This window comes from Dermochelys coriacea, chromosome 8 (assembly GCF_009764565.3).
Source record: "Dermochelys coriacea isolate rDerCor1 chromosome 8, rDerCor1.pri.v4, whole genome shotgun sequence".
Taxonomy (NCBI): Eukaryota; Metazoa; Chordata; order Testudines; family Dermochelyidae; genus Dermochelys; species Dermochelys coriacea.
In genome coordinates, this window is record NC_050075.1 from 20,186,497 (window position 1) to 20,330,675 (window position 144,179).

General features: G+C 41.4%; 3 protein-coding genes and 2 long non-coding RNA genes across 7 annotated transcripts in view; 2 read left to right on the forward strand and 3 right to left on the reverse strand.

The window, feature by feature from the left end:
- The window catches only part of C8H5orf47 (chromosome 8 C5orf47 homolog), an 8,025-nt gene extending 1,590 nt beyond the window's left edge, over positions 1–6,435 (reverse strand). The window contains exons 1-4 of one of the 2 annotated variants that reach the window (XM_038412072.2): positions 5,661–6,338; positions 4,097–4,185; positions 2,537–2,639; positions 265–314 (exon numbers count right to left, since the gene is read on the reverse strand). In XM_038412072.2, the coding sequence (XP_038268000.1) occupies positions 265–314; positions 2,537–2,639; positions 4,097–4,185; positions 5,661–6,120 (702 nt within the window). In that variant the 5' untranslated portion in view covers positions 6,121–6,338. Of the gene's footprint in view, positions 1–264; positions 446–2,536; positions 2,640–4,096; positions 4,186–5,660 lie in introns of those variants that run through there. The other variant, XM_043520085.1, reaches the window with a different exon arrangement.
- An 11,404-nt stretch (positions 6,436–17,839) lies between these two features.
- Positions 17,840–83,554, reverse strand: CPEB4 (cytoplasmic polyadenylation element binding protein 4). Its single transcript, XM_038412791.2, is given in 12 exon segments — positions 17,840–22,245; positions 25,606–25,787; positions 26,056–26,170; positions 26,855–26,973; positions 27,728–27,748; positions 27,751–27,810; positions 30,909–30,951; positions 33,208–33,249; positions 33,251–33,381; positions 35,438–35,461; positions 68,388–68,469; positions 80,675–83,554. Coding segments are annotated over 12 exon segments (2,172 nt in total). The 5' UTR covers positions 81,800–83,554; the 3' UTR covers positions 17,840–22,017.
- On the reverse strand, positions 55,142–61,684 carry LOC119859685. Its single transcript, XR_005294307.2, has 3 exons — positions 61,552–61,684; positions 59,827–60,010; positions 55,142–55,159 (listed from the first exon to the last, which is right to left on the reverse strand). It is a non-coding gene; the product is annotated as an uncharacterized LOC119859685 (long non-coding RNA).
- Positions 82,365–88,314, forward strand: LOC122455512. Its single transcript, XM_043490772.1, has 3 exons — positions 82,365–82,445; positions 83,153–83,840; positions 87,895–88,314. The coding sequence occupies exons 1-3, from the start codon at positions 82,365–82,367 to the stop codon at positions 87,921–87,923; spliced, it is 798 nt and encodes a 265-aa protein (XP_043346707.1). The 3' UTR covers positions 87,924–88,314.
- A 26,227-nt stretch (positions 88,315–114,541) lies between these two features.
- On the forward strand, positions 114,542–122,945 carry LOC122461233. Of its 2 annotated transcripts, none has more exons than XR_006283076.1 (3): positions 114,542–114,746; positions 116,017–116,102; positions 119,196–122,945. It is a non-coding gene; the product is annotated as an uncharacterized LOC122461233 (long non-coding RNA). The 2 variants fall into 2 exon arrangements; XR_006283075.1 differs by lacking the exon at positions 114,542–114,746 and adding an exon at positions 114,798–114,896.
- Positions 122,946–144,179: the final 21,234 nt, after the last annotated feature.

Below are 144,179 nucleotides of genomic sequence, written 5' to 3' on the forward strand. Positions count from 1 at the left end.
AAGGTATAGCAAGAGTTGTTTCCCAGTCTTTCAGAGGTATAAAGCACTGCTGCTGCTGATTGTGGCTGATGCTCGTACTCCTCTTCCCAAGCATGATTTAGACCCTTAAAAGCCATATTTGAGCTTTATATTAAATGACTACAGTATTTTATAAAAATATCCTGCTTTTGTATCTTTTAACAATATCTTTATGCATATATTTTTGATTTTACTAAAAACTTATTTTGCCATTTGAACTTGTTTGGCATTTAACTGACTACTTACTCTGTCCATGCAGGAAGCCTCATTCTGTGAGCTTTGGTTCACATCACTGCCTGTGGAAAATACAATGTGCAGGAACAGTGACATCATTTTCATTTGTACTGTATCTGATTTTGATTGCTAGTTTTCCACTGAAGAAATATGTAGCATTAAAACTACAACAGACTTTCATCTTTCAATAAAACTATCCACAGAGATAATAAAATGCAAGATTAATTTGCTAGTTGTATTAATCTAGTTTAAAAAATTGTAAAACACAACTGAAGCTAGTTGATTCAGAGTTGATATTTCAATGTATTTTTGCTATTTGTTTAATGAAAAATTTAGATCAATAGGAGACTTATCACCTTGAGGCAATATTGTGCAACATCTGCTAGTTAAAAAGGAGGTATTAGGGTTAAGGAATTTCAGCTAAATATGGCTTAATGAGAATCACAATTAAAGCTTAAGAAAAATTGGTTGCAATTAGGACTGAGGATAGCATAAAGTTTGTTTCAGTGGATGCAAATTATACCTAAAGATAAATGATATCTAACCCCAGATGATAAAAGAGACAGGCAACTGAAAACACAGTTGAGAAGTAAACAGCCCATGTCCATTCATTCCTGAAATAAACACAAGCCTCTTGGGAAAGCTCATAGCACCACCCCCTTAACAAATGGAAGACTAAACTAGCAGCCATAATTTTAAAAGGCTCTAAGTCCTAACAAGCGAATGTATCCCAAACAATAACAAAGCACTCTGGTTTGTTGCCAGACCTTGAGAGAATTGCCTTGAATCTTTCTCTAACATATGACTGCCTCCCGAAGCTCTACTACATGCTCAATTTCTCCTTCTCCCTGGTTATGTAAGACATCTTTTTAAAAAAATTAAGCTAGGGAAGTTATTTTTCTTGTATAAATGCCAAATCCTTCGGCCCAAATAAGGGCTGAGCAAATGAACCCCCACAATGATTCAGGGGTGCAAGGAGGGCCAAGGAAAAGCTATGTATGGGATTCACAGCTTTCACATGCTGAGGAGCATTGCTTTACATTGGCTTCGATAGCAAGTCTACAGAAGATGATTGTGGAAAGGTCACAGACATGGCCAGTGGAACAACAATAAATATCTTCCAGCCAAACCCCCTCCCACAGAAAGGAAAAGCAAAGGCCTGAAAAAAAGGATTCTATGCCTGACCCTCTGTCAAACTCCCATATTCAATGCCCACTTACATGTGTTTGCAAAGAGGAGAGACAGTGGGCATAAGTCAAATACAATCCTACAGTTGTATATTTATTGTGTACATTCCATTCATGCAAACAAGTAAGCAGACACAACAATAAGTCTTACCATGTAAATGGTAAGGCAGCATTTTATATTGAGTACAGTCTAATGGAAATATTTTGGAACCATGTGTAAAATTAATATAGATAAAATATACCAAGGTTTACTAACAAAGTCACTAACTATGGCTTACAGCTATTTTAGTATATACCCTGTCCTCCCAGCATGAGAAAACCTTCTATTAATACTAATGTGAGCTAAGCAGACACAGAGAGAATATGCCACTTTTAATTTAACTGATAATATTTAATGGATTGGTAAATTCTCTTTCCTAAAACTAATCAAATTGCTAAGCCAGAAATTCCAATTTTGTTTGTAAGCATATACTGTATTACCTTAAATTGTAGTAGCAGCTATAATAACTCTAACTGCAGTTGCATCTATTCCGTGTGTCAGCTTTAATTCCTGTGTCATTTTCAACTAATGAAATAGCTGTGATCAGGCCACAACTTGAGGATTAATTTTGTTAGTTATGTTAAATTAGGTTACAATTCACATTTGTGGGAACTAATTTATTTATGACTTACATGAAGTCAAACTATTTCCAATTTTATACTGCAGGTGAAAAAAATTATTCATCTTCAAGTATTTCCCTTAACTATACAGGCATCTGTGAACAATAGTTTCATTACATATTTTATATGGTCAGAAAAATGTCCAGACTCCATTTGCTTTTGCGTTCATGTTTTTCATATTCTACAGTGCAGTAAAGAGCTACTGCCACCACCCCCTTCCAATTACACATACTTACTACAAGACTCTCAATGAAACCAGAGGGCAGTTCAAACACAGGTAACAATGACCAAGTATACAATAAAATCCATGAGTTGTGAAAGCATATCACCCAAAAGTAACTTAATAGACCCCAAATCTGGAGCTCTTAAGTCAATGCACATGTATTAAGAACCTATTTGTATTCGCTAATGTAATATATTATTGGTTCATTACCTACCTTCAGTATTAAACTGACTGCAAGTCAACAGTCTGCCTCTAAACTTTTCATTTTCTTCAAGCATTTTTGAAATTACTTTCAACACCCCATGAAAGACTTCAGACTAAAAATAAAGGAAGAACATTCTCAATGAACAGTGTCAAAAAGTTTGTTTTAAAAATCTCCTCTTAAATAGGATTTTAAATTGTCCAGCACTGAACATTCAAGGGTAGTCAATCTGCTTTGTTTGCAACTCTAGTAATTGACTAGATGTCTGAACATAAACCACATTTATTTTACAAGTCTAAAATCAGTGTTTGGATTATTCCTCCATATTTTTCATTCACCTTCTTCCCTGGATCTCTCATTACCCAGCACCTGTGATCCTGTCCTTCCAGGGGAGGAGAACTGGATGTGACTCCCTCTGGGGCCATTAAAGTCTCTTCAGGGTCAGCCAGAAGGGGAATACATGAGAGAGATGCAAGATGATCCTTTTCCCCAGGGGTCAAGCACATTCCCTTCCAGTCTCTTGCCTGCAGTGCAATTTAGACCTAGCACTCAGATTCCAGCATGGCAATGACCTGACCTGTTCTGTTATATCAATATTAATTACTTTTATGTTATCTACTGACCTTTTCAGTGGAAAAATGTAAAAATTCCCTCTGTAACTGGCACACTTCAAACTGCTATCATAAATACCAAAACTGAAGCACTAGCAAATTCAGATATGCTAACACATCAAAAATAGGAGATTACAGGATTTACGTTGCTATAACATGCTAAAGTTATGGTGATATCTGGACCATCCACTGTGAAACTAGTCTAAATCTAATAATTCCTTCTTCATTAAGCTTCAGTGCTAAAATGTAAAATACGTTCCTTGTTCTTCTTGGAGACTATTTAATGAACTAGAAGAGACAGTGTAGCAAGTGTTAACTGCACCTCTGAAGTCAATTGTTTTCTCCTTGTTTTAAATCGTGTATCGGTGACATTACTGTATTATATTATACCTGGGTACTTGTATCTCACATATGGTAAATAGCATGAGTTACCATTGTTAAAAATGTGTCTTTTTAACTTCAAGTATTGGGTGAACTATTCAGTAGTACCAGAAATACATTTGTGACACAGAATGTAATTTTGTATTTCTACTAATATAATATTAATAGCCAAATGTTGCTCTCACTTATCTGTACCCTAAGCAACCCCATTACCTAAAATATATAAGTAGGGACAGAATTTGGCCTTTAAGGGCTTAATCCAGCAAGGTATGGTGCATTCTGACCCTGACCCATCAAAGCATTGCTGGGTCAGTCATTTAAATCAACGGAACTACTGGTATTCAAGTTAAACACATGCTGAAGTGCTTTGCTGGACTGGGGCCAGAATTCTCAGATCTTGCAGATTCAAACTCTAAAGGGGTGAAGATAATACTATTTTTCATTCCTGCAAGTGAAACTTCCTATAACATCCTTTTGCATCTCTCACACCCAATCTTTCTTACACACACATACAGTGCAAGCAGGAGTTCATCTTCTAAAATGCTAACACTTTCGTTCACTATAGTCCCATATTTTATACCTTTTCCTTTTTCTGTTTTATTACTTTATTAACAACTTTAGAAGTGAAAGGGAATCCAAACTTATCAGCCTGATTCAATTGAAGATCACCTACAAGAAAAATTAAAATTAAAGAGCTTGAATGTATTCAACTAGTGGGGATTCTCCATCCTTCCATGTTAAACAGTATTCATTTCGAGCACTGGCAGACTGTGAGATATCAGACTTACATATCACATAATTTTGATTATCACCTTGTTTTTTCTTCCATTACAATTATTAGTGTCTGATATCTCAAACTGCTTAAAACAGAGATTAATACTCTATAACAATTGAAAGTGTAGACATTAGGCATTCAAGTGACATACCATTGGTTTCTAGTTCTCATTTTTCTTGATAGTATCCACTAAAATCCTGTTTGAGCTGAAGTGAAGATGGTAATCAGTACTGTGATACTGAAGTCTGATATCTCGCTTGCTCCTAGTACTAAAACTATTTTGGCAGACCAGTACTAATATAGTCAATGAAGATTTCACCTATGTACTCAACCTAATTTGAGCTTTCTCACAAATTCTATTAACTGCTCTTACTGTTGATAAGTGAGAGCAAATAACTATATAATAAACTAGTAGAACTGTTGTCTTTATTTCTGAAATACAAAGTAATGGATAATCTGGATCTATCATCCTTAAAGGTTTTAAAAAAATGTTTACAAGGACATTGTAAAACTTCCTAGGGTTAACAGTTCTGTAAAATTAAGAAACAGCCTCCCAGTTCTCCCCAGAATCTCCTTCAAGCCCCAAGCTCTTATCTTGAGAGCTGAGACAAGGTCTCAATTTTCATTCCGTTTTATTTTGTGCAGCAAAACTGATCTTTTTAGCAACACATCAGGAAAAGTTTCTGAAAGTGAAAAACTACCTTCTTTTTTTTAAAAAAGCAAATAAAGGGACATCTATCCCCATCTCATTTGGGCCCAGACACAAAGAAAAAGAACACTAAGACATGCATGGACGTGAGCTTGAGTATTCCAAAGGCACTATTCCATCTGGGGTCTACCAAGCAAGGTCAGAGAGGATCCAGGAGCTGAAGACAGATCACACCAACTCCTAGGAGTGGATTTCAGTGACTCTGCTCCCCGTTCTACTGGGTGAGGCATGTGGAAGGCTGAACAGTGAGAGGACAAAGCTGCCTTCACCCCAGACTGGGGGAGGGAACTTCGCCATTCACCAGTGTACGGGGTCTGGAGCAAAAGCGCTTTGGGCGTTTGTCACTTTCCATTCACCTGCCAAGAAAGTTATGCTCCCTCCCACCCCACAGCACCAAGTTTTGTTGCTCCTGGCGCAGGGTGAGGGTCCCTTCGAGTGTGTGGAAGGGCCGTTACCAGCCATGCAACGGCGTGGGGGATGCTGGCCCTCCTGGCTCAGCCAAAGAGCCCAACATGAGGAGGCGATTACCCTCATCGCCACGTAACTAAGAGAGGGGACTTGAGTCAGCCCCTGTGGCTGGGCCCCTAGGGGACGTCCCACTGGGGCAGCGCCAACTGGGCACCTGCGCTCAGCCCATCCCTTCTCCAGGGTGGCGCGTACCATATCTCTGGCTGGCGGAGGGCGCGAGGGCAGGGCTGCTGGGCGCCTGCACGCTACCGCCGGCTCTGCTCCGTGTGCACCGCAGCCCCGGCCCGCTCTCCCGGAGATTGGGGGCTGCCCCGGCCTGGCCACCCCGGCTCGGTCCCTGGGTGGCAGCACACGACCCAGCTCCCTTGGGACCGGTGCTAGGCGGGACTGGGAACCAGGGGCTTCCACAACCTTCCCTAGGAGCGGCAGCCGCCTCGCCCCTCAGCCCCACACAAGCCGCCCCCTGCCTCCGGCTCAAACCGGAAGTAGAGAACGTCTCTCTGTCTACGACACCAGAAGCAGCGGCCTTCTCCTCACGGCGCCCGTGGCCGCGGGGGCCAGCGCCATATTGGATCACGGAGCCGCAGCGGTGGGTGCCGAAGCTGTTCACGTAAACTATCCGCATGCGCTCCCGGCCAGGACGGGGCTTCATCCTTGAGGCAGCTTGAGGGATACTGAGGCGGGGGCGCTCGCTCTTCTCACACACGGCTCGGGGACAGCTCTAGGCCAAACCAACCGCGAAGGGCGTGCGAGAGACCGTTAGGGGGAGAGTGAGCCGCTTGGAAGAGCTCATCGGGTTTGGGAGGGAGACCTGACTGGGAGAGACCACTGGGATCTGGGGGGAGAGGCCGCAGGCATTGGGAGGGAGTGACTCGCTTAGAAGAACCCAGTGGGAATGGGGGGGGGGGGGGGGGGTGAGACCAATGGGACTGGTAGAGGTAGTGTCCCATTCAGAGAGGGAAGCTGGAATCCTGGGGAGTCCATTGAAAATTGAGGGATGGGCCCTGGGAAAGCCCATTCACATGGGCGGGGAGAGGCAGGGTAGCTATAAGGTGCACTTACCTGTGGTTCAAATAGCTGCTTCCTGGGATGAGCCAAGTCTCAGCTCAGTATCCTGCAGCAGCTGGCAGTAGGACATGGTGAACTGGAGTCTGTACTGTGCTACTGGGGGGACTGGACAAACAGCTTATCAATTGTATACAGGACTCACAATTCCAAGTTCTGTGCTATGGCTTGCAGAGTCAAAGACAATAAACCATTTTCTTAACTATACATGGGTAACAAATTTGTTAGCATGTAATAACAGGTCATTGTTAAATCACGATGACTAAGGGAAGAATTCAGTACAAGCAGTATTGCAAAACTGCCATGAAAACTTGATAGAGCAGCAACAAAATCCACTCACCCACCTTTGCCATGATGCTGCTGTTGATGGAAAAGCTAGACATAGGTTACTCACTTGTCTAAATATGCCCACCTGCTAGAATCAGATTCTGCGAGGTTGAATCTGATCCATGTTATTTAAGGCTTTGTTCAAAGTTTATCACCACCTCGAGTCTGATTCTTATGTTACCACCACCTGGAGACATAATGATTTATTTTATGTATATATTTTGATTTAACACAGTATCAACTGACATCTTTTTGCTGTGGGTGCTTTTATAGAATGTTAAAATTCAACAGTATAATCCAATAAACTTGGCCTGCTGTGATTGTTAATTAGTGCAAAGTTTTCACTGGCCTTAGCTACAAGTGGAAAACAGATTTAACCCATGTGTGTAGGTTTCTGCCCAAATTGTGTTTTAAATTGTGGTGTTCCCAGTGCAAACATCATCAAAAGCTTGCATGATGTAGTATTGAGAAGATCTCCATTTGATTCTGAATCTGTTACATTTAAAAATGTTCTTATATGCAGATGTGGGTTTTGCCACTTATCAGACTTTTCTAGAACAGATGGGATTTCAACAGCACATAAAAGCACAATCCCATTGACTTTTGCTTAGTCACATAAGCATTTTGATAATACCAATGAATATTATTTCTTAGACAGTTGAAGCATTTAATTGGTCACAAGAACAAAAAATTACAAATTAAACTGAACAAATATTGGGTAAACTCTTCCCATAGTATTTTTAATGTAACATGAGACTTACAATGTAAAATATAGGACTACTTGTGGCACTTTAGAGACTAACAAATTTATTTGAGCATAAGCTTTCGTGAGCTACAGCTCACTTCATCGGATGCATCCGATGAAGTGGGCTGTAGCTCACGAAAGCTTATGCTCAAATAAATTTGTTAGTCTCTAAGGTGCCACAAGTACTCCTTTTCTTTTTGCAAATACAAACTAAACGGCTGCTACTCTGAAACCAATGTAAAATATATTGAAAATGTATTGGTTTTTCTTGCAGCATTATCCAAGGTCCAGTGAAATTAAAGGTCATTATATTGACTTCAGTGGATTTGGATGAGGCCTATGATTCCTAAGTTTAAAAAGCCATTTTAATAGCTCCTGGACTGTCAAAATAAACAGTGCCATTGAAAGGAAAGTGTTGGTCAAAAAATATTCCACAAGATGGCAGTCTTACCTATGTGAAAGACACCATTTCAATGAAATCAGCGTTGCTGTGGGAACCAGGGGATGAAATAATTAAAAGACAATAAATCCTTCCCCAAGGTACCCAGGATTTTCTGCTATTTTATACATTGTAGATAAAGGGCATTTTGTGCGTGTGTGTGTGCGCATGAAAACAGGAAACAACCTGCGGAAACAGACTGATATTTGCCAAAAATATTTTATTTTCCCATGATAAATGCAGTTATTATGGCCTCCAGACACACATACAATAAAAATGAGATCATGTGAATGCAGTACAATTATCAACTGAACTACTATCAATGAATTAAAAAAAATACCTCCCAGTTATGTCAAACAGACAGGTAGGGCTAGTAAAGTTCCTGATGAGTTAACAAACTTGAGTTCTGTCAATTCCAGATTTGAGGGTTGCTCCGTTAAGAATACTCTGATCTCAGTAAGAGAGTATAAGGAGGGATTCTGAGATACAAAGGTCTCAAGCCATGTAAGCAGGCATTTCTCCCAACCGATAAACATTAGTAGCACCCATTTTGATATAGAACTGTTTTACACTTAACATGAAAACTTGATGATGCGTATTTTGCCTATGAGTTCAGTTTGCCAGCTGGCACTCAACATCCCTCCTATAATCCCTTCAATAGCTCTGTGGATGACAGTTACAAGAGGCTTGCCAATGGATGGTATGGTCAGCATCCATCCTTTATGCTGTTCTTTCATTCTTCACTGGTTCCAATGCATATCCTTCATGGGACAAGTTCTATCCATCCTTCCCACCAACATGTTGCCAGAAGCAAACTTGATTTTGATAGAAACCTCAATCCAGCACCCCGTTTTGCATCTGCTGTTATTTCAGGCAAAATTGATGCCATATAAAGTCTTTATAGTTTTACAGGTGCAAATGGGAGTATGCTTCCCAATATCTCCAGAAGTGGGAAAACTAACCTGTTTTTAGATATTCAGAATTCAGATAGCCTCCTTCTTCACAAGGGCCTTCAATGTTAGTGTTTAGTTCTTAACCATTGTTTTTCCTTCCTAAGTTTCTAGTACAGCATAGGTTTTCACTAACGTATATGGGAGCAGTGCAAACTCCCATGTTCTGTAATCACTATTTCTCAGCCAAAAAATTTCAGTGAAGTAATTTCCATCTAATTATTTACCATTTGACAGTGTTTGTGGGGAAGGCCGTCCCCAGAGCTGAGATTACAGGATCTTTCTTCTTCAGGAGTCATAGCTGTGTGGAGAGTTGTTTAACACATGCATGCAAACTGTAGCCATGCTGGACTCCATATAGCATGATGGCTGCATCTCGCTGTGAGACAGTTGCTCTGGTGAGCTCTTTCACCCTCTTTTAGTTGGAGGCTGCATTATCAACTCAGCTGAAGTGGCATCAGACCAGAGCTGAATGCTGTTTATAAGCATCAGTGATGCAACTGTGCTTAGGGTCTGAAACTTAGGCTTGCAGCCTCTTACGTATATGCCATAGAGGGAATAGCAATAGCCATACTATTTTTGAGCTTGGTCAGTGGTCTTGGTCTAAGAGTTATTTTTATAGGCACAAATGTAAGAAAGTGTTTTATCAACCCATACAACACAAGAAATTTATATCTGCATAGAATCGTAGGACTGGAAGAAACCTCAAGAGATCATCTAGACCAGTCCCCTTCACTCATGGCAGGACTAAATATTATCTAGAGCAGTGGTTTCCAAACTGTGGGTCAGGACCCCATTTTAATGAGGTCACTAGGGCTGGCCTAGACTTGCTCTGGCCTGGGACCAAAGCCTGAGGGCTTCAGCCCTGGGCATCGGGACTCAGGGACCCTGCCTGGGGCTGAAGCCCTTAGGCTTCAGCTTTGCCCTCCCCCACCCACCAGGGCCTTGGGCTGGCTCAGGCTTCGGTCCCCACTCCTGGGGTTGTGTAGTAATTTTTTTGTCCGAAGGGGGTCACTGTGCAATGAAGTTTGAGAACCCCTGATCTAAACCATCCCTGACAGGTGTTGGTCTAACCTGTTCTTAAAAATCTCCAATGATGGGAGATTTCACTCCCTAGGCAATATTGTCTCATTTGTTCCCCTGTAATCCCCCGTTCTCTCTATCCATCTGCTATCTCTGGTCTTAGATTTAGATTGCAAGATCGTTTGGGGGGCAGGGACTGCATGTTTATATAGACCCTAGCATGATGGGGTCCTAGTCCAGTACTAGGGTTCCTAGGCACTTCAGTAAGACCAAAAACAACAACATTATACATGAGGGATCGGCAACCTTTGGCACATGGCCCACCAGGGTAAGCTCCCTGGCGGTCCAGGTTGGTTTGTTTACCTGCCGCATCCACACTTTTGACCGATTGCAGCTCTCAGTGGCTGCAGTTCACCGCACCAGGCCAATGGGGGCTGCCGGAAGTGGTGGCCAGTACATCCCTCGGCCCGAGCCTGCTTCCCGCTTCACAATCGGCCAAACCTGAGGATGGGGCAGGTAAACAAACCGTCTCTGCCCACCAGGGGGCTTACCCTGGCGGCCCGCGTGCCAAAGGTTGCTGATCCCTGTACACAGATTCTGGAGAATCCAAGTTTTCATTTTTTTAAAGTAAGTTTCTAGCACACATGGTTGTGAAGAAAGCCTTCCATATTGGAACCAAGTGTAAACCTGTGCAATGTTGTCAGTCTAAAACAGTAGTTCTGAGAGGTGAGAACACACATACACACCCCTTTTCTGGTTTATCTTGTTACAGCATGAACAAACTTCTTTTCTACATGCAAAAGTTCTACTGTTTTAACTATACCAAATAAAGCAGTACAAACTCCTTGTGTAGATGCAGTTACATTTTATACTGGTATAGCATTCCCATATGGGACAGGGAATGATCTATTTCAGTATGAGGCACCTTTATACCAATATAACTGCATTCACATTGGGGGCTATTGGTATAACTATATCAGTAACAAAAAAAATCGCACCCCTAACCAAAATAGCTGCGCTGCCACAAAATGGGTGTGTAGACAAGGCCTTCAGCCTAATAAAGACACTGATTCTCAGCCTTGCCTCTTTCAGTGCCAATCATGGAACAGGGGAAAGGGTGGCTGTGAATCCAAGGGGATGGAATTAGGAGTTGCTGTGGGAAAGGAAAAGGAATGGGTATAAAAGAAAAGAAAGAGGGGAAATGATAGTGAAAGAAGAGAAACAAAGGGCAGAACTAGCAGTTAGTGGGAAAATATACCCTTACCTCCCTTAGGCTAAGTGACGCTGAACATGACAGAAAGGTACTGAACAAATAGTAAACAACGAAGTTTATTTAGTACATAGAAGCCTGAACCTCTCCCCGGATCTTTTTGCAAATCTCTCATTAAATGAGTGGGCCCATGGACTATAACCAAAACTGGAATTCAGCCCTCACCTCACAAGAAGTTTAACACCTCTGGTTTAGAAGTTTATGAGTAGGCTTGGAGGGATTAGATTATTGGAAAACATCAATTTCACCATACACACACAAACTGACAAAAAATATTTCCAATTGCTAATCTAAACATACAGATAAGGCAAAGAAAAATGCTGCTTGAAAACAGTTTGATTAAGGCTATTTATTTCTTTGTATATTTTGTCATATGTTGACAGTTTGTGTTTTAATAGTTATAAAGCTTTAACTTTTTGAATCAATATCTACTGTCATTAAACTGTCCAGCCCTCCATACATTTTTCATAACTGTGGAAATTTATCAATAAAAATTGGAAAAATGCTTACAAATAAACATTGGTATTGTCCATTGGAATTATTTAAAAAAATTAAATTCTGCCAAGCCTGCCTATCAGTAATATAACAAGTGAAGCATACCAAAGTCAAGTGAAACCTCAGGGGAATTTAGATAGACAAAATGATAACCAAACTGAAATATCTAAGGCAGTGTTTCTCAATGTTTTTGATACCAGGAACAAGCTTGCTGCCTTCCTAAACTGTCAGGGAGCTCTCAGGGTCCACATCCCAGTCATTAAGAAACACTGATCTAGGGCACCAGGATTAACAGTTTTAGAGAGGTAGTTGTGGTCCATTAGCTAGAGTAGAAGACAGAGTCACTACTACAGTTCTGTTCCCATTTTGTCATAGACTTGTGACACCTTGGATAAATTACTAGCATTTAACCTCTCTCTGCTTTAGTTTCCTAATTTCCAAAATGAGAATAAATGATGCTTTTCCCCCATTTACATCTGGGGGGCTGGAATGCTAAGTTTTATTACTGTTTGTCTTGGAAAAAATGTGATGAGATCTTCAGTGACCTCACAAGTGGTAAATTAATTTTTACATGAGGTACAACACTGCACTGCTCTTCTTAACACTATGCTGGGGACAGTGCTTGGGTATAGATTCAGAATGTGAATCACTAAATCACCAGCACTACATTTTGCAGTATACTAGATTTTCCAGGGCCTTCTGTTCAAGTACCGAAAGTCTGAGTTTTCTTAGCTTGAGATCTAAATGATCACAGCCCAAAATTTGGCTGCTGGCTAATGTAGTATTGATGGCACAGGTCTCTATACGTCAGACTGGATACGTGAGATGATTCCATTTGATTACAGTAATAAATATCAGTGAGTACACTTGTTCCTCAGCACCCCATCTGCCTTGTTTAACCATGAAAGGTCTTCCCAGTACTGTTTCAAATCCTTACAGTCACATATGTCTGAAATGACATAAGGATGGTGCCAAAAGAGAACAGATGGAGCATCTGTCTTGGGAGCTATCTCTGCAAAGAAATTATAGCAATCACCGCTTTGTTCTGCTGTCAACATCTAGTCAAAAGACAACCCCTTGAAAAACTGACCTTTGAGCAAATTTTCTTGCTATTGATTAGAGAACTGAGCTGATTCCGCCAATGTGTACAGAGCAGCATCTGCCTGTGAACAGCTGGTCCTGCTGAAGCAAAGCTGGGGCAATTCTATGCTGCTTATACTATGAACACTCCTAGAAGTGCCACATATACAATGAGCACTGCAAACTAAAATTTGAGCTTCAAATATAAATCCATAAAAACATTTTTAGTCCCAATCCAAGAAAGCACTTAAAAGCATATGCACCTATCCATCTACAGGACAGCACTTAAGCACATGCTTAAAATTAAGTATTGTCATGAATAAGGGTGCTTTTAAATCAGAGTCTTAATTATTTCACCTGCATAACAGGGTATACATCACAGAACAAATTAGTTTATATGACTCAGCAGCAGATTGGGATGATTTGGATTAAGTGAACATTTGAAAACTGTCTTGAAATGGACAACTTTTAAATGCATTACAATGTATGTGAATTCATACCCTTCAGAGATGACAAAACTATATCACAGTTAACGTAACACTGTGTGAACAGCCACAATTCTGTATATACTGACAATACAATTCTGTCATCTAAGTCGTTTCACCATTCTTCACTCATAACTCCGCATGAAAGGTAATCTGACCCATTCCACGATGTGGAAATGCCCAGTGACAGATTTTTATTTATATCGAAGTCTAAGAAGGGAACGCTGCAGCAACAAAATTCATAATTTTAATACAAAAGGAAAAATGCATGTTCACAAAGTTCTGATAATGAATAGATTGGTATTAGAGACTACCTAGCAAATATAGAATGTGGACTGAATGGTTTAAGGAACTGGTAATGAAACACGGAGCCTTTCAGTTCAATGGATACCCATTCAAATCTCAGGTAGTCAGTTGTTACCAAAAATAGTTACTCTGATAATTTGTAATGATCGCATGTGAAGTGAGTGGATAGTCTCACTCCATTTCCAAATGGAAGGGTATAGACTTCACAAAGCCACCACCACAATGGCTCCCTTGTTAACAGTTCCAACTTAAAGTCCAGCCATTAAATACGCATGAAGCCTGAAATACCCTTAGAGGTTGTCCTTCCAGGGCAGCCCTTAGACATATTGATTATACACTCACTAGCTATGTTATCTGGATCTGCTCTGTGGCCAGAGGACTTCCATCTCACAGTTTATCAAGCCAGTATCTTTCATGACCACTGAAATAACTTTTTTTTATAAAAAAATCAACCTGTGTTTTGTCAGGAAAAAAAAACAGATCTATTTTCATGGTTTGCAGAGATAGCTAAAGTGGCCCACTGGAAGTTTGCCCTCTTATGTTAAGATATTCGAACCAGTATCATAAATGTAGGTCTGCATCTTAGAAGAATTCTACCATAAAGCCAGCAGGGGAGCACAAAATTGTCATCCATTCCATAGCCATGGTGGGTACTGGGGTTTCTGTATCTCCTCAGTGATGGATTTAAAAAAATAAAATAAAAAGAATGAAATATTTAGAATCCAGAGGACTTCCCATTCCAAGCAAAAATAGGTACATAAGCTACAATTTGCCTTGAAAACAGGTGATATTTGACAGCATTAAAGAGTTTAGTTTCAGTTAGATTCTCTCCAGAACCACCTCTAAATGGGGATTTAGGATGCAATCTATTTAAATAATCAAGTCAGTCTTTTTTCAAATTAAATTTATACAACTGAAGACAGCTGCATGTATATTCTCACCCTAGAGACTGCTTTTTTGCCTTGTATCTCTCTCTCTCTCTCTCTCTCTCTCACACACACCACACCCACCCCTACCTTATTTACACATTGGAAGAGATGTCAGTGTTTTTCCCCTCATCTGTCCTTTCTAATGCTATTTGTCTTGATTTCCATTAGGGAAGAAGTGTGCTTTTTGGACTGTGGTCTGAGCAGGCTTTCATAGCACTGAATAAATATCAGCTGAAGAATCATGATAGACATTTGCTAAACAGTTTCTTCTGTGCAATCAGTCTGGCAGCAAAAAGAGCCTTTTTAAAGTATACCATTTGATGAAAATCTACACTATAGGTTTTTCTCCCCTCCAAAATGCGTCTCTCTCAACTGACGTGGAAAAATCAGCTCAGTGAGTGAATAGTATCCCAGAGAAAAGTGTTGTATTGTTGTGTTCAAAGAGCAGTTTGTGTGAAGGAAAATACTTACCAAAGATTTATGTGCTGAGGTGGTGTTGGAGTTCTACCTATCACGTGCATCTCCACCTTCTAATGCCTGCCCGTGATATTTCATTTTAATTATTTCAGGACAGAATCAGTTTCAAAAGGGCCTTGATATATCTGCTTCCCTAGAAAGCTGCGTCTAAGCAAGTCAACTTCAGCAACAGCCGCACACCCAGCAAAAGCAACAACTTTCATTTTGCAACATGTATGAACTTTGGGCGGTCACTTCAACTCATTGTGCCAGCTTCCTTATAATAGAGGTAATAGTGCTTATGTACCACACCCGAGTGCCATGAGGTTTTAGTTCATTAAGTTTATAAAGTAATTTGAGATGCTCAGATAGAAGGAACTAAAGACAATGTTTTATTAACATCACAACTAAAATATACACCCACTCCCCCGCCCCCCAAAGTCAGTTAGGTCAGTGTTTCCATTCTAGTAAATAACTTTTTGCTAATGCTTTTCCACATGCATTTCTATGAATCAGGCGCTATTTGGGAGGGAAGACTATTGATACAGCATCAGAATATAACAGAAGTCCACATTCAGGGACTAAACTTCCTTTATGTTCATGATACTTTTTTTTTTTAAAATCACTTGCAGATAAAGCATTCCCTTCCTCTTCCCCCCCCCCCCCATTTTCTAAAAGATTGTTTTCTCTTGAAAGTGGGTGTTAGGCTGGTGTGCTAACAATTTTTTTTTGTATGTCAAACCACCTCTATTCCATAACAAAACAGCAACAGAAGGAAAAGAGATATAATTAATACTTATGTAAGAGCCAAGTCACATGCCAGAGAATGGTTGATGCTGTCTGGGACTATTTGGCTGGCACAAAATGCTGTAATGAGGAATTAATTACTAAGGAGACATTCACATTTTTCTGTAAATTTGTGCTTATGACCCAATTAGACTGCTGACCATTGTCTTTAAAATATCTATCTGTTTTGAGGAGATGGGTGACAAGCTAGTTAGTTAGTTGAGGGACTCTCAGTATTAAGTCTATTAATGAAAACTTTGCTTAAACAGGACATGGCTTAAAGCATTAACTTTTCCCTATGTACACATCTTCTGAAGCCAATGTGAGTAGACCTCAATCCTGCAGGGCGTTAAGCAGCCTCAACCACCAATGAAAGTTGCCCAGCACCTCATATGAAACACTCAGCACTTGGCAGGACAGAGCCTCAAATTGAAACCTATGTACCTAAGTCATGGTATAGGAAATTAACTGCTCAGATGAGCAGCTGATTTACATGCAGAGAGTAGAATTGTGGGGAACAGAGCTATCACAAAAGGCATGGATTTGAGTCTTTCGCTGGCAAAATATTCTCTACTATTTTGGGGAGTTTCTGTATTTTCTTGGGATGCATGCACACAGATTCCAAAGCATGGTTCCATGAGGTGGAAAGCAACTTCCTTACCGGACAATTCAGATTCTCTACAGTTTGGATATTCTTAGCACAGTGAGAATGCTTAAGCTATTTGGGGGATCCAGAGTGCTGAAGGGGTGCCAATTAAAATCCCTTGTGATGCTCCTTCAGAATGTTCCTTGTGAGATAGAGATAACAGAAGCTACAGCCGTACATGCCTAAATTTTAGGGCAGGTCTACACTATGGGGGGGAAGTCGATCTAAGCTATGCAATTTGAGTTACCTTAGCAGTGTAACTCAAGTCGACATAGCTTACATTGCCTTACTGTGGGGTCCACACCAGTCTATGTCGACAGAAGACACTCTTCTCATTCCAGTGGAGTACCCGAGTAAATGGGAGAGTGATCTGCAGTCAGTCAATTTAGCGGCTCTTCACTAGACCTGCTAACTCAACCCCCGCTAGATTGATTGCCACAGCGTTGATCCACCGGTAAGTGGAGAAAGCCCTTCGTGTCAAACAGTGTCCAGTGTAAAGCCCCTTAACAGACTTGTTTATAAAAAGCTTTAGTCTTTTTCCCCCTCAAGAAGCTTCAAAGCGTGTTAGGGGTTGAGGTTAATCTACAAGGGCCTTTGTCTGTCCATTCCATGCTTGGCTCTAGCCCAGATTTGGCCAAGCCTTTTTGACATGGTCCGCAAAGTCTGAGGCTCTGCACTGCCAATGGCTCGGGGCTGTTCTCCTCATTAGATGTGTTGCCTGCCCAGTTAGGTTTTATTCTCAGCCAACATTCTATTATTTCCGCTTTGTCCTGGGCTTGTCTTTGTCCCTGTTAATTACTAGCAGAAGGGCAGCAAGTGGAAGCAGGAGATTGAACATTTGGCTACTACTCTTTGGCCTGGTTGACATGCTGAAGACTGCACAAATAAAAATAGACACTGAGGTGTTGAGTCTGCTTGAGGGTCACTGCAAAGTCACATGAAATTCCAGCCAGTGATCTCAGACCTCCACAAGCATTGAATTCACAACCTATAACAAGTATTCAGCTCTCAAGACTGTTCTCAAAGCACACTGTTAGAGGAAAACCTCATCCAAAATGGCTAACACCTGCAGTCTTCCTCAGGCAATGCTCCCAACTTATGGGCTTGATTCTGTAGTATTAAGCAGCTTCTACTCATGCTGATTTTTACTGAGGGCACCATCAGTTTTTACCACCCTATAGCATCAATCTCTAAGTCCACAGAAGTTTTGACTTGAGTAGGGACTGCAGGATTTGGCCATAAGGATGTAGCACATTGTGCACTCATCAAAATTACATTCCAGGCCCATTCAACCAGCCAAACAGTAAAACAGTGTTTCCACAAATGGCTGCTGCTTTTAGTGTTTTAAAATAAAAAGGTTAAGAAGAAATTTGAATTAAAAGTTTTATTCATTCAACATCTCACATTACAAATATTTAAAAATTATATGCATACTGGTATAAATAGTCATTTGCAAACTAATAACATTAATTTTCCACTAGCACTTCAACAAATGAACTCTTTAAAAAAGTAACTTGTGTTATATAACTTAGAGTAGAACATACAAAATATGAACTTAAATGTGAAAATTACTTTAATAAAATGAATTACCCTTATTTAAAATGCTATAATAAATACTACAACCTCCCCATACACAGTAAAACTATATGGAAATTCAGCCAAGTAGTACAATTAACTGACATACTTAAATAACTTTTCCTTCTGATAATATGAGCAATACATTGGGGGAAAAACATATTAGGGATTAGTAAAAACTAGACACCCACTTGCTAAAGTTTCACGTCCAAAAAATATAACAAAAATCTGATGAAAATTATAAAAACTAATTATACTTTAAAATTTAAAAATATAAAAATAAAACAGTTGAATACAATATTGTCCCAATTCTTACAATGCTATCAATCACAGTAGCTTTAAAATAAGATAATAAAATAAAGCAAATGACCAAACCTTTTATTCCTTTTTTTAAAAATAATCTCAAATTTACATTAGTAGAAAGATTGATTTCTGATTCTTTTCTTTAGAAACACCAGCAAGAAAGAGGATTTACTAGAACAGTAGAAAATGACATTTTTAAATGTCTGCAATTAAAAACAAAGAATTACACTGCAAAGATCTTCCAGAAGTCTGAAATAAGTATTGCACATAACTTGAAGTTAACTTGCCACAATTCATCACATTCAAGTTTTAAATCACCTTTTAACAGAAGGTTTTAACTCTTCAAAAACAAAAGGGGTGAATTATCAAGTCTTTCCAACAGCATCCTTATAAAACGCTAGATTCATTCACTGCAAGTTTTAAATTTGCATTCTGCAGAGGTCTGTGTATGGAGAAGTATATACGATACCAAAAAGCACGGGGCAGTGGGGGTCCTTTACATATAAAGTAATCAGAAACACTTTATTTTACACTGCAAAAATAACCATGTAATTACTCTGTAACTACATTGTAAATACACGGCCAGTGCCATGCTAGCGTGATAGAACTACAGGCTTAACCCTTTTGCAAACTGAAGTGATACCCTAAGATTTGTAAACTAATTGCATGTTAACTATGTTTGGAGTGACATGGTAACTCCAGTTACAAATCCCATGTAATCAAAAGGACATGTAATCACTAAGTACAGAGTAATATATGTAATTGTTTATGCCCTGTAAATTGAAGTGTAACCAAATAATCTGTAAACACGCTTGTCACACAATCACAAGTGAATATTAGTAGAACAACAGTTTCTTACATTAGTCATGCATACTAACATTACATGCCTGCAACATAGCAGGCTTGCTTTTATTTCTTTAAATATAATTTAAAAGAGCAGACACCTTTCTGCATCAAACACCTAACATCAATTTGTTATTAATATTAAAAATGGCTAAACATTCACCAAAAACATCTGCATTTGTGTATAATTTTTAAAAACTTAGTAAGAAGCGGTAGACAATTTTGATGTTACTTTACTTTTAAATTTCTACACTACACTTATGCATTTAATTTTTGAGGGTCTAAAGACTGTCATTTGTCACTTTCATGCTTTTTTTCTTCTTTAATTCTCAACTTTACATATATTTCTTAAATTATATGTACACCAAATACATGGTGCTGGGCTAAGATGTTTAAGCAACATGCTTTCTTTTCTCTGCAGATTCTAAAATAGCATTGCCAGTGCACAACATCCATAATTCAAAATGTATGCAGAGCACTGAAATGTATAAAAAGCAGAATATAAGAAAATAAAATTTATTAAAATTATTTATATTAAAAAATGAAGTATATGAAGATCTCTCAGTAATAAAAGTACAAAAAGCTACTCTTTGCAATATGAAAAATTGAGGTATTGCATAAAGAGATATCCCGTCAGTGAAAAGTGTGCCTAAAAATGCTCACTGTTGGAAAAACAAGATATACAAAAGTAGTGCATAACAAATATACATGTGCATGACAAAATAAGTTAGCTACAAAAACACTGTACCGAAATTCAGCAGGTCATGTACAAAGGGAAAATTATTATTCAAAGCTAGTTCTCAAACAGTGTTATTTCTTGTAATGTTAACCCATCTCACCTGTTTACTGGGTAGGATCGGCACAATATCACACCCCAAGCCACCTAACAAGCATTAAAAAAATTAAAAGGAACATTCCAACTATAATTATGGACTTCAGAGAAAAAAAGTCCCTGACAATCTACACAAGAGCACTCTCCATTTGCATTACTGTTGTCAATATTTTCAGGGATTTCATTAAAAGCAGCTCCCTTTCTTTATTTGACTAGTAGACAGCAAATGTCTCCATTTTGACCTTTGGAACTTAATAAGGTTTAGTTCATTAAAGCCTGTATTGAAAATAAAACTGCTTCTCATAAAGATAATCTTGAGGGTTAGGGGGCTCACAGAGTAGAAGTTTTCTGCAGCGCTGAGGCAAATCTTTGGTTTGAGAGAATCTAGGATGGTACCATGCCAGTCAGACAGTTTAGAAGATTGCCATTGAATTGGTTTGTTTAGCACACTGCTACACAATCATTTTAAAAGTTGACCAGGGCATTAGTTAAAATCAAGTTTGGAAGTTGATGCCCCTTGTAGGGCATCAAGAGACTATTTCAAACAAAACCCCCACCTCACCCTTAAGCATTCAGTTATCTACCATGTATTGTGTTAATGCTTCTCAAGCTGGAGTTTATTTATAATAAAGCATGCATTAACTTAGCAAAGTTGGCACTTCAGACACCTGTAATTCTTTATTTCCCCATGCGAAGTTCTGAAGAAAAGGATTCTTAAATTAGGATTCTCTCTACAGGAAGAGAAAGATAGGCATATGCCTCTTTGCACAGATTTACACACTTATTAGTTCAGCAAACAGTGCAAAACAGACTTAGAGACTACTTAGCTTTATCCTATTTATGCTTTCTACCTTATAGCTAGCTAAGTTAGAGGATATTAAAACTGACTTTACATCCAAGAGTAAAACCAATTAGCAGCCAATTTTTAGTGGGTGATACAGTGGAATACCAGAACTTAGATAAAATCAGTGATATCCTTGAGGTATCTTATTTTTCATGTCAAAATGGAGAGCAAAGGTTGGCCCCGATGAACGTTAGTATATTAGGATATAGAGTTATATATAACCATCAAAAATAAAATCTATACATTTGTCCTTCAGGAGAGGAAATGCCAGTTTACTAGTTGTTATTACTCTAGCTTTGGTAGAATTTCTAGGGCAGTAACCAGACAATTGAGTTCTCTCTCTTTTTAATGAAAAGTAGTAAGTGCACTCCCGCCCCACCACTCCACTCAGTAGTAATTTTACCCAACTTTTATATTTGGGAACCTTTAAAAGGTAATCGTTTTGATAAAAATACACTAAGCTCTGCCTAGCTGATTAGTACTTTGGATGTGGTTGGAAGTCAGAGACATGGTTAGAAATATCCTGTGCTAAAAAATTCAGCCTCAAAACCCTTAACGTAAGTAAAAATAATTGTTATAATGCTGCTTCAACCTTGCTCATGCATTTTTTGTTGCTTTAAACATGCTCTTTCCTAGGCAGTTACTAGCTTCTTCCATTGCTGTAAAATTTAACTGTAAGAAAAGGCAAAAAAACAGGCTTCCCTTGGCGGGGCGAAGGAGGGGAGTGTCAGAACAGACTGATAGTGTTATTGTTGCATGGTTATTTTAATAAAAGTATTCTTATGTTTTTTATTAACAATAATTTAATTAAAAAACAAAATACTCTATTTCATTTCTCTTTTCTTAACATTTTTCTCTCCTCTATGAAAATGTTGCATGAAGTAAGTGTCCTCTTGATACCAAAGACAAGAGGATGTAACTTACGTGCAACATGTTACCAATACGAAAAGGCGTTCCCAATACAGTTTTCAATGACAAGATTCTACAAAATACCCATATTATAGGCCATTCTTTCATTATACTATTGTTAAATTACAGACTACTACAAAAGGACATGCTATCTTGAATAAGGGGGATGCCGGGGAGGGGATCAGGATAACAGAAGAGTGCACTTATTTTGAGGCCTGCATATGAGCACTGCAGTAATCTTTTAGTTCCAGCGGAATGAAATATGTCTTGGGCGATCTCCTCCCTCTTTCACCAGGGGCTTGTGGAATTCCCTGCCAGCGCGTGAATGGATAGCAGCCCAGCAATATTCACAGTAATACTGCAGACAGGTAACATTAGCACAGAAAAATGGAGCAAATTTTCCACCACAACGAGCCCCCTGACATTCATCACACAGCTGATCATCCAAGACATATGGCTTAACTTCCACCTGCATTCAAAAACACAAGAAAGTTTACAATACTTAGTAACTGTGCAGGTGATACTCTCAATGTATGCTATTATTTATATTGTGGCAGGACCGTGATGCCCTAATCAAGGTTCTGTAGTGGTACGTACTACGCACGCACGCACACGCACACGCCCTTTCCGTTCTCATTGCAGGCATCAAAGACTGACAAAAAATAAATTAGGTCCTTTCAGTTTTGTTTGTTGAAAGAACAATCCTGCCCCCTTTTTACATTTGTTCAGGATTCAGTAGTTTGTGCTTTTTTGTTTTTGGTTCAGAGTCAGTTTAAGAAAGGCACTAGCTGCTGAGAATCAATGCTGAACAAGCAGTTGTCAGCACAAGGGTGAATCAACTTGTTTTGTTCCAGAACTTGTGTGAACAGATTCATATTAAAATGAAAGGAGGATGCTGAGGATTTATTTTAAATATAGTTACAGGCATTATTATTCACAAAATTCCCTTTCAGCCAGGAATGTAAACTATTTACACAACATTAAAATTGCAGCTTATGCACTCAAACATTTGAAAAGTCCATATTTCCACTTATTTGCGAATTTCATTCACACCTTTAACAACAAATGCTACATTTAGTTTGTTTCGTCTTCCTCTAGTACTTCAACTTAGCCCAGTCAGCAGTAGTAGATGTAACTGATCTACTTGTTTACTAATAGTGAGACTTGAACAGGATAGATTACACAATAACACTATATAACTGACATTCAGGACAAGATTCTGAGCAGTAATCTAGCCCCTATGTGCCACTCTGGCACAGGAAAATAGCCTGAAAGCACACAGATCTTCCTAGCTAAGGATTCTCTTGATATGGAAGAGTTCTGACTGTTGTACACATAGTTCCCATGCCAATCCCTATGTAGGAAACAAGGAGGGGTAGGGAAAGGAGCATGGTCAGACCATGCTACACTCTTGCAATTCCCAGCTAAAGATGACCCACTGGGGACCCACTAGCTGGCATATTTTCTGGTAGCATAGAGAGGCTGCTCTAAAGTACACTGGGGACTGGGCCAAGATACAAGGCCCCAGATTCAGGGAGCCGCATCCTCCATCCTTGTGGTTCCTCCTCACCTGCATCCAAAGGAAGCCAATCACCACTGAGAATTTAATCTACATCTAACTAGCCAGAAGAACTGTCAGTTTTATTTTGAGAAATTAGCACAAGTGAGCACAGAGACAAGCAGCTCCCTTTTGAAGATGTGAAGGGAGGATGTGAACTGATGTCAACTATATTCTTGCCAGCCTCATTGTTCAACACAGAAAGCTGAGGAAGAATATCCTATTGACACTCTGTAGCTTCCTTTTTCTTAAGTGAAGGAGTAATGGGGAGAACCTTTCCAGGTTCCAAGAGATGGTCATAAATATGCAATCAGTGTAACTCAGTACTCTATATCTAGAAGAATATGAATGTTTTGATGCTGATCTCTGAAGTCTAGCATGTTTAGTTTTATTTAGTAACAATAACATTCAGCATTTATTTACCGGTGGCACATTCAAAGTGTTCTTCTAATGAATCCTCCCAGCATCTATCGTCATCCCCCCCATTTCTTTTTAATCACAAATGGAGAAACTGAGGGAGAGGGGATAGTAAGGATTGTACAATCCTTACTCATAATAGCAAGGACTTATTAGATGAACAGTCCCACGGGCTTCAGTGGGATTATTCACCCACATGCTCACTTATGCAAGCAGAAGTTGAACAACTGGGCCGTAAGTGACGTGTTCAAAACCACAGAAGGAATCCATATCAGAGCTAAGTTTAGGACAAAGGCGTTCCTGATTCCCAGTGCCATGCTCAAATCACTGAAAAACTACCCATCACCTGTCTGCACAGACTTTGAGCCCAGAGTGCAAGTAAAATTATAAGAGCAGTTCTGTCATCCAATGATAGTGAGAGACTGCTGGAGTTTTAGGGAAAGTTTTTCGAAGAGAAAATGAGAGACTACACAATTGCAGAAAGAAAAACCTGAGATGTAGCACTTAATGGAGCAAAGAGTGGCAGTAATGACCTGAAAGCCTGTTTCATTTATAGTCCAGAACACTGAAGCTTTTCAGATGACCAAACTGGGTTTTTACATGTGAAGCAGACACAACAGGCAGACGGGCACACAGTGTTGAACAACTGGCACAATAATTTCAAGTACATTAGAGTGAGGACAACTGTGCTCCTTCTTTAATTGTCTCTTCTTTAAAAAGTTAACGTGACATGACAAAATATTGAAACCGCTAAGGCAGGTGGGGAGGGTTGTTATGAGGCTATACCAGAATATTTAGAGTATGCTGTACAATGCACTTTTATGATGCTCTTTTTGGAACATTCCCCAAATTTCCTGCCTTATCAGTCACCTACAGGGGTCAGGAAGGGATTTTTGCTGTTGGGTGGGGTGATTTTTTTTTTTTTTTTTGTTTCTCCTTCCTCTGAAGGATCAGAGATGGTCACTGTTGGAGATCGGACACTGGAGGGATAGGCCAGTGCTCTGAGGTGGCACCAAGCACAGTCTCTTCCAGGTGCTTGGCTAGCTGGTTCTAGCTCACATGTTCAAGATCTAACTGATTGCCATATGTGGGGTCAGGAAGGAATTTCACGCAGATCAGATTCAAAGTGACCTTAGAGGGATTTTGTCTTGCCCGGACACGTGGGTCACTTGCCAGGATTATGTGTCTATATGCCACTTAATTCCCTACCATTGCAGGGGCCTCTGGCATTGGTGCACCTCATAACCAGTCTAGTCTTCTGTGGGCTGTAACACTTTGGTCTAATTTCAATTTCTGAGTTTAGTGTGCAGGTGTTGGGTGGTTTTAGTGGCCCAAGTTATACAAGAGGTCAGACTAGATGATCGGGTGGCCTTTATGACTATTTACATATACACACCCACCCCCTCCCTCCCTCCCTCCCTCCCGGCCTCTAAGACTGTTTACATATACACCCCCACACACACCAACAGATTCTGCCTATCCTTTATACTGGTGTGCAGTGGAGGTGGGGAAAGAGCAAGAATGCTTCAGTCCATCCATCTGCCCCAGCCTTCAGTCAGACAGCCTCGCAGTGGGAGTATTCTATACCCCTGTGAAGGGGTATGGCAGCTGGCATGATCCCAACCCATGTGCCAGGAAGTTCAAGGAGGTATTTTACCTCTAGGTTACCTCCCAGAGCACCATAGGCTGTGACTGCTCCTTTTTCTGGGCTGTGCTTACATAGCACAATGTAAATCTAAGCATGCAGTAAGTCTGAATGTAACATTTATAATCTTCACAATGAAACACTGATATTTACATGGAAACAAGACATTTCTAGAGAAGACACTGAACAAAATGTGCTTTAGCCCTTACCCGTTTATCTATCTCTCCATGCTGCAGCTGAACAAAGCGGGCACTGATAGCAGCTATGTAACTTTGTTGATTAGAAAATGCAACCCGCCCAGCTCCTTTTGGGTATTTCAGCTCAGGATCTGTGTCAATTCCAGCGTAGCATACACCTCCATACAGCCGGTCCATTATCATTGCAAGCTCCACTAAAGCAGAAAACACAAACACAGTTAGGTAGATTTTTTATTTCTAAATCCCCTTTCTGCCATTCTAAACATTGAATATGCATGTTTATCTGTACTCCTGTCTCTAGCTACAGTTACATAGCATCAGCAATACTCACATTTTTCAAACACTAATATATGTTTATACGTTTAATATATAATAATATTATTTTTCCTCCCGAGATGTCCTGCTGAAAAAACTCCCAGTGTTCTCCCAAAGCAGTAAGATTGATATACACATGTAGTATACCTGCTCGTAATGGCCGAGGAACACCTCCAACAAAAATAGTTTTTCGTGGATCAAGAGGCTGCGAACCATCCATAACGAAGTCACTATCACTGAGATTCCAAGGCCTGATCTGAACCTATGTCCAGAAAACAAATTTGTTTACTGTTCCTAACTCAGATTAAGAGTTGAGGTAAGTATTTTAGCAATATCAACTGTCAATTACAATGTAGCCTCCCTGATGGTAAAAAAAACCAAAACTTTAAAATGGTATCAATGACTATACTTTGAACTCACTTTCAAACTGTACATCAACTACCAGTTAGCAGTTAATGCCAATATGCTCCATTAATGGTGACCTAAACAGATCAGATTTCACCTTGTTATTTAACTTGTATGAGATATACAAGGTCTTCCTGTTAATGTGATGCATCATCACAATCCAATCATGCTATATAAATTTATAAATACACATGTATCCATGACATTTGTGTTGTTCTGAAGAGTAAGTGGTACTGTAGACATCAGGGCTAATCACTCTCTCAATAGTTCCAGCATGCAAGGCTATGCATAGTTTATTTACTAAGCAACAATGGCTGCTGACAGAGGGTCTTCACCCAGAGCCCTCTGAAATGAGTGGGAGTCACTAGGCTTTGGATTGGGCCCATAGTTACTGCAGTACTAGTACATAATGCATAACTATACCATCCTCTTTCGACATTAACCTATTTCACTGAAGTCAGAAAATATGCATGACATCTGCAGTGCACAATTTATAGCCTTATTTTATACCAACTCTAAAGTACTTGAAAATGTTACCCACTGGTTTGTCTTTGATAGTGGGGCTGGAGACACAAAGGTAGAGTTTTCCATCCTCTTCAATACATGCATCAATCAGAGCCTGTACAGAGCTTTCATCTTGGAACAGCAAGAACGCATATCCTAGGTAAGAGAACAAGATGACTTGCAAGATTCCTGATGAGATTCTAAGAGATTTAGTTTTTTATAATTTATAATATTTAGTGTCATTATTTAGGACCAGACTATGCGCTGATCCCACATGATTACACAGCATATAAGAGGGAGTAACAGTAAGAAACCCTCAACCACACAAAACGCTCCCCTGTGCGGCCACCAGCATGCCTCCAAAAGGCAGGAGGGAAAACAAGAGCTATGTGTTCAGTACTCTCTCCTCCCTTTCCCTTTCGCACTGGTGGGAGGAAGCAAGCAAACAGGTGGAAACAAATAGAGCCTTGGCTCCATCCTGCCAGCACAAGTGAGTTGTGAATGTACAATTTCTTCCATGGGCTGCGTAAGCTCTGCATTCCCCTTACACAGCGATAGTCTAACATTTTACATATGATGTAGTAAATAAGAGGTCAGACAGAGTAAAGAATAGAGAAATGAGAGGAAGGAGGCACAGAGAAAGATAAGGGGAGTCTGACGGAAGTGAAGTACGAGTAATTTTAAATGTGTATTATCATGCACGTTCTGCAGTCCACCTACTTGCAACATCCTGCAGGATTTGAGTTTCATCATGATTTTTAGGGATATTTTCAGCATGGTATGGGGGAGCAGGAACATAAAGATCTTTTCACCTAATGAAAATTACACTTCACATTCATTACACTGAAAAATACAGTCACTGGTTTTTTCTGAAATAGTTCTAAAATTGATGTAACATCATGATAGTTACCTTTAGGAGGAAAATAGGATTGCTTTCCGCCTTGTGCGGCCAATCCACAATCAAAGGACCAAAGCGACGAAAGCGAACTTGATCTCATCTGAAGGATGTAGGAACAGGGGGATAAAAGGAGCATGAATAAAAGTTAAAACCCACTGAACATAAAACCCTGGAGAATCTGGATTTCAGGTAATGGTCATATTTTTTTTTCTAACCTATAACAAATATCAGACCACTGATACGTTTATTGAGGGAAGGGGAATCTTCATGACAAGTCAGAAACTACCTTAAATAGTGAGAAAACAGTTCAAAGATAAAGGATTTGTCTCTTATTAATGGTTACAAATAAAAGCTTGCAGCCCCTAAGTCCCAGGAATGAAATCAATGATCTAAATAGCTACCATATCCTAGCTTCAGGCATTCTCCCACATAAAGAGTTCAAAGTCCGAATTCTTGACTGACTGCTTAGCAGTAAGTTCTGCCAATCTGCCATGCAATCATAAAGGTTTGGAGAAAGGAAAGGGAATATCACAAGACCCAGTCAAGCTTGTTCACATCACATGCTTGTGCCACATCTGTCCGCGTTATCCGAGTTTGACCTCAAACTAACTTATAGTAATGCTTGCAGAATGCAGTTATGCAACAGCTATAAAAGAATGCAAAGAACAAATACAGTAGTGTAACAGGAAGCAATTGCAGCACCCATTTCAAATCCTCCTTCCACTTCATTATTCCGCTAAGATAATTTATATTTGCTAGTCCTGGAAAAATGTTCCACTAATTATGACATTGGTTCTTTTTGAGCTTGGGTAATTTTCTCCCCACAAGAGAATGGTTGCTAGTAATAAGAAGCTTCTGAACAAGAAACACCTGTGTACAAAGCTGAAGTAGGATAAAATTTCCTATTACTGAAGAGGCATCGGCGATGTTTTAAGTAGACTACATTAGCACCTAGGTGCTACAATACATGAAAAATACCTAAACAAATGTTTTCCCAGTGTTTTGTTATGCAATCCCTTCATCACATTAAGCAATTTTTTCCATAGAAATTACAAGGTAACTTCTGGATTCTCCCCTTTTTTCTATTCTTTTATTTTCTCTTCCCTCAAAGACATTATAACAATCTTCCCTCATTGGAGGCTGGTCACTGACAATTTTGTACAGAGAAGTAAGACACAGAGGGCAGAGCAACAGTGCTTTGTAGGAGTCCCAGCCTCTCCTACCCTGGGAGAAAGAGTTCTTGTGACTGCAGGACTGATTTCCATCAGCTATTTTTATTACAGTGTGTATCATGTACTTATAATTAATGTAGGGACTCCTCCCGCCCCAATCTTAAATTGTTAAAACCTGGAAAAGTGTGCTTTTCAATCTGGCCAAAACGAGGTTTTTGTTTTGTTTTGTTTTTTTTTGTTTTTTGTTATGATATTTCTAGTGGAACAAAGTTGACAAACTTCAGTATTGTCAGTTTTCTCTGTTTGTGCCCAATGGTCATCAGGAATGTATATTGCGATAGAAATGTGTCATGGTTACATTAGCTGATGTACACAGCACAGTGAGTCCACACTTTGTAGGCACACTTAAAATTGGTCTCTGTTCTAGACAGCACTTAAACATGTGCCTAATTTTAAAGTATATGCTTAAGTGTTCTCCTGAATTGGGACCAGAGGGACTTTAAATTTTTCAGTGGTGAGGTGGATTGTAAATATATCTATATGGATTGTGATCCTTATTCTAGTTCATTTTCTGGGGATTGATGGGGGGGGAGAGAAGGACACAACAAGAACATGTCTTGAGGGAATGGACTTATCCTTTCAGCATAGCTTGAACAAAGGCAACCACACCTATGATAAGTCTAGTCCTTCATAAATGAACTGTTCACATGCCATCTGGTTTCATAAGATTAAAATAAAATAAATTTTTTTTAGAGCCATTACCTGGGAATAAATAACACATACCCCAAGAATGTTCTATTGTAATTCATATTAAATGTGACCATTTAATTGGCTAAAAAATATACCATGGTGAAATAGCTTGTGTTTGACTGTCAGACTGTATATCACAGTGATTTACAGTGCAACATATTACAATCTTTTTGATTGAAATACAAAATCTAGATTAAAACTAATGTTATGGTTAAGAAAAATCCACAGAATATTAACTTTCTGGATTGCAGCTGTCACTGTGCTAACTATAGCTCCTCTCGTACTTTGAGATCATGAGAGACAGGGTTCCTTTGTCAGAGGGGGCTCTGCAACACTAAGGCTATGACTACAATAGCGAGTTACAGCGGCACAGTTGTAGCATGCAGCTGTGCCACTGTAAGATCTAGTGTAGCGCTCTATGCGAAGGGAGAGAGCTCTCGGATAGACGTAATTTAATCACTCCCAACAAGTGGCGGTAGCTATTTCAGCGGGAGAGCCTCTCCGCTGACATAGCACTGTGCCATGCTACCACTTATGCTCGCCTCGTAACTTGTGTTGCTCAGGGGGGTGGTTTTTTCACACCCCAAGTGACAAGTTTTGCCAGACATAAGTGGTAGTGTAGACATCGCCTTAGTGCTGCAGCGTATCATGGGTGTTTCTTACACAAACACTGCAGTGTTCCTCAAACCCCAATATTCATGTTGAATTCACCAAACATTCTTGGCTTCCACCAAAATTAAGTGCCTTCTGCACTGATTCCTGACTCCGGTTCTTACCATCCACTGGGTGACAGGCTACCTCTGGACATAACCACTGTCAAAAGCTGCCACTGAGTAGAGCAGGTTTATATAAGGAGCTGAATGAAGAGCCAAAACTAGCTGGGACTGTACAAAGCTAATAGAACTACTGGTAATATTACTCCTACTCTTAAGTTTCTGAAGCTCATTAGAAGAATATTTTAAATGAGCGTGGGTTTCATGAGGAGAGGGTAAACTTAATTCCTATCTTTCAGCTGTATTTCCGTTGAAACCTATGATCCAAGTGATTTAATATTCAAACACCAATGTGGCATATTTCATGTTTTAAAAAATATATACGTCTGGCCCCAAAGCAACAGATTCATAAGAATCAGTTTATAAAATTTTATAAAAATAAGACAACTGAAAAAAATACCATAAAACAGCTTTTTTTAAAAAAAAAGGCCACTTGAGAAGGATAGTGTGGGTATTTATTTATGCACTTATCATTGTAAGGTAGAGATAGGTTCATACTTGTTCTACTGATCTTGCCCCCTACTGAAAGAGTAACATCTTTCTTTAAAAAAAAAAAAAAAAAAAAAAAAAAAAAAAGACAGAAACAAGGGCCTGTCAAGTGCTTAAAAAAATCAATCATGTTAATCGTGCTGTTAAATAGAATACCATTTTAGTTAAATATTTTTGGTGGTTTGCTACATTTTCAAACATATTACTTTCAATTACAACACAGAATATGAAGTGTACAGTGCTCACTTTGCAAATATTTTTTAATCGAAAATAAATATAATGCTAAAAAAACAAAAATAGTATTTCTCATTGGACCTAATAAAGTATCGTAGTGCAATCTCCATCATGAAAGTTGAACTTACCAATGTAGAATTATGTACAAAAAACAGTTGCATCTCAAAAATAAAAAATGTAGAACTTTAGATTCTACAAGCCCATTCAGTCCCAACTACTTGTTCAGCCAATCGCTCAGACAAAAACAGGTTTGTTTACATTTGCAGGAGATAATGCTGACCACTTCTTGATTATAATGTTACCTGAAAGTGAGGAAAAGGAGTTTACATGGCACTGTTGTAGCTAGTGTTGCAAAATATTTACATGCCAGATGTGCTAAAGATTCATATGTCCCTTCATGCTTCAATCACCATTCCAGAGGACATGCGTTCATGCTGATGGGTTCTGCTCAACGGACTATTCAAAGCAGTAAAGACTGACATGTTCATTTTCGTCAGTTGAGTCAGATGCCACCACAAGGTTGATTTTCTTTTTTGGTGGTTCAGGTTCTGTAGTTTCCGCATCTGAGTGTTGCTCCTTAAGACTTCTGAAAGCAAGCTCCACACCTCATCCCTCTCATATTTTGGAAGGCACTTCAGTTTCTTAAACCTGGTTCAAGTGCTGTAGCTATCTTTAGAAATCTCACCTGGGTACCTTCTTTGCATTTTCTCATCTGCAGTCAAAGTGTTCTTAAAATGAACAAGATGTGCTGGGTCACCATCCGAGGCACATTATAATAGGAAATGTATGGCAGAATGTGGTAAAACAGAGGAGGAGACATTCAATACTCCCCAAGGAGTTCAGTCACAAATTTAATTAACACATTTTTTTTTAAATGAGCGTCATCAACATGGAAGTATGTCGTCTTCATGCTTCAGCCACCATTCCAGGGGCATACGAATGTTTACCATATCTGGCACAAATACCTTGCAATGCCGGCTACAAAAGTGCCAGTTCGAACGCCTATTCTCACTTTCTTTTGACACTGTAAATAAGAAGCAGGCAGCATTATCTCCCGTAAATGTAAACAAATTGTTTTCTTTGGCTGAATAAGAATTAGGACTGAGTGGATTTATAAGATCTAAAGTTTTACATTGTTTTGTTTTGTTTTTGAGTTCAATTATGTAAAATTTACTTTTGTAAATTGCACTTTCACAATAAAGAGAGTGTACTACAGTATGAGGTGAACTGAAAAATTGTATTTTGTTTTTTAAAGTGCAAATTTGTAATAAAAAATACAAAGTTAGCACTACACTTTGTATTCTGTGTTGTAATTAAAAACAATATATTTGAAAATGTAGAAAAACATTTATTAAATTTCAATTGGTATTCTAAATTGTTTAACAGTGCGATTAAAACTGCAATTAATTGTGATTAATTTTCAATCGTGATTAATTTTTTTGAGTTAATCGTGTGAGTTAACTGTGATTAATCTACAGTTCCTAATAGAAACCAATTTATTTCTTTCACAAGATTTGTATTTTCTCAGTGCTGAAAGATTTTGATCTAGATTAGATAAAAGATCCTTAAGCATTTGAGGCACTGCATCCATCAGTCAAGACCACAGCTGCTGACCAAAGAACATTTCTATGAAAATCTCATAACATGAAGGTCTTAGCATGGCCAGCTCCCTAAAACAGATCTGTCCATTTTTATGGTCTAGGTCTGGATTATATACAACTAAAAGGAGGGGCTCGAGAAAGAACAGATTTATCACACAAATGTTATAGCACATTAAGCCCTCATTCTCAAATTCATAATTAAAGTACTATTCCTTGTTAAAAAGCTTGTATTTTTATCTTTCAATAACCAAAGCAGTTGTAGATACAGGGCTAATGGAAACAGCAGGTGTTCAGTGCTGCTCAGGATCTGGCCAACAATTTGTAAAAAAAAATAAAAATAAAATAAAATAAAAAAATAAAAAAATCTCCTTTCTATTATAATCATTCTTTAGCTTGTTAACAACAGGGTCCACTCTACAGTTTATCATCAAATCAACATGGGTTGTTCTGACTGAGCTTGTTTCTGAAAATACCTTCATCAATATCGGTGGCAGTCCACCTACGAACACCTTGCGGGGAATACCGTTCCACTCTTTCTCCATTTTGATGAGAGAAGCAGTGTGGCGATCCTAAGCCACTATGAAGAGTCTGATCCCCACGTCCATCATCCAAGAACCCGTCTTCCATTGGAAATAGTGAAGACTGACCTTGAAAAAAAAAAAAAAAGGGAAAAACCCCATACTAATAGGATAGAGAACATACTATTTAAGTATTAAAGAAACGTTCTATATTAGCAGTACGGCTTCTTGTACTTCCCCTTTAACGAGTAATGGGAAGACCTAAACATGATCATTTTGATATTCTGCTTATCTCATTTAACCTTACCATTTCTAGTTCAACAACAATCCAAACACCTTGTTAATTACACAGCTACAGAAAGAGGCAGTATCTTTTATTTTACAAAATTTGTAACAAAACAAACAGCATTTAAGAAGGACCTGAACATCCACAATCTTTTCATAGCTAGAACTCATTTTAACTCATTTTTGAGAAGTTTTTGCAATTGCTATTGCCTAATTCTGCTGCCTGTTTTTCATATAAGTCATATTTTTAAAAGACTTGCCACAGAAAGAAACATTATATAACCATAATAATTACTTTATAGGGACTCTCCTGATTGTATACACAACTAAAAATCTAGGACGCATACCATTTCTCAAATAACTTCTTACATGCACACGGTAATTTCACAGTACAGATGAAAAAAAGATTCCCACACCAGCTAACTACATTAACCTTTTAGATCACTCGATATCAAAATACTTAAATCACAAACCTTACACTTTTATCAAAGCAGTAAGACCCACTGTAATTTCCTGTGAATGATGACTGAAGACTCATTTAAGTAACATGTCATTCTTGGAGCAGATCAACTTTACTGAGATATTATCAAGAAGATTCGTTCATTAACTCATTTTCTAACATGTTGCAAGCATACTTCCTCTATTGAGACGTCACATGTCCTTTTGCTGTAACACTTTTTGGGCATATTCCTTTAGTAAAGATCTTTGACTTACAAATGCAGTTGTATAACACAATACATATGAATGCACACAAACTGATCCCTGCAATGATATTACTCCTTATTACAACATACAATAACTAGAGTCACAACGTATGTTGGCCAGTCCTCTACTAACACGCATTGGAAAAACAAGCAAATACATGTGAGGTCTGTTCAGGCTTCTAGAATAATTTTTCATTTGCCTACAGTTTGCTATATGGGGATGATATTTCAGGATTCAATACAATCTATAAAAATGATTATCAGTGGGATTAATTTATCTTCTTTTGTTATCCTTTTTTATCCTGACATTTGGAATGTCAAATAGATTACATACATTTACTTTATTTTAAATTAAATCAAATTATTAGAGACTGCAGATTTGACCACCTCTGAAATGTGGATATTTTCTATGCAAAGTCAAAGTCTAATAGAGATCACACTTCACCAATTTTCTCTCTTAATCTACATTCAGAAAATTAAAGAACTCAATACTGACCAAGTCTTAGTTTCAGTATTCAACAATCTATTTTTTTAAAAGTCTTTTACTCAAGGAACCCTTTGAAAACTGAATCACACCTGCTTTTATGATTAAGTTTCTACCATTATAGCTTTCAAGGCTTTACAGTGGTTTTTTCCTTATCTAGTGCATTATCCATTTTCATTTGTCTTGTTTATTAAGACCCAAATCCTGTAAACAATTTTGCATGCGAGTAACTTTGAATATCTAGGTTGTCATGATGAACACAACCGCACACCAATATGCATAAACTTACTCAGTATGCATGTTTACAGAATTCGGGCCTTCAACTATAAATCCAATGGGACAGGGTCCATATTCAGGGCCCAACACAACTGTCAGCACTCAAATACAAGTCATAATATGAATCACTTCTACAGAGCTGTCATTCATAAACACAGGAAGAAAACAACATTTTAGCTTTCCCAAGTAGTAATTCACATAGATGACACTTAGCTATAGGATTATGCTAATCTCAACCTAAGTAGTACTATTCTGGGGAGATATTTCATTCAGTTAAAATGTTTACTACAGCATGCAGATAAACTAACTACGTAAGCTTGGGTTAAAGTGATAGTTTCAAATGTCATCTTTTTAGGCTGCTTTCTAATAACAGCGTAGTGTTATGTATGCCATGAGACATTGTCAACATTAGAAAATTAAAGAGGAATATTGTTACCTCGCCTTCTCCCATATGTCCTTGCTGCATGTTAAATGAGAAAGAAAACAGCCTTTCAAACATTGTTATAAGGACCAAAAGATCTACTTTCATCTCCTTTATACTAGCTCAGTGGTTCTCAAGCCTTTTCATACTGCAGACCACTTAAAATGGTGTCCACTAGATTATCTCCAGACACACCCTGCCCCCCAACCAATCCCACACCTTCCCTGCACCACTCTGTTGTTTGGTTACACAAATTAACATTGCATCTGCAAAGGAGATAAGCATAGTAAAGAGACTTGCTTTTTAATACAATTCTTTTACATTGGGTTACAACCTTATTTAGTATGTGTGCTCTTTACTGATCTCCCTGGATATATGACTATTAGTAACGGATTACCCCTCATTGTACTAGGCACTAAAGTTACTTGAAACTGATTCTGCCATTCTGCGTGTTCCCTACCCCTCCAATTTTAGTGCCTCCTAAATTTGATCATGTTAAATTTACAGGGAAACTCTTGATAAAGACATACAGGATACAAAAAGGTGCCTGAATTTTTTTAAGTTACGGTTGCCAAAAAGCCAGCACAAACTCTAAGAGAGTCCTTGATTAACTTACAACTAAACAGGAAACTTTACTGCTGCAAGACCGACAGACAGTCACAGTGATGAAGCGCAACAGCTTTGTAGGCCACTGCCCTCTGCACACCTCCAGAGATCTATGGACCACAGTTCAAGAACCTTATGCACTCCCTTATTAAAACTGATGTATATACATGGTAGCTACAACTACTGTGTTCCCTCCTCTTTTTGTGTGCACCTTTTTGGGATGAAAGTGGAGAACATTCTACTGCCAAAATAATTAAGATGATCTCTACATCCATCAGAACATGCCCAATAACTCATTCCCCACTCACAATTATACTTAAAAATAATAATGCAGTCCAAATCCGTAACAGATAGGAAAACAACTCTGTTCCAAAATCTGAATTTCCTGGAGAGTACAATAAAAAGTTCTGAATATATCACCAGTTTTATTTTCTTTGCTCATTTAGAATTCACCTTGCAGACCCACAAGTAGCTACAGCATCTAAATGTTTTAAACCCACTATAAATCATGGGTGTTTAACCCAGGTGCAAGAAAGCACATCGATCTAGTTTACTTAGGTGTTCATATTATATTTACTTAACTGATCCTTTTCTGATGGGGACATTCAACACACATAATCCCAATGAGAACGTATCGCTAAGCATTGGTCCTCAGTTGAGAATATAGCCACAAGTGCTTGGCACATACATTTCCTGCTATAAATAACAGCTTACATTTTGGGGTCTTTACAAGTATAATTTCCGTATAGTAATTGATACTGCTTTTTTTGAAATAAGAAATCTAAGGTGCTTTTACAGTTCCCAAATGAGTGAAAAGCTATGATAAGCTTTTTTCCATGCGATGACTTTGCCAGTTGCTTTGCATATTGGACAGAGAGCTGAGAAGCTTTTGTGCATTTAAGAACCTAAAGTGGTTTCAAAGTGTGCCCTGTCTATAAAACCATAAAATCCTGTCGTCTGTAAATTGTTAACAAAACCAAAACATACACAAACTCACTTATCTTGTGCACTGACTCCTGAAAACTAGCTATTCAACATAGCTGTAATTCCTGAGAAGGGCCTATGTGACACAGAGATGTAAATCAGCAGACTCCTTGCTGCTTTGCCACCAGATTTTGAGACTGAACAGTATTTCTCAGACAGCAAGACTCCCACAAATAAATAATAAATAAATAAATAAATAAAAGGAAATACAAGATCCATTCAAAATCACTCATTATGCTTGGATTCTGTTTTTTTGTGTGTGTGGGTGTGTTTTTTTTTAAATTAAAAGTATGGCAGTTTTCCTTTGTAGTTTTCCACATTTATTTAATCTAATCCACTGTATTTTTGACATTTCAAAATATTCCTTAGGAGCCCAGTATTTTGTGCACTTTTTGGGATGTTTGGGGGAAGTGCTGCATTTTGGGGAGGCTGAAGAAATGCCTGACTAAAACTTACTAAAGCCTTATTTGATACATGACTTTCATTATTTGCTTTAGAGAAATCTGTGCTTTGCAACTGTACTAGCTAAGATTCTGCTCAAATAAACTGTGTAGGAAACAGTTACCAGTGGTGCAAAGTCTGTCTCCTAGTTCTTGGATAAAAGGAGATTTGTCTATACAGTTAGCACTAAAAAGTAAGACCACTTCAGTGTTACTCTTTTGTACAGCTTCCTCTTCACTGATTACCCTAGTTTTTCTTGAATTCCTCTAAAATTTAAGTTAAAACATCAAGGGCTTGGCTCATACCCAAGAAAATTGAGTGAAGGCTGAAGCTTCCTTAACTCACTTCATTTTGCCAGAAAATTGCAATATACCGTTATACTGCGTGCAAGGTCACCCACTGCTCTGAAAAAGAGGGCCATAACATCTGTATCACCTAGACCAGTGGTCCCCAAACTTTTTATGTCACCATTACCTGTAATGTAATCTGTCTGCCTCACCCGGGCCATGGCCGGGACTGTGAGATGGGGCCTCGGCTGGGGCTGGAGTGGAGCTGGGTGGCGTTCCCTTCCCTGTTCCCCGTGGGGGCTAGCCCAGGCCCGGAGCAGAGCCACAGCTGTGGCCGGGACCACGAGGTGGAGCCTAGACTGGAGCAGGAGCAGACCTGGGTGGCACTCCCTCCTGGGACCATTAGATAGGACCTCTGCTGGGGGCGGAGCTGGGAGTGGGAGTGGAGCCATGGCTGGGGCTGGGAGCTGCAGGCAGGCTGGGACCACGGCCAGGAGCAGAGTCAGGTGATACTCCCTCCCCACCCCATGTGGGGGCTGGCCTAGGGACTCGCCGCCCCCTCCGCCCCCACAAATGTTCCTCCTCTCCCCCCTAGGGGAGCACGCACTACAATTTCGGGACCTCTGATCTAGTTAATATAATTTTTTTTACTGTTAATATTAGCCTAGGAAAAAATTTCCCAAGAAAGTAAGGGGTGAGCAACTTAGTCTAAAACCAGTCATTTCCATTCTTCTGCCCCCTCAATGTTCCCTACACACCTCCCTTCAATTTGAGTACAGTATGATTTTTGCACTTCCTCATCTTCAAGGCACTCCTCAATGAGTCCATTTAGATCCTTGCCTCCTCATGCATCTCCCACCTCCACTCCCTCAAGACCAGGTGAGACTTTCAATGGTTCTTCTTGTCTACTGGTATCTCCATGCCAGCTGTCATGGCTAGTATAGTCTGCCAATTAACATATGTCAAGCTCCTTCCATCTTCTTTTAGAACCAAAAAGAGGAGTATGTAGTATTACATTAATGTGCTCAGCCCTGTATAAGGCATACAGATAGTCCTTGCCTCAGAGAGCTCACAATCTAGAAGACAGACCTAAAGGAGAAGATACACTGAAGAATCTAGATAAAAGGGTCACCTTAGATTTACAGTTCCTTAAATCCAAAACCTGCAACAAACACTGTGCGGGAGAAGCCCTGAGCCTATGCAGAGCCCCTCAATTTTTGTGGGGCTCCTCACAGATATCCACTCATACAGAACAATTTGCAGGATTGGGGCACGAATGATTTGGTTTTATGTGTGGGCTGAATGAGGAGGCCGGCAGCCTAGCATTAGGAGGCTGTTCCACGCAAAATAGCACAAAAACGGGAGCTGGACTGACACACAAGCTCCATTTAGCACGCCAACCTCACTGATCACACACCACCTTGTCTGCCTAACACTACATCTACACTAGGAAAAGAAAACATTTTTATACACGTCCTCTAACTCTAATTAAAATCCTAATGTAGACCGGGCAACTACAAGTAAGCTGGTCAAAAATAAACCCTGAGGGGGCAGCTTAAGGTTTACATTAACCAACACACGTTTAAAAAAAAAATAAAATATCAAAACTGCCTTGTCTACATTAGGATTTTAATAAATGTCAGCTGGCATGTTAAAAAAACACCACCTTTTTTTGTAGCCAAGACCTAAATGACACTTTTCTATCTTGTAGATTACTGTACCTACGTATGCTTTCAGTACAGAAGCTTCTTAAGACAGCGATTCTATTCTTTGCCTAGCACACCAACCAACATAAGGCACTTGCCACTTTCTACTTTATATTGGTCCATAATACGCTTTCTTTTTTCATTTTTCAGTTCTGACACTGAAATAAACCAGCTTCATTAGTACGTTTCAGTAAATTTGTGGTCTTCACGCACTACGATAATGCTGCGGCTGCAAAGAAATGTTTATTTTAAAAATAAGAAGGATAAACATTCCCATTGAACTTAGATTTATAATCAAGTCTTTACACAACCTGACTACAGTGGCAAATGCGACCCAATAGCATCCGTTTAACAAGAATCATTTCTATTACTAAGAAAAATAAAAGGTCATAAGTGTATATTACTAGGGGAGGGGTTGGTATTCACTCTCAGCCTGTATTAGAGATTGGTCTGACATTTGATTCTGGCCTTAACAGCCTCGAATTTTGGAGAAGCCTTGAGCTAAATCTGAACCTGCTGATGCAGAGGAAACAGGGATAGTTACAGAAAACAGTAACTCCCAAAAGGCAGAGTGAATAAAAATCAATGATTTAAAAAAAAAAATCTGATTTTTTTAAAATTTAAAACAGATTGTTTTGATAAAATGCTTTTTGAAGAAAAAAGCATCTAAAATAGTTTTAATTAAGCTACATTATAGCTCAAAGATATCTCATCATAGAATAGGGATTACAAATTCCTACTCTACAGTATGAGACAATATATTCATGTAATGTTTAAGAAAAGTTTTGTAAATGAGTTCCAATAGTTCATGAATTAGGAACCCAATTTTATGGGGTTCCAGAGACTTCTGTATAGATTATTTAGGTTAACCTTTCTATCTACCCAACTGGACTCAGTGCTACATCTAGAAGATACCATCAGAGATGCTTAGTTTTGCAGTTCTCAAACTGTGGATTTGTCTCTCCAGAGATAATATGCTTGTTAACAGCAAAAATGTTAAGAAAGAAAGAAAGAAAGAAAGAAAGAAAGAAAGAAGAGCTCACTCTATTGTCCCTCTGCAAATTTGTGTACACAAAGTCAATCCCTTTCTTCTCTCTAAAAAGTGTAAAGTTTCAAAAAGTTCAATGAATAGAAGATTACTGGGGGCGAAATAGATCTGGACAAGTCGTCTGGAGATAAATACGAGAAGAGAGGGACAGGAAGTAGAAACAACAAAAGGGTAACTGTTTGAGCAGCATATTCCAGAAGTCTTGAGGTCTTTCTGAGCGTAGTCTTCATTGATTTGAGATCTACCATACCATTCTCTCACTAGAAGGGAAAACCTATAATGGCAGTAGGCCGTAAGAAAGACCCAGTTTGGGAATATTCTAATGAAGTTCTTCTACCTGTGGGTAAGACAGGCATGCATGCAAAATGCAAACAGTGCAACAAAGAAATGCAAGGCCCGAATGAAACAATTTCATGAGAACTGTTTCCTCTCAGGAGGAAGCTGTGTTGAAGATGATGAAAAGAACAATGTCTGAACATACAGGATCTTCAGGTTGGTAAACTTTTTTATTTCATACTTCTTTCTTAAGGACGCCCATCTTCCTTCTGGACTATTCTTGAATTTTCATGTGTGACAAAGCTCTGTCCTTGCCTCCGTGGGTCCCGCGTTTCCTGGCAGATTTCGCTAGCCTCAGAGGCTCACTGTGACCCTCCACGTAACCCTTCTTTCTTTAGAGACAAGGGTCACAGTCTACTGAGCCATTTTCATCATAAGCCAGGGAGGGAGGTGAGGAGAAGTTATCCTTCCTTGCACAGTCTCTGTTGTCTCCCAGTCTCAGTGATTAAACAGGTGGCAAAGGTGGGGGGGAGCCCGGGCCCACCCTCTACTCCAGGCTCCAGCCCAGGGACCCTAATAGTATCAGCTATGGTAGCTGACCTTTTAGAAACATGACATGTACAATTCCCTGGGCTACTTCCCCCACAGCAGCCCTCACTTCCTCAAGCTCCACTTCACTCTTACCTCAGGGCCTCCTTCCTTCTGCCTGATATGGTGTGTACTACTCAGCCTCTCCAACAGCGCAACTTCTTCCCACAGCTCCTGACATGCACACCCACCTGACTGAGAAGCTTTTAACTAGTTTCAGCCTGCCCCTCATTGGCTTCAGGTGTCCCAATCAACATAGCATTCTCCCAGCCTTCTGGAAAGTTCTTAATTGGCCCCAGGTGTCTTAATTGACCTGGAGCAGCTTCCATTTCACTTATCCTGGTACCAGGGATTTGTTTAGCCTGGAACGAATCTCTCTCCCCCTCCCACTGCTCTCCCATAGCTTTCTAGCTTGGAGGGAGGTGGGAAGCTGCTACTCCTGCTGCTACTAGACCCTAAGCTCTCCCTGCTGCTCCAGCTGCTCCCCTGGCTGGGCTAGACACCCCCCGTTCTCTGTTACTTGGCTGCTTGACCCCCCCACTCTTGGGTGCTGCTACTGCTGCAACTGCAGCCCCGGGGGGGGGGGGCCTGCTAGCCCACTCCCCAGAGAGGAGGAGTGAGGGACCCCAGCCACTGCTGTTGTAGATACCACCACCATCACCAGCACCTGAGAAGGTCCTTTCTGCCTGCCTGGATCACCACCTGGAGTTCCTGGAGCTGCTGCTACTGCAGAGGCCACTGCCTGGAGCTGCTGGAGCTCGAGGAGGAGAAGAAGAGGATCATCTACCAGTGGGGGAGCACCTAGAGACTTTGCAGACCACCATGGAGGGGACCCAAGACTGAGTAACTTTCAAACTGTGCTCTTGTGGTGGGGGTTTTGACTGTGTTCCCAGGGACACAGGGGGTGTGGCGTAGAGCTGCCCCCCAATCCATCTGTGTGTCCCCCCAACCCCCACCACTACTACCACCAGCACTGCCCCCTCCACCACCCCCACTGGCTGTATACCATCTGCCTCAGCTCCTGCCTCTGGACTCAGCTGCTTGCTTGGCTTGCCACGCCCTATTTCCACCCTTTGGGCCAGAAGCAGCAGTCAGCTTAAAAAGACTTGTGCAAGCGCACGTGGGTGCACATGCCCCCCCCAGACTGTCTAACCCCCCAGCTTGCCCTTTACTACCTGCCCCATTTGCCATTTGTAGCTTTGCCCCCTCTTTTGTCCCAGCCCCCCCCGTACTAGCTTCAGTTTGTTTGCCTGCACCACCCATTTCCTTCTGCAGCCTTTGTTTGCCCCGCCCCAGCCTCTGAAGCTAGCCCCTTGGTTTCCCTGTTCTACCTCCAGACCGCTTAGCGCCTCGCCCCGTGTGCCCATGCCCCCTCCCATGCGCTTGTGCAATTCCCTATTTTAGTTGCAACCCTCTTCACTGCACCCCCAATGTTGTTATATCCCCCCTCCCCCAGTGCACCAAGAGGAGCCGGAATTCCACCTTGTGTCGGTGACTGACCCCTAACCCGATTGCCCCCCATCCAGCCCACCCCTTTTGGCGCCCTCCTTCCCTGCCTGCAGCCTAGCGGGGAGGAGTGGTCGACCTGCTTCCCCACTCCCCTCCTCCTTCTGATGTCCCCCCTTCCCTCCTTGCTCATGATGGCGGGGGATGAGATGGGTGGGACCCCTCCAGCAGCCCGAGCTCCCCCTCCCCCGCCTACCCCTCCATCACCCCCCCAAGCTTTTACCTCCGCTGCCGAACCATCTGCCATCACGTCCGCTGGGGCACCAGCAGCGACGGGCACTGAGGTGACCTCCACTGCTGCCACATCTCTCCCCCCCTCAGATTCAGGGGGAGCCCCCCCAACCGGAGGAAAGGGCCAGGGGAAGAAGGGGAAGGGCCCTGCTAAGAAGACCAGGCCCTCTCTGGCAGGGGCTGCCCCCAATGTCCCGGCCCCACCACCAGCTGGGGCGTCCCTCCCCACTGTTCCCTCCACCAGCTCTGTGGGTGTCCCTCCCCCGGCCCCCAGACCGTACGCCCAGGTGGCGGCAGCCCCCCCCACCTGCCGCTACGTCATCTCTCCTGCCCACCACCTCCACTACTATCTATAGCGGCCGGGGCCCCTTTCCCACTACGACCAGGAAGCACGGCATCCGCCTCACCCCACGTGGAGACCTACGTGCAGGCGTTGGTGAGGGTGGTGGGGCCCACGGCCATTGTGGCGGCCTCTAAAATGTATGGCAAGGTCGTCTTCTTCTTAACATCGGAGGCTGCCGCCCAGGAGGCGGTGGAGAAGGGCCTGGCAGTTGGGGGCGTGTTCGTCCCCTTAGAGCTGCTAGAGGACCTGGGCGTCCACCTGGTCCTGACCTCCGTCCCTCCCTTTCTCCCCAATGCTGCCCTGTTACCCGCCCTTTCTGCTTTGGGAAAGCCCATCTCTGTCATCAGCCCTCTCCCGTTGGGCTGCAAAGACCCCGCCCTCCGTCACATCCTCTCGTTCCGCCGGCAAGTGCAGCTTCAACTGCCGCCGACGGCGCGTGACGGAGAGGCACTGGAGGGGTCCTTCCTAGTCCCCTACCAGGGGGCCCATTACCGGGTGCATTATTCCATGGGGGAGGCCTGGTGCTACCTCTGCCGGGCGATGGGACACGTCCGGAGGGACTGCCCCTTGGCCCGGCAAGGAGGGGCATCCGGGATCCCCGAGCCCCGGCAGGGCACCGGCCCCGTCATCGCCGGCGCCCCTGGCTGCCTGGCGCCCGAAACCACCCCTCCTCCTTCCCAGTCCACCATTGCTCCTGCTCGGGCCCAAGGGGCACCTCCCCAACTATGCCCAGATGAGCAGGAGAGCCCCGCCCCCGCTGCTTGCAATCTGGCGAGGCCTGTGGAGGAGGGTGCGGCAGGGACACTGCCGGGCATGGGAGAGGACCCGCCCCAAGGGGAATCTTCCCTCCCTTGTGCTGCTCCACCGTTACCCCGAGTCCCTGAGCCATCGCTTCTGCCCCCTGACACAACCCCTGCTAGCCAGCCCCCAGATGATGCCATGGAGAGCTGGGCCCTAGTCCAGGGGAAGCGGGGCAAGCGGAAGGCTCGAGCTCCGCTCCTCCCATCTGACGCGGAAGCCCCCCGGAAGACCAGGAAAGGGGGCACTGATGCCGAGCCTTCCGCTCAACCCACGGGTGCGTTCCATCCACCAGAGCCGGCTGGGGAAGACGTGGCAGCACTGGAAGGCAGTATCTCCCCTCCACAGGAGTCCCTCCCCTCCAAGACCCCCGAGGCACCATCTGAAACCCCAGTGTGCCCCGAAGCAATCCTCACATCAAGTGCCGGCGGGGAGAATCCCGGGGTAGCGGAAAACAATTTCCCGTCTATATATGAGGAGATCGAGGCCCTGGGTCTGACCCCAGTCACCCAGGGGGAGGACGATCCTATGCCAGCGGGCCTTGATCTGGGCGACTTCACTCCAGCCCCCCTTTCCCCATGTTCCCTCCACCTAACCGTTGCTTCTGCTCCCACCTCCGAGGAGCCCCTGGACTCCTCCATCAAACCGGCTGCAGAGGGCACCCCACTGAGAGCCGCCGAGCCTGTTGCGGCTGGAACCTGAGCCACCGGGGCACCCCTCGCTGGTGAGGAGCATTCAACCTCCTTCCCGGGAGAGGGCCCTACAGAAGAGAGTCCACCTCCTGATGCCATGGCTGCCAAATCCACCAGAGAGCTTGTGCCCGGCATCACTGAGAGCCCTCTCCCCGCCCAGACTCTCACCTCTACCCCTGCCCCTGCCCTTATCCCGTCCACCTCCCGAGATGTTATTGCCACCCCTGGGACAGTCTCCTTCCCCTTTCCAACAGATGCTCCCAGGAAGCGGCCTTTGTGTTTACCCGTCCCGACCCACCAGGGGCTGCTATCCTCCTTCCGCCGCCCCCTATCGCCCCAGCATTCAGGTCAACCCATCAGGAGCCTTGTCGGGGGTCCGCACCCTGTCTGCCCGTCTCGGTGGGCCACGGGGCTGTACCAAGGGCCCCGTGGGGGAGTAACCAGACCGTAACCCCAGCCCCCCATGCGCTGCGAGAGGAGTTGCGTAAGTTTCTAGAAGACGTCCGTGGCTCCCGCAACAAAGTCCAGCTTGCCCTCCAGCGATGGGGGGGACTTTAATCAAATCCTCTGGGCCGCAAGGGCCCTCATGGGGGAGGGTAAAAGGCCCAGGAGGCAGGGTGCCGCAGCCTACCAGCGGGTCTGCCTCTTCCGTGACTCCTTACTCACCTACGGGGTGGGTCACGGACTGCTGCGTGGCCCGCCGGGAGCCACGAGCATCCCTGACGGCGAGGATCCCCCCCAGCCCTCCTCATGGCACCCTTTACCATCGCAACATTGAACACCCGTGGCTGTAGGATGGGTCTCCGCAGGTCCCAGGTGCTCTCCTTCCTTCAGGAGGGGAGGTACTCTGTGGTTTTCCTGCAGGAGACCCATAAGGATCCGACCACCGAAGACAGCTGGCGGCTGGACTGGGGGGGACAGGGTCTACTTTAGCCACCTCACAGTTCGAACGGCTGGAGTGGTGACCCTGTTCTCCCCCGACCTACGGCCCGAGGTGCTGGGGGTCGCCGAGGCTGTGCCGGGCCGCCTACTGCACCTCCGGGTTCGCATGGAGGGGCTCGTAGTCAACCTCGTCAACATCTATGCCCCAGCAGCGAGCCCTATTGCAGGAGCAGCTGCAATTCTATCAGCAGGCGTCCGCCTTCCTCGGCGCCTTGGATCCTCATGAGTGCCTGGTCCTGGGAGGGGACTTTAACATCACCCTTGAGGAGCGGGACCGCTCGGGGACCGAGCGGAGCCCGGCCGCCGTCCTCCAGGAGATAGTCGAAAACCACTCCCTGGTGGACGTCTGGCGCGACCACCACCCAGATGACACTTCCATGTTCACCTTTGTCCGGGTGGAGGCCCATCGGTCGCGCCACTCCCGGTTGGACCGCATTTATTTATCACGCTTTCATCTTTCACGAGCCCACTCCTCCAGCATCCGGCCGGCCCCTTTTTCTGACCATCATATAGCCACCGTGACAGCCTCCCTCTAAGCAGAGAGGCCGGGCCGGCCTATTGGCATTTTAACAACAGCTTGCTGGAGGATGCGGGCTTCGTGGCGTCCTTCCGGGAGTTCTGGCTGGCCTGGCGAGGGCAGCGGCGTGCCTTTCCCTCGGCGCGGCGGTGGTGGGACCTAGGGAAAGTGCGCCCCCGGCTCTTCTGCCGTGACTACACCCGGGGCACTAGCCGACGGAGGGATGCGGCGATAGAGCAGTTGGAACGGGAGGTCTTAGAGCTGGAGAGGCGTCTGGCCGCCAGCCCCGAGGATCCACCCCTCTGCGGAGCATGCCGGGAGAAGCGGGAGGAGCTCCAGACCCTCGAGGACCATCGGGCCCGGCCTGCCTTTGTTCGATCCCGCATCCGTCTCCTTCGGGAGATGGATCGCGGCTCCCGCTTCTTCTACGCCCTGGAGAAAAAGAGGGGGGCTAAGAAACATATCTGCCTACTGGCAGAAGATGGCACCCCCCTCACGGATCCGGTGGAGATGTGCGGGAGGGCGAGAGCCTTCTACGCAAGCCTTTTCTCCCCAGATCCGACCGATCCTAATGCTTGCAGAGTGCTTTGGGAGGAGCTCCCGACAGTCAGCACGGGCGACCGAGACCGGCTAGAACTGCCTCTCACTCTGGCCGAGTTCTCGGAAGCCCTCCGTCGCATGCCCACCAATAATCTCCGGGCATGGACGGGCTGACCGTGGAGTTCTACCGCGTGTTCTGGGATGTCCTGGGCCCAGACCTAGTCACCGTCTGGGCAGAGTCTTTGCAGAGCGGGGTCCTCCCTCTTTCGTGCAGGCGAGCCATGCTGGTCTTATTGCTGAATAAGGGGGACCTCCGCGATTTACGAAATTGGCGTCCCGTCTCGCTCCTCAGCACGGACTACAAAGTCGTGGCAAAAGCCATCTCGCTGCGGCTAGGGTCCGTGCTGGCGGACGTGGTCCACCCAGACCAGACCTACACCGTCCCGGGCCGCAGCATCTTCGACAACCTATATCTGGTCCGGGACATATTGGAACTTGGGTGTAGGGATGGTCTGTCGTTCGCCCTCCTGTCCTTAGATCAGGACAAGGCGTTTGACAGGGTGGATCACGGGTATCTCCTGAGCACTCTGCAGGCGTTTGGCTTTGGACCCAGGTTTGTGAATTTTCTCCAGGTGCTGTACGCTTCCGCAGAGTGTCTGGTCAGGCTCAACTGGACCCTGACCGAACTGGTCAGCTTCGGGCGAGGAGTACAGCAGGGGTGCCCCTCTCAGGCCAGCCGTACGCTCTGGCGATCGAGCCCTTCCTCTGTCTCCTCCGAAGGAGGTTGACAGGGTTGGTGCTGCGGGAACCGGAGCTGCGGCTGGTCCTGTCAGCGTACGCTGATGACGTGCTCCTCGTAGTCCAGGACCCGGGCGACTTGGCGCGTGTGGAGGCTTGCCAGGCCATCTATTCGGCAGCCTCCTCCGCACGGGTCAACTGGGTCAAGAGCTCTGGCTTGGTGGTAGGGGACTGGCGGCAGGCGAGCTCCCTCCCACCCGTGCTTCAGGCCATCCGGTGGAGCACGGGTCCGCTGCTCTATCTGGGAGTTTACCTTTCCGCCACGCATCCCTCTCCGCCGGAGAACTGGCAGAATTTAGAGGGCGGGGTGATAGAGCGGCTCTGGAAATGGACAGGACTACTCCGGTGCCTCTCCCTTCGAGGGAGAGCGCTAGTGCTTAATCAACTAGTCCTGTCCATGCTCTGGTACCGGCTCAACACCCTGGTCCCGGCCCCGGCTTTCCTGGCCAACCTCCGGACATCGATTCCGGAGTTCTTTTGCACTGGGTCCCTGCAGGGGTTCTTCATCTACCTCTGGAGGAGGGAGGGCGGGCAGGGCCTAAAATGTCTGCTCATTCAGGTCCATGTCTTCCGCCTCCCTGCAGAGGCTCCTTTATGGTGCAGGTAGTCTGGCGTGGAGCATACTGGCGCACGCCTTCCTGCGCCGCTTCCGAGGGCTCTGATAGGACCGGCAGCTCCTTTATCTCCATCTGAGAGGTCTTCCGTGAGACCTCTCCGGGCTGCTGGTCTTCTACCAGGACCTCCTCCGGACCTGGAAACTCTTTACAACGACCAGGTCCGTGGCGGCCACCGAGGGGGCAGATCTCCTCGCGGAGCCCCTGCTACACAACCCCCAGCTCCGTGTGCAGGTGGTGGAGTCCCGCTCGGTGCGCCAGAGGTTGGTCCTGGCAGAGGTCACAAGAGTCGGAGACCTCCTGGACTATGACCGGGGAGACTGGCTGGATGCCCTGACGCTCGCTCAGCGCATGGGGCTTTCCGGACCTTGTACTCCCCGGCGCATACTTCAGGAGGTGAAGGCTGCTTTGCCGCCCGCTGCTCGGGTTCATCTCGACCAGGTCCTGCACAAGGGCACGCCCCGCCCACCCGTTACCCCATGCCTGCCGGACCTTTTAATTGGACCCCTGCCCCGTGGACCCAACCGACCCCTTCACTAGAAGCCGGCTGCACGAGATGCTTTCAAACCGCGCCAAGAAAACATCTCTACACGCTCGTGCTCCACACCCTTCACGCCCGCACCCTCGTGTCCCTCCCCGATACAAAATGGCGGGACCTCCTGCCACCTTTGGAGGGTGAGGAGCCCCGGTGGGCCAGCCTATATTCCACCTTAGTCCCAAGGCCCGCAGGGGATGTCAGTTGGCGGCTCCTTCACGGAGCCGTGAGCACGGGCGTGTACTTGGCGCGGTTCACTTCAATCCCGGACACCTGCCCCTTTTGCGGCGTGAGGGATTCCAGGTATACATGTGCCAGGGTGTGTGCCAGGCTGCAGCCCCTATTCCAGCTCCTCACCAATATTTTATTACGTTTTTGGTTGCACTTCTCCCCTCACCTTCTCATTTATGCACTCCCTATCCGTGGCCCCACAAAGTCACAGGATCTCCTGGTCAATCTCCTCCTGGCCCTAGCAAAAATGGCCATCTATAAAACCAGAGTGAGGAGGTTGGCCGATGGAGTCTCCTGTGACTGTGGGGCCTATTTCCGATCCTCGGTCCGTTCACGTATCCGGGCAGAGTTCCTCTGGGCGGCGTCCTCTGACTCCCTTGACGCCCTTGAGGAGCAGTGGGCGCTGTCCGGGGTTCTCTGCTTGGTGTCCCATCCGGTTCCCTTCGTTTGGCCCTTTGACCACACTCCTGTCCCTGTTATTTTATTAGTTGTCCCCCGGAATTTTTTGGTTATCTAGGTCCTGTGGATCCCCCTTTTAGGCTGGGGGGGATCCTTTAGCAGTGGACGGGCTTCTTCCGCCCACTTCCCGGATCCCAATAAGACTACTTTTCTATAGCCATCTGGCCTTGCCCCATCACATATATTTGAGCAAAAAATATAGTTGTTACTCTATGGTACTATAATTTTAGATGCCGTTGTGATAAAAAATAAATAGCTAAAATAGGCAGATCTTCCTTTTACAATTTCACCTTTAAAGTAGTACTGAGTGTCAATGAATGTAATAAGTAATACTAAATGAGCAGTATGGTAATAATAATTAAATAATGGCATTGACTTATTTTGTTTAGGAGAATCCATCCTCAACGTACAGGATTCTGAAGACTATCTACCTTCAAGACAACCATCATTTTCTATAGTTTCAGAGTTATCTGCCAATGACAGTGTTTCAGTCACATCATGTTGGTCACATAGCCACAGTATATCTATCACCTGTAGCAAAAAGAAAAAAAAATCTCCATCATCCAGAAACCACCATAGGTAACTTTGTGATAAGAACCAGCAGATTACAAAAAACTTATGTCCAGATTATGAACAAACAGGAAAATGAAAGTGAAGACGACCATGTTAGCTACAGAAGCCAATGCTTTAAGTTTCTCATGTTGACCTGGCTGACAGTCATTTCATTTAACTATTTTAGTTAAAAACAATTTTAACAAAAACAAACCTGATTTTAAAATACTTGAATCTTTAAATTGAAAAATTCATATGGTTGTTTTGTTAAAATATTATACGTTTGCTGTTGAAGAAAAAAATCCAGAATACATAACATTGTTTTAGTTAAATAAAACAATTTAAATGCCTGTCTGGTGATGTTCTTCTCCTAATACTTCTCCATGGTAAGAAAATCCTCTAAATGTTAATAATTAACCTGTTGAATTGGAGCTATTTATGAAGTCATTGGGAGGTGAACTATCTGCTTCAATTACCTTTGGTAAATGAAATAACCAAACAATCATTCATTTTCTGACAGAGCTATAAAACTAATCTGAAAACTCTTCAAAATAAATCCACTTTAAAAATGTATAGTGCATATCTTCTAAAAATTAAACCTACATCTATCTCTGAGTTGTGAAGAATATGTATTAAGGTTATAACAAACCAACAATGCCCTTTTATGTAGAAATCCATAATTAAATCCAGTCTTCCTGACTAGTGATTTAAATCAATCATCATTGAAATCAATCCACCAAAATATAAGGATTTTGCAAATGGTCCCCCATGATTTATTTTTATAATGAGCAAATATTTAATTAAAAACAAAAGACACAAATATGAAGTGCATCATGCAAAGACTAAATAACCAAGGTTCAGAAACAGCTGGTATCGGCGGCATAGAGGCACCTCTCTGAAGCCTTGTTCTCATGAATCTTAGTTTTCATTTTAAAAAATGAGTCTCTAAGCTGTTATTATGAAGAAGTTCTCTGTTTATAGTTTTTAGGTAATCGGATACAGATATGCCTGTGTGAATCTGCAAGGAGCCTGGAACAACAGCTCAGCCCCATCCATCTGACTAAAGAATTAAATTACTATCACTGGACAGCTGATAGTTTTATTCCTCACGTAAGAAATGAGAGAGAGAGGATCACAGATCTGGAGTTTACTGAGTGACATGTCATTTTGGTGCCACCAGTGGGTAACATCTGGGATAGAATACCATTCCTTCTCCTTAAATCAAAGAGCCTAGTCCAAGGAACCGATAGAATCCACGGGCATACTCAAAAATTCTATGGCCTGTAGGAACCACTGATCTCGTCTGACCTCCTGCTTGACACAAACCATAGAACTGCCCCAAAATAATTTTTGTTTGAACTAGAGTATATCTTTTACACAAACATCCAGTCTTGTTTTTAAAATGTTGGTGATAGAGAATCCACCACAAGCCTTGGTAAATTATTCCAATGGTTAAATTACCCTCATTGTTATAGATTTATGCCCTTCTTCAACTTCCAGACTCTGGATCTTGCTATAGCTTTGTCTATTAGATTGAACACCACAATCAAATATTTTCCCCAAGTAGGTATTTATAAACTGATCAGATTATCCTTTAACTCTCTTTTTGTTCAGTTAAACAGGCTGAGCTCCTTGAGTCTATCACTATAAGGCATGTTTCCAATACTTTAATCATTCTCTCCACTGAAGCCCCACCAAGGAGGAACAAAGCTCAAAGACTCCAGTGGAGCTAAGAGAGCACACATAATTTGAACATCTGTACAATCTACAATGAGTGGTGACTAATTTTGGCAACTCACATGGGAGTTTATTTGTAGGTAAGAGTATGGAAAAGTACCACCACTTCCTTGCCACAAGACCCCAAAAACAAGCACCCAAAAAACCTGCTTATTACCTTCCTATACTACCTAGAACCACTGCTGAAATCTCAGGAGCTGGAAAGTTTGTATTTCACAGTCAACCTACAAATGCTTAGTACTATACTATACTGAGCACTATACTAAACTGAATGTTTAGTACTATACTGTTAGTACAGGCCCTAAAATTCAATATTTAAGAGTGACCAAGCTGGGCTGCCCAAACGACACATGGTTTGCAAGTTCTCTCTAATGCGGTGATATTTTGCTACTAATTTCTTGAAAAATAAGAACTTGATGCTACACTGAAATGTTTGAATCTGTCCTTTATTATACAAGACATTTCAGGTTGCACCACTTCCAGGTGAAAGCCTGGTAACAGAAGATCACTCAAAGAGAACAAGGACCCACCCTGAAATCAGCAGTCATTTAAAAAAATATTAGAGACGTGAACAAGCTTTAGAACTGAGAATCAAAGCAAGGGATACGAAGGCTGCCTCTAGAAAAAATATATTGTACATTTATTTCAACTAGCTTTCACAGTTACTTCTCTGAATAGTATTTTTTTTCCTTCAAAAATATGAAGATTCAGGGCATTGGCTGGACAGTTCTCTTTCCATTTGAACAAGGATCTTCTTGTTGTTGGACTTGGGCCCTGACTGATTACCCAGAGAAGTTGAACTGTTCTAAAATAACTAGACTCTTATTTCTATTTAACTTATCTGTTTTCTGAGGAAGTAGTAAGATAACAATCTGAGCCAGATTCCATCACTCATTCATGTTGCATAGCATCTTACTCCATAAGTAGTTGTATTGTCTTTAAAGAGCCAGATTGTGATATTCCTACTCATGTTAAATAGTACCTTATACCATGAGGAGTTCCACAGAAGTTAAGGGGCAACTTGTGAAATAAGGTACTAGTCAGTGGAAGTAAGATTTCCACTGATTAGAGAATTTAATTCAAACTACTCATCAAATAAGAGGCAACCACTTCTCTTTTATACAGCATTGTGTATGTCAGCTGAAAGTTCCTGTCTTGGTCTGTATACATATGCTTTTTAAAACAGAGACAACCACATAGAGCTTAAAACCAGAAGATCCCTTTTAATTACACAATCAAAAATTAATAATTAACACAGAAGTTGGTGTGAAAGACAAGTTGGTGTGAAAGACAAGTATGTATCCCTCTCAGTGATATTTTGCTATCTGTACAGAAAATAGCTTTTTAATGCCTCAAGATGTGATTAATACATCCTGATAGACTATGAATCCTTGTTTTCGCTCTTTAATTGCATATTCTATGTACTGCAGCATCACTGAAAACAATATATTTTATGTTAACAGGTAGCCCTGAAGATTCCATTAAAACTGAAACAGCAAGCATGAGTCAGATAAGATTGTACTTATTTAAAAATATTAATGTTGCAAGATTAAGTATTTTAACTTGAGCTAAGTTACTACCAGGACTTCTGAGGAAAAAGACTGGGATAATGACTCCAATCTTTCTGAAATGGTTAGAGAAGGGGATTCTGCTTATGCAAGCAAAGACATTGAAATGGGTATGCTGCTACACCAGCCCACCTCCGCTCAAGACTAAAAGCAAGCTGCAAAATACTGTGGCCAACCTAGTATTAATGTTCTTCTTGACATGCCACATTTATAAAATATTGCTTCATTTTTGTAATGACAGGATCATGCGGTGTGACCAATGAAGTTGACAAATTGACAAATTTGACAAATTGGAGGATTGGGCCAAAAGAAATCTAATGAGGTTCAATAAGGATAAATGCAGGGTCCTGCACTTAGGATGGAAGAATCCAATGCACCGCTACAGACTAGGGACCGAATGGCTCGGCAGCAGTTCTGCGGAAAAGGACCTAGGGGTGACAGTGGACGAGAAGCTGGATATGAGTCAGCAGTGTGCCCTTGTTGCCAAGAAGGCCAATGGCATTTTGGGTTGTATAAGTAGGGGCATAGCGAGCAGATCGAGGGACGTGATCGTTCCCCTCTATTCGACACTGGTGAGGCCTCATCTGGAGTACTGTGTCCAGTTTTGGGCCCCACACTACAGGAAGGATGTGGATAAATTGGAAAGAGTACAACGAAGGGCAACGAAAATGATTAGGGGTCTAGAGCACATGACTTATGAGGAGAGGCTGAGGGAGCTGGGATTGTTTAGTCTGCAGAAGAGAAGAATGAGGGGGGATTTGATAGCTGCTTTCAACTACCTGAAAGGGGGTTTCAAAGAGGATGGCTCTAGACTGTTCTCAATGGTAGCAGATGACAGAACGAGGAGTAATGGTCTCAAGTTGCAATGGGGGAGGTTTAGATTGGATATTAGGAAAAACTTTTTCACTAAGAGGGTGGTGAAACACTGGAATGCGTTACCTAGGGAGGTGGTAGAATCTCCTTCCTTAGAGGTTTTTAAGGTCAGGCTTGACAAAGCCCTAGCTGGGATGATTTAACTGGGACTTGGTCCTGCTTTGAGCAGGGGGTTGGACTAGATGACCTTCTGGGGTCCCTTCCAACCCTGATATTCTATGATTCTAAGTTATTCTGAGTATTTGTATATTCCATTATAACTATATTTGAAGTTATTCTGGATATTTGTAGAGGCCATTCATATTCCAGGTCAGATATTCATGTGTACACATACACAGGCATGCTCAAACTGGGATTATCATGAAAGTTGCACTTTCACATAAATTTGTGCACCTATTTGATAAAATGGGTATTACAACAGAATGCTTGTTTAGATGAAATGTTTAATCAGATTTAGTCTAGAAAATCTCATAAGTTGTCATAAGGCAAAATGAAAATGTCATTTTCATGCATTCCTAGGTTCTTAAATTAGAAGGCTGGAGGACTTAGTTTGAATAGTGATGCCAGGCACGTGACATACTGAAAGGGAACATGTAGGAGACTTTACATGACATGGATTTCTCATACAAGTCTTCAAACTTATGACATTGGCGAAAGATGTGCTTATTATTCTGTAAAATAAACATTGGCATCAAATTCTAAGAATACGAGAAAACCTATGTATACCTACAGGAAAGTCGGGATAATATGAAGCACTATATGCAACTCCAAAAAGGTACCATAAATACAAAAGTAGGGCTTGTTTGGCTCCAGAATAAACAGCAGAGTGCCTTCAGATATACACTGCTGTTGATCCTGCAGAATCCTATGAGAAAAAAGGTGTTTTGAAATATTTCTCTTGTTTTTTTACGGAAGAGCACAATACAATATTATAATCACTGTGGAGACAGGCAACACCTTGATTGAGTAGGTCTTGGGATTAAGATATTTCTGGATATTTTTCCTATGGTAAATTGAAAGCAACTAATTAGATGAGTCTACACAGTAACACATGGACTGCCTCTTGCTCTTGTCAACTGTTGGGAATGGGCTACATCCACCCTAATTGAATTGGCCTCATTAGCACTGACCCCCACCCACTTAATAAGGCAACTCCCCTCTTCTCATGTACTGTATATTTATACCTGTTTACTGTATTTTCCACTCCACGCTTCTGATGAAGTGGATTATAGCCCATGAAAGCTTATGCCCAAATAAATTTGTTAGTCTCTAAGGTGCCACAAGGATGCCTCGTTTTTACTACCCATTCAAATACATTGAAGAGGAAATGCCAGATCATATGTTGGTGGTTTGAATGGAATAAATGGACATGAGATTCTGAATACCTCCAAATGTAAGAAAGACTGTGCCACAAGCTTTAATCAGATCCCTTTTTGGATCTTTTTTGGGGCAAGCATGCTGGAGATCAAACTTGTACAGGTATTATAAACCAATGTGTTAAGCAGACAAGATCATATTGTAATAAAGTTTCTGGTATTTTTTTTTATAGTACAAGGGTGAGGGCCTTATTTGGATGATTTTAAATTCAAAGTTATCATCACGCTATAGTCTATTTTATAATTCAACATTAAGCAACCTCTGTCTTCCAAATCCCTGCTAAATATAAACTTCTTCCACAAAGCCTGTCAAGGTTGATCCTTCTGAAGATATCAGCACTATCTCACATTGTTTTCAAATATATGCTGAATTGTTTGTCTGAATTAGATTGGCTCTGTGGAGTAAGGGAAAGAGATCCTTACTGTTTGTTTGGCACAGACCAGAACAATGACATTTTAATAATATGTTCTAATGAAGATTTTTGGACATAAATTTTGGGGAAAACCTTATAGTTTAAAATATTTAACATTAATTGGGAATGCTCTGGAAAACTGAAGTTGAAATAAGTGGCTCTCATTTCTTAGGGCTTTAATCTACCTACTCAAAGTTTCTCAATACTGAACAGATTTTGTAATGTTATATTTCAGTATATCATCGGGATCTAAGCAGAGAGGAATTAATGTCTTCTCCATTTATATAAATGAATCTACCATTTATTCACCCCCCACAACACCACATTACTAGCATTATGGTATCCTGCTTCTTAATATTAAAATGTGATTTTATGGACTGAACCCCCAAAAGATGATCTGCATGCACTGCAGCCACCACAGAACTACCAGAGATTATGAGCCAAATCTTGGTCACATTCACTACCATGGAACTAGGCTATAATGCAGTTTACATTGTCCTTTGGTGTCAAAACTAAGGTGTGCACTTCAGTACTCTTCTGAAGTTTCATCTCCAGTTTTTAAATCTGCTATAAATCCTAAACATATATCACATTATCCGAAGTATACCACTATCATTTCATAATTTGTGACATTATACCAGTTATTTCAATTGACTGACAGGGAACATAATTTCAAGTAGATGTTATCTTTACACTTCCTTGGTGGTTCCAAGTGATAAAAATCAACACACACATATATTGGCGGAATCCTACAAAATCTCGAATTTGAACGGGTTAGATGATGTGAAGGTGAAGTGTTATTGCTATATCCACTTTTTTTTTTTTTTTAAATACAGAGATTCAAGGGGTTGGGTTTATGACAGGAGGGACAGGAGAAAAAGATCACACTTTTTAGAATGGATATATGCACTTATTAAAAAATGGTTTCATAATTGAGAATATGATCTACAGCAAGGGTGGGCAAACTTTTTGGCCCGAGGGCCACATCTGGGTACTGAAATTGTATGGTAGGCCATGAATGCTCACAAAATTGGGGTTGGGATTCAGGAGGGGGTGAGGGCTCTGGAGTAGGGCCAGAAAAGAGGAGTTCAGGGTGCAGGAGGGGGCGCTGGGGTGGGGGGTTGAGGGCTTTGGCAGGAGGTGTGGGTTTGGGGTCCAGGAGGATGCTCAGGGCTAGGACGGAGGGGTTCAGAAGGCAGGAGGGGGCTCAGGGCTGGGGCAGAGGGTTGGGGCACGGGAGACAATTAGGGGTGTAGGCTCTGAGCAGTGCTTACCTCAAGCAACTCCCGGAAGCAACGGCATGTCCCACCTCCGGCTCTGGCGTGGCCAGGCGGCTCTGCGCGCTGCCCTGTCTGCAGGTGCGCCCCTGCAGTTCCCATTGGCTGCAGTTCCCAGAGGACAAGGCAGAGCCCCCTGGCTGCCCCTAAATGTAGTTGCCGGAAGGGGGACATGCCGCTGCTTCCAGGAGCCACAGTGCGCAGAGCAGAACCTTGACCCTGCTCCCCGGCTGGAGCAGGGCAAGCCCTAGACCCCGCTCCCCAGCGGGAGCTTGAGGGCTGGATTAAATCGGCTGGCGGGCCGGCTCTGGCTCGCGGGATGTAGTTTGCCCACCCCTGATCTACAGTCAAATGGAAAAAGTGGTGCTATATGAAACTGGTTTCAGAGTATACATTTCCACTCCATTTTCCACCGAATGCATCCGATGAAGTGAGCTGTAGCTCAAAAAGCTTATGCTCAAATAAATTTGTTAATTTCTAAGGTGCCACAAGTACTCCTTTTATTTTTTATATGAAACTGATGGACTTTATGGCCAAAGGGAAGGAGTAAGTAGGACTTCGCACACTACAGGCCCTCATGGTGGAATACTTTTTTCCAAGGGATTATTCTAATCTGTAATTTATCTTGCTAAACTGTTTGTGGATGAGAAAAGAAAAGGCATTTGGAAAAGCTGTAAAGCGTCTTCCCAAACCTCCCATTCATACTCCTAGATCACATTCACTATTCCTTGAGTCTTTATATAAGCATTTCTCCTCAAGCGGATCCTGGTCTATCATCATACTAACAGCTAAGCAATTTAAATATATGGGCAGGCAGTACCCTTCCTATGATTTAATGAATAGCTGGAAGTGCAATTCATGCACATGATTCACAGCAAGAGCTGAATTTATGTTGGCCTGTACTAGCATGCTGCAGGATTTAAACTAGCATGGATTTTTTATGGTTAATACTAATAGGTTCAAATACACTTACATTTATCTGTGGAAGGAATGCTCACAGGGCAGTTTGTAATTTTACATGAGGTTTTTGTGTTTTTTACAGCTTCCTCTTATTTCACCCCCAAAGCAACACGTAAATGGTAGTCCCAGCAAAAGCAGCAGCAAACATACCCCAGCTGTTTGCAGCCAAAGCTTCCCCATTTCTCATTTTCACAATAACGAGCAACGACAAGAGGGCTGTTATTTTACAAGCAGTAATTCATGTAGAAACTGGCTGTACCACACATATTCCTCATCACATATAAATTGCATCACAAAACTGGAATTATATATATATATATATATATATTTTTTAAAAAGACTCTCCACTTGTCCTGTCAAGGTTTTGAATCGTTGCCTGGATGGAAGGGAGGCTTGGATACCACCAAAATTTTCCGAACAATTTAATTCTACTGAGGACAAGCATGATACCCTGTTGAGTCTCTCTTTCCATAAACTGCGGTTTTAACCTCTGTCCAAACCTTTGTCCTGTAACACTTATCACAGCTTGGAAACTTCCATGAAACATTACTACTCTTAGATGTTACTGGGAAAAGATTTTATACCCAACTTAAATATCTTAACTTATTTGATCATGAAAATTCCACGTTTCAAGGACCAAATCACTCTTACAAATACCTACATGGCCTCATTATTGTCAGTGGAATTTCAAGGGTATAAGCCAAAGCGAATGTGTCTCCATATTTCTATGGCCTACTTTACAAAGGTGCTGAACATCTGCAACTCTCGCTGACTTCAACTGGAGAAGTAGGTACTCCACACATCTGGAGATCAAGCCGTCGGTGGTAGATTTAATAAAACACAGCATATCACACAGATTTAATAAAACACGGCTAATCAACTTGTATTCCACAAACAAAGAATCAAACCACGCTAGGAAGAGACCTATTTCTTAATACGTCATTTAAAATTTAAACTGCATGTTCATATTCACCTAATTAAGAATTATTATCGTAGCTTTATAGCTAATGTCCTCAATGGCTAAAAACTTAAGTTTGGCACTACACATGCTCAAATTCTAGATTTAAATTTTCTGGAATCTTAAAATGACAAGCGATCATAAATAAATGAACCATATGTAAAATTTCAGTCTGCTGAATATTAACTCCTTGCATATAAACACAGATCACCCAATACTGAAGTTATATTTATATGATCTAAGAGTGCTATCAGAATTAGTTTACACTATTTTTAGAGATAAAAAGTGTAGCCATAAACCAATGGCAAAATCTGCTGCCATCTTTTTAATTGTATACACGCTGTTAGCTTTTAAGAAGTGGAATACTGGCCAGGTTCATCAAGGTATACATGATTTTCTTTTTAAATTAAATGAATGGTATTGGTTTGTAAGCATTTGTATAATTAAACAGACCCCAATATCACTAAAATGGTTAAATTTCTAAAGCAGATATCAGAGTTCTCAAATCATGAGTCAAAACACAACAAAAAGTGACCTAATAATTGTACCTGTAGTAATGCATAAATCTGTTATTCTTTCACTTCAGCAGAGAAGAGAACTTGTAGGAAATATAAGCATCTCAACAAGCACTGATTTTAGTCAGTTATCCACTGACAAACATCACAGGCATGGGTTCTCAAAACATATCACTTCTGTTTCCAAATTACTGATACCTGCTTCCTTTTTAAAATCCTAGGAAATTATTAAAAAAACATTATTTAGATTGCAAAGTTAAGAATTCAAAAGTAAGGAAGCGCACATTTATAGTTGCCCGTGCAACTGTAATTTGCCCTCCCCTTGCACAAATGCATTATGATGCAGTCTTTAATTACATGATCAGATAAATACTTCATCCTAAGCGATCTACTGTGCCTCAGAAACTGTATTTTAAGCATCAAAGAACACTCAGGAATCAACTTAGCATAAAAGGCAATTTACCTCTTACAATTACTATAGTGTTTTTAAACATTAACCAAAATTTAACTCCTACATTTTCAGTTAGATAATTTGAATTGTGTTATGATTCTGATTCATTATGTCTGCGAAATACAAAACAATTTTACTCAAAGGTAACATCTTAAATGTCAGATTCCTGCGGTTTTTTACAGTGGCCATGGGATCACGCAGTGACACTGTGGAAAGGAGGCTCAGATACCACTGTGATGGCTAGCCTTTTAAATACCTAACTCAATATCTGGTGCCTAATCTGAGATTCCATGAAGGAGCCTGATCTTCAGAGGGTGAGGCTCACCATTTTCTGAAATTCGGTCCCTAGATGTTATCTCAAGCTAAGCATTCAAAATCACTGTCACTTCTGAAAGTCTTGACCCAAGTCGGACCCTAAGGTGCTCTCCCAGAGCATCTTGTGTTCTCGTCCACACAGACTATTTTTTAGACTAACTGACAATTTCTGAGTTAACTCTGAGTCTACATTGGTGTAAATTAACTCCACTGACTCCACACTTATATTATTATAAATGAGAGCAGAATTTGGCCCTGTTTTCTTTGGAGAGAAATGTCTCATTCTGTGCTGGCACTAAACAAAGGCAATCACTATATAAATTAGAGATCAGTTTTAAGCAATTTTTTGTTTCCAGTCCTGAATTAGAATATGGGGAAGATGACCCTTTAAACTATTCTCCTGACCTGAAAAAGAGCTTTAGGTAAACTTGAAAACCTGTCTCTTTCACCAACAGAAGTTGATCCAATAAGATATATGTTACCTCACCCACCTCCTCTTTCTAATCTCCTGAATGTTTTATAGTTTAGTGAGAGATGCCAGTTTTGCATGTGTGTTATGAGTGAGACTTACATTACGCAAAAAAATAAATAAATAAATAAACAAACATGGGGCTTGCACGTGATTTCAGGACTCCAGCCATTTTTAAAAGCTCCTCCATTTTTACTTAAAGTTCACATTACATAAACCAACATGATAGCAATCCACAATCCAGCATGCCACCAAGAAGTACAAAACAAATTATCACCTTTAAAAAGGGATGTGATTTAAATAGTGTTACAGTGAGCTATTCACTACACATACAAACCAACGTGTGTGCCCCCACCCATGTTCCAACAGGAATCTTCTGAGTTGGCAGCAGCTTTAAAGCAAGCCAGAGAGAGCTGGCTAATGTTACATTTGCAGTTTCATTATTAAGCATCGCAATGACTGCATGGGATACCACAACCCCACAAGTACACCCTCTTCCTGCCCCCCCCAAGAGAGAAGTTACCTTGTGCTCTACAATCTTCATACGCAAATTAGGACTGATCCTTGTATTACAGGCACTTAAGAAAATAGCAGCAACACAAACACAACAGAACAGGCACAGAAAGAAACAAGTATTTGGGACATACCATAACAGCAGTAACTGCTGGGGGAGTCGAGATCATTTTCTTCCTTCCTACACTCCCCACCAAATCTTTGTCCCCTCCCATCCCCACCATCACACATACAAAACCCTTTGCTTTCAAAAAACTTAAACTGTATTCAGGGTACTGTAACACTTATACAAGCTATTCCAATTCTTTCTGGAATTAAAATATGTGCTCTCACCTGCAGTTTACAGTACTTGGTATCATCCAGCCAGCTCAGGAGAGTGAGCAGGTTCCAGAAAGACAAGCGGGCAAGCCCAAGTAATCTTTCAGTTTATTTCTTCATAGAAATTTTAGGGCAATGACTTTACACACTTTAGGCTCAAAGTGTGAGTGGGTTTTTTGTTTTTGTTTTTCGGTTATTTTGGTTTTTAAGCATAAACCAGTGAGCGTCACCCGCCTCATGCATATTTTTCCAGAACTGATCTGATTCATACCCAATTTTTTCTTGCTAAAACTATTAATATCAATGCCATTTCTATTTTTTCCCCGACATATGGTACACCATGCTAAGTATCTCTTCAATTCATATCTACCCTGAGTTCAGATTGAGACTAAATTCTGTGACAACTAGCTACATCAAGACAAAAGTTCACTTGCCATCATCAGTCTTTCTATTTTTTAATCTACAATCATTTGAAATTAGGCCAAATTGCAAAATTTGGAGCTCGGTTTGCTTATCCTACTCCTTTTTCCCCACCCTGCAAAAAATGCCCTAAGAAGTTCATCTCAGATCTGTTTAGGAGCTCAAAACAAATTCCCTCTTGATTTCTAAGTCTTAGGGCAGTTTATATATGGGTCATACCCATGCGACTGCCAGGCTCAAAGGAGGACCAGGAACAATCAATATATTAAACCAGTGTCAAGAAGCAAAAGTCCTTGCGCTGTCCATTTTAGTCTTTTACCACAGTACCAACATTATTTCTTTCACCTGTCTGCTCTGTTCTTCCTGCTTGCTATGAATTTTGAGTTCTTCCATATTTAAAAAAATGAAATTATCACAATCTAAGGTGATTCAGGGTTTGTTTTTTAAATGGAACAGTGGTCAAAAATTGGCCTGATAATAGGAATAAGAATCATGAAAGCCAAAACCTGATGATTGGTTATTACTTTTCCTTTATTAGTTTAAAACCAAACCTCCAGCATGGCCTTGATTTCAATTAGCGTCTCTGTTTATTTCATTTTGTTAAAAACCGAACAAAAAGATTCTTAAGAGATTATAATTTAGCTATTTTAAAATTGAAGGCTCTGGGAAAGAGCCCACAAGATATACAGGAGAGATTGGGGAGAACCAACATACAGGTATAGGAAACACTGCATTTTATATATACATACATACATACATAGAATATATACACACCCACACACGTTGTAGAAATAAACATGTTGTAAACTAGAAATAGCTAAAGGGATTTAAAATAAAGGCTTGTAAATAATTCAAGGACTAGGTCAAATGATGAGTTAGTACATTAGCAACATTTGGCAAGAATACAAATCCTTGACTGTCACAAATGAAGAGTCTGGGAGTAGAATCCTAACCCATTTGCAATGGACAATTATAGGACTGGAATCCTTTGTTCCCAGGTCAGGATTGGCAGAGTCATGGTGAGGAGAAACCAATGTAGTGTCAGGTCTAGCCTGTTTCTTAACTTGTCTATTAGACCCTAACTTACAGGTATTATGTTCACTTCCATTTTAAAAAAGTGAATAATTCACTTGTAATCTAATTTATATTATCAATTAACTCAGAAATCCCATGGGTTCTTCATTTTTACTGTGACAAAGTGAACTTGCAGGATGACCACCAGTGACTACAGGCTGCAGTCATTTAATGCATAACTCACAAGTACTTCCTAATTATGGTTAGGACAAACTGGGCCAGCGTACAACACAATGAGGGGAAGAGGCAGTTAGTTTTTCAGCATTTCATATTAAGTTTTATGTATTTAAGTTTCAAATGAGTAATGATCTTTTTTTTTTTTCTATAAATTGCTCAGAGAAGGGGGTGCACAGATTGGATCATCACTTCAACTTTTTAATAAAAAAATTGACAGGTGTTGTGTCGCTCTTTCACCCAAACTAATATATAATACAAAAGGCTTCACTAATTATAAAGCTATATTGAGTGCAGGTCTTAACACATGGGTCTGAATACACTCAGGATCCTAGTAGGGTACTGTGTAGCACTCCCAAAGTAAAACAAGGGAGGAAAGGAGGTGGTGTTTTTGGCTATTAAGTTTAACATCTCTGCTCAGCATAAAAATATGTATACTTCTGTTTTTGTAAGACCCCTTTAGGATGCTAACAAAAATCAAACCTCAGGGGTTTTTTTTTTGTTTGTTTGTTGTTTTTTTTGTTTTTGTTTTTTTACTGATTATGCATGGTCACTCGCTTATCTGGCCATTATTATTAGTTATTTATATTACCATGGCATCTATAGGCCTCAACCAGGATTAGGAACCATTGTGCAATCATTGACACATGACTCTGTGTCACCAATTATCTGAACATATATTTGCGGAACCAGATAGGATGTCTCAAAAACAAACCACATTCCAAACACTGCACAAGAAAACGCCAGTTAATTTCTTCCTTCCCAAGCATTCATAAAAGTCTCTGTACAAGTTATTCCAACTCTTTGACACAAACATCTTTTCCATAGGATCATTGTGGACCGTCACCCATTTTTAAAAATCTAGTAGTTTTTCAGGACTTGAAGCTGATTGTTCTAGAAATATCACTACATGTAGCCTTTAACTCAAAGTAATCCATTTTGAGAAACATTAGGTCTTTGAATTTCATTTTCATCAGGTTGCCTTCCCCCTCTCCAATTTTCAGGCAATGTGCACACCAACTTCACATCTACCTCCCCGCCTGCACCCAATCCTTTTCAGTTTTAGTGTTTTCTTTCACTCGATCCAAACCCTAGCTTTTTCTCACCCTACCCATCTTTAGCCTAATTTTTCCCATGCATCTCTCATGCAGCTTTAGAGCTGATTCACATATTTTCCTTTGGCTTTTTCTAGACGGACTCTTTTACAACAGTGCTTTGCAGTGCTTGGAAGCATGTGTGCCAGCCTGCTTCTTTAATCCCTTTCACTTTGCACCACTTCCAGGCAATAAGCGCCAGTTCCAAAGCCTGGAAAGAACAGAGGTTCAGGATAGTGACTAAAGCAGCAAGTCTGCCACTACACAGCATTTAAAGACATTTCATTCTAGATGAAAGAAGGAAATATTTAGTCAGCCATCTAGTGTTACACCAATGCTCAAACTGCAATCTGGAAGACCCAGATTCAAAAAATCAGTCTCTGGATCTCAGGCTCGGCTGAGGGCCGAGTACAATATAAAGAAGATGCAATTAGTCTCTCGGGAAAGGCTTCTGCAGATTGTCATTGACTATGCAGAAGTCAGCACGCTCACTCTCGTGAATAAAAATAACATACTGAAATGGCAGCTGTTCAGGAAAGGAAATGGGGATAGGATTCAAGGGTAGAAAAAATGAAACAGCCACAAATAAAAATATTCTTTATCATGTTTTACAAAATCTCATCAGGATTTTAACACTGAATCTAATAGTGAATCAATGCTATTTTCAAAATGTTTCTTAAGGATCCACTCCCCCCAAAAAACAAAAAACAACTAAAAAAAACCAGAAAACATTGCCTGCAATGTTGCAAGCAATCCAAGAACAATTGTTACGCTTATTCTTAAAGAAACCCAAGATTAATAAATGTAAGACTCAATCAGTAAGTAGTCGTCTGAGAGAGAATAGATATAGTTTAGTTTTACTGTAGACTTCAAAACCAAAAAACCAGCACTATTCTGTACATCCCAATATTAAGTCAGGCCATCACTTAAACATACAGGGGTTTCCGTCAAAGCCTTAAGAAACAATGGTCCCAACACTATGATTCCCAATCCCTAAACATCTTTCCCCCTCAGTTCTGAATTGGTCTGAAGACTTTAAAAGGCTCACTTGGTGTATTTTAATATTTTCCTTATTTCTGGAGTGCATTGTGCTATGAAAGGAAGAAGTAACCTTATTTAGAATACTGACACTTAAGTCCTTGTTAAATTTTATCGAAGAGTCAGAAGTTAGCAACAAGACCTATTAGATCACCTGGCCCAACTCCCTGCCAATCCCAGATTGTTTCCTACAATATGTTTTCTAGTGCTCTGTTCAGTCTATTTTTAAAGTCTCAAGCAATGGAACTTCCATCACTTCACACAGAAGGCCAATCTAAATTAGTTTAAAAACACTGCCCATGAAAAGTAACCCATATAAAACAAACCGCGTAGCTATTTTTATGGATCAACGTATTTAACTGCAGGTATTAAAATAGGACAGCAAGACTAAAATGAAAACCACAACTCATCATATTTTAAGATTCTTTACCTTCTGCTGATTCTTTTAAACATAGTCAAGCTAATTGTTTTTTAAAAGGCACACTCCTTAAAATACTACAGCCAATAAACCACTGCACAAGCCTGCTAAGCTATAATAGCAGAGAACAGGGATTTCTGTACCACAAGTTTCATGTAAGTAACTTAAAAACATAGCCCAGGAAATACTACTTTAAAATGGAGTACTTAACGGCAAGAAATTTAAAATGGAAGCATTGTCAAGGCAAGTATATTTTTAGGGCTATAAACCGTAAAACATCAAAAAAAGAATATTATAGTTTAGAGTAATATGTGTCAATATAGGTCAAGCACCTCACAAAAATACAGCAGAAAATTTCCCAGAACAATATCTGATTGATGTTGCTGTGTTCTGATTATGCAACAATACACAGAGCTTTAGACCAAATATAGATGATTATGCACTGGGGATTAACAAATCAAGCTCTAGCAAGAATTAGTATGCATCAGAAATATACACTATTCTTTGCTGACATTTATTCTACTCTATACTTTTCACTTTAAAGTAAAGAACCATTTGAAAACCAAAGGACTTTTTCAGAGCAGTTAGACCAATCACAGTACTGTACAAAACTGCCCTTAATTACTGAACATGACAATATAGCAACCTTACTTGGTTAGAAAACTAAATTTCCCTTAAAAGGTTTGTTTGGTCTGCAGCCACATCACCATGAGCGTGTCAGATTTAATCAGCTAACAACTGGATTGGGCCTGCCTAATAGCTGGATGAAAGGCCCCCAAGCAAATTCCAGGTGCTCAATTTAAGTGGGACACTTGACTTAGTACTGAACTAAGGCTCCATTATGATGCTACGGTATATACGGGGTACTGCGCTCTGATGGTATGTGGGGGTAAAAAACAAAAACAAAAAACAAAGCCCTTACAACTTGCTGTTATTAAAGAGTAGCAAACCTCAAGGATTGTCCTGGAGTCTCCAGGAATTGAAGATTAATCTTTAATTGAAGATTATGTCATGTAATGAAACCTCCAGGAATACATCCAACCAAAACTGGCAACCCTATTAAAGAGCCAATGGCACTGGTACCCTTATCCCCACAGGGAAAAAGGGTTTTGTTTTTATTTTTAAACTCAGTGGGAGTTTTGCCTACTTAGAACTCCGCTGTAGTTTCAGTTGGAAAGTTATTTCCTGCACTAAATGATCATGCAGCTGTATTTCACCCCAGATCTGGATGCATGAACTTTTAGTATACATCTGTTAAGTACTCTGGGATTGTACTAGAGGAGAAACACTATTAAAAGGCAAATCACTTTCATTAATAACACAAACCTTGGTGTTAGGGGAAATTTATTTTTCAAGACTACCATAAATCTGTTTTAGTGGCCTCAGGTCAACAACAATAATGAGCATAAACCTTGAAGTGGATAAATAAGAGTAGTCAGACAACTGTAACCCTGAGACTGAAATTGTAAGATTAGTGTTTAGCACTGACCTGCAATAAACTAAAAACTTCAGGGTTTTATAGCATGTGCTACTTCTATTAAGCAATATATTAATGTAAAATCTATGTGCATTAAAAGCATTTTCAGAAGACAGTCGTTTCTTTAGTTGAAATTTTCAGAACACTTAAAACTCATTTCTTTTTAAATCTTTCACTGGCAAAATATACTGCTCCTATATATTTAAGGATTTCTCAGTCCTGAGAGACAGCACAAGCCTGTTCAATCTTTACTCTGGAGAAAGTACTGCATCAGGAGAACCTTGTAATTCAAAAGGGAAAACGGACATAATTACACAAGTGTGTGGCATAATCAAGGGAAAGACTACTTGAGACAAAGTTGTGATGAAACAGGTTAGTACTCATATTAGACACTGGGTAGGTTAAAGAAGTACTAAAGATGTATTTTTGCAGAGATAGAAGACAGCATATGTTGCTGAAGAGGGAAAACACTGTCAAGTAGGTAGGTATGTTTTACCTATCTGAATAAGATTCCAGAAACTAGGAATTTAATTTTTACATGCTGCGTGTTTAAAAAAATTCAACACAATTCAAGCCACTTATTACACAAAAGAATGCCTTGTGCTTCCATTTCATAGTGTCTTTGATCAAGACATTAGACACACACACGTGTTCACGTGCATTGATACCTTCGTCTCTTGACGGAGCAGGAAAATGAGGCCGAAATGAGTTGACCAGCATGCAATATTCAAATGATACCTTAGTTGTTCTAAAAAAACACACAAGTTTTGTATCCTGCCCAAGCATATCATCCTAATTATTTATGGTAGGAAACAGTCGCCTTCTAAATTTACCTTTCAGTGAATCATTTTCAGCTCTCATTATGTCAATCAGCGAGTTCTCTAGTGAATGCATGTCAAAAGTTCTTGCACGATCCTGCAAGTAAACACAAACAAAGCCAGTTTAGACAACAAAATGCTATCCAAGGCTACCTCAAATATGCAAAAGCTTCAACTCCACCCTAGGTTATTAGATCAGAATTAAACATATAAAATGAAATTATATTTAAAGTAAAACTACAGGACTCTTGGGCTTTTACTGAGTAACAGTAAATTCATATCAGAACCTTCAGTTTTGCATTAGTAACATCACAAACAAAATATCTGAAAACAAATGAAATTACAGTTTTACTCCAAAAAAAAAAAAAAAGGCCTCATTGCAATAAGTAGTTTTTAAAACAATTAAAATGAGATATCCTGTATTAAACCTCACTGCAAAGCAATCTCTCTTTAAAAAAAAAACAAAACCACCAATATGTTTATCGTACTGACATTGAGCATTTTTTTTGCCAGCCATAGAAATCGGTCAGAACTGATGCTGTTAAGAGGCCAAGAAAATTTGGGTTGCTTTATGATTGTTTTAAGAAAGAAAAGTAACATAAGATAGGAGTGTTCAGGTATATTTTAGAGTTGGCTGGAAAATGGAAAAACAAATGACACACAGAAGTTTGTTTTCCTTTTTCATCATTTAATTTCCATTGAAGTTTTCAAGCCCGCTGAAGTCTGGAGGCTTAACTACTGCAAAACTTTATTTGCCAAGTTTAATACTCTGCACCCTCAAATAAATCCTATTTGAAGCAATGAAGCAAATTGCAGTTTAAGACTCCAGTTCAGGAAAGCATCCTTGTTAAGGAAAGCACTTTCCAGTTTAAACTATGCCATTACAATACAATGTATGGTAATCGAGTGCTATACAGTTATCAGTCATTTTGGTGTCTGCACAATTAAAACTGAAGTTCACGGAATTTCATTTACTGCAAATATTGGTGCCAAACAGCCTAGTTTTTTGGTAAAAAGTTAACATTTCGTACTTTAAAATTTCACTCTTTAGACCCAGAACTTTGCAATTTTAAACAAACACTTAAAAACAAAGCACTAGACAAACTTTAGACACAAAAGTTGACTTGTATACATTACCATCACATCATCTGGATCCATTTGAAGTAAATTTACCAAGGATTTCTCCTTAGTGTCACCCTTTAGCATATTTCATAGGTCACCCTTTGATGACTAAAACAGCCAATGCTCAACTGAAGAGAAAACCAAAGTTGACATATGTCTATCAAAGCCACCTATCTGGTTATACAAGTTAAAAGTACTGTATTGCATTATCATAGTACTAGGTTTACAAACCAACACCAAACACTTTGGCCAAGTGTTATGGTTCTCAGTTTCTAGACTTTAGTGTCTATATTTAACTTTCATGTTTCAATAATACAGTCTTGCAAAATTACAAGCGTTGATTAGTCCAGGCACAACATATTTTGCCCCATGATGAAACAATTTAGTCATCCATCCAAAAAAGTTTCCCCACAACCACCCCCCTCCCAGGGAAACAGGCAAGTAGAATTTTGCTAAACTATATTAACAGACATTGCATTTAATTTCTGTGTTCAAAAAGGAGACCACCTCTAATCCCAGGTGTTATATTTTGTTCATTTTCCAAGAGAGATTCACCTTTAAACCAAGACCAAGTGTGGAAAGTTTCTGCCCATAAGAAAACAAGGACAGTTATTAGCAACTCTAGATAGGAGATTAGAGTGAACTTGTATACAACTCTATCAATTATTACCCACCAACGTGGGGTTTAGTTTCTTTCTACATCTAGATGCGAAGCTAAACTTTTGCAAGGTAAGTAGAGCCAGATTTGCTCAGTATTTGGATGAGAAGTTAAAAAACCCTGCATAAAATGGTGCTGTATATTCAATAACTGATACTTTCATTTGCTTCAGTATTGAAATACTGCTGCCATTTTGGCTGGGCACTGTATTGCAGAAGAGTCAATCTTTAAATGAGAAACTGGTCATGGCCATTTGTGGTCATTAAATACTCTGTGGTATTTTAAGAGTAGAAGTGGTTGGCTCTGGTGTCCTAGCCTAATTCCTATTTAGTAAGTCACATTCCTACCAAAAACAAAATAGTAATTTTAACTGAGAATTTATTTTTCTCTTCCCCCTTTAAAAAAAACCCCAAACCCCACAACCTTGTGCGTTGCTGCCACAGAATAGTTCAAGTACTCCTCTCCAGAGGCAGCTCATTACAGTAGCATGTAGATGATCCTTAGAGAAAATTTGGCAGAAAGGTGATGGTAGCTGTACTCCGGTCACTGACAGGGCAGAAACATTTACCATACTAATATGGCCAAAATTCAACTTGCTGTGTTTCCGCCTCATCTTTTCACAGTGTTTATTTCTCACTAACCTGTATTACAAGAGAGCATACATATCTACCAAAAAATACTAGTTTAGGAACATTTGGTTCCTTACACCTTTGTTCCTCCAGCTTCACATTTGTTTCTCCTCCTACTTGTCTTTTTCTTCACTGGTTCTTTTAGTTTCTTGATCTGATATTTTTGTCCATGGTTCCTATCAATTTCAAAGTCTAGTTACAATTCTAATAACTCCAAGTCCTAGTCTGTACTACAAATTTATGTTGGTAGAACTACATCACTCAAAGGTGTAGAAAATCCCACCCGTGAGTGACAGAGTTATACTGACATAACTCCTGGTGTAGACAGCACCATGTCATCAGGAGGGCTTCTCCCAGCTCTTCTCCCTCTCGGGGATGTTGAGTACCTACGCTGACAGGAAAAGCTTTCCCGTCGACACAGATGGCGTCTTCACTAAGCACTACAGCAGTGCAGCTGTAGTAGATAAGCCTTAAATTTCAATGAAATCAATTTGAATAGTTTACATAGGTAAAAAGGTGTTCCTTATCTTAATTGACTTTAATGGGAATAGGTATAATCCATACAAGTCAGAAATGAATAAAGACAGACATTATCCCTAAATTTTCAGCATCTGTATTGCTTCCATCCAGGACTGTTTTTTATTTTGTTTTATTGGGGGGGGCATGGTTTTTAAATGATATTGTAGCACTTTCCAATCTCTCAACATTTCTGACTATGTATTTCTTTCTGTTCTATACCTTATTTTGTGCTTTGAATCTCTCTTTAGCAATAGATCTAGAACTCAGCCTCACCAATATTGAAGCAGCTGGAAACTCCAACTTGTGTGCATTTGCCACTGCTCCTATCTCACAACAGGGGGAGCATGGAATTTCAGAAGCTTGCAGACCCTTCAGCTACCACACTGTCAATGACATCTCAGTTATCTGGCAAACATTTAATGGGAAGAATACTGCCAGGCAGCCTCTGTATGTTATTTTGTATGCAATGCTGCCAACAAACCGTAGGGTTGGCCCCAAAATAACTTCTCTCCCCTAAATTTTTAGTGTTGTGCTGAGATTAAGTTATTTTAATGAATGTCATAGAGAAGGATTAGCATTCATCAATTGGATGCGAGGTGGAGGAGGCATTGTTTGGCATTCATATTAGAGGCAGTATTTAAACATATATAAGGGAGAAGAAAGATGGACTAAACTGGAAATTCCCTCAAAGGGACAACTAGATTCTTAATGGAAGTTTTCCCTAAGCCCACTCACTTTCTACTTGTTCCATTTTTAATTACATGCCCCATTTATTTTCCCCCTTTATGATATATGAATTTCTAATGAGGATATCCATGTTTTATAAGCTCAGCTTCCCAAGGTTCCCCACCTGCAGTTCTAAACCATGCTCATCTTGATAACTTTATTTGGTAATGTGGCTGTGTTCCCATTGGTAGCCACTATTAATGGATCATTCACAATGGAAGGGTGCAGACCATTCTAAAAACATTCAGAGCCTCATCCTCTCCACCCTCTCGTGCTTCCAGTCATACCAAGATGATGGAAGAGTCCAGGTGATACAAAATGCTGAATACCAAGAGGCCCCTATCTGCCACATTCAGTCATATGTCTTGATGAGGTTTCTAAACAATTCTAGAGCATTCTCAATATACAACTGATAAGCAAGTTTCTTCACAGGCCTGAGGGAATGCCTAATGGCCTAGTCAGCTTGAGGCGCTGAGTTGCCTCAGCCTCAATCCTGGGAAAACAAGTCTTGCTACTGGGACATTTGAAAAAAGTTGCTCCTCAGGGTCCCTGCGTATTGAGGGCATTTGTTAAAAGGCCACAAACCAAGTTAAAATGTATCTTAGCATCATGTCCCTTCCACAAAGCATCACTTTATTAGTGAAAGAGTAGAAGCTAGACCAACAGTCTACTCTAGTTATCCTAATCTTTCTAAGTTGTTCAGTTACTATGGTGGCAAGCCTAGTACACATACTTTATTTCATGAAATCTGATGCTATTTTCCAATTGCAGAATTTCAGCAGACTATGTCCCTATTTATACCATGACACTCACAACAGCAACCCATGTTTCTTGAGTGCTATTTAATTGCAATTCCCTTTCAGCACGGCTTATCAAATCACTTGTAAGACATTCAAAACTCAGCATGTCATTCACCATTTTGCATAATTATGAGCATTTTGTCCACCCTGTATTATGTACTATTTACACTGGGTAGGATAGACTAGCCTAGAAATACCCATAGCACCTTGAATCCAGATGGCAGCAACAAGGCATAAAACCAGATCTATCCCTGAAGTGGATAGAGCAAATATTTTATTTACTTACTTACTTTTTGGAACTGCTGGATGAATCCCAGTACTTTGTTTATTCAATCAATTATAGATGGTGCCTATTCTGAAAAGAACAGATACCACAGGGCTCCCAGATTCCTGAACACAGACCTAAATCTGCACTGACTACCCTGAAACCTCATCAATTTCAGTGAGCTTGTAGTGTTTAAATCAGCAAATTTGGTTCACTGTGCAGAGAGGTCCATTAACAATTTGACAAGTTAAGTATCATAATAGTACAATGGCCTGAAGAGAGACAAGCACCATGAACATACTTTTCTTTTTAGTAGAATTTCATGTAATTTCATTTCTATTCATGTAAGATATTTGATCCCGAATTATTTAAAAAGAAAAGAAACTGCACCTGTTTTGCTCAGTGCAGTGTTCTAAAAGTTTACATGGTGGTCAGCAAACAAAGAAGTACTTTATCTGAAAATGATAAAAATTAACATTTGAGACTAGCATTGGTGGCTATCTTGCCAAAGAGACATGTGACTACACATTTAATACTGCTTCAACATCACTGCTCTAACATGTAAATATTAAGCTCTGATTTTTAACTCAGTAAACAAATATGGGGAAAAGTTGGTCTTTGTGAAGCGTATGAATTTTCACTATGCCGTACTCAGCAAAAATGAGTGCAGTCCTTCTTTCAAGCATAAGTGGGGGGGGGGGGGATTCATCCCACAGCGTGGTGTTTTCTAAATGGCCCAATTCACTGAGTGACAGTGGCCCCAAAGGAGTCATACCAGTGATCTGTGTGTAATAAATATATGAATGAGAAAGAAGGGATATAGGGATAACGATCACCCAAAAGAAAGTAAAATGTCTATATAGCTATAACAAAATAAGTTTTCTGGCGGCTGATATTGCTTACCTAAGTTGATCACAAGAAGAACTTTGCACTTCAAGAGTTTGTATTAAGGTATCTGAACTTTTGCTTTGTAAGAGGGCTCAAAGGGCAAGCACATTTACCGTTAGCAAAAAAGGACTTGGAGAAACAAGATCCTAATGAGAATCAAATTATAGCCCCAATACAAGAGGCTGCTTTTAAGATATTAACAACATTTACATGCTGTAAGAAATAGTGGAATTTATATAAAAACAGCCTTTCTTAGAGGACTAACTATATAAAGGTAATATTTAGCAGCTCACACCCAATTAATATAGAGCTGATATTTTATACAGTGAACTTTATGAAAAGGTCTGGCCAAATCACTCTAAAAAGGAAATGGAATTGCTTGTCTGTTTCCTTCATGCTGCCTAGAAATAATTTCAAAATACATACAATAGCCATGATAATGTGATCTAGTGGTTAAGGACTGAGAGATGAATTCCCGGATTCTAGTCTCAACTCTGCCACTGACTCATGTGAATTTGCACAAGTCACTTAACCTCTGTGCCCCGTGTTCTCCCCACATCGATCTGTAAAGAATATTTTAAATACTTTGGGATCTGTGGTTGACAGATACTATGTAAGGACAACGTTTAAAATGGAGATGTTTGTAAGTAGGAAACCACACAATTCAGATTCCATAAGATCCATCTTCTTCCCTCCTTGAAGTCCAAAGGGACCCATTCCAGAATAAAAACACTTAGGATAAATTATGCATTATACATATTGTGATACTATATGCACTGGAAGTTGAACATGAAAACTTGATGCCACGGAAGAGAATGTTCAGCATGAACCTGTATCAAAACCTTAGATCTAAATTCTCCTGAGCTTCACAGAGAGTGGATCTGGATTCAACCACTGAAGTACAGGCCTAACTACATTTAATCTGTACCCATGCCATCAGTATCGCCTGACCAATTAAGACTCCAGAAACTGAGAGTTTCTATTCAATGCTTCCCAAGATGAGGCAATCAAAACCATAGTCTGCCAATGCTATGAAAGCCAAACAGTATAAAATCAAAGCCTGGCTGGGTGTGACAATTTGCTTGTAGCAAAGGCTGTGCCTAATATTACAAAATGTGAATTCTTTGAAGAGTCAGGCATCTATAATGATGCAAAGTAAACTGTTGATTTAAGCAATTTATTGAAGATGATTAAGCAGTATTTATGGGGCAAGCATAATTGCGTATATCATATTTTAAAATTGGAGGTTTCAGAGTAGCAGCCATGCTAGTCTGTATTCACAAAAAGAAAAGGAGTACTTGTGGCACCTTAAACACTATCAAATTTATTTGAGCATAAGCTTTCCTGAGCTACAGCTCATCTGATGAAGTGAACTGTAGCTCACGAAAGCTTATGCTCAAATAAATTTGTCAGTCTCTAAGGTGCCACAAGTACTCTTTTTTTTTTTTTTTAAATTGGAGACTATCAATTCTATTCAATATATATTATTTAGTTCCTTGGAAAACTTTCCTTTGCAGAATTGCTGCATACTATAGTTGTAGAAAGATCACCTCTAATTCCTATTCACTGTATGTGCTTTGGAGGTTTGAAGCTTTCTGAAAACTTGTCCTAGTTTCCATAATTTAAAAAACTGGTGTCATAGCTATAAAGTAAATATTTACTATTATAAACCAAATCCTGTTTATTTCTTCATGTCTGTCTTTATAGTTTCTAATAACTCTACATTCAGGAGTCCCTAACACTTAGTCAAGTGTCTTGGTAGCCTTAGGCACTGGACATAAATTCCATATTTTTATTTCATTCTGAAGTAGAACGATGAAGCTTAACTCAGCTGCTATATACACCCCACCCAACCCTCCCCATAAGTGGTGTCTTCCAACTCCCAATCCAGTAACCGCTGAATTAACAAGGCACTGAATAAACAGGTTTTTCCTGAACGGATGTTGCTGTATGCTGCCCTAATCATTTTTCATAGCTTCACCAGGAAGAGTAAAATGAAAGCTGGAAAACTCAAGTGAATCAAAAGTGCTCACTCCCACAAAAGTTCTTATGCTCTGTCAAACTGAAAAAGTTTTAAATATTAAGAAGAGTCACTGTCCTGTATATAAATTTCAAATAACATGCCTGAGTCCACTTCTGCTGCACATAAACCTCTTCATGCATCTACTACTGTACGCTACTCGATGTTCTTTGCTCTATGCTGCCCTGCTGTGTATGCAATTCATTTTCAAAGCAAAATGAATAATAAGATTCCTTCTTTTAATCTTAGGAAACATAATTCAAATAGCTTCTTAACAAAGTCCCTCTTTTTAAAAAATCCCTGAGGTCAAAAATATGCAGGAGGGCTGAAGCCCAAGTACAAATGTCAGTAGTAAGTTTATAAAACAAGAACGGTGTTAACTTCCACAGTACTTAAATTGTGTATGTCATACCACATTAGAGGGCTTTTAATTCCACAGACCAATAGCTAAATCAGTAGGGGGATGGCATACAAAACACTAGTTACTATGCAGTGGATATAGTTATAGAAAATGGGTGAGCAGGTATTTAAAAAACCCAAATATATGTATTTTAATCTAAAATGATAACAGGTTGCCTCATCATTTTATGCAGCCAGTTCTCAGTCTCTTGAGAGGCTCCTTCAGAACAATAAGAAAATATAAATCAAAATCCTGAAGTGAGCAAAGAAAAGAACATTAGCAAGATTCCTTATGATGAAAGGTTGGCAAATGCATGTAATGGAGAATATTTTTAGTTTTAAAATGCTTTATGAATGGGATTGTTTTAATACACTAATCAATATAGTCAGGATTTTTGTGTACAAACAGATTACAGAAGGGAGTTTTAATTTTACACACATGGCTACTGCAGTGTGTTTTCACAAACATTCCACATCTACCTTGGGGAAGAGAAAGCCCCCTTAGCACAGAACCTCCATAGACTGAGATGGGGTTAAATGTCTCCTCTCTCTGGGGAGAAAAAAAAAAAAAAAACATTTTGAGCAAGTGAATTCAGTGAACTGCCCACAAATGTAAAATTGTATGAAATTGGCAATTTGAATTTTTAATTTTCATGTCCTAGTCTAAGAAGCTATGCAGAAATTTGCTTACTGTTCACAGAAAGCTGAGCACTATTGGTCAACTTGTTAGTGCCTTCAAGGATTGATTCTGCAAACATCCTCACACATTTGAAGATGAGAGGTTGAAACCTGGAAATGCCTATCAAAGCAAGATTTATATATTGAATAATAAGCAGGGTATTCCAGTCTTTTAAAAAGTGCAAGTATGTAGCAAGAGGAAAGTCTATACAATCCGGAGAACAATGCTGCAGTGCAGCTCAATTACTGACTATTCACCATCCCATTGAGCTGCTAAACTTTCAGTGTCGCTGGGAGAAAAACGGGGGAGCAACTGTTTTTTTAAAATCCCTCATGTTAAAGGTAGGTCCACTCACTCATTTGGTCAGATGTCTATGGAAGGCTACTATAACTAAGAACCTACCATTTCCCTTTTCAAGAGCACAGTTTATTCTTTTGAAAACTAGCAACTTTTCAAATGAAAGGTCAAAGAAGGATGACAAAATGTGGCTTTGCTCTTTTGAAACTGATCTTTTGTAAGTGTGTAATTCTGAAAAGCTAAAAAAATAAGGAATTAGTTAATTTTTTAAACAGATTTAACTGCTTTAATTGAGAGGAAGCTTTGTATGGTTGTAAAAGCACAAGATGAGGAGTAAAAAAAATCTAGATTTTGTTTACTGCTCTGCCAGCTGATTTTGGGCAAGTCACTCCACCTCCTGTGGCTTGGATTCCCCAACTGTAAGAAGAGGACCTTGTCTACTCCCCAGTTGTGCTTTGAGACTTTGAGACCCTCAAACAAACAGTACTGTAGAACTACTAAGCATCACAAACACCAGACCAATTTGTACATGGCCACCACAATACTGAATGAGCTACCTTCACTGGTACAAAAATATCAAGTGAATCAACACAGAACATGATCCCTAATTTTATCTACAAAAAATAGGAATTTTTGTCTCATGGCCAATCACTAAGAGTCATGAGGCAGAAACAATTAAAATCAACATTTGTTCACTTAAGTTATTTACACAGACATATGCACCACTTGTCAATAAAAAATGAGCATTTAGATATGGCTGCTATAGAATCTCTGCCACAAGATACGCTCCAATATGTACTTTTGTATTTCACTAAGCTTTTGAGTAAAGATACCTTTCCTTAAATAAATAAATAAATAAATAAATAAATAAATCATATTCTTCCATACTCTTGCATTCTAAATAAACTAATCATCATAATATGAGGGCAACACTCATGAACAGATTTAAATAAGAAAATAAATGTTAAAGTCAAGGGGGAACCAGGAACAGACAGTTAATCAAATACCCCCATTCTGTTTCAGCAGCAAAGGTAGCTTTTGGATGCTAAATATGGATCTAAGAAGATTCCAGTAATGAAAGTCTCAGACAAAACATGATTGCCTCCAAAAGGACACTTCATATATGTGCAACTACTTGCACATATTCCATCATAAGCAAAAATCCTCATGTCTGATTTGAATCAAGAATACAATCTGAACCCTACATCCAGCATAACAAAAACCTATGGCCACATTTTATATAATTTTCCCCCCCAGTGTTCTCAGAACTGAAGTCACTTTTTAAAATGATCACAAAGGTATTAAGGATTTCACACCACAAAAGTTATAAAAAGCAGTTACCCAAAATGGTCTGGAAAATCATCAACATCTTTTCTGGATCTGCAGTGCTGGAGTCCTGTTTTGCTGCCCTGTCCTTTTCTTGTTCATCACAGAACATAAGTGATAGTAACAGACTGGAAAGCATTTCACTCCAACACTTTCCTTTTCCTGGCATGAAGAAGTGTCAGACATGGTCTTGACATGTATACCTTCATCTTACTGTTTATGTAAACAGACACCAGTATGCTATGTAGAAATTATATTTAGCCATGATAAAATGACACATTTTGAGATTTAGAACATAATACAAAAGCCACACTCAGGAATCACTTGGCTTTGTTAATTTCCTTGATACCAAAAGGAGCACATTTCTATCAGTACATATACATTTGGGTCTTAAATGCAGCACCAAGGACACACTTGATCTCATTCTGTCAGTCTGTACATCAGCTACGTGTCAGGGTACAGAATGAATTAAACAGCAAGCCAAGTCTTACTGCAGTGAGGCTGAAAAAAGACCAACTCCAGCTGTGTCCCTTTGCTAATGGTCTGAGCATATGAATTTGGTATACTGGACACCAGTTCTTTATATTATTTCCAACTCTTAAAATTAAGATCTATTATTGTTATGCATTCCAAGGTTATGCAGACTCTACCTGATGTTTAAACTACTAGAGGTTCTGCAGTAAAAAGAAATCCTTAATGAAAGGTATTGCCAGCAGCTGCTGCTGTTTTCAGAAGGCTGCATAGGCCCTGTAAACCAAACAAACTGAATAATTTACCAAGGGGAAATGAATTGGTCCTCCCTCTGATTCTACAAGGTCATTATAAAATATATTTAGATCTCTTTGGGGTTGTAGTTACCATGACAAATGTTCTGAGGTTCTTCTAATCTACTGATCTTCCATCCCCAAATTACTTAATAGTAGGTCACCCTGCTTCTTACACCATGGTTAGAAATACTGCAATCCTTTTGCAATCTTTACTTTTGCCCTTGTTTGAAGATCCTGAAAAACAAGCCACTAGACATTAAAGAATCTTGTGTTTTGGATCCACCTTATGAGGTCTTTTTTAAACATATGAAAGCTACCAACCTAGGTCTGTAACTAGTGGTCAGATAGAGAGACAACTATTACCGTCCAAATGTTGATTGTATATCTGGATCAACATCAGATAGCTAATTTTAACCTCAACAAACTAGATACGTTTCTCATGAATTTGAAGTGTCAGACGACCTGCCTCCTGACAGTATAAGGTGTAGCACAGTGCAGGCCAACAACTGACTAGTCCAGATCTATTTTAGTAAAGATTTAATATTGTATAACCAATATTTGTTACCATTGCTGGTGAAAAAAAATGTTATGCAGTTCACTGCAAAAAAAAAAAAAAAAAAAAATCAGATTAGTAATTTCATTGTACAGGAAAAAAAAAAAAAAATCTACAAAAATATCCAAGTCATGTCACAATGCAAATCCATGAACTACTTTGCAACATAAGGCAGCAGACAGATTTAAGTATTACTGAATGCTTGTTCTCAACATATAGTGCAATATCATTTCCAAATAGTTAAAATCTTTAAGTGTTAAAGTCAAGCAATATTTCATTTCTTCACTCCTTTTTGTGTTACATTTTTAAAAAGCAGAAACATTTGTTCACCAACTGTTATTGCTTACTGCGTGTAATGTTAATTACCATGATGGAACTGAACTTTAATAGATGTCCCACTGGGCTATAAATAGATATTTATCTGACAAGCACTATTGAAAAAAAATACATGATTCACAGCTCAGAGATCATGAAGACTGAAATGTCACAGGGTGAATTACAAGTTAGCCATGTTCACTTTATTTCAATTTAAATTAATTTTCAAGCATGCAAGTCTGATGATTGAAGTATATTGTGCAAAAAAAAACCCAACCTTATTGTTTCTATAAAAGTTAAATCATTTTTTCTATTTATATGAGCAGAGTAGACTCTCACCTGAAAAGGAAATATGTTGTCGGCTCTGTTCAAACTATCTTCCATCCAAGATTTCGGAGCAAAGGCCGAGCTAGGCCTACCATACTTCTGCAACTGGATATGATTACTTGCAAAATTCTTCTTCAGGGGTGAGATGGAATTCAGGGGTGTTATCCCTCCATTCAGTCCCCTGCGGTGGTCTCGCCCTTGGGACCCTCCCCACCCACCATATCCACCGCCACCGGGGCTCCATGAAGAAGATGGTGTAGGTGATGGGCTTTGGTAGCTGCTCCATGGAGAAGGTGGTTTGTTAAGATTATTAGCCAAATGAGGCAGTTGATTAAAAGCAGCATTTCTGTGTGTAAATGGAGGTGGATGAGGGCTTGCAGGCGATCTTCTCTGTTGCTGATGCTGATTGTGATGATGCTGAAAATGGGGGTGATGAGGGTGGTGTTGAGAGAGGGGTCCAATCTGAGGGGAAAAGCTACCTCCAAAGCCAGGGCTGACATGATGTGGAAAATTCTGAAATAGCAGAGCACCATTATTAGCTGAGGCAGCAGGGACCCCTCCCTGGTGAAAAAAACTGGCATCTTCATTGATTATTGTAGAAGACGACGGAGCTATAGCTGCTGACCAGTTACTAAAACCAGTCAGAGAAGATGCAGTGGATGTTAAGGGCTGAGTTGAAGTACCTAGCCCTGAAGCCTCTTGATAATCAAATCCTGTTAACACTGGTGATTCTATTCTTATTTTCTCTTTCCCATTGCCATTCTCTGAAGAACTGTCTCCCTGATTTTCCTCAGATTTAGCTTTCTCAGGTTCAGGCAGCATGCCTGCTTCCTGACTTTGACTAGGGGAAAGCTGCTGTTTTTCTAGAGACTCTTGCTTTTCCTGTTGCTGAGTTTTAGATTTTTCTGACCCCAGAATCTCATCCTGAATGTTATGGGCAGCTGGAGCAGGAAAGAGCCAAGCTGACCCAGCACTACTGCCATTGGCAGCTGTGTTATTATTTATAAAAGCAGCAGGGCTGGGGGCTGCATTTTGATGATGGTGTGGAGGCTGCAGATGTGGATGAAATCTCACTGGAAAAGCTGACTTATTCCCAGTGTTGTTTTGCACTAACACTCCAAACCCGTAATCCCCCATTTATTATATTTAGGATTTGATTTTCTCCTGTAAAAAAACAACAATGATGTTTAGTGTTTCTCTCCTCCTCCTCCACCAAAGAGGAACTAGCAAATATCTTGTTTTAATCTAGATATTCCAGTTTCTTCCTCCACACACTCCTTAGATATTTCTGATTTGGATATAAGTTCTGGTTCTTTCAAAGATAAATCTCTTTAAATATTTAACAAGTGTCAATTTATGTTTGTTTCCTTTCTCTGGTTAGAAGGAAAAGAAAAATAAATCTTTGGTTAGCAAAATAAGAGGTTTCCTTTTCCTAAAGGAAATGCACATCAATAGGAGAAAAATCTTCTGGGGACAGATATAAAGAGATTTTAACTATCCTGTTTTTTCCTCCTCAGCAGCCTTGACTCGGCCATAAATGAGTTAAGAGGAAAAGAGAAACAATGACGTCTGGTCCCTCCACCTCTTGGCTGCAAAAAGAAAAAAAAAAAAAAAAAGAAATTTAAGTCTGGAATAATTTAATAAAATTCTATATAATCTAATATATATTTGTTTCCTGTTCAAAAGAGTCCTTGCTGTGGATATGGGAAGATTTTACCTCAGGATTTTAGCATTCAGTGGGGGAGTGAATTGTGCAGGAAGCTTTTTTCCCTGCTGCTGCTCGGTAAGCCTTTATTGTGTATAATAAATACTATTTTGTATGTGTCCTTTAGAGAAGTCTTGGCTTATTGAAGGGATAAGATTTTTATCTCAGAAAGTCAGTATTCTGGAGATGAGAAGGGAGTGAGCTATGCAGAAGAAGGGTGGATTCTTGATGCTGCTCCTGTTGGGTTGGGTTTCTGAGCTTGCCAGGCTGGCCTCCTATTTATGATCAGATATTTGTGTGTCCTTCAGATGCGTCCTGGCTGTCCGAAGAAGAGTTTCATCTTAGAAATCTGCATTCAGCATTCGGGGAGGGGGTAGAGCAGGCAATGACTTGTGCAGGAGGAGGGTGAGGGAGGTGTCTTGCTGCTGCTTCTGGAAGGGTGGTTTCGGTACCGGGCTCGCCTCCTTTTACTGAGCTAGGTAGGCTTCCTTCAGCTGCGGGAGCCCTTGTCTGCAAGGGAGGGTGGATTTTACCTCAGGGACTCGGCATGCGGCAAGGGACAAGAGGCTGGTGGAGGGAGGCTAAGCTCGCCAGGCCCCTGTTCTCTATGGGGTACTCCCTCGCCGCCCCCCTCTCACAAGTCCTGGCGTCTGGGAAGGCAGGAGGGATTTTACCTCAGGAGAGCAGCCGCCTCCAGCGGGGAGGGGATGGCGCAGGCGGCGAGGGGCCGGGCTCCTCTCTCCCCCATGGAAGGTGTTTAAGCGGCTCTCCCAAATCGCCCGCAGATTACGGGACAGGGTCACGATCGATTAGTACTGCAGGGGAGGGAGACCGCTGGAATCGCCAGGGGGGTGGGGTCCTGCGGCGGCGGCTCCGAAGCGTCCTCTCCTCGCTTCGCGTCCTCGCAGCGGCAGGCGATTGCCCTTACCCTTCATGTAAAACAATCGATTATCGCGGGGGGGGGGAGGAGGAGGAGCAGGAGGAGGGGGGCGCGAGAGCGGCTCCGAGGAGTCGGGAGGCGTTTCAGTAATCGGCGAGTCTGGATATTACGGAATCTCTTGTCCCCGGCCGCCTCCTGCTCGCTGCCGCAGCCGGTGCCTCCCTCCCCTCCCGGCCGCTGCCGAGTCCCGTCTCCCCAGGACAGAGCCGCTGAGCGAAATGACAACCAGCTGGAAGGAGGCAGCGCGGCACTTCCGGTTTTGGGGGGGGGGGGAGGAGGCGGACACACCTCCTGCCCCGCCTCCCTCGCGTCTCCTCAGGCGGAGGCCGCGCCCCCGCCTGCTTTACAAGCCTCTTCCTGGCGACGTCACGAGAGGCAAGGAGGGCGGCCGCCATTTTTGGTAGGGGCACGAAGGTGCCACTCCCACCGTCGGCTTTGTGGTGGGCATTCGTCCCTGCTTGGTGGCCATCTTGGATTAGGGCACGCATCTGCTAGCTGCCAGCAGGACGGCCATCTTGGACTGAAGAAAGCAGGTACTCCTTGAGCAGCCATCTTTGAATATGGCAGCGCTCTGTAACCGCTGGTTCTCTGGTGTCCTGTATGGATCAGAACGAGAAGGGGGCACATTCCTGGGCAAAACTCCGTTGATAAATGGGGGAGGGGAAGGGGCAAAAGGCCTGAAACCAGTCAGACAGAGGACTGCTTGGGGAAAACCTGGGCAGCAAGTAACACCCGCTGCCAACCCCGTCTCACCACGTGCCCCAAGGGCTCTGGCCACTGCAAACCTCACCTCCCAGTAATGCCCTGAGGGTTTCAGCTCACTGCAAACCCCACCTCGTTGTATCACCCACACCCTCAAGGCTCAGGCCCATTACAAACCCCACCTCCCTCCCCCCATTGCCCTGAGGACAGAAGCCTTTTGCAAACCTTGTCACCCCAAGGGCTGAGCAGTATAGCACTCCCTCCCTCGCTGCACTATCCTATCACCCTGTGGACTGATGTACATGACAAAACCTACTTCGCTGTAGGTGAACTGAGGCCCATGGCAACTCCACCTCCCTATAATAAATACATCATCCCAAGGGTGGACTGCAGGGCACAGACATGATGAGAAGTGAATAAGAATGGAATAAAACAAGAGGAAGAACAAGGCACAAAGAACCCATAAAATAAATACTAAAGTATATTCTAGACTCCATCTGCCCCATAACTGCAATATCTAAGCATCCCAAACATTGTAATATCACTATTTGAAGGTGTGGGGGGTTGTACCATTACAGAAGAATACATGTGTTTTAAACAAGGTAAAGGAAATAATTTACAAGACTGAACATGCAGGTTCCACAGGAAACAAACCCGGCTGTAGATATTAGAGTTTATATTTGTATTTTTCTCACTGCCTTTAATGCTTCAAGGAGTTATATATTTAGACAAAATACCATCAGATCTGATCTCAACATTTTAGTTTCTATATGGCAGAAATAGGATACGAAGACAAGGTGTCAAATTTTCAAAGTTGGCTAAATTGGCTTAGGAGTCTAAGTCCCATTTTCAAAATTGACTTAGCCACTTATGAGCCTGGGACTGAGGCTGCTGAGTCACTTGCGTATTTTTGAAAATTTATCCAAGAATTTGTGGTGTTTTGGCACTAGAGTTTTCTCCCTGAGGCAAAAGTTGCTAGTGAAAGATATAAACATGAATATAAACAAATGAAGGTACAATAAATTTGATTGTGGGTACTAGGATTGCACAGACCCATCATAATCAAAAAGCCAACAAAAACATTACATTTAAGGATGAAGGGTTTAAAATATTCACAACTACTCCCACTGAAAGCAAATGAGTTACAAATAAACTAAAATGAAAATAGGGAAAGAGTTTCAATATAAAATGAGGCCCCAAAGCCATATTTTGCTCTCATTAAAGATGGCAACCCATTGTGGCATGCTCAGTCCTCTCCCCTTCAGTCCACCATGGTGTTGGTCCTTCTGGCACTAGCTCTACCCATGGAGGTCACTGAGAACATATAGCAAAGTCATTTGGACAGCTGAATGCTGCCTATTCGGGATGACTTCAAAAGTCAGCTGGAATCTTTCATCTGCAAGTGTTCTCCCTCGTCCCTTGCCCCATAAACCTATAAACCCATAAACAAAATAAAGAAGTCAGATCAGATGTTCTTGTATCAATGCAAATGGAAGTCACCATGCATGCACTGCCTAATTTAAAGGGTTTGTGATTCTTAGCTAAATTTGTAGAGGAAGGGAGTGGAGGTTTAAATTGTGATATCCAATAAATCTGATCTTTCAGGATGATGAGATGAGGACATTATAACATGAGAGCTAAAAATAGGGGTGTTTATATAGGGATAGAAAAAATACTGAGCCATGTTCATACCACTATGGAATTCAACTGTAAAAGCTGGAGTGGTGGAAGGAAAGGACCATTTTAATTTAGTCTGCCCTCATGAGCATTATCAGAATTTCATCTTGAACTACCATGCTCAGACCACAGCATTAGTAAGCCTGAATACCAGCATTGGCATGAAGTAGATATAAGAGAACCTAGGATCTAACTGACTTTAGTAAAGAGTTTTTACTGAGCAAGTACTACAGGATCAGGTCCTTTGTTTCTAAAGCACTTTAGGAAGCTTAGGGATGAAAGGCAATATATATATTATAATAGTAATTAAGCATACTTTGTGATATACCTGTATGTTTATTAAAAGGTTAGTTATTTTTGTACCTTGTATGGCAACCTCCATACAGTGATCCTAATTTTCAAGGCTATTAGATATGCAAAGTGAAATTCCGTGCTTAATTTGAGTGCAGTTATCTGGTCTGCATGTACATCAAATAAACCGCATGCACACAATAGATATGTATTTGCATACCTCACATGTTTGAAAATCTGCCCCTACAACACAGTATGGACTGTATGGATGCAGGGTTCATTGCTTTTGGGTGGAATTTGGTGTGTAGTTTATCCTGAGATGGTGGAAAGGGAATCTTTTGTTCATATTTTTGTCTTTTAAAAGTCATCTTATGTTAAATATTACATAAAGATTGTATTGGTTGCATTTTCTAAATGAAAAGTAAACAGACCTCTGCTGGTTACAGGGCTAGCTAGGCTTTTCACCTTCCTAGTCTCTATGAGGGCACCCTCTCAGGTCTTGGGCCTCATGCCTTTATCTACTCTAGAGTGCAATCCTGTGATTCTCCCACACTTAGACTAGGTTCTTGGCTACAGAACCCTGTGTACTCTGCTTACTCAGCAGGTCCAACTGGATTTGGCACCTGTGGTTTTTTCCTTCAGCAGAAAAAGGATTTTAAAACAAGTGTCTACATGCACATCTATCTTACCTAACACACTATCATCCTGTGATTCTAGGCCTAGATTCCTCAGACACTCCTGTGGATGCCTGTGTCAGTCTGGTTTCCCTGACCAGCTCCTTAACAACTACCTCCTCACTCAAGATAGAGAGAGCCTCTTTTAGTCCAGCTAGAGTCCCTTGTTCTTGTCAGTTCTTCAGCTATGGCCTTTTTGGACAAAATCAGTTCAGTAGGGTTAATAGGAAGTTGAGCCAGACGTGACAGAGCTCATATTAATCCTCAAATGCTTGCTGAGGGGTGGCTTATCCTGAACTATTCTTCTCCCCTTCCTGCTTGTTTTTCCTTACAGCCCACATTTAAACTAAACCAACATATTAATACAATACATATCCCAATAACCAGGTTAGTATACAGTATTCATAAATTATTACAGAGCCGCTGGATATGCATCAAAAAACTACCTACCTGTTCCTGAAAGATCACTTCTGTCTCCATGCCTCACTGCTACAGTTGAAATCAGCAGAGCTATAAATAATAGGAACAGCTAGCAGGGTATTCTCTGTGACGGGTTCACAACTTTGGAATTTGCTCCACCATAGTCTGAAATAGTCCAAAGTTGATGAACTTCAGTGCTTGCCATAGACTCATTTTCTCTCCCTCCCACCAGATATTAGAAAAGGGGTGGGGGGGGGGCAGGATTGTAATTGGAGAGATGGGGAAATAACAGGGTGGAGGACTGTGATGAGTGATCTTAAAGTACTACGCTGATATTTTGAGTTATGTCAAGGGCATCTAGAGATGTGCGTCCTTTTTCAGCATGTCTATAAATCAAAATAAATAAATACAAACATTTTCCAGAGTTAAGTAACAAAAAAGAAATTAAGACGTACATATATTCCAGAGGGAAAGATTGAAATCACCACACAGAAGCACTTCTCAAAGAGTTTCACTCAGTAACGGGGTATCCACCACCACCTAATCCAAAGCCGTTTTGGACCTGTTCTGTCACCCGATTGCGTGACATGATATTTTCAACAAATCCAGTATTGTTCATGCATTTTATGAAGTAAGCCCTTTTCTCTGCAATTGTATACACCCTGTTTCTGTGTGAGAAAATATATTTGTTTCCATACAATGAAAAGCATCATTGTTTTCAAACATCTAATTAGTGGGTTACAATTTCCCTTTTTGTGTACTGTTTTGCAACCTGTGCAAGCCTGTCTGAATTGTAAACACTATTTTTCTCTGCACTTTCCAGTCACTCTGTTATCATCATCATCATCATAGATGCAGAGTTAACAAGCACTTCTGTCAAGAAGCAATGAACCTGGCTCCAATAATGTATTGTTGAATAAACAGTTGGAAAAGGACTGCATGGATGGCCTTCATTTAAATTTAGGCACACCCTTGCAATGCATTAGCATAAGTGCTGATCAACTAGTGATACAAGTAGAACTTCCAAACTCTGATGTTAATCACCTTGCATGACAAACATGGTTTCTTGACACGAGCTACCTGATGGAGGCTTCTCAACGGGTGATATTTTGACGGCATCGGCTGCCCAGCAGGATTTGCGTCACTTTATACAATCTTTTTAAGGAAAATTGCACAATGATATAGAAGAGACTGCAGTCATGACATGTAATTACAAAGAAGAATAAATCACTAAAGAAAATTAGTAGTGTCTATAAATATTAGCATTTAACAACCAGAAAGGAAGCTGCTGCATTGATGGTTTGATGATATAAAGTAAGAAAAGATCACGAAATTTGGAATTCATGAACAAACAGGAGGAATTATGATTTGCCACATAAGTTTTGTGGAGTTTTTTTAACTGACTCATTTAGACGTTATATAAATACTTTTAAATCAATCACTTTTAACAGCTATAGAATTTCAAAGAACTCTGAAAGTCTCCTGCTTTCCCAAATGTTAAAATAGGAGCTTGCATTCTCCAAATCGTATGCTACATCACCAGCCTGTAGTTCCTGCTGGGAAATATCAGAATAGCAGCAGCCTCCACTGAGAGTTAAAGATATGACTACTAGTTTTTGCAGTGATGGACATATTGAAACATTGACAGTTATTTCTAAAAACCTTCAATATATATATTTTCTTATTGCTCTAATTAAATATTTGCTTAGAAGTCTAAGCAGGACCTCTGCAATATCTAGACTCACTCAAACCACAAACCCCAAATACTTGCAGGGTCAAGTCAGTCTGTCATTCTCCTCCTGTAGAGTTCTCTGACACTTATTACACAGGTCTCTTTTGGATGGAACCTTAAAAACATTTTTAAGGTATTTAAGCACTTAAAACTGTAGAAAGGTGCTTACTGGGACTTTCAAAAGCACCTAGGCACCTATCTGTATCTTTAGGTACCAAAATAACTTAAAAAAAATCTGACCCCAAGTTCTTGTCTGCTCCTCCTGGACATTAAAGATCCCATGACCACAAGAGTGGAGGTTTGCTCTAGTATATTGTAAAATTTCCCTTCCCCACAATCAAGACTGTGTAAGATGCAATGTGCAAGTTGGCTACCATCCTCCATCAAAGAGGAGGCTGCAATTCAGTGATGATATATGAAGCTAGCACCTTTCTCCTGAAAGATCTTTAGAAATGAAGTACATTTAAAATATTATTTAACTGTGTAAGGTATCATAACAAATTACTATATTACCAATATGTAATGGGTTCAGCTTCTATTGCCTTATATGGGGGAATTCTACAGGCATTATTAGACAGTTCTAGTTGTTGGGTCTTCAATGGCGCTAACCACTGAGATGGACCATCCTACAATAGTTTTTCAGGGGCACAAGCCCTTTAACCAGCTCCTCACTGCAAGGCTAACTCATGAAGGGGAATGTATTGCTCTCTTAGAGGATTAGATTTCCTAGCCTGCTTTGTACAAACCTTATCCTGACAGTTCTGACTGCATCACATCACCCAATAAATGTTAGATTGTGACTTAGGTCACAGAAAAAATTGAGAAAAGCAGCAGTGGTGCAGAAAAATCTGTTCACTTACTTTAATGACTCAGAAACAACCTTGTGATTGTGGTTTATTTGGATTTAATAAAGCACCTGTCCAAAGTTTTAGTGCTGTACAAATGATAAAATGCAACAAAGAGTAAATATTCTCAATGCAAAATAGAAGAACTCTGCCAACCAAGCCGTATATCCCAAATAACAATATAGAATATGACACAACCAACTTAATGGCATAATAAGCCATAACATAATGTGGTAGATCATTACAATCACAACACCCCCTTGCCCCCAAAAACCCCAGTACCTACAACTCACAATCCTTAAATCCTTTACCCGTCTCTTTCCAGAAAAGCCCAGGAGAACAAACGTGCTTTGCATTATGCCCTGGATGTTAAAAAACCAGGGCCCTCTCGAGCCAAAAGACCCTCACTCACCACCCACCCTCCGGCCCCTTATGGAAAATGCCCTATCAGCAGGCCCTTTTTTTTAAACCAGGAGACTGTAAATTCTAGTGCCTCTACCGAGTGCAGATGCCATGGTATCATCTGAGTAGAAAGGTCAGCCCTCAGTTAATAAGCACACAAACTTTAAATGTAAGCATTGTGCGCTATTGCCAATAATATTAGGGAAAAGCATCAGGCTTACTTATTTGCTCATTTATCATTGTGGAATGTATTAGCTGACATTGAGGTGGAGCGACAAAGAATTCAAATCTCCAGTTTCCCCACAGATTTAAAGCCTCTGTCCAAAAAGGAGAGGTGAAGGAGGAGATGCAACCCGTCCCAGAACCAGATGTCACAACTGTATCCTAGGTACCAAAAACAACTCACGTATGTTCTTGCTTCTTGGGTGTCAAAATCCCCACCCATGTGCCCAAACCACCAGCTTTCCCCTCTGACAACTTCTGTGGGGCAGTTATGCCTTACCATACATGAGCCTGCAACCCATTAAACATTTAAATGTCAAGGCTGACATGAAATTAATTGAATTAGGTGTCATAATTAAAATTATACATACAGTATCAGGAGTACAGTACATAATGGACTGGACTGCAGAGGGTAGAAGGAATAATTGAAGGTAAGAGGATTTGTGGGGGGCATAGTTCTGGGGTCTCTGTTAAATAGCTTAGGTTTAACGTGCCACATAGTACATAGGGCATTGCTCATGTTCAACAGTGCTAAAGGCAACTGACAGATCGGAAAGAAAATGCACTGTCGTTTTGTCCTCAACCATCGCTCCACGATGACTGAACTAAAATCTTCAGGCATGCTAGGAATAGCTAATATTATCCTAGAGCTAGAGAAAATTCTGGTTTTATACCAATTTTCAAATAGTGCACAAGTGTTTTATAGGCTTCAGAGAAAAACCAACAATTCATCTCCACATAGGACATTAGTATTTGTCTGAAACTGATATAGCTGCAACCGCTATTCACTAGATTGGTATTGCAATGACAGAGCTGAGATATGAAGTGTGATTTTTATAAACTCAGTAAACCATTTAAATCTTGTGGAAAATACATTATACATGTTAATAGCTTCATTTGGCTAAGCAGCCTTCGCTATTTTTCTGCGATTGCATTAAGGTACTATATATTGATATACCCTCATATGTTAAACAGCCCCTTAATAGAGAACATTGCCTTGGAGCTTTAAGTCTTTATGAAAAAATGTCATCACTGCCCAAAGAACTATTTCACATACAGTAATTATACAATATTAATGAACAATACCACATACAACTGCATTTGCCAGCCCTGTAATGTAATGGAGTAGATTCTTTGTATGTAATGTGCTTCAGAATGACCTGACACTGCAAAAATGCCTCCAGGTTCCACAGCTCATGTAAAATATAATAAATATATAAATAATTTAAAAGAGGAAAAAGGTAGTATTAGGACAGTGGTGTTATTTATGCCGTTATACTTAAAAGACTGACAACTGGACTGTTGGAAACTCTTAGTCATAACAATTCTCTCTGGGATAAAACCGGGCATAGAAAAATTCCACCAAAAATATGTATTTTAAAAGAAAATTTGAAATAAAATCTGTTTTGCCATTTAATTTCCAAAAGTGCAGCATCTTGTGCTCTACCAATTGTAGGTTTTATACAGCACCCGCCATATTACGGTATCTAACCATTATGGATTGGACAGGGTCCCCAGAGGAAGGAATTCCTGAGTCTTAATCCTAGAAATCCTAGCTCTGACACAGAATTACTACCACTGGGGGAGAAACGGGGAGATTTTGGCAAAAAGCTCAGTGTAGAAAAGAGTAATGTGTGTGTTCTTAACCAAATTCAGTTCAGTGTAATCAGTGGAAGTTGAGCCCATTTATGCAAGTGGAGAATTAGGTCCTCAATGATTCTGTTTCCCTATCTATAAAAGAGGAATAATTAATGAAACAGGAATACATCATGGGTGTTTTGAGGGTCATTAGTCAATGCCTGTAAAGAGCTACAGTGTATAAGTGCCAAGTATTATCATCAATATAACACAGGCTGTATCTACACCACAATTGAACTGCAATCAGAGGCGTGATTGCAGCTCAGGTAGGCATACCTTATGCTAGCTTTAATCTATCTAGCATGGCTAAAATAACAGTGAAGACTGAGTGGCATGGGCTTCAGAACCCTGTGTCCATTCTTGTATTTCAAGCCTGCACTGAAGTCCACACTGTCACGTCTTCACTGCTACTTTTGCCTGTGCTAGGTAGATCAAAACTAACATAGGTATGTCTACCCAAGATACAATAACATCTTCAATTGCAGTACAGACATAGCTTCAGTAACATCTTCATTTCTCAGAGTAAGATTTCATAGCCCATTCGTTTATAATATGGGCTAGTGCCTTTGGGTATTTTGGAAGGGTGAAAAGACAAACTAAAAAGCATCAAGTCATTTAATTTCAAAGTAGAGTTATCCACACACCTTCCTGTGCTCTGACTAAAATGTTCCTCAGCTTTTTCCTAGGAGGACTGTATGCCCGCCAACAGAATAATTTCTGGGTTTTAGATTCTTGAAATACTGACATATGATGGCTTCTTGTCCCTAAACAACAGATTCAACTGAAAGGCCTGAATGATTCCAAATGAGGTTCTATGGCCTTGAGGTACACATATGTTTAAAAAATAAAAATCTGAAACTATCAAACACTTTCAGGAGAGGTTTCAGAGTAGCAGCCGTGTTAGTCTGTATTCGCAAAAAGAAAAGGAGTACTTGTGGCACCTTAGAGACTAACAAATTTATTAGAGCATAAGCTTTCGTGAGCTACAGCTCACTTCATCGGGTGCCACAAGTACTCCTTTACTTTCAGGAGAGTGATTTTTTTTCTTTGAACATGATAAAGAAACTCTCGTAAAAAGAGCCGTGAAAATAGTATTAAGGATGACCAAAATGCAGTTCACAGAGTTTACAGTGTAGCCTGAGGATAGCCCAGTGTTTTGTTTCAGAGGTACAGCCTTCAGAGATTTCAGGTCCCAGGATACAGTGCTCTAGCTTGAGTTCAGTGACTAGGCTGCTCAGATAGAGATGCAGCATTGCTTGCTGGAACCTGTAGTCTCCAGGCTTCATCTCCATATTAAAAACAAAAGCAGCGGCAATCTGCTTCATTTTATGCAAATTAGATGAAGCACTTTGGCTCCTGGCATGTTCACAGTCCTTGTTCTAACATAATTCCACCAAATCCAGAAAATTCAAAGTTAAGGCTACGACGATAATCATCCTCTCTCATACCTTGCAGACTTGAATCCTCTGTCAGGGGATTTTCATAGGAGAGGGGCATATGTGTGTACCTAATGAACAGCAATACCTATGTGCAACAAAGATGAGTTAAGAATAGAGTTTCAGCATTAACACTGAATTCTCTGGTTTATTGGTTTAATGTTATCTTAATGTAAGTTGGAGTGGCGGGGGGGATTCGATAAAGATGTTGCATATTAAATATTCCCCTCTTTCTCCATGCTTGGGAAAAGAGGGTGTGTTTCTGCCAGAGTAGTCGATAGAACAGATACTTTCCAATTTTTCCCCATGTTAGGAAATAGTGTCATTACTGGTGACAGCACATATTGGTAGGTCATAGAGCAAGGGGAGAGCCTTGCGTAGAACAGCTGGGGCCCAGAGCCAGAAATCTCATTAAAGTAAGCTGCTGCTATTTCCAGCCTGTAATAGAGCTTTGCAGCTTGATTATATTCAGTGAAAGCAGGTCATTACAAACACACTGTTTTTTGCATATTATCTAAATTGAAATAATAATGTGTTCTCTCCTTTCATGTGCTATATTGATAAATCCCAATTTATGAATGAAGCATGTTGATTAGTTAGTTAAAATTAATTAGTTCCATATTATGCCTCTAAGTTTAAGGCATAATTAGTGCAAATAAATTTTCTTGATAAGTAATTTACAGATTATTCTTTTAAATGGGACACAAGCATAAAAATGATCTAGTGAGACAAATTATGGTATAAGTAGATTTTTTTTCTTTCTTTGCTCTTTCAGTTGAAATGTATTGTTATTTTTAGAACTAGATAAGATTAATATCTACAAAGGGCAAGATTCTAATCTCAGTTGCAGCAGTGTAAATCTGGAGTAACTTCATTTATAATGACAGGTTTCAGAGTAGCAGCCGTGTTAGTCTGTATTCGCAAAAATAATTCTTTTTTTCTTTTTTCATTTATAATGGTGTAACAAGATCAGGATCTGACTCATAAACTGTAACTACAATTTTTTGAATCAATCTTTTTAGCCATCCATCCATAAAGAAGAGTGATGATTGCCCATTCATTGCTTATATTGACTCAGAATATTTCTCTGTTTAGCTGTTTATTACGTAACTCGCATTTAAATATCTTTTCATTCTAGCTATGGAGTGGGAAATACCAAAGGATTATTTTTCTCTTTTTAATAGTGATACCCATAAGCAGCCTTTTCAAATGATTTATTCTTTCTTAAAACAAAACAAAAAACGAGCCCTGCATCAACATTATTCTTTAAGACTCCAGTTCAGGAAAGGATTTAAGAACATGGTTTAAGTCTGAGTGAAGTCAATAGGATTTAAGCATGTGTCTAAAGTTAAGCACATCCTTAAGTGCTGTCCTGAATAAAGATGCTTTCCTGAATTGGGGCCTAAGACATTCATGATGCTGAGTCTGCCATGCTTAGCTCACCTAGACTTTGCTCACACTATAAAAACCGGGATTCATAAATACCCACTGGTATAGTTTCAATGGTGGTAGGATACAGTGTTGATAGCACGCAGGCATTTTTTTTTATCATCACAGAATTAGACAACACAGTGGTAAAAAATGACTGAATTTAATCAATGCTATTGTCTCTGCTATTGTTCCCAGCTGTGGAGCTATACTAGTGGAAAATTATGGGTCTCAATTATCCTAGCATAGATGCAGCTCTACTTTGGAAGTGACTGTAACTTCCAGCAGGTTTTCACAATGTGGGAGTTAGACATGGCTCTGATGGAACATGAGCCTTAGCATTTACCCATTAGACCATGATGATTCTGGACTAGGTAAATAATGTACTTTTAATGAATTTTTAACTAGTAGACAGTAGAAGCTTCAAAGGAGCAGAGTGATATACATTCTGAGGGGGGTTGTTTTGGTTTTTCTAATTGAATTTTGTGTTGGTAAAAAGTACTGGATTGAAAACCCTAAGGAATGGAATCTTCTATCTACCCCCATGACAGATAGAATATGGCCAGGTACCCCTGCAACTATTAGTATTATTATTTCTCTGAGCTGGAAGGACAACAACTAAGGATAGTGTAGGCTACCTACTCCATTCACTCTCCTTTCACACTGCCAACAAGGGGGCCATTGTGCTGGTAGCATTTGTGATACAGACACTGCTCCATGAGGAACTGATTGAGACCACTACTACGGCCATCCAACATCTTGACAGATGACAGGAAACACAATGAAGTCAGTCAGACAATGGTGCTTGATAGTGAGTGTGGGAGAAGAGTCCAATGCGTGAGCGGCAGACCTTCCCACAGTGGCTACAGGTCCACTGGCCAGATGGAGGTTGAAGCATGCTCTACTTCCTAGCTCGCCTGTGGTCCTCAGCCTGGACTCTCTGATGGCTCTCCACAATGACTGCACCAGCCTTGACTTGGCTTCTCCAAAGTGAGCAGTTGAGGGCAGGGTTCTCCCAGTTGTCAGTGGAAATGCTGAATTTCTTGAGACCTTAATTATCCTTGTCGCTGTATCTGAGCTTTGGCCTTCCTCTGTGTTGCGAGCAGTTTTTGAGTGGGCCACAGAGCACAGCCTTTGGCAGACGATCTTGAGGCATGCGCTCCACGTGTCCCAGTCAGCGAAGCCTGCAAGCATCCAGACAGCAGGTTAGTTCTCTCAAGGATCTCGTTATTAGTGATCCACTGGTCCCAAGCGACTTCGAAGATTTTTCTGAAACAGCAAAGGTGGAAGCTGTTCAATCACTGCTCTTGCTTGGAGTACTTGACCCAGCTTTCACAGCCAAAAAGAAGGCTACTTAGGACACAAGCCTGATAAATGGACACATTTGTGTTCAGGGTTAGCAGCTTGCTGTTCCAAACATGTGAGGTAAATTTGCCAAAGGTGACAGAGGCTTTGCCAATTCTCACATCAAGTTCTCTATCCAAGCTATGTGAGCTGGTCAGAGTTGAGCCAGAATAACAGAAGTGATCCATGTTGTTCAGAGCTTCATTATTAATGTAGATTTTAGGTGGGATGTTGGTGCCTTGTGACATGAGAATTGTTTTCTTGATACTGATTATCAGGCCGAACTTGATACATGCATCAGAGAACGTATTCATCATGATCTGCAATTCATCAGGTGAGTTAGAGATGAATGCAGTGTCATCAGCAAAGAGCAGATCCCAAATAATGAACTGGGTGACGTGCCTTTTGCTCTGAAATCATCTGATGTTTGAACAAGCTGCTGTCCATCCTCGATTCAATTAGTACGCCAGATTGATTGTTCCAAAAGCTAAGAGACAGCCTGTTTCATGCTTGTATCAATGCTAAACTCAGACGATTTTTCATTTTTATACTGGATAGTTGCCTTCATTCCCTCATGGAACTCCTTAAATAGGGAGAGCACTTTTTGTGGACAGCCAATTTTTGACAGGATCTTGTACGTGCCCTTCCTGCTAACTGTGTCGAAGGCCTTTTGTAGGTCAGTGAATGCTATACAGAGAAGTGACTGAGACCACCAACTTCATAAACCACTGAACAGGCAGCAGAAAGAAATGACTTTCAGTCACTACTGACCTATGAAGGAGTTGACACAATGACCTAATAGTTAAAAACTCCCTAAACCATTACCAGTCTTCTATCTAGGCACCTACAGTAGACTGGTAATGGGATCATGATAGCTAAGTGCTTTTAAGGCATCTAGTCCCTGAAAAAATTTAAAATGTATATCGATATTCTGATCCTGTTTATGTGCTCAGGAGTAATATCACTAAGGTCATTGGAACTGCACAAGCGTAAAGCCTGTGATATTAGAATCAGGCCCATTTCTAATACACTTACAAAACCTGGCAAATTATGCTTTGTTTAACCAAGCAAATCAAATGGATCTGAAGGCATCTGTATGATATAGGAGGTATGTTTGTATTTCCTAGAGATTAGAATAACATGCCAGGTAATCAATAGGTACAATAAATCTTCTCAAATGCCAGCAATACGGAGGTCAGGAGAGGGGAAACTGCAGCTGAAATCATCTTACCTGATATACTGGAAAAGCAACATTATTTGTGACAATAGCACTACAGAAGCCAATGCAAAAAAGCTAGAAGCCAGTTTGGATCCTACTTTATTAGGTAAATAATGGATGTTATAATTCCATGCATGTTTTTTGCATTTTAAACTTCCAGTATAAATTAAATGCAAAATTATAAATAGATCCAAATGAGAACCTCAGCTCCAAATTCTCTGAGACTTTGTGGAAATAAACGTCTGTTTCTGTCCAATACACAGCACTGCATTTAGATCTCGTTATCTGGGGTTGGTTGGTTGGGTGGTTTTTTACTCCAAATCAACAAGAACCTGGAAGTTCTGAGGCAAATTTCTCCTCTGTGATTTGCAATGGAAACCTCTAATTTAAAAGGCAGGTCTCTATGGCACATTCTGCAGGCAGAGCACCTCCTAAGATCAGTGGAAATTCTAGCAGGATTAGTGCAGAATACACAATAGAGACCACAATAGAGGGTGGATTGGAGAAAATAACTGGGCTCTGGAAACATGTAGGAATCCACCTAGTCAAGTCACATCATTAAATATTAAAAAACTGCTCATTATGGCTTTCAAACAACACTTTCTGGCCAAGACTCAGAGAGAGAGGAATGGGGGTGAGAAACTTTCCAGGAGAAAAACAAGTGCCTTCATGTGTAACTCAGTTGCACATGAGTTTCAGATTTTGAGTCACTCATGGACCACAATCTCCTTCTAGACTGCTTGCAGGCCCTGGTGGAAGGATAGTACAGGATGGGGAGTAGGGGAAGAGAGACTTTCTTCTGTGCTCACCTCCTCAAAGAGCAGAGAATAGAGCCCACCCTTCTAACAGTGAGGCAAGGGAAGTGGATGCCCTTGTCAGCATTTTTGCAGGAATCTCCCCTCCCCCCCGCCACATGTGAATCCTAGAGCTGGCTTTGGATGCTGAACATTTGTAATTATGCACCTTTAGCATAAGTTAGAGACTTATGTCCAAATTCAGTCATGTTGCAAACAAAAGTAACTTCATTGACTTCAGTGGAGTCACTTCCTGCTACATCTGATTTTTGCTTTATACATACTCCCACTGGCATCAGGAGTTATGTGACTGTACAGTGAGGGGAATGAACCCCACAGCATCAGCCTTCATTTTGAACACATTGAACACATTTGTCAGCTTGTCTCATCTTTATAGTCTCTGAGCCTCTGCCTTTATACTGTAATATTACATGCTGTAACTGTCTGTAATGGAATGGGTTACATCAGACAGGTTAGTGCTGCCATTCTCAGTATTAAACTCTGCAGTAGTCAGGGGCAAGCTCAAAGGACTATGACAAGTATTCAGCACAGTTTATATTCTAGTACAAAGTGCAGGATGGTTTCTGGTAACTGCTACTACTTGTCAGCTAAGAATGGCACAGAGGAAAACAACGTCACAGAATCTAAATTTCTTGTTCTCAAAGCTCAGAGCTGTGCAGTGGTTCATCCATGTGTTCCTGGCAGTTGCTTTAGTTTTGTAAGCAGGGAAAAAAAACTTTAAAAAAAATCAGTTTGCTTGTCCCATATCAGATCTCCACTGATTCAGATAAAGTTATCTCCATTCTACTGAGTGCTCAATAGGTCTCCCTTATGTATCCTTGAGGGACTAGCGTTTCAGGGGAAAGCATTTGGATATGGAACTCAGTTTGCCACCCTCAGGGTATGATATAAGACAAATTTTTTGGTCAAATGTATGTTAGAAGATGGACCATCGCTAAGGTATTGTTGGTTGGTTGGTATAATGCAAGGATGGATATTGATTTGTTGGAATTGTACAGAGATTGAACGGATTGCCATGGCAATGGGCACTTTAAAAAAATCAGTAGATATGAACCGAAAGTTCATATAGGGAGAAAAACCTGGGTAGCATTAGGGACAGATAAATCTGTTGGAATAAAAGAAACTAACCCAAATTTTTACCTGTACTGAGTGAAACAAAATGCATCTGTCTCTCTTTTGAGGTTAAAAATATTGGATAACTTTTTCCTGGAGTTTTTATGGATCTTCTCAGTTGGAAACTTCAGGGGCATTCTAATTTTCTGCACTATTCTGACTGAAGTTCTGATCCAATTTGGATTCTATAGCTGGAGATGCCATACAAAAAAAGCCTATTCTTGCTAGGTTTCTCAAGATTCAGCTAAATTTGGCTAACATTTATCAAAACATCTGAACCTTTTTCTGCTTCAACCATCACTATTGAATATTCTTGGAAGGGACTCTCAGTGGTCTACACAGCAGATTTCAAATAACTAGGCTCACTGGATCACAGGTTCAAAATCCTGGCAGGCATGATTCAGCCCTTTATCTTTCCAACATAGAGTACTCTGCTGTTTTATTGTTTGGATATTTTCAGATAAGAACTGAAATCAAAGTTCTGACTTCTTTGCACATAGATTAAAGATCCCAGATCACTGAGAGAAAAATCAAGAGTGCTCAAGTGTCTGTGGCCAAAATTTCCTTTTCCCCTCCCTACCAGAGAGTCATCTGCTGGACTTCTGTCATCCACCACAAAGATGGCTGCATTTCAGTGGGGTTGAATGAATATAATTTGTGAAGTGCTTTGGAATGCAAGGTGCTAGGAAAACAGAACATATTAATATTCACAGACTATCATATGTGTTGACACATACTGGGCCAGATCCTGCTAATTTACATCAGCTGAGAATCCGGCCCATATTTTTTATTTAAAATCATTTCTCCCAATGGCATCCACCTTTCTGCTGAAAAAGGTCTGCAGCCTGTGACACTAGTATTATTGGCAACTCTGTGTTTACATCTACTTTTAATACAGGAGCAATCACAAACAGGAGAACCTTGCTGTTTACTCTTTGAACAACAAACAGGTTGCTTAAACGTACACATTCTTTTGGCTGTTAAACCTGAATGGAAGTGGGAGAGCAGCTGGTTTGGCAGCCTCTGACTTTGCAGCTTTCTCAAGCAGAAGGGAAGTCATGGTGTGAAACTCCATGACCAAGATGACCCTCCCTGCTGGAGCACACTGTTGTGCTGTCTTGACAATGCAACAACATGTGAAACTTATGGAAGGCTTCAGGCCTAGTGATTTCAAGTTGACACAAAAGCCCTATGTGACATTCAGCACTGCCTGCATGGGAGCATATGTCTTGCTTCTGTAATGAGACTCACGGCTTGTGTACACAGGGGAGTAATGCACTGTATGGGGGGGGGGTGATTTTTAAAGCATGTTATTGGGGTGCAAATTAATTAGTCCATACAGACCTTGGTGGTGTGCACTAAAAGTTCCGTAGCATGCTTTAAAGTAGCATGCTTTAACATAGTATTGTTTTTAACAGTACTATGCTGAAATGCACCAGCAGGGTCTACATGGATCAATTAATGTGCAACACATTAGTGTGCTTTAGAAATCATAGTCCCGTAGAGCACATTATCCCACTGTGTAGACAAGCCGTCAGTCATTAGGCTCCATAGTGGTGCCAGTGATCACATTTGTTAGTAGTATGGCAGCCACCAGCAGGTTCAGAGATGTGAATGAATAATAGAAGTGGATTGAGAAGGCACTGTGGCTGCCATTCACAGTTGAGGTTTGGAGACAAATTAGCCTCAGGGCTCAGGTTCAATGGTGCCAGAATTTCACAAAGTTCTTTTAAAATTCCAATCTAGATCCAACCTGGAACTGAATCTAGAGGGACATACTTGGAGATCCTGCTTTCCCCCACACTTTCGAAGAGGTTTGAATTCAAGGTGCTAACTTTGGTCAGCTAGGGCTGGTAATGGGATCACATAGGGCTAGTGCCCCTCCCTGCAAGAGTTGTTAGAAATGTACCCTGAGTAAAACAGGGACAAACTTTACTAGCCTGAATGGAGCCTGCTAAATTAAATTAGGCCAAGTGTATTTGCATTGGTCTTCCTTTCCCTATATTGGGCAAGGAGGTGGATGGAAACCAAGACCAACCGTAAATGATCAAATAAAAACAATTTGCTGTTAACAGCACTATAGAAAAGCTCCAGGAAGGGTCCGAATAACAACATTTTGCAAAATAGTGTTCGCTCCGTGTGATATCTGCACATTTCTTTCTTTGCAGTTTAAAAATAAAAAGGCTGTACAGTGTCCTTTCTCTGCAGTATGAATATGGTATTTCAACTGATGTCTCTGCATTGCTGATTCTGCTGAGTTGTGAAAGTGATATCTGCCGAGTAAGAAGTTACTAAAGGGAAGCAAGAGCCTTGTTGTCTTTTGGTGATGTCAGTAGGACCTTTATCAATAATTGAACAGCTTTTCCAGGAATACAATCTTGAGAGACCATAGCCTGAGCATTGCCTCTTTAGTCTAATGTTTAAGGAAAGGCTGCTCTCCAATGAGGCATTGTTGTGCCATTTCTTTATTCTGCCAGCTTATATACCTGAGGACTGTGCTAGTGCTGTAGCTGATACAGAGCTTCCCACCCATGCGTTGTTGCACTTGAAACAAACTTGAAATGGGGACCTTTTTAGAAAGGGAATGAGCCTGAGAGTGGTGCAGAGACTCAATCCCAGCTGGGAGGCTGCAGGGAGAGGTTTGGCTCTCTGATGTCCACTTAGATCCTCACCACTGACCTTCCTATGAGATGGAGAAAAGATGGAGTTGGGAGTCTCATCTCATCATTTTCACAAGGTTTTGGAGTGGGGAGCAGTGGTGATACCATGGCACCCAGATACCAAGGCAATGAGCATTGTATAAAAACTTGGATGTGCTGGAGGGGAGTTGTCAGGAATTCCTTGTTAAAATTCTGCCATCCAAGGCTTGGGAGAGTCCAGGTGATTCTGCAGTTTCTTTCAGTGCTCCTGAATCATTCCTGGCAGAGATCATTTATTCCTAGGGCTCATAAGAATATATCAGCCTTTAGCAACACACCAGATTGCAACAAAGGTCAGGTATTTAAACTAATATTCGATGGGGAGGATATTCCCAACCTCACTTAAAAAGGCTTCACCCCTTACACACATTTCATCCCTTATACACACACACCACACACACACACTTTAATAAACTAAATACTGTGCTCTCCTAGCAACAGATTCATTAGGAGAGATTCAATTCCCTGCTCCAGCCTCTATGTGCTGTTCTGATGGCATATATGGGACGGAACTGTGCTCCGACGGATCAGGGAGCATTCTGCTGGTTCAAGTGTAACATTCGGCTGCTGTAAGTAGTACTATATTGCCCCCACCCAAATCCAAGCATAGGGGCTATGCTGGGGGTGAGGGCAGGAGTCGGTATTTTGGGGACAGGAGAAGTTTCTATAGAGAATGCCACTATGGAAATTCTTGGCTGCTCCAGACTAGGCAACTCTTGGGAGGCTTCTATGCATTTGGGCATTTCCAGGGATGCTCTAATTCAGGGGTCTCAAACACATGGCCCGCGGGGTTATTATCTGCAGCCCGCCAGCTCCCTGCAGCACCCTCGCCCACCCCCCAGTATTTACCTAGAGCGGCTCCGGCCTGGTACACACCAGGGGCAGGGCGCCGCTCTGGGAAGCAGCCGGGACCTGGGGGAGGGAGAGCACAGGGGTCTGTGTGTTGCCCTGGCCACTCCTCCAAGTACTTCCCCTTCAGCTCCACGGCCAATGGGAGCTTCGGGGGAGGTACCTGGAGGAGCGGCCAGGGCAACACACAGACCCCGTCCCTGTCCCCCCCCCAGGTCCCAGATGCTTCCCGGAGCGGCGTGGGGGCAGGGCAGACAGGCAGCCGAGTCTCTCCTGCAGCCAAACCCCTTACCTGAACCGCCTGCTGCACCCCACACCCCTCCTGCACCCCAACCCCTTGCCCTGAGTCCCCTGACGAACCCCGCACTCCTCCTGCACCTCAACCTCATGCCTTGAGCAGGGCAGGGAGGGGCTGGAGTTAGGATGGGGATTTCAGGGAAGGGGTTGGAATGTGGACAGAGAAGGGGTGGGAAGAGGCGAGGCCTCACGGAAGGGGTGGAGTGGGGGTGGGGCCGAGGCAGCGGGGTGGGGGGGTCAGTGGTGCGGCCCTCAAGCCAATGTATTAGTCCTCATGTGGCCCTCGTGGTCATTTGAGTTTGAGACCCCTGCTCTAATTTATGCCAGTGGGCACTTCAACTCTCAGAGTAATGAAGAATCTCAGTGATGCAAAGCAAATACATAAAAGGTTGTTACAAGGCATTTATGTTTCAAGTACATAAAAGATTGCTGCAAGGAGGAGGGGAAAAAATTGTTCTCCTTAACCTCTGAGGATAGGACAAGAAGCAATGGGTTTAAATTGCAGCAAGGGGAGTTTAGGTTGGACATTAGGAAAAACTTCCTGTCAGGGTGGTTAAGCAGTGGAATAAATTGCTCAGGGAGGTTGTGGAATCTTCATCTTTTGAGATTTTTAAGAGCAGGCTGGACAAACACCTGTCAGGGGTGGTCTAGATAATACTTAATTCGGCCATGAGTGCAGGGGACTGGACGAGATGACTTCTCGAGGTCACTGCCAGTCCTGTGATTCTATGAAATAAAGAGGGAGATAGAGGAAGGATAATTTTTGGTTTAACTCTGAAATTCTAGGAGCACCACATGAGCAAATGGAAGCTGTTTCACCAAACTGAAATAGAGTGAAAGAATCCTAATTCCCCTGGAATGGTTATGTCTCCAGCTATGAGATCTCAGGGATCTGGGGTTTTGCTCCTCTTTCTTCACAGGCACCTCACTTCAGCCTCCTTCTACACACCTCTCCATGTTTTTCTCCAGGCCCGGATTAACCATTGTGCACTAAGTTCACTTGCATAGGGCCCCAACCATCAGAAAAAAAACCAAAACACACAACCCAAATCAACAATACACAGAAATATGGTTATGGTGGGGGAGGGCAAGCACCAGGTTGCAGCTCCACTCATTCAGGTTTGTCCCAGTCACCCCTCCATCATAATAGGGGAATGGCCAGGCCAAATTTGAGTGGGTAACATTGTGATTTGGTGCTTGGGGTCACAGCAGCACTCAGGTTTGGTGCCTAGTCAGAATATCTGCCCCCCACATGCTCTGTCTAGTTTAAGGAAGGTGGAGGGCCCCCCCAAATTCCATAGCAACAGGCCCCAAAATTCTTTAATCCAGCACTGCTTTCCTCCCTGTCCCCCTGACCTCCTCCCTTCCTTTTCTTTTTCTTTTAACTAATCCCCTTCTGCCTTCCCTTCTTACCCACTCCTGCCATATTTAGCCCGTGAGCTCTTCACTGCAGGGACTAAGTCTTACTATGTTTTTGTACAATGCCTTGCATAATGGGGCCCCAATGGTGGCTGGGGCTCTACTTACCACTGGAAGACAAATTAATAAAAAACAACATAATAATAATTTAAATAATTGAGAAATGTGAATTTAGTGTAGACCTGCTAGGAACTAGACTGAGACCTCCAAGAAGTCATGAGATGCTCACCATGACTTTCAGATCCAGGCCCAATTCTCTTCTCATTTATGCCAGTTTTACATTGGTGTAACTTAGCTGGTTCTAGTGAATTACTTCTGATTTACACCACTGTAACTTTTGCTTCCCCCCTCTCCCCCCAAAAAAACACAACCCTCTGACATAGCCCCTCACTGTATAACTGGTGCAATCAAACTCCTGGATCTGGATAACCCCAAACTCTATAAAAGTTCTAGATCTGGATGTGAAATCTGCAGCTCGGGCTCATTGTTAATGGAGGTGAAAGATTCATATCCATTAAACCATACAATTTCCTTTATATGCTGTATTGTGGTTCCAGGTTAAATTACAGACAGCAGATTCCGTTGACTTTTGTACTCAAAGCATTTTTCCCAGTTATCCAGTGTCAGAATATAGTTAATTCGTCACCTACACAGAAAATTGTCTGTAGCCTTTGATGTTTAACAATTTAGTTGTAGGATGTGACAATTTACAGGGAAGCTTGATCATGCTGACAATATTGAAAATGTCTTCATTACTATTCAGAGTTAACACTAATTGCATGGATTGAAGCAATTCACTCCTCTCTCAGATATGCTGTCTCAGGCTCCCTGAAAATACAAAGGAAGAGTAGCAACATTCCAGGCTGTCGTGAGCCAGCCCACTTCAACCCTTAGTTTAGGGAACTCATGATTTATTAATAAAAGGCCTGAGGAACAAAATGCCCTCCTCTCTATCCATGATATTTGCATGGCCTTCTTTCTATGTAGTATCTGCATGCCTCACAATCTTTAATCCCACAACAGCCTTGTAAGATAAGGAAGAACTATTGTTCCCTTTTACAGGCGGGGAACTGAGGCACAGAGAGACCAAGTGACTTGTCCCACAGTCACACAAGAAGTCTGTGACAGAGCAATGAAATGAAGACAGGTCTCCTAAATCCAAGCTAGCACCCTAACCACCAGACCATCCTTCCCCGTCTTCTGCAGAACATAAATGATTCTTCAGGAAATTAAAATCTGTACACATGACTGGAATACAGGGCATATAGGGCCAGGAGAGATCCACCAGGCTGTTCCTTCCTAAATGACCAAGGCCCAGTTAATTCCAGTAGTGATCTTGATTCCTGAAACGTTCACAGGTTTACATACAGTACTGACTATCATCATAGTTTGGGTGCTGAAATAGATTCAAGGTTCTGCAGATCTTGAAAACAAACTCTACTTTCTGTGCAAAATGTATGTTAACTGACAGCCCCTGCTGTGTAGCAGATACTGCTGTAATTCACTAGTGGGTAACAGTTAGGGCTGGTGACGGTGCTTTATTGCAGCTTAGAATAAGGAGCACCAACCTGCAGAGATAATTAGGCAGTTGTTGCTAGGAGGTTTCAGAGCGGCCTTCTAAAGTCATCCTAAAGTGACGACTGCTTTGTTGTGATTTTTTTGTTTTAACTTTCATAACTGGGTGCAGCTGGATCAAAATCACTCTAGAAAGGAACTGGATTTTGTTAATCCCCAATTTCCAGTTCCCGAGACAGATGTTTTCTGGTGGATGGAACAGCTGAATATGTTTTTGGAAAATTCAAAAATGAATACAGGATTTTTGCTACTATTTAACATCCCAAACATTTGAATAGATTACCCAAATCCACAGTGTATGTATTTGTATATGAGTATTTATATTTAGACATTTCTGTGTATATATATACGCACATGATACATTCTTTTTCTTCAGCAGTTTGGACATATACCAACAGGTCATATAGCTGGGTGTCACTTTGTTTTGTATAGTCCTTGGTCACCAATCAAAAAAAGTAGATATATATTATAAATATAAACTTTAAAATATCTGTTCAACAATTTAGATAATTTATTGTCATTCAACATTTATTTGGTCTCACATATTTTCTCTCTATTCTTCTAATAAAACAGTAGAATTTGGGCACTATCCCCATTTTACAGGTAGGCAAACTGAGGCATGAAGCGATTAACTGATTTACTCAAGAAGAACCCTGTTGGAGGGAGGAATAGAACTAAGGTTTTTTCTGCACTGCAAAAAAAGTGTGCTTCTATATTGAGGAAGCTAACTCAATGTAAAATCCTAGTTGGAGACAAGGCACTGTAGTTTTTACCTTGGTATAAATTATTTCAATGTTGACCATTTCTGCAGATAAATTATGGAAGAGATGAGAGGGAAGCCCATGTGGCAGGGCTGGAGGGACTGCAGAGAGAAAAAGCAGGGGGTAGCAAGGCAGCAGGACACAAAGACAGGGAAGTAGAAGAGAAGCATTGAAAGGAGGATGGGAAAGGAAGAGAAATAAAGGGCAGAAATAATGGTGGTCCTAAAAGTGGAGTGTATTTTCCTACTGAGTGATGCTGAATGTGACAGTCAGGTACTTAAATAACAATGATAATATCTAAAAGCTGAGTTATCATAGAAAGGCCATATTTGACCCTTGCTTTTTGTGGAAATGTCCCATTAGCATCAGTGAGATCCACTGTGCAAAGAAGGTAATGTGTGTCCTACATTTATGCTCTGGCCTATACATTTTAATTAAAAGTAGATTTCAGCCCCCTTCACAGAATAAATCAGCAGGATAAGTAGATAATGTCTTCAAGCTAAAAAAGCAATGGTGTCTCACCAAATTTTCCTCCAGCTGAACTTAAAATCCAAGCCTCATTTATCCACCTGGGACCTGCCTTTTCCATGTCTCTGGACCAAATACCCCTGCAGAGTGAGAAAAGTCACTAGGGCTTGAAATCACAGTCAACTGATTTTTCCCAGTGACTTCAAGTGTAATTTGTATATTTGATTCATGTTTCAACAGCTGAATGCTCATTAAGCCCCATTAAAAGAATACTGAAAGCAAGAGTGATGGGGGAGCTAAGTCTAATTACTGTAATGGCATGGGAAAAGGTGGGAGTGATCGATCTGTCTATGAGCTGTTCCAAGTTCTACCCTACACAAGGCACCACTTTTTTAGCATGGCTCAAGCAGCTGTGTTTAACAGAGATCCTGTCGCTGCCTATGGAAAGTAAAGTTCATCAACATGAACAAAAGACCTTGGAGCATCTCTCCTCAGCCCTTTATGTCCTTACGGTGTAAGCCATGAATGATGAGTGTGCTGGGGGTTAAAGTAAGATTTTAAAAAAAATCACTCTGTAGCAAAACATACAAGAAAAGGGCAGCTAAATCTCTGGCAGATGAGAACACTCTAGGAGAGTCAGCCTCAGGAGTCCTCATTTAGTTTATCTGGAGGGAGAGATAAGGACTCCACAGTACAGCAGCATCTAACAAACGATGCCTGCAACACAATAGCAAGAGAGAACTCTTCATTTTCATTTATTTACTTCACAGTTAATTTAATGTTCCTAAAAGCAAGGGCTTTTTGCACTGGCTAAAGCTAACAGGACCTAGTGTTATGTACGCTTTCCCACACTCACAGCTCTGTTAATGGGTGCTCTATAAATACCTGGACAAGATGATCTTGTGCCTTGACGCAAAGCACCCATTCCTTCAACAGTCATGTCCTCATGTCTTCCTGTACATCACACTATTAAAACAAAACAGGGGGAAGTGTTGCCTAGTGGATACAGCAGTGAACCAGGAGATCTGGGTTCTATTCCCAGCTCTGCCGCTGGCCTGCTGGATGGCTTTGGACAAGTCATGTCACCTCTCATGCCTCAGTTACCTCATCTGTAAAATGACACTGACCTCCTTTGTAAAGCACTTTGAAATCTATGAATGAAAAGTGCTATATAAGAGCTGCATTATTGCTTTAATCCTGGCCCACAACATGCATGGTTTAGTGGCTAGGGTGCTATGTGGGACTTGAGAGATTCAGGTTCAATTCCTTACTCTGCCACAGACTCCCTGTGTGATCTTGGGCAAGTCACCCTCAGTTCCTGATCTGTAAAGTGGAGATAATAGTAGGGGATAACTTTAAAGTAGGGAATAACTGCTCTACCTCACAAGGTGTTGGGAGGATGACTGCATTAAAGATCGAAGTGCTCAGGTGTATATGTACATAATAAATAAGAGCTATTTCTCTAGACTGGCACTTTTCATTGCTATTCCTATCCTGTGCCTGCACACTCAATAGCATTCTATCAATGCATGTCAGCAACATATGACCTGCAACATATCCCTGGAGATCCTGATATTTCAGACCTGGGTCGTTCTTGAGCGGAGACTATCAACTGAGCCATGTGTATGTGGTGAGTTTGTGATGTGCATAGATGAACAACTATGCTGACACTACTAATTAATTTTCACTTGATATATCCAGAGGAAGAATCTGAATTGAAGTCTTCAGACGTGACAGATCAGGAGCTAGTCAAAAGCTGGCCAAATAAAAAGGGCATGTTGAAATAAAAGTTCTGTCATTTTTTTGTGGAAATTTCAGGGGGGAAAATCAACTGGCTGTTCCACAAAGAGCAACTCCCTCTCTTCTCAGCAGAGCTTTGTCTTTGATGGGCCTGGCATAGGTGTGCAAACGAAGAGGTTTAGCAACCTCCAAATTTGTTTTGATTTTACTGGATTACTCTTCCTCTTTGCTGTTCCTATGCCCCTCGGTCTCGTCAAACTGCCCCCAGTCTCACAAGTCATCTTGGAGCGATTATGACATACGGAATGCTCAGGTAGCTGGCTCAGATTTCTCTCTTCCCAGTACAGTGTGTGCCTGGATCCCTTTTAGGTTGAGACTGACCTGACTGGTTTATCATTTAAAACCATTCACACGCAACCTTGTTCTTTAATGATTTCCAACATGGTTACGTGCTGTTCAGTCGCCAGGGCTCCTACTCTACAATGGGATGGCACCAATTTGATTTCTGTTGTTGTTTTTGTTGGTTTGGGTGAAAATATTGCAAAACTCTGATGGACTGAGTAACCTTTCTCACACATCAGCCCCGGAGAAGAGTAAAATCTGGGGATGTTAAATAGCTGTTCACCTTCCCACTTAGCCACACCATTTGTGTAGGTATGTCTATGCTGCAAAAAGAGATGTGTTCTTAACATCTAACAGCTAACCTGTGAGAGCTAACTTGGGTTAAAATAGCAGTAATGACTCTGCTTTTAGCTTGGGTTAGCAGCTTGGGTTCAAGCCCATAGGGGAACCTGGGGTTGAACTCGAGCTGCTAACCTGAATTAAAAGTTGCGTTACTGTGTCTTCACTGCTATTTTATGGAGGTGAGCTAACTCAAGTCATGTATACTCCTTGTACTTGCAGTGTAAACATAACTTAAGTGAGCATGTACTGTGATGCTTTCCTAGGGTAAGCTTTTTTCTGGTGAAATGGGGAAACAGATGGCTTGAGCATGGGAAAAAAGCACTGGGGAGGTTTTGTGTAACTGTAAGGAGGGGTGGTTCAGTTCTGGATTTTATTTTAAATACTCCACTGCCTCTAAGTTTGGAGGGTTCACACTGTGGTCCTTACCCTTATCAACAACACCCCAGTAGCACCTAGCTTCAAACAGGTGGGGGCTCCAATGTGCTAAGAACTGTACACACATTCAACAAATGACAGTTCCTGGTCAACTTTCCACTGAAATTCAGCATGGCCAAAACCAAGTTAATGACCTTTCGTCATGAACCCGCTGCTTTTCTGCCTTTCTCTTTCAAAGGACACCAACACCCTCTCCATTGCTCAAGCCCATAATCTTGGCTTCATCTGTGACTCAGCCCTTTCCTTTGACCCAGACATCCAGGCTGTGTCTAATTCTTGCCATATATTCTTGCACAACATCTCCAAGCTTCAATTTTTCCTCTCTGCCCACACTGCTAAAACTCTTATGCAAGCTCTGATCATCTCATGCCTTGCCTAAGCAATCTCCTCCTCTCTGGCTTTCGTGCCTGCAACCTCACCCCTTTCATATCCATTCAAAATGCTGCTGCTAAGATCATCTCCTTGTCTTGTTCTGACTATGTCACTGCGTTTAAGTTCCTTCATTGGCTCCCTTCCACTGCATCAAACACAAACTGTGGCATTTAGGTACTAATGCAATATAGATGTTAAATAATAACAGAGCTTACAATGTAAAAGGCAAGACATAAAAGGTGGGTGGCACACAAAGGGTTGGGATGTGATGACTGAGCAATGAAATTTAGTGCTGAGCGGTGAGGAGTGGATTGTACTTGTGCAAATCATCATAGGCACTGCACAGGCAGGCTCTATGAACTCCTCCCCAACACAGTTTAGCTGATGTACCTCAATCCTGAGATGCAGCACCTTCTACCATTTCAGTCCTGAAATTCCCACCCAACTCAACCTGCTTTTCCAGTTCTAAGGCTCCATGCAGCTCTGCCAGAATATCTCTGGTTTCAAAGTAGCAGCCGTGTTAGTCTGTATCCGCAAAAAGAATAGGAGTACTTGTGGCACCTTAGAGACTAACAATTTGTTAGTCTCTAAGGTGCCACAAGTACTCCTGTTCTTTTTGCAGAATATCTGTCTTGCATTGTGGCACCCTCTGCTATTCCCGTCCTTGGTCTTATTCGCAGTTTGTGCTTGTGCACCTCTGTCCTTACCTGCAGCATCCCCTGCCTTTTAAACTTCTATGCCTTGCCTGCTTGCCCAAAAGAATCCTTTTCTACACTCTTACTCCATAGGCTGGCAGAGGCCCGGAACTAGAGCAGGGCAAATTATTGACTTTTTCAGTTCAGAGGCTAACCAAAAAAACCCCCCAAAAAAGTTTAGTTTAGGATTGAACAAAATGAAACGTGTTTCATTTCTGGATGCTTTTTAACATTTTTTTAAAAAAAGATAAATCTAGCTAAATTTAGAAACAATCATTTCAAAATGAAATTTTCAAAATTCCCCCGTCCCCATTTTTATTAGTCTGAAAACATTTGCCAAATTTGACCCGTATTGTGAACAGTTTTGGATGACCCAAAACTGTAATTTTTGGCCAGTAAAATATTTATTGAAAAAATTGCCCAGCTTTACTTGGTCCACTCATCTCCTGGCTGGATGGGGAAAGAAGATCTTTCTTTATATAGTTAAAGGGCCACTGACAGGTCCTGAGAAGAGCCCTGCACAGTTAGAAGTATGATGATTGGGAGGAAAATCCTCACATTTCCCTCCCATACCTACAGCATTTGCTTTTCAGTTTAACAGCTCCTCAGCTTAGTTTATTTTCGAGATGGGCTCACACCAAGACCCCAGGTCTACCACCCTCAAACTTCAAAATCATAATCCAAACCTAAATCTGAAGCCAATTTTTTTATTGGCCCCATCTGTGTTATGGGCTAAACCAAACTCCAGATGTGACCACTCCTGAATTTTGAAGAACTGGAACCAAATTTTGCTACTCAGGCCTATCTCAACTCTGTTTTTTGAAGGCACCAAACTATACCAAGGGTCAAGAGTCAACAGAATTCTAGACTTAAAATTGGGCTTTTTTTGGGCATCCAAAAAATTATTATTTCTTTAGTACAAAAAAGTGAGATTTTTCAAAGCTGCCTGTGGATTTAGATGCACTACTCCCGTTAATTTCAATGGGAATTGTACATCTAGATTTCCTAAGTAATACTGAAAATATCAGCCTTAAAGAGATTTTCTGTAGGACAGAAGATTATGCTTCCTGACGCAAAGATAATGCTTCCTGACTGTCTCACAAATGAACCCCAGCAAAAAAATGGGGGCATTCACAATGGAAAATGCGACTGACACTTTGCCATAATAGCAATAGCTGGTAATGCTATGATATGAAACTACCCACCAACTAAACCAAAACCCTCCATGACATGTGAAAATACCCTCTAGAATTTGGAATATAAGATCAGAAAAACTGTTTAAAGTTTGCAGCTTTCCTGAGGCAGTGGAATAAATGAAAGGTTGATTAATTTCCAGATCTGTTACTCTGCAGTCTGATAAATACAAGAACACATTGCTCTGGGCTCTCACACTAAGATCACTTACAAAGAACAGGTACCAGGTTAGTAGCTGCCAAGGAGAAACACTCAGGTTATGTGGGTAACGAAGACAAGGAGAGGGAATGTAGAAAAACACCCCTCTATCTGCTAGACCTTTTGAGCTGACAGTTAAAACATACCCTTAGAGCGAAGGCATGGTGGAGTTCCCATGGCTGCAGCTCAGCTAAATTAAAGAGCAGTGGCTCAAAAACAATTACATGAAGTCACAACAATGTTCTCCCTTTAGGGAAAGCACTGATTTGCTTCCAGACTAACAAGGATAGCTCTCTGAGATATGGAGCAGTGGTCCCTGCTATCTTAACACTAGTTTAGCTTTTGGTTGTATCTTTTTTTTTTCTGGAACTTACTAGATTGGCACTTGTCAGTCTTAGACAAGTGCCAAAAGAAGAAACTTCCTTCTCAGCAGAGGGACCAGTAACAATTTCAAGGTTTGTTATCTTAAATGACTAGTCCTGAGAATGTCTGAATCGACTAGGTTACAATCTAAAGAACTACAAGAAACCAAACAAACTACTAGAAATCACAATCTATAGAAATTAGTAGAAACCAAAACCATGTAAGAGCTTGGCATTCCAGCTTCCATATGTCCAGCATTAACCTCTAATCTGTGAAACCATGACAGAACTCACATGGGTAAAAGCAAGATGGCAATAGTAACAAACTGGCTTTTGAGATCTTTTATGTGTGACCATAAAAAGAAAGAGAAAGAAACACTTGGTTGGACTTCTGCTGATTTCAGTGAGAGTTTTGATCAGATCCTTAGTTAATATTTATATTGTGATAGTTGCCCAAGGGCCTCAACAATGGAGGAGGGCCCTATTGTGCTAGGAACTTTACATACCTACAACAAAAAGACAGTGCCTCAAAGATTTTACAATCTAAGTATAAGATATGAGATAACAGGGCAATACAAACAGACAGGAGGAGCACAAGGACACAGTGAAACAATCCTGGTTATCCTGATAGCACATCAGCTGCCTAACCATTGTTAAGTATTTTGTAGGCTTTTTGGCAGAGGAGAATTTTAAGGAAGGCTTTGAAGGAGGATAATGAGGTGGTTTTGCAAATGTCTACAGGGGGTTCCTCTTATACATAAGGGGCAGCATGAGAGAGGAGCATCAAGGTGCTTGTTTGAAAATTTAACAAACTGGTGATGAAGACTGGAATCTATGGCAAAGCAAAGATGGGATTCAGCATCTTAATAGCATATAAGAGATGAAAGGTAGGGAGGGATAGGCCATGAAAGGCCTTAAAAGTGAAGACAAGTAGTTTATGTTTGATGCTATGGCTAACAGGGAGCCAGTGGAGGACTGCAAAGAGAGAGGTGGTGTGACTGAAGCAAGAAGCCAAGAAATGAGCCAGAAGATTGATCCCTGTATCTGTTTCAAGACTGAAATGAACAAAGCTACAGAAAGTTTAAGAGACTAAACATTGTTTAAAACATTAAATGATAGCACCAACTGGCATTGCACATTGTGTGACTCATGCTGCATGCTGACCTGTCAGGAGCTGGTGAGGCTGATGTGGAAAGTATTAGATTGACAGAGAGTTGGAGAGCTGGCACTTGGCTCCTCTCATGGGCATTCGCTGTAAGCAAAACAAGGAGGCCCTGGTCTCCTTGACCAAATGTTTGTTTAAGGCTTAGAAAGGAGGTAGTTATGCACACTCACCAGATGGTTTATGGGAACAAGGAGAAGTGACATCGGGCTCTTTTCCTAGATATTTGCTGGGGCAAGAAGTTACTATGTCACATCAGGCTCCTTTGTGGAGCTGAGCAAATCATTTGTAACAAATCATTTATTAGACAAAGTTCACTTCTTTTGGGGCCAGACTATAAGAATACAGTGTGCCTTGAGTAGGAGGCAGCATGTAATTGTGCTGGCGCTGGAGCAGAAGGTTGAACTGTGACTCAGAGACAGGGTCAGACTATCAGTTTTCCTTCTCCTCTGTGCCTGCTCAAATGAGCTAGTCAGTGCATTGGGGATATAAAGTCAAGACTCCACCCATTCCCTATGCTTGCCCACTCATTCCCTATGTGCACAGGAAAGGGACAAGCAGCCTCTGACAGGTAAGGGTTAAGGACTCCCTGCCAGTCACATGATTCATCAGGGGATTTAATGGAAGGATGCTCTTTCCAGGGACAGAGAGAGGCAAAGGAAGAACCTGCAGGCCTGGTCGGTCTGAGGAATTGCTTTGTTTTGGTGTTACTCCTGAGATGGTGTGTTTGAACATTAAATTGTGCCCTGAAGCATGGGCCTGAAACAGACTTCACCTTGGCATTGGGCTGGAGATAGACTTCTCGTTTTCACAGCCCCAGAGAGAATGTAACTTGTGAGGTAGGGAGCCCCCACCAGCACGCTGGGTGAACCAGGATCAAGCTCTGTTTGAAGAACGTCTGGATAGATGACATTTTAATCAGATATATTTATTATTCAAAATAGTGACAATGTGCATTTTCTTTACACTGTGGCTTGCTTTCTGATATTCAGTATTCAAGTTGCGATTGTCCACATCACTCATATGCTATTGCTTCTGTTCTGTGATTAGCTGAGTAAAATTATTAGAAACAGTTTTCTAGTGTGAATGCCTGTGGAAAGGATACTAAAGATGACTTTTCCACAAGTACTTAATTGTGTGACCTTAATGTTCACTTTCTGCCAGTATCTGTGCTAGCACAACACAATCATGTGGGACTGATCACAGAAGGGCACTGAAGATGGCTGGACTGAATAGGGATTTCGATTTGAATTTATAGCAGCAGAAAACGTCACTCATATTATTTGCCCATCTGTACTCTTACGTCACGCTTGCCTAAGACAGAGTTTTCTCTTGTACCTTAGTGAATCATAACATGTAAAATGAATATAGAACTGAGGGTGAAATTAACTTGGGCTTTTATATGTTGGAGAGCAGAGGGTGAAATCCACCTCACCAATTTCTCAACCCAGGGCCATGCTGTGGGATGTTGACAACCTCTGCTATATCTGCTATTCCCTATGGGCTTAAATAGCAGTCACAGTCATATCGTGCTGGTTGTACAAGATACTAGGGCTCCTGGATCTGTTTAAGCACAGATCCAAAGATCCTGGCCCGACGCTGGTCCAGCCTCAGTGAGGTCTTTTGTGCTGATGTGCGTTCGGTAGGCAGACATCTCAGACAGCCCCTATGCAGGGGCTTAACTAATGCAGTGGGCCTTGCACCAGTCCTCCGCACTTGGGTGAGTTTCACATTATGACTTAGACCCCCAGCTGTACTGGAGCCTTGCCTGGCACAGCTGGAGTAGGGAGGCGGGGCAAATGTGGCTGTATAAATCATTTGTACTTTCCTCTGATCCCCAGAGCTGCTGGGGGCCAGTCTGCCTGAGACTGAAGGAATTGTCTGACTGAAGGAAGAACAACGCAACTTTGTATGATCAGCTGGAGTGGTGATTAATTCATTTTCTTCTACTATCCCTTTGTCGTGCAAGTTCTTCTCCATGTTTTATGGTGAACTAACCCTCCCCACCACCCCCCATTGCTGCCAACACTCATTGGTTATTATTACTGCAGTGAAATCTAATCAGAGCTAAGATCGACTCATTACCCAGAGAAAACGTGTCTCTCAGACAAAGCAGCAATTTAGACTGAGTCACTGCAGCATCCCTGAGTGTATCCAAAACAATAAAAAAACTGGGTAAACCAGTCCATTACAGACAGAGCTGTCACCTTCTCCTCCTCCCGCAGAGTCCCAATAAGAAGCTCAACATATTCTGCCTGCCACAGATATGGCATGGAGCAGGAAAGCCTCCTGCACCTTTTGTTCTCAGAATATGTAATTCAGAGAAAGTCCATGGCCCACCTATTTGTTTCCTCTGCATTATAGCCCTTAAAAGGGGGCTGGGGAAGGGGTGTTTTTAGCACTCTGCAGCAAGCCTATGATGTGCTGAGGATGGTTATATCAGTATCTAGGCCACTGAATGTTGTTTTAGGCCCCAATCCTGCACTCAGTGATGAGTGTTGTGTGTCACACTGAACCCTGATAAAGCCCATAGATGTTTGACTGAGCAGTGAAATATGGTTCTCCTTGTGCTGTCCAAGGAATAGGCCCCAAATGAGCAGTTTGGGGCTCTAGTACCCCTCTCTCAAATATATGGGAGAGGGGAGGACCCAGGTGAGTGTCTAGACATGAAGTGATGTGGAAGGAGGGGCATGGGGACTTTAAATACCGACCTGCTTTTCCCTTTCCTCAGCAGAAGTGGGAGAAAGTTATGCTTCTGGCCAACTGCCAACTTACAATGCTGGCTTTTAACTTTGGCTGTCATGGGCACCAATGCCAAGCAGGACTATCTGAAATGGGATTATAACCCAGCTGCGGTTAGTAATATGAGCTGCTTTACAGAGAGATTTTCAAAGGTGCAGAAGGGAGGTAGCTGCACAATTTGGGCACCTAACTCCCATTTGTGCCTTTGAAAATCTAGTAGGGACTCTCAGGAGGAGACAGCCCCAGAAGAAGTGCATGTTTACCTACATGCCCCACCAACCTGCAGCATCAACAATTTGTGATATTTGGTGCTCCTCTTGAAGCCCCAGCTCCTGGATGCTTCTAATTAACTGAGAGTCTCAGCCCCCTGCCGCTTGCTGCAACTGGGCAGTTGTGGGCGAGGTCCCCCCACCAAAACAGGGGCTGGGAGCTGCAGGGGCGGGACTGGCTGGGAGCTCCAGCACTGGGGCAGAAAATGTCACAGAGGTCAATGGAAGTGATTCCGGGATTTCCATGACCTTCGTGACACAATCGTAGCCTTACGCATGATTACCATGAATATCTTGAAAGCATGGCCTACGTGCACCCTAAAGCTTTAAAATCAGAAGGCAAACAAAAAGAACCCCAAACTTTTTTTTTTTTTAAATTCTCATGGTTTTTAGGCCAACCTCATGATTTTGGGAGGTCTCATTCATGACTTTTAAAGGTTTGGGGGTTGGCAGTAGAGAACATACTTTAACTCTGACCTGAAGGGACCACCTTGAGGTCTGTGGGGAGAGTTCAGTCTCTCTACATAGTCACCCCTGAGCCTTTCTTCTGCAGAAAGTGAGAAAATTGTGGGTGAAACAGTGAGCTTCATGCATGTTTGTGAGATGTTCAGAATATACAAGTCTAAAAATACATTTTGATGGCAACAGCTTTCAGTCACAGGGAGCTGTTGTTGACCACTGGCTAGCAAGTTTGCAGATGACTGTACTAAACATCTCAGTATCTCGCTATAATATGCAATGCCTCCCACATGAGAGTGGCAGAGAACAGTACACAAAGCTTTGTTTTGTGCCTGTTATAAAACTGCCTCAGAAAATGATTCCTCTTGATCAAGATTTAATCCGATAATGAAGACACAATAAGAATGAAAGTGTCAATTTCAGTTGAGAAATCTGACTGGTTTAATCTGAAGCAGCTTAATCTAATTAGAGTTATTTATCAGAATAAAATAAAATGCCCATTGTATTAAGAATCATAATCAACTGTATTAAGATAACATTAAGGGGAGAGAGATACATGATCTAAATTGCTAAAAGCTAGAAAATCCAGGATCACACCTAGGACATCATCTGCTGCTCACTCTGTATTGCAGTGGTCCCCAAACTTTTGAGAGTTGCGCCCCCCTTTACCTCTGTCTGCATCCCCCTGAGTCCTGCCAGGGCTGGAAGCAGGGCTGCAACTCGGGGCAGGCGATGCAGATAGGGGTAAGAGGACCACAGCCTGGACCACAGCTGGGGGGGGGCCAAGAGTGGAGCCCTGGGCGCAGGGTCGGCAGCCAGGGATAGGAATGGAGCCCTGGGAGTGGGGCTGGCAGCCAGGGTCTCGGGCAAGGGGCCGGGAGCGGAGCCCTGGGTGCGGGGCCACCAGCGGGGTCGCCAGGCACAGGTCTGGCAGCCAGCATTGAGGCCAGAAGCAGAGCTGGGTGGCACTCCCACCCCGCCACCTGTGGGAGCTGGCCCGGGCCTCAGACATGCCCTCCCAAGATGTTCCTCTGTGTCCCCTAGTTTTGGGATCTCACAACATCCCTCTGTGGTAAGTATTATTATCCCCATTTTACTGATGGGGAAATTTTGGCATGGAGAGGTAAAGAGACTAACCCCAAAGTCATACAGTGAGTCAGTGGCAGAGCAGGGAATAGAACCAAGGATTTCTGGCACTTCCAGTTCCTTGCTCTTACCACCATGCACTATATTTTCATAGAAGGGGAGGGGAAGGGGAGTTAAAGACAGAGCAACAGTTCTCACAAGTGCGTATTATGTCTCATCTCAGCTGAAGTTAGACTTTAATCTCCTAGACTTTCAAGTAATTGCATATAGTATTCCCATTGGTTATAAGGAGTCACATAGCTAACAACCCTGTGAAATGCTTTGAATGTTTAGGGCTTGACATTACTTTAATGGGTCAAGTCTTTCAGTGTTGGCAGAGTAACACCAATAACATCAGAGGGAAAAGCCAAGTTGAATCTTTCGACCTGACAGGTTTGCCTGTGTTCTTCCCTGCTTCCTTATAGGTGCTTCTAAAGCTAGATGTTGTGGAAATTTTGATGTTGAAGGACTGAGTTTCTCTGAGTCCAGAAAATCTTTCACATACAGCATGACACCATAAATCAGACAAATTCAGCAACATGGAAACCATTCCATCCATGCACAAAGACATTCTATGTTTCAAATGTATATGGACTGGCCTTCATAATTCACTTGTAATTAGTTGAGCAAGTCTATCAAAGGTTCAAGACTCATCTCTGTTTCTCATTTTGATGCGGGCTCAAGAAAGCAACACTTGAAGACGTAAACGTCAGACCCAAAGCGAACTGTAGCGCAGGCTCAAGATCTGGAATTTTGCTTCAAGTTCTTCTCTGAAAATGGTAAATCTGAATGGACTGTTACCAAAGAAACTGAAAAGAAGCTACTTAAGGAGAAGCTGAGGCAAGAGGAGGAAAGGGGAAGAACAGATAACAAAATTAATTCTCTTCTAAACGCAGAATTAGAGGAGCTGAAGCAACCCTTGCAGAATGCAATAAGCAGAGAAAGCCATGCTTGAGAAAGTAAAGAAATTCTGAGTGATGGCATCCACCCAAGAATTCTACAAGTACTGCATAAGCAAATCCAGATAAAGACATTTTTGAACAGCTACTCGACACACAATTAACAGAAGGAACTGAACTAGAGAAAACGCACATACAATCCCAGAACAGATGGATTATAAATCTCTGAAACAGAAGGCCCCGCCTACAGAAGTTCCTATCCATCTTTAGAGAACTAGAAACAACAAAATAACTATAGCAACATTTTAACGATAGAGGGGTGTGCGTGTGTTTTCACTCACCTTCAGCAGATTGTGAGTCACAAGACCAGTGGTCAGGGGCCTTATTCTCCTTGGGCTTGAACCTGCAAGGTGCTGAGCTCTTTGGCTTTGATTCAGCAAAGCACTTAAAACATACACATCCCATTTTTAATTGCAGTAGCTCAGCTAAAGAAACCATTCATCATGCTCCACAGAGCCCAAGCAGCTCCATGAGTTCAGCAGGAGTTGAGAGTTCTCAGGATCATGAAGGACTGGGCTTTGAAAGAAGGAATGGAAACAGGCTGTTTGTCCCCCATCAGGACCAAGAAGTTGACTGGAAGTTTAAAGAAGCTGGATCTTCACTAGAAAGAAGGATGGTTAGGAGTCTAAAAGGGTGGAGATGCAGATTTGCATGGGGATGGAGGCATATCCATATGCCTGGGTTTACACTATCTAGCATGTTTTGTGGTAGAATACCACATATTTGGATGGCAAGGAGGAGTTGAAGCAGATAAAACACTACTGTAGACGTAGCGGTTGAGGAACCAATATGACAGGCTGGGGTTTCCGGGGCTATATAGCATTTGCATAGACATCTTGTGATGGGGGCAGAAACAGCAGGCAGTAAGACCCCTTTAAACTTAGTACATGGACCAGATGTCAGGGCCAGATCTTCTAGTGCTCAGCATCCTCATCTGGAGGCAGATTTTCAAAAGAGCTGATCAGTCAACATGATGACCAGTTTTTCTGAAAATCTGGCCCAAAGTACCCAAACTACCATTATGCCTGTCCTTCAGGAAGTTCTGCTCGTGATGGTGCCTTCCCCAAATGATTTAAACTACAAGCATTTAGAGACCTCTCCCGCATAATCCAAAGTTTTACTATCAGAAAACTGAATACTGATTATAATTACTCTGGCTCCATATGACAGTCCCAGCTAGGACACGGCTAGAATTCTTCCCCATAGGGACGTTAAACCAACTGCCAATAATTTCCCAGATTCCCAGTACAAATAAATAAATAAAGCAGGAGAAAAATGAAAATGAAGAGGATACTTGAAATTTCAGAATTGAATCCAGGACACATTTTAAAAAAGCACTGAGGAGAGCATAGTCTGGCCAGTGACACTTCCATGTCCTATCCATCGTTGAGCCCAGAACAGTAATTCCTTGTTTGCAGCCTTCTCTGTTAGAGGCTAAATGTGATTGCAACTGAAGTACATTGATTAACCCAAAATAACTTTCCCTCAATTTGCTGGCTGCTCAGGAAGACTCAGGAGACCTGCTTTTGTTCTGAGCTAGTCATTCAGGAGCCCTGGCTCCAGTCCTTATGTATCTATTGAAACTGAGTGAACCAGAAAAACCCTAGAAACTACACAAGGACACATAGTGCTGTTTAGTTAGTTTAAAGCGAGGATTTTTTTTCCAAGCATCACTTGTGCAATTTTTTTAATGGTCTAGTTAAAATAATTTCATGGATGCAGTTTTTGTTCCTGTGCTTAGCAAAGCAAACTGTAGGGGTTACAGCTGAGAGAGGCATGGGGGAAGGGAGGGGACATTCTCTCCCTCGGCACAAAAAAAGTGCAGCATTTTATCATGCTGCTTGCAAAATGATGTGTTTAAAGGGCAGAATTGTCAATGTCAGATGCGAGGCTGAGGTACCTATTAATAAACAGCCTCTGCATCAGAAATTCTTTGCAGACTTTAATCAGGAATTTTCCATAGTAACGCCGTGTGCCTACGGTTAGCTCAGCAACCATGGTTTAAATTCCACCCCATGGACTTTGAGTTCATCTTTGCAAGCAGAAGAACGCATATAAGATCACATGAACACAATTCTCTTCATTGGAAGTTAAAATGTTATGTCTTTCTGTTTCTCTCTGTCTCTTCTATTTCTTCCAGTATATTTTAAATAGATGTTGGCTGGAGAGGTGGGATTCAGGTCCATATTAATTATAGGATTGGGTTTGGAGTTCAATTTGAAACCAAATCTGGGCTGCAATTCAGGTTCAAATTTGTTGGTGTCAAAATCTAAAAAGCTGTTCTTGAAGTAGTCTCACAAGATGATGGTATAGCTGGTCTTGTGAGACTTCCAATATCTTGTGCCAAACTCTCACTGAAATTTCTTTTCTTGCAAGATCTCAGCCATGTCTGAACAAGATCCAGGAAATAGGCCCCTTCTGATTTGGGATCTGGCCCAGAACTGAAAACGTAAGGGCAGACTCAGATCCCAGGATGTCAACCTTAAATATGCCCTTTTGTTCCCAAATTGGGAGAGGTCAATATCCAAGGCCCAGTTCTGTCCCATCTCCATATGTAACCACACAGCCATAAGATACTCAAATATTAGAGGTAGAACAGCTATAAGTCCAAGATTGTTTGGGATAAAAAAATCAGCGTCAGCTCTTCTGTCAGTGTCTTCCCACCCTCTCCAGATCCATTTTGGTTTCCTCAGGTCAGTTTCATAACACAGTCATTTGGAATGTCAGAGGTGTCACGTAAATGCCTTCTACTCTTTTGAGTGTGGAAACCCTCCCACATGTCACTGTGAAGGTTTCTAAGAAGGTCTAGTATGACTAGAAAAGAACAACACAACAATTCAGTCTCCTTTATTCTCAGAACTTTCAGCCAGCAACAGGGATTGTAATCCAAGGCTTTGATCCTGCAACTGAAAGTGAATGGGCAGACTGTTGCACTTGCACAGAGCCCCATAGACTCTAGTATGGTTCTGTGTGGACCCAGCAGATATCCCATCTGCTGCCAATTGCAGGTGAAGGGTCCAAACATCGGCCTGCTCCAGGGCCATCTATCTGACTCCCAAGACAATCCACACTACCACAAAGCTAACCTGAGCATTCTTAAACATACCTGTTCCTCAGATACATACATATACCTTCACAGAAAACTAGTTAGGATATATATGGTACACTGCATGTATGGCACAACCCAAATCAAACCAAATAAAAGCTCTAACAATATTTGGGTTTATTTCCACTCTAGTTTTACCCTGAATTTTACAAACCACAACAGTCTTAACTGCTATGGATTTATGTTTGTGCCAAAAACATTTGCCATGGTCTGACTATAAATAAACCCAATGGACCAAACATCCAGACAGGTTAGGTTCCATGCAAGCCTATTCATTGTGTGTGGGACCCTAGAAATATGAGCGCTGTAGGAATTGTCCTATCAAAGAGTCCTAGGCTCTGCCTCGTATCTTATATGCCCATATGCATTTGAAACAGATGAGAAATAAATGCTACAGAGGGAAGCAGAGATCAAGTGCTACACAGTCCCTGTTGGTTTTAATTCTCTTTCAATAGCAAGTATTAATGAATTCAGTGGCAGTGTTTGATCCAGTGCTCAGTTTATCTTTCCCGCAGAGCTTATGGACTGATTGATGGGTAGTTTTCCAGATTTGAACAATAAGAACAACAAAACTAAAGGACCCAACAGTATTTTTGTATAGTAACGTTTAATGGCTCACTGTCCCATTGTGGTGATTGTTCTCTTGGCCTGTGGTGAGAGCCAGTTTTAATCAATGGAGCCCTTTGGAATCAAATGCAGGTATTTACTAGAACGTGACACACAGGACAGTGTTTGTCCAGCTAGCAGTCTGCCTGTGTCAGCTAATGCCCTGTTTGGAAGAGGTTTCTGAGTCTGACACAAAGACATGGATAACCAGACATTTCCTCATCATCACAACTAAAACCTGGGAGTGGACTGTATATATGAATGACACAGATAAACTTTCTCTCTTTAACTCCATTATACTGGTCTCCAAATCTAAAAAACTCCATGAATCAATACTGAGCTTCAGAATTTCAGCAATTTGGGGTGGACAAATAAATGAAGCAGAGAAGCTCACTTTTTGTGCATTTTGTTACCCATCCACTTATCCCTCTCGCTCCTGTGTGAGCTGGGCTGGAAATGAAGGTAAGGCAAGTGATGGGGGGAAAGAGAAACTCTAAGGTGCCACAGTAGCAGTGGCCCATGAGGTTGGTAGGGAATCTCTAGCAGCTTAAAATTATTAGGATCTCAGAGCTCTTCAAAAAGCAGGTGAAAATATCATATCTCCATTTGACAGATGAGGACACAGACACACTGAGATGCCCAAGGTCAAATATTGAGTAGCAGAGTCAGTAATAAGAAAAGGAGTACTTGTGGCACCTTAGAGACTAACAAAATTATTTGAGCATAAGCTTTCGTGAGCTACAGCTCACCTCATCGGATGCATCGGATGCAGAGTCAGTAATAAAACCCAGGTCTCCTGACTTCTAGGTTTGTGCTCTATCTCCTGCATGCTCATTGCAAATAGTCTTCACTGGGTCCAATTCATCATTGTCTATGGCCTGTTTCCACCAACTAAGCTGGATGTAAGTAAGGTGGGGGGAGGAGCGATATAAATCCACCTAGGGGATGCCCCCATCAGCATAAAGGACCACTGCACAAGGCACAAAACCAGATGCACCAGCTCTTTGCCAGTTTTTCAGCAGCAGCTCAGGTTGCACAGGGCATTTCAGGGTGAACCAAAGGAGGGTGTTGTGTGCCCAAGGTGGACCTGCAACCCACTGATTCTGCACTCTACAGTGGCTTTACAGAGGCTACTGCAACAGAGGTGCAATTTAGGGCTGCTCTAGTTTGTATGGGTGGCCAAATCAGCCCCCACAGCTGTTGAATAGAGGAGAGGAAAGCTGTCTTTTCTCTCACCCTGCATCAGCACAGACATAAATCTGGCTCACAGGTTCTGCAGTTCCTATGTAATATTGTGTCAATCTACAACTACTAATTGTTATTGAATACTTGGTAGAGATGTTCACATTTTATTTATAAAGCACCTGTGGACTCTGGCTACTTTATGAAATTTAACTGAACAATAAACCAATTTTAAAATAAAAGAGAAAGAGACAACATGGCCCAATTACAACAGAGTTACTTGATGTTGAAGCTACACTGAAAAGCAGCATCACTAAGTTTGGACAGTGAGAGAAACCCAGAATGGGAGGCTGTGAAATTCTTTCTGTTTGTACAGACTCTGCCAAAAGTGCTTTATTAGCAGGTTACAAAGTCTCATAGACTGGAATTTCTGCAGTAAATTGCATTCAAGCCAAGCTCACAAATCATTAGCCATGCAATCTTGTTTATGCTGCTAGTACTTGGAGTTTGGCCTATTACAAAATCAAAATAGCAAGGCTGAATGGTTCTAAGCAAAAAGCCTAATGAGTCAATAAGTGGGTAGGCTGGAGGGATGCTCATTTAATGTAAACATGGACAGAGCAGAGCATGTGAACAATCTTTTTAAGGTGGAAACCCCACTGAATAGCCAGAGAGAGACAACTATTACTGGAGTCCAAATCTGCTAATCAGATCAATGGGAGTTTTGCCATTGATTCCAATGGCAGCAGGAGCAGGCTCATTGCTCTTTACATGAACCCATTTCCAAATACATCAATAAGATGTGTGAAATCATGAAATTAAAAGTACTTGAAGTTTCCCGTTTTGGGAGTTCTCACTGGCAGATTTGTGAGCCACAGGGAACCTACTTACTGGAAGAAATTGGGGCAGGAGGATACCTAGAGGGAAATTCCTCTTAACTGAGCAGAGATGTGGAGCAATCAACCAAATATATGATGGTAAAAGTACAGCTACATTGGAGAGCAGTATAGTGACCCACAGACTGCCACAGTTCAGCAAAGTCCATCCTGGAGGGTCCACCTAATGAGATTTTTTGAGAACCAAGCAATGGAGGGCTGGTTTGTTAGGAAGGTAGGGAGGAGATCTGGGAAAGGATATTTCACTTCTGGATGGTTTCTAAAATGAAACAGCCTGCTGGAGAAGAGTGTTCTGATTACAGAGGAATCCATCCCACAAGGAGATTGTGTGGATCTTGACAAATAATACACAGAATAATTCACAAATGCTTTTTACAATAAACAGGGTAAGCTGCATCTTCTATCCTGTAGGTTTGTATCATCTATTGCTGATGGACTCAGACAATCATAAGTTTATTTGTGCAAGGTCAGACTGATGATCGGTTTCAATTAATGAGATCACTGTCACTAAAAATGTATGCCCCTGTACCTGTCTTTACTATTAGCCTAGTCTCCCATGCCCCCGTTTGCCTGCTTATTCACCAGTTGTATATTGTCACAATCCTATATTATGAGTGACACAGATATAGCCATTTACTACAAAGTCTTTGGGAGAATACACTGTATTAAGTTTATAGGATCATAGAATCAGAGGGTTAGAAGGGACCACAAGGGTGATCTAGTCTAACCGCCTGCCAAGATGCAGCATTTGTTGTATCTAAACCATATGTATCATTGTGGGCCAGGGATTTTATGCAATTCCTTGGGGGAGGGTGACCATAGCCCCTCCAAGCACTAAGAACACTGGAGGCTAGTTAGGCATATTCAGTCAGGTTGTAACACCTCCAGAGAAGTACCACCACGTGGAGAGGCTCATGTATACTAGTTCAATTAGGATTCCCCAAGCACCAACAGCTAAAGATAAATATTGGATAAATAGCCTGAGTTTAAACTGACTCAGGACTTTCTTTCTGATGCAGCAAAGGGAGTGGACCTTCTGTCTGAGGGGGGTCCCAATCCTTCCTGGGAAGGGTTGGAAGGATTTTGTCCTATTGAGGCCCCATCAGACAGATGGATAAGCTTCTAGCATGCATGCAGGTTCTTTTATAATTTTTATGCTTTCTTTGTAATGCTTTCACCTTAAGAATAACTGCACTTGCTTATAAAGAGCGATGTGGTAACTCATAACTGCTGGCAAATATGCTGTTCACAAGCCTTTGAAGAGAAAGCAAAGTACAAACACTGGCCTGTTTAGGCAGTCTGACTTGCTGGGAATACCACAGGATAGACAGGGAAATGTGCAGCCTGGAAAAACCCCAGTCAGGAGAGAGAGACACACAGGTCTCTGTCCAAGAGAAGAGTTAGAGTGGTGCCCACAAGGGCTCACAGAGGGGGAACACAGGTGCAGTTGCCTTGAACTATGACAATGAGCTCTCTGGGACAGGGATTATCTTTGTGTTACTTCTTTGCACAACGCCAAGTACAACGGGGCCCTGATCCCTGATTGGGGCTCATTAGATGCAACCATAATAGAAATCATAATGCAAATTGATAAACATTTGATACACTGTAGCATAAATACTTATTCTTCTGAGACTCAGGATCAGGAAGCATGTTACAGCTATACAGTATTTTCCTGTTGAAAAGTTTTCACCGAATCAGGGAGAAGAACTAACAGTAACACACCTGTGACTCTGGTGACCAATCACACACAACAAAGAGTCAAAGTGTACAATTTCACAACCAATTCATAGACTGAAATTTGTTTGTATAACTTATTCAGTAAACACTCCTGAATATCCAATGACTTTGAGGTAAGCAGGACTGGGTCATGAGAGAGTCACAAGAAGCGATAGAGGCTATATCAATCAGATAATTTATTCACAAAAAATAATTTGACCAGCTCTAGGACAGTCTCTCATAAGCTCCGGCTAACTTTGCAGAATCCAGGAAATCACCAAGGAAACGCTAAATGACATGATTGGCTAATAGCAAACGAGCCATTGCAGCACTGTTCACGTGGATGGAGCTGCACTACGTATCTGCAGTTTTGTGATCAGTGCAAACCATATACAGCCTCATGTTACTTTCAGTGGTAACTGCATAGAAGTACACACTCTCCTCAACAGAAAATAATTTGGAAATTCTGGCATGTGTGTTCTTGAATGACACATATCAGGCTGAGGGGTCAGAAGTTAGTTTAAACTACAAACATACCATAAGAAAACAATCAGATCTAAAGGGAACTAGCTGCAATCATACAAAACCTTCCTTTCATTGCAGTGTGTGCCTACACAGTGTGTTCCCATAGCAAGAGGACGTATTTGTTTCTTACACAAAGATAGTATACCTTTTTTACATTAGTGTATGTTGCACAAACAGTGAGTATGGACTGTAGCAAGTGAAAGGGACCATGTTCATATCAGATCATCAAGGAGTCAATATAGGGTCTCCTATAAGTTCAACTTATAAAACATATATGCTAATTTTATACTATCTGCATAAAAATGACGGACCTTTTTGTTTAAAGGCCTGAGGGTTCCTGGTGTCCTTGGCACACACAACAAATGTACCAGTCAGCCTGAAAGCCATTACAGAATATTATACTGCCCTAGGTGACCACTTATTCTGCTGGGCCATAGAGCCAGCCTGGTGTATTTTCGGTATTCTCGCTTCTCGGATTTTTATGCTTTTTTATAAGTCAGCTTTGAATCTCACTGCTAACAATCCACCAGGCTTCATCTTCCACTCTTCAAACACAGAGACACAACTGCCTCTTAAGGATTCTGGGAAGTGTAGTCTAAGAGGAGAGTTCTTTAGCTAAGAAGTGCTACAATTAATACTACCACTAATGGGTTGTCAAAACAATCTGGGCCAAATTCTGCTCTTCCTTATACTCGTGCAACCATTAAATCAATAGTGCTACACAGCATTATTCCCATGTGTTTCAGGCAACAGGCACAATTGCTAAATAAATCACATGCACCTGGGAAGCCAACACTGAAATCCTGGCCCTTCAGTTCCAAAAACACAAGTCTACTATTTAAACTAAAGGAGAATTCCCTTGTTCTCCCTGTGGGCCTAGCCACTAAACACACACGTCACACACACAGCCAGTACATTGCAACAGAGAGCAGGACCAGGCCCAAAAATGCACAGAAGACAACATTACATCACTACAGCATAAATCAAAATTAAAAAGTCAGTTAGCGTAAATGGGATGAGGGGAAAGAGATTTCAAATCCTTTAATGCACCAGAGCCTTGAATTGCTTTACACACTGTATAGCAACTATGGTACCACAGCTCATCAGTTTCCAGTGTCAGGTAGAACAGCAGCACTAAGCATCTGAGGCAGACAGGCTTTGGAAGTACTGGTCCCAAGAAATTCATTGTTTCAGGGAGCTAAAGGCATTAGTAGTGTGGACAGAATGAGAAATACTAACATGTTCTGGACCCTAGTGTCCCAAGGAGCTGGCCAGGGAAACCTGGCAAAAATTATACTCAAAAGGACAAGTGTACTAAACCTTCCTCCCACCTTCCATTCCAAAATTCCTGGTAATACACAGGCAGCAGAGAGCAAAAACCAGGGAGTATGCTATGACAGGGGAGTGTAGCTGGAAGGAGAGAGAGAGAGGTCATAAATTGGGGCCTCACAAGCAGCAGCAGTGAGCACTGAGGCATGAAGACAGGTTCTGTAGAGGTGATTAATGTTAGTGTCTGACCTGCGTGCGTATGAGAGAGACAGAGAGAACATCCAAGCTGCCCAAAGGTTACAGAGTTATGTGCTCCAATGGCATGGTGCTGTGGGCACAACAGAGACTAACTAATCTATCACCAGCAGAACATTTGCTGCAGCAGGCCAGGTGGATGAATAAGCAACCTGGGACCCATATCCTGAGTCGGAAGTGTCCACACATGCAGCATGGCAGATGATGAAGAGGGACATACATTGACTTTTAAGAACAAAAAGAATCTTAACAATGGCATTGGCCTACTGCTAGATGGACATGGTAGAATTATCAATAATAATGCAGAAAAAAACAGAAATGTTCAATAAATATTTTTGTTCTTCACTTGGGAAAAAACAGAAGATGTAGTAATATCATATGGTAATACTCTTTCTATTCCACTAGCATCTCAGGAAGATGTTAAACAGCATCTACTAAAGTTAGACATTTTTAAATCAGCAGGTCAGATAATGTGCATCCAAGAGCTCCAAAGAGCTAGCTGAGGAGATCACTGGACTGTTAATGTTGATTTTCAGTAAATTTTGGAACACTGGGCTGCTCCAGAAGACTAGAAGAAAGTTAGTGTTGTACCAATATTTAAAAAGGGTTAACAGGATGACCGAGGTAATTGTAGGCCTGTCAGTCTGACACTAATTCCAGGCAAGATAATGTAGCAGCTGATATGGAATTTGATTAATAAAGAATTAAATGCCTATCAACATGGTTTATGGAAAATAGATCCTGTCAAACTAACTTGATATATTTTTGATGAGATTACAAGTTTGATTGATAAAGGCAAAACTGTTGATATAATATAATTAGACTTCTATAAGGTATTTGATGTGGTACCACACAACATATTGATTAAAAAAAAAAAACCTAGAATAAGATAAAATTAACGTGGCACACATTCAGTGAATTAAAAGATGGCTAACTGATAGGTCTCAGAATCTGATTGTAAATGGGGAATCATTATTGGGCAGAGTGTTTCTACTAGGATCCTTTAGAGATTAGTTCTTGGCTCTACGCTATTTAACATTTTTATCAATGTCCTGGAAGGAAACATAAAATCATCACTGATAAAGTTTGCAGATGACACAAAAATTGGGGAGTGGTAAATAGTGAAGAGGAGAGGTCACTGATACAGAGTGATTGGGGTTACTTGGTAAGCTGGGTGCAAGCCAACAGTTTGAATTTTAATATGGCAAAATGTAAATGTGCACATCTAGGAACAAAGAATGTAGGCTGTACTTACGATGGGGGACTCTACCCAGAGAAGCAGTAACTCTGAAAAAGATTTGAGGGTCATCAGTTGAACAAGAGCTCCCAGTGCACTGCTGTTGCCAAAAGGGCTAATGAGATCCTTGGATACAAAAAGAGGGAAATTTTGAGTGAATAGAGAGAATATTTTATCTCTGTATTTGGAACTGGTGCAACCACTGCTGGAATACGATGCCCAGTTCTGGTGTCCACAATTCAAGAAGGATGTTGAACCGGAGAGGGTTCAGAGAAGAGCCCCAAAAATGATTAAAAGGATTAGAAAACCTGCCTTATAGTGATACACTCAAGCTCAATCTATTTTGCTTAGCAAAGAGAAGGTTAAGGAGTGATTTGATTAGAGCCTATAAGTACCTACATGGGGAAAAATATTTGATAATCGGCTCTTCAATCTAGCAGAGAAAAGTATAACACAATCCAATACCTGGAAGTTGAACCTAACAAATTCAGACAGGAAATAAGATGTACATTTTTAACAGTGAGGGTAATTAACCACTGGAACAATTTATCGAGAGTTGTGATGGATTCTCCATTGCTGGCAATTTTAAAATCAAGACTGGATGTGCATCTAAAAGATCTGCTCTAGGATTTATTTTTGGGACATTCTATGGCCTGTACTATACAGGAGGTCAGATGAGATGACCAAAATGGTCCCTTCTGGCCTTAGAATCTATGACTATGATCCCAGGGCTGATGCTCAAATAAAGGCACTGAGAGGCCAAGACATCCTTGCACCTTCGCTCAGCTTCGCACAGGGATGGAGGTGGAGGAGTAAAGATGGCTTCATGCATCCCCTATGCTGGGACTGCTGAAGGCTAATATGGCACACAAAACAAGTTAGAGCACCATTGACTAGCATTTTAGGTGCATTGGCCACAAGGGCCATTCTGGCAGCTGGGAATAGTTGGAGCATAGTACACAACCATTCCCAAAAATATCCCTGGCATGCAACCTGCTCCAGGATTTCCTACTGCGGGAGAGGAGTTTCTGTAGAGTTGGCAGTGCTGGTTTTGCACCAACTCTGGATTCCCCCATACATTGAAGGAATCCCCTCCCCTCCCCCTGCCCAGGAGGGCAGGGAAGAAGGTACTACAGGGCTTTACTGTCTAAAAGAGACAGCACAAGAAATATTTTTTCTCTCAGCCTTACAAGGTGAGGTACGTATGAGCCTTATTGATCATGTCTGTGCTGCACAGGTATCAACACAATGCTCACTAACATCCCAAAGTCTCTGCACTGGATTCTCTGCTGAACTTGGGATGGATTCCCTTTGAGGCTCTTGTTTTGGTTGTTGTCAAGTCCTGGTCAGGAACCAGGAGGAGAAGTCCCCAGAATGTAACAGAGCACATTTTATAACTTCTAGAAGCTGCTTTCGCTTGTGACCATTGCAGCCATTCAACCTGCTTACATACCCCTGCCTCCTTGCTGTGTTTATGCAGGTTCCCCGCACATCAGCAGCCCAACCCCAGGCTGACTATGCAGAGCCAAGGTGGGGACACATCAGTCCTGTCACTTCTCTGTCACATTGCTCTCTTTCAGGGCATTATGGCTTTTGTTGCACCTTTTTGTCATTTCTTCTACCTTGCGCCATGGTATCTGAACACTTTATATTAAAGGATGGATTCTTAAGTGCCATTTATACCTCTGTGACAAAGTTAATACTATGATTGTTAAGCAGAATGAAGTATTGATTTGTTTGGGTTTTTTTTAAATGACTTGAAACTAAGATATGATTCTGCCTTAAAGCAAAAATCTGGCCTCTCTATTTCATTGCTAGGGAGACAGAGGGAGAGAGAGATTCCTGCAGAGATTATTGTATTTGTAAGAGTGGTTTTTTTCCTCTTTGCACATGAACAGTCCATGTGAGACTAAGTACTTTTCATGTGACTAGCTCATTCCCATGCTTGTAGTGTAACAGGGCATTTAAAGCAACAACAGGCAAGGTCAGCGGCTATTTGTTGATGCTAACATGAGAACAAACATTGCAGAAAAGATTAGCATTATAAAAATACATGTATGTTGCCCAAGTGAGAGTATCTGCTCCTTTCTAAAGAAGCATGCTGGGATTGGTGATAATTCTCTTCCTCTCTCTCTCTCTCTAATGCCAGAGAGGTAAGGAAGGCCTATTGGTGTTGCAATGAAAGAAAGTATCAGCTGAGTCATCATGCCAGTGAGGTACCACAGGGCACTTGACTGCATAACAAACATCACTCAGAGAGGGATTGTGCTCTTGCATACAATTTCCTGCTTCCTTGACAGCTGCAGCATATGCTGCTGCCTCAGAGCTGCAGTTCCGTCTAAGCTGCTCCTTTAAAGCAGTACGGCACCATCACTGAGCAGAGAGTATCTTGTGGCACTGCTTTCCCAGAATACTCTCTTCTGTCAGAATGGGCCTTCACCTACTCCACCCAGTTCTTTGGTTTGAATGGCAGCTCTATCAGGGCTTTACCCATTTAGCTCCACACATTCATGAAACCTGAAGTGGATGCGTCATAGAGTTAATGGCCCATGTGTCAAGTTGAGAATTTTCTAAAATGAACTAAATTATTTAACTGAACTAATATTTGATAAGGTTCCACACTGCAAATAAAGATGGGCCAAAATATGAGGGGCTCAGATCTGGTTACGGATACTATCAATAGAGGCATTGTATTTTTTTATCCGACACTCAATAGCAATTTGTATCTCAATTCTCAGCAGGCTACAGCACCGGAATAGCAGATATCTCAGAACTACCATCCTGAAAGATGGGCCTAGCACTAGATTTAAACTTCCCAGGCTCAGATGGGAGGAGTGTGTTGGAGGCTAATCTTGAGGATCCGCCAGTTTTACCTCTGTATTAGATGCTGCAAGAATGGCAGTACTTATAAGACAGAACTTCACTCCCAAGCTCTGATTCTTGGGCTCTTTGCCCCCAGCTGGTAAAGCCCACTGTGAGATATCACTTGGTACATGAGTTCTGTAGTTTTAAAGTGCTGGTGACAGAAGCTGTACTGACAGATTACAGCCCTATTTATCCACAGAGCAAGTACATCATGGGCAGCAAGGAATGGAAGCTTCCTACGTAGATCCTTCTGCCTCAATTCTGAACTGGAAGGAACACCTTTAGGGGCGAGAAGGAAATTCAGTCTCTATGACCCATTTGGTCCTTGGTTTCAAGTTTGACATTTCCAGGATGCTATTATTACAGCTCCAAAGAATCATTCCACAGGTGGAATGTGCTTTTCATTCCTTCTAGACATGTACTTAAGTGATAGCACTGACGCTATTTACAGCTACTTCTGTCCATTTATCACAGGAAGGGACTCGGACGTGGGCCACAAGTACTTATATTTTTGGTGCAACTGTGAGGAAGTTCTCAGGTGACCAGTTCCAGCACAGTCATTCCAGAGAAGAGAAAAATGATGGGGGGGGGGACAAGAATGCTTATGCTAATGCTCCCATCTTTGGGAACCTGTATGGATTTTAGAGCGTCAATAAAAGAGGGGGGCTGATCATGCTGGTTAGAGCAAAGCATGTGTGGGCAGACACTGTTCAAGCTTCCTCTATCAGAAGGTGCTCCAGTGATGGTTTATGGTGATGTATTTATGGTACATCTATGTCTTCAATGAAGAAAAAGACATGTCCTTGACTTGGACTGGCAAACCTTTGTTAGCTAACTCTGGTTAAAATAGTAATGAAGACACAACAACTCAGTTTTTCACTTGGGTTAGCAGTTCGAATTAAAGACTGTGGGGAGACTGGGGTTGAATTCAAGCTGTTAAATTGAGATAAAAACTGAGCTGCCATGTTTTCATGCTCACCTTTTATCTGCAGTGAAGCACATGCCATCAGACCCCACAGCAATGGTAGATCCTGATCTGCAGCATCTCCATGCTTCAATTAATTAGTAGTCTAACATACAGTAACACTGGTGGACCAGAGTACTAAAACCCCGAGTGTGCTGGCTGACACACAAACAGAACAACCTGACCAGGCCAATGACCTGATTTAGGTTCAACCTCTTCTTGATGCACAGATGCACTAAAGTCAAGATTGGATCAGCTATTAGCACATTCTGGAAGGTGTCATGGTCCAATAGTGCAAAGAGAGACACATGTCCTGAGGAGACCCATATGGCTATCACGAGGGAAGGAACTTGGCTTGGCTGCAAAGATGGTGATGAATGACTCACATTACTAAGATTTAATGGGGTAGGAAATGGACAGTAATTCACACATCAAATCATTGCAGGTGTGAACAGATGAGATACTAAATCCTGGTAATTCTTCCTTCTATGTGAACCAAGCATGAGGTCAGGGAGTAATCATCCCTCATGCTTATAAGAAAGGTGCCCAAAACTGATTCTCAGTGCATGTAAAATACTGGAAAAGGATGACAGGGTGCCCTTAGTCTTCCAGGCTTTTGATTCCCTAGGGTGCCTACAATGACACAGACTAAAATGAACCTCTATTATCTATCAGGGCACAGGCCAAGCTGACTGCGTCTTCTTTGGGCTGCTTTTGCAATAGGATCTGCTAGACAGCCGTAGAAAGTTTACCTGCAATGGGCTGCTGTGTTTCACAGATGTATTGAAATCTATTTGTGCCTTTTAGCATACGGAGTAAAATCGAAACCAATGAAGAAGTTAAAGTGCAGGATGAGGAAGAACCTGGATGTGATCCTTGAACACAGTGGCTGCAGCTGGGGAAATGTGACGTTATCTGGCAAACACATAGCAAAATGAGTGGCAGTGGAAAGGCAGGATTTTGATAGACACTAATTATTAAACTGTAATTAGCACAAGGAGCAGCAATCTGTTGATCTCCCCTCTTTTACCTCATGTCACTGTATCCTGTCAGCTGATGCATCTGAGGGGAAAAAACAGCTGGCAGGTTACTTTGTATCTCAGGAATATAGGCTGAAAAAGATACAGCACATCCCCAAATCAGAGAGCAGGTGTGCTGGAGGGAGAAGGGAGTGCTTTAGTAAAATGAGCAGGAAATGGGGAAAAGCCAGGGATGTGCTAAGACTGAGAAAGAGAGGCCAAGATACAGAAGCCTGGATTCACCCCTGCACTGGGCTTCCCTAACTTACATCCTATCCGCCATGCCCTTCTGTGCATTGCAGAAACTGGGGCACAGCCAGGACCTAAGGACCCACAACTCCAGTGCAGACCCTTTGAAAATCAGGCCCTCAGTGTCTGAAGCTGGACACCCAGAATTTGTAGCACTTTAGAAAATATGGACCTTAGTATGTTAGTACCAAAACAAGGATGAAAATGTCGAGGGGGTAGGGTTATGCTGCTGAAAGGAGTAAGCCCCAGTCCTACCTACACACTCTCAAAACTCACCTCGGGTTGAGAGGGACATGGAAACTGTCATTGCACTGAAGGAGAGGTCAACCTGTAGTGAATCTAAAATTAACTGCTATATATTAACCCAGCTATAGCAGGCAGCCATGAATCAGTGACAAGAAAATGAACTCAAACAAAGCTTTGGAATATTTTTGACTGCCAGATAATCAGGCCTGAGCTTGGAGTAGTGGAGTATCCCATCCTTCCTTCCTGGTTTCTAGCAAGTAATCATTGATTAGTAAGGACTCTGTGCTGAAACCACTTCTATAAACATTTACTCAGCAAGGTAAAATGACCCTTCTCCCCGGCTGGCAACATTTCTGTCCAATGATTTGTTCACAGTTTGTTGTTGTTATTTTTTATTAAACATACCGAGAAGATTCTACACTAGCCTGAAACTGAGGGAGAAAAATTAAGAACTGATCATTCGGGTGGATGTGAGCATACAGAACTGTTAAATATATTACAACAAACTTCCCTCAGGAAGCAGAAAGCTAAGGTTGGATGAAGTAACTATCCCTTATTGGGAGCAGCAGGGAGGTAGGGAGAGCTAAAATCTCACCAAGCCCATTCAAATTCTTGGGGAAAACAAAAATCAAAACAAAAAAAACAACAACTTTTTTTTTAGTGAAAATACCTAAAACAGGAAAAACAATGCTCTTCCCCAGTTATTACTGTCGCTGGGCTTTACATTAGATCGGGGTGCCCAACCTACGGCCTGTGGGCCATATATGGCCCACCAGAGCATTTCATAAGGCCTGCGGCCTGCTTCAACACAATACACTAATGGCTGATTCATTAGCATTTTGTTGTCATGTTTACATCATTTTAGTTTACACAAGTGTGTAAACAGCCAATACTATTCATAGAAACAACCTATTTAAATACATACTAAATAAGCTGAACTTAAAATATAAATCAATTCAGGTGACTTTAAATCATATTAAAATATATAGAAGCTGTTTGGCCCACACATGGCTCTGCTTATGTTTATGAGGCCCTGATATTTGTAATAAGTTTGGGCACCACTGCATTAGATCATTAACTGAATCTGTTTAAGTTTCAGAGCTAACAATGGTCACACAACTCCCATTAACATCAACGGGAATTTCAGTGTAGATCAAAGGTGGTATATTACCCCAAATGTAGCACATGAGGGTACAGTCTCAAGTGTAGATTCCTTTGCAAACATTCTTATGTTACCTTAAGAAATCCAACTACAATGAGTATAGATACCTGTAATCATGTCAACTTCATGGAGCCCCTTACTTCTGTATCTCCGATATCTAGCAATAAAATTGTAATCTGTGTATGTAAACACCACATGATGGCTGATCTCTGTTATCGTGACCTTTTTCTTCATGAGTAATCCCATCTGCCCTGATGAGTGGAGATAATTGCTAGATCAGATTAGCTCTCACGTATTATATTGCACATCTCCTGGATATTTTTTCCACTTCTATTGTCCTGAAGGACTGACTTAAAGTACTCAGCACAACAATTTGTGGAGAGTTTTACACACTCTGAATGTCTGAGGCATGGAAAATTCCAAAGACTATCATAGCTGTAACAAAGTGTTAATTCAGTCATTGTGATGTGGCAATTTAATTCCTTATCTCTAGTTGTCTTCAGTTGCCTTATTGAACTGAGTGTTTTAAACTGGAGCCAGCAGACTGAAAATTCAGTACGCCAGTTGCAGATTCTGTAGAGAGACAAAATGCCCAGAAGAGAAATACTGAAGGCAAGAAAATCTCTAATTATTATGGAACTGACTTATTACACCAGGGAAACACCATGGTACCTGTCACCAATCCAGCCAAAACTGGGAGAGATCAAAAGAGCTGCATGATGATCTATGTGAAATGAGTGGGTGTCAGCTCTCCCCACACTGCCTCGCAGATATGCCTCCACCCTGATCTGAACAGACCACCTTTTGCAATGAGCGGTAGCTCCATACCTGTTCATTACTTGGCTTCTTGGTTGAGCCTGTCAAAAGAATGAGGGCTTTTGTCATATGAGCACTTTTGTGCTAGAAACTGGACCAAGATTTAACATATCAGATGCACCGAACAGCCAACAGATAGTGATAACTTTTGGTCCTTACTGACCAAGATTCATACTGGTCAAGTCATTTAACTTTGCTCAGAAAAGCCTCAGATAAGACTGGCTGATGTAAAAAGAGACCCACTGTTTTGGCAGGCAAAAGCAAATTCCCAAATATTTACAGTATCTGCAATCAGGTCAATTACATATTAAATATCATGAATAGAATAGCATGGGCCATTGGGTCTACTAGATGAGATGTTCATGGCAGTGGGACCCATTCCCGTTTGCTGTTAATTTAGCACACTGGATGCCTCTCTTAAAGTGACTGAAATAGAAACAGTCAGCAGAAGTCAATGGCACTTTTGAAAATGAAATGGCAGCCAATTAATCACTAGTTACATAATAATATGTTGTCCTTCTCTAGGATCATCTGTCCACAGGTCACAACACACCTTACAAACAGTAAACTAACTAAGTCGCACAACCTCATATGAAGTAAAGAAGTATTGTCATCTCCATTTCACAAATGGGGAAATTGGCACCAAGAATGAAATCCAAGCCGCAATGAAGTCAACAGCAGGCAGGATTTCATCCTGAGAGTTTTAAATGACTTTCCCATGTTCTTAACACTGAGAGTCTATGGCACAGCTAGGGTAAGAACCCAGATCTCCTGACTTCTAGTTTTATGCTGTAATCACAAGGCCAGCAATGACCCCATCATGATATCAGCTGGTCCCTTTTCTTTTGAGGATATTATTTTTCCTGACCACACAAGATTGAAAATACAAGTATGCCTAACCCAAAACATGCATTCACAAGCACAATGCGGAAAACAACGTTTCTCATTGGTTGCTTTGTTTCTTTTCTCATGTGCCCTTGGAAATTCCCAAAGGCAATATGATAATCACTGCAGGAAAAACTAATAGCCTCTTTTGCTTTCAAAGCTCACCCAACAGTTTGAGTCTCTCTCAAGCTTTCACTAAACCCTCTTTGACCTGCCTCATCCTGTTTGTTTGTACATGATACCCCAGGAACTACCAGGGGCATTTCAAACTCACTGGCAACCTGTGTGGTGGCTTTATTTTACCTGATGGCTTCAGAAAGGCTTGTTCTCCAGCCTCGTAGAGCACATCCTTGACCTCTGACACAAGGTCAGCCGAGCATTTCACGGCTGAGAGCCTGCATAGTGAACAGGTTTTGATTTGTGTTCCCCAATCTTCTGAAACTGGTGCAAACCCAATGGCTTGATATAAAAAGGAACAGGAAAAAGAATGAATTGACAGTACCAGTCTACACTGCATCTGAATTTACAGTACCCAATGAAAGCATTCAATAAGGAAGTATAAGACATCTGGCATCTGGAGAAAATGTTCAATGAATATATAGTACATGGGGATGTTCCCTTCACAGTAATTTAAGAGGAGGCAATTTTTTAGGTGAAGGAAAAGAAGAGGAACAAACCTTGCTCATGAATAGATGGCTCACACAGTGGAGTGTGTGTTTGTATAGCCCCTTCCTCTTTATGTTATATCAGACTGCCAGAGCCACTGCAAATTTTCCAACCATCTTAGTAGACATTTGCATTTAAATCGGTATTCTTGTCATTACGTAAATCTCTTGGTACATCTGAAGTTTCCATTTTTCTCTGGGGAGCTTCAGGGTGGCTCAGTCTCAAAACTGTATACCTCGTGATACCGACCCGTTGAGTTAAAATTAAAGCCATGTGACTCACCTCATGAAACCTCAAGTCTCACAGGTTTTGCTTGGTGATAAGCCAAAGAAAGTGGTGTTCAGAGCTAGAATGGAGTTAATCTTTAACTCAGAACCCTAGTCTGAGTCTAGAACAGAACTCAGATTTAAATTTGGATTTGATGGCACCAAAACTTTTGGGGTTGCTCTCTTGAGATTTCAGCTCCAGAGAGACCATCCAGACTTGTGAGATTTCTACCATCTGTGCAAGAATTGTGCTACCTTGAGCTGTATCAAAACTGTACCCAGAAAAGGGGTGTCTCTCAGTCTGAGAACTGTTCGGGCAATTTTGAATCCTGAGGCCGAAATCTTCCCCTCTGCAAATGCCAGCGTACAAGGAAGGAAGTTCAGATTTAAAGTTCCATCTCTAGATTTGTTGCAAACTCAGAACTATGCTCAGATTCACCTGGTTGGTTTCATGTTGAAATTATGTAAAATTAGCTTTGAATGGCAGCTGAGTGGGACAGGACAGCAGTAATAGTCTCAGACCCTAGAGACTACAGGTAGAAGATGGGTGGAAATACAGATGCAGAATTAGTGGGCCTGATTTAGTGACTCATAAGAAGCTCAGCTCAGCAGGTGCAGCCCAGGCAAAGCTGGCTGCCTCCCAAATTCTGAGTATGACTGGGTACCTGCCTATTCCCCAGCTCAAGTAAGTGCAGCCCCTTGGGCTTCTCTGATCCAGACAGTTTCCTCAACTGCCTATGAACTACTCCAGAAACCCAGAATAACCAGAGCACAGGGAGGCCAAGCTATAGCCTCTCTCAGTTATGGCATAGCCCAGTCACACGTGCAGCACACCCCTATGTGGAGGTCTCTGGGGGGATGCAGTACAGGACTGTTATGCCAATCTTACATTACTCAGGGAATCCCAGCCTATCAGGGGAATTCCCAGCTGGGGGAAGGGCTACTTTACACAGGACCAGCATAAAGCTAGGCTGCAGCTCAGAATCAGGAGCAGGGTTCATCCGGAAGATAGAGAGTTAGGGAGATGTTTGGGTGGGGGTATGCACCTTAACTTTGAATTTTCCGATTGTTTTATTATTTAATTTTTTTAATCACATAATGATATTGTGTGTATGTATGTATATAAAGCTAAATAGTCTCACATTTAACTCATCTTAAAGCTTTTGGTCTGGGAAATTTTGCTTTACACTTAATAGTCACATGAGTATAACACTTTACCTCAGTCTTTCTTTTGTTCTGGTATTTATGATGTACCATCACAAGATTAGCTAGGTGCCACCCACTGAAGGATCCTTACTGACTTCACAGGACTTGTTGCAAGGTTTCATTTCTCCCAAGCAAATCACTAACGTTCACAAAGTTCTTTGAGATCATGTGATGAAAGGCTTTATGGAGCTGAAAACTCTTATTATGTTAGTCAGAAAAACACATTTACTGTAAGGGAAGAACAAAGGAATGAACTGTGGGTCCCAAAAAACATCTAATGTAAATTAATGTGCTCAGCACCTGTAGTTTGCTGAGGCAGATTGCATATTTTTATTGTTAAAGTAAAAATGTTCCCTGGGCTTGTGTCCTTAATGCTTTATATTGCTGCCTATTACATTCCAAGTGTACAAATTCAATTCCTTTAATAAATAAGAGATCCGCTTGAATAATTTAGCCTTTGCCCAGGCAAAAATTAATGAAGCCAGAGGACATACAAGGCCCCATAATCTTCCCCCTTATAGAAAAGAAAAAGTGGAAATTTGGCAGCTAGCAGGTGTGTGTGTGTGTGTTTGTGTGTCATGGCTGCCTGCCGACACTCCTGATTCAGAACAAGGCAGCAAGAACAATAATACTGAACTATACCAACTAACCTTCAAGCTTAGTCACAGTTTCTCATCGTTAATGAGCAGAGGGAGCAATGAATCTTTGATTTATGATGCTCTGTTCTGATAAATTTAGCCTGAAGACGACAGCACCATTTTTTGCATCACTCAAGAGCATTCTTTTCCATCGCTCTCTTTCTTGTTGGGTTTCTTAATCCTTACTGAATTTTTAAAATATTGGTGGGCACTTTCTTACCATCAGCTATAGCAGCTCAAATCCAGAGTAACTCTTCTGAACCTAACAGACCTTGCTTCTAGTTGTTTTTTCCACTCCCCTATCTCTCCTGCATCAAGCTGTTTACACAAAATTATCGTGGTGTTGCCCTTGTGACACTTCAGCGTTATGTGTGAGAAGATATTTTGGTTCTAATCCCCTGTTTTAAAATCACCATTTGGCCTGAAATGCCTCCTGTTTATTTTTAAGCCCAGAGGTGAATCATTTGGAAAAATCTGATCAATTCCATTTTTGCCCATTATTGAAATATCCAAACACCAATCCATAACATTTGCAAATTGTTTACTTGAGGTCACATCCTTTTAAAAAATGGATTCTTTCTGAACTATAAACTTGCCAGGGACTTAGACCTCACTGTGGGGTAGACCCTTTGATATGTCTGGAGAGATTTCCTTGAAATATAATGAAGTTATAATCTTAAAAGGCCACAAAAACCACCACACCTTTTTGGAAAATTCAGGGGGAGGACAAGCTAAGTTTAGGTTGCTGGCTCAGTCAGATGTGGGAAGCTGCTTTCCTGGAATGGATCTTGGCCTGCCTTGAAAATAAAATCATCAAGAAGACACAAGGATCCTTTGGTACCAGCAATGGTCTAAATTACACCTGCTCTTGTATAAAAGGGAAGAGCCTCACTCAAGATGAGATAGTGGGTAAAATAAACCAACCATGTTATAAGCATTTGAAAACAGTGCAATGTGCTACATTATGCTACTTTTTTTTTTAAACCAGCACATGCGTATATATTGAGCATCATGCACGGAACACAGTCTAAAGTAGTTTATGATGGGCCAGTCCTGAAACAGTAAAAGGATCTAATTTTCAAATATTTTAGGCACACAGTTGCAAACATAATGTGCATGTCATACTGACTGTTAATGCAATTGACATCTTTGCTGGCACTCTCAACAGAGGCCTAAAACGGACTTGGTCACAGTGACTGAATTCCCCTTTGACCACTACTGTGAGTCTCTCAGTGTTTGCCTGTGAAGCCCACAGGAGTGACTCTCCTAACCTGGGTCGACAGACTCAGGCTAGCGTTCTAAAAGTACCTCACCTTCTTAGACTTCGGAGCCCAAACTCCAGCCCAAGCCGCAACTTCAAAGGGCTGTCTACACAGCTATTTTTTTTAGCACTGTTGCAAGCCCACTAGCCAGAATCTATTGACCTGGGCCTGGAGACTCGCTCCCATGGGCTGTGTAGACATACTCTCCGGGTCAAATTCGAGTCACATGGGTATGGTGGGAAAGTTGCTTCCTGTGGATACGCAGAAAGGTTCAAGGGGTATCTGGGATATTGTTTAATTTTAATCTATTCACGGAAAATACTAAGGAAGTTGTTCAAGGAATTCTACTTACTCTGGAGTTCCTTTGAAGGTCCCTGTTTCTGTATATTTATTTACAGTAACATTGGGGGTATCCGAAAGAATGAGGTGAGAACAGGTTGCCAAAAGCATCCAAGAAACTTTAAATGTAGTCAGAGCCCACACAACAGCACCTGTCTGCCCTAAGACTGGCAAGAGGCAGCCTCACCACTAAATGAATAGTTTGTTTCTTTTCCCAGCCTCTCTGAAACCATTCCCACCTGCAACCCCAGCTACTGGAGAAGGGAAAAACTATTACAAGTTAGAAGTGTGTGTGCGCACATGTGGATATGAGAGGAAGAAGGGTGCACCTAAGTTGTGCGCTCTAATCTGAACCCTTTCAAATATACGTGGGTGGAAGTGGGAGGGGCAATGGAATCCTGAGATACGAATAATTGATTCCAGGTCAAACCAAAATGGAAAGAGGCCCATTTGCTGGTACAAGTTCAGATGCAGCAGACATCTTGGAAGAACTGCCGGTCTTACGAAATTTCGATTTAAAATGGAGGTGTTCTCATGAGATCAGCGATTCTCACAAGATTTCTGCTATTGAGGGTTGAAGTCTTATGAGAACAGCTCATGGGATTTTGGTGTTGCAAAACCTGAACCCCAGCCCTGCTTCAGCCTTTAATCCTGAACCCCCCATTGCCCAGTCTGATCCCACTCTGGGTCTCAAGCCAAACACTGCCTCTTCAATTAATCTCTAATAACAGTAGAGATTTTTTTAAAAAAGAATTCCGTCTCCAGGGTTATCAAAACAGTGGCTCCCCCTCCCCCCACAAATTCACTTTAAAAGCAAAGAATGAAAGAGAGGAGAGATTATGAAAGGAATTTTCCACACAAAAACTGAGAGCAACGTAAGATTTTTTTCCATAATGGAAGTGGAGGAATGGGGTTGGGAGGAGTGGGGTGAAGCAGTTAACCCAGCTCTTGGGAAAGAACAAAGGGATGAGTGGAATATTCCACTCTGCTTTCTCCCTCCCAAGTTCAGGAGATATATTGCATCTCAAACCTTGACTCTGCTCAAGTGAGTCCATGATATACTATGTACATT

What these genes read in the sequence shown, in the direction of transcription:
- LOC122455512 (XM_043490772.1), top strand. Translation starts at nt 82,365, where the DNA reads ATGGGAAGATTTTACCTCAGGATTTTAGCATTCAGTGGGGGAGTGAAT. An exon ending in TTTTTCCCTGCTGCTGCTCG is followed by an intron (nt 82,446 to 83,152) that starts GTAAGCCTTTAT and finishes AATCGCCCGCAG; the next exon opens with ATTACGGGACAGGGTCACGA. An exon ending in TCTTGGACTGAAGAAAGCAG is followed by an intron (nt 83,841 to 87,894) that starts GTACTCCTTGAG and finishes TGCACTTTCCAG; the next exon opens with TCACTCTGTTATCATCATCA.